At 45.0% G+C, this 121,959-nt stretch overlaps 3 protein-coding genes and 1 pseudogene across 10 annotated transcripts; 2 read left to right on the forward strand and 2 right to left on the reverse strand.

Annotated features, from left to right (window-relative positions):
• Positions 1-9,008: 9,008 nt before the first annotated feature.
• LOC128941848 (cytochrome c oxidase assembly protein COX18, mitochondrial) lies at positions 9,009-13,311 on the reverse strand. Of its 3 annotated transcripts, none has more exons than XM_054283830.1 (6): positions 13,033-13,311; positions 11,811-11,911; positions 11,414-11,577; positions 10,436-10,548; positions 10,003-10,113; positions 9,009-9,317 (listed from the first exon to the last, which is right to left on the reverse strand). In XM_054283830.1, the coding sequence occupies exons 1-6, from the start codon at positions 13,309-13,311 to the stop codon at positions 9,135-9,137; spliced, it is 951 nt and encodes a 316-aa protein (XP_054139805.1). In that variant the 3' UTR covers positions 9,009-9,134. The 3 variants fall into 3 exon arrangements, with proteins under 3 accessions (XP_054139805.1, XP_054139807.1, XP_054139806.1); XM_054283832.1 differs by having other exon boundaries at positions 11,811-11,915; positions 13,205-13,257; XM_054283831.1 differs by having other exon boundaries at positions 11,811-11,915; positions 13,033-13,113.
• Positions 13,312-15,009: 1,698 nt separating this feature from the next.
• ANKRD17 (ankyrin repeat domain 17) lies at positions 15,010-83,079 on the reverse strand. Of its 5 annotated transcripts, none has more exons than XM_054283762.1 (34): positions 83,001-83,079; positions 49,242-49,395; positions 48,498-48,654; positions 47,060-47,207; positions 46,647-46,794; positions 45,318-45,551; positions 44,397-44,491; positions 41,209-41,446; positions 40,874-41,065; positions 40,395-40,504; positions 39,606-39,693; positions 38,923-39,050; positions 38,384-38,527; positions 37,647-37,749; positions 35,388-36,143; positions 30,095-30,243; positions 28,899-29,010; positions 28,608-28,753; positions 27,467-27,609; positions 26,815-27,028; positions 26,287-26,462; positions 25,863-26,025; positions 25,034-25,129; positions 24,723-24,839; positions 24,036-24,246; positions 23,394-23,841; positions 23,153-23,308; positions 22,802-22,951; positions 20,674-22,325; positions 19,533-19,730; positions 18,697-18,945; positions 16,761-16,936; positions 16,506-16,670; positions 15,010-15,609 (listed from the first exon to the last, which is right to left on the reverse strand). In XM_054283762.1, exons 2-34 carry the CDS (start codon positions 49,351-49,353, stop codon positions 15,550-15,552), a joined length of 7,434 nt encoding a protein of 2,477 aa, XP_054139737.1. In that variant the 5' UTR covers positions 49,354-49,395; positions 83,001-83,079; the 3' UTR covers positions 15,010-15,549. The 5 variants fall into 5 exon arrangements, with proteins under 5 accessions (XP_054139737.1, XP_054139736.1, XP_054139734.1 ...); XM_054283761.1 differs by lacking the exon at positions 83,001-83,079 and adding an exon at positions 67,336-67,400 and having other exon boundaries at positions 24,075-24,246; positions 30,095-30,240; XM_054283759.1 differs by lacking the exon at positions 83,001-83,079 and adding an exon at positions 67,336-67,400 and having other exon boundaries at positions 30,095-30,240.
• A 475-nt stretch (positions 83,080-83,554) lies between these two features.
• LOC128941831 (albumin-like) lies at positions 83,555-109,583 on the forward strand. Of its 2 annotated transcripts, XM_054283806.1 has the most exons (17): positions 83,555-83,766; positions 88,559-88,686; positions 99,617-99,660; positions 100,414-100,474; positions 101,218-101,350; positions 102,203-102,417; positions 103,009-103,141; positions 103,311-103,408; positions 104,185-104,314; positions 105,082-105,296; positions 105,421-105,553; positions 106,371-106,468; positions 106,587-106,725; positions 107,355-107,578; positions 108,063-108,195; positions 109,126-109,182; positions 109,437-109,583. In XM_054283806.1, exons 5-16 carry the CDS (start codon positions 101,222-101,224, stop codon positions 109,174-109,176), a joined length of 1,698 nt encoding a protein of 565 aa, XP_054139781.1. In that variant the 5' UTR covers positions 83,555-83,766; positions 88,559-88,686; positions 99,617-99,660; positions 100,414-100,474; positions 101,218-101,221; the 3' UTR covers positions 109,177-109,182; positions 109,437-109,583. The 2 variants fall into 2 exon arrangements, with proteins under 2 accessions (XP_054139781.1, XP_054139780.1); XM_054283805.1 differs by lacking the exons at positions 83,555-83,766; positions 88,559-88,686 and having other exon boundaries at positions 99,576-99,660.
• Positions 109,584-111,460: 1,877 nt separating this feature from the next.
• LOC128941873 (ras association domain-containing protein 6-like) lies at positions 111,461-121,316 on the forward strand (annotated as a pseudogene).
• Positions 121,317-121,959: the final 643 nt, after the last annotated feature.

The raw sequence follows: 121,959 nt of genomic DNA on the forward strand, positions 1-121,959 counted from the left end.
TGGGATAAAGGACAGAACTGGCTATTTTCTGGCCATTTCAAACATGCATCATTGCCTCTCAGTTTGGAGCAGTGGTAATGTTGTGATGTCACTGTGGTACCCAACAAGTGGATCCTAATTTCTCATAATCATAAAAATCCTGAGTAAAAAGTACTAGTCCTGAAAAGAAGCAGTGGAGTGACAGAGCTGCCACACAGTCATTTTGAATATTACTCCAGAACTATTCACTTCATTGCAGGCATCTCACCAATTCATTTTTTTAAATTTTCCATATTCAAATTCCCTTTGTGTCATTTGCCTCACTTACCCAGATGATGTCTCCAGGAAAGCCCACAGACTGACACATAATTGTTCACCCTGGTTCTTGCCATGTCAGCTATCCCTCTACAGAGTAATGTCCCAGCATGATTCAGGAAACCTCTCCTAACAAGACAGTTTTGACACATCTCCATCAATCCACAATAAAACACACTTTTGTTGTTAAACCAGGGTTAATATTTGCAGAGCACAGGATCTGTCAATAAAACAGGGTGATCAAACAATCAGTACCATTCTGACCCAAAGGAAATGGCGAGGAGGCAAATAAAGTTAAGGGCAGATTTCCTTCAAGTGTTTCTATGATACCTGAAATCACAGGAATCAGCCAGGGATCTCCCCCGTGTCTCAGCAGTGCCCCTGATTTTCCTCCTCCTTCAGCTTTACATAATCACAACATGAATTTCGTGCCCACACAATCAAATAATTGCATATGAAAGGGCAAGAAAGAACATTTAATGTAAAAAAAAAAAAAAAAAACAAACAACACCTCTCTGGAGAGATATTTCATTTTCCTATTGCTTGAACTGACATGAGGCAGCCCAGGAAAATCAGCCCCCAACCTACCTTACTGGATCTGGCAAGAGTCTGTCTGCCTTTTTAGGGAAAGAAATCAGTACAAATGTTTCCTAACCTGATGTTTTAATGTGGAATTCACCAAGAAGTGAGGGGGTTTTTATGGACTTGAGAGAAGATAAATGCCTTTGAGAATTTATTTGCTGAGCAAGTAAGACAGAAAACACCAAATTACTGTGGAATTTTCAGTGAAGAGAAATAGCTACGCACAGAGAACACAGAGCCTTCCCTCACACCTGCCATCTCCACCATGTCTGGATGCCTGAAAAATCCCAACAGCAGAAAGGTGGAGTATGGAAGCTCAGCCAAATGTTACCTCTGTCTACCTGAAAACCTAGTGTGCTGGGGTTTGGGATAACCCTCATTAATAAGGAGACAGGGCCATCAATGGGAACTAATCCATACTGCCTGTCTCTACCTTTACATGATGCTGTATCCAGACTTTTAAAGCAGTTTGACTCTTTGGAAATTAAGAGGATCCATGCAAAAAATTTAATACTCCAAAGAGAAGAAAAAATTGGTGCTGTGCTTTTTCAACTTGCCAAGTTTAAGGAATGTTATTGAGGACTCTCTTACATAAATGTTCCTCGACCTCTGAATGAACCAACAGGTCTTAAAAACTGCATTAGCCAAAGAAATTCCCACAGCAAATGAAACATTCAGCCGAGAGTGTACTGGACTTTTCTATGAGCAGCACAAAGAGAACTCCAAATGGCAAGTTAGTGTTTCCTGTTTGGGTCTAAAGGAGCCCAACAAGCTCATAAGGAGCAGCTGCCAGCACCCAGACAGTAAAACCACACCACACTGACTCCTCCTAGAAGATGAAGCTGAAGCTGATGGGAGCAGTTTAAGGCAAGCAATGCAATGCCTGAAGGCCAGATGGCTGCTAAACAATGTACGGCTCCTCAAGGAAGGCAGAGAGCATTAGGACAGCCATCCTAGAACCCCAACAGGGGGGGTCTCATTCCATCTCCCACAGCCCATTCAAGAGCCTCATGCAATCCCCAACCCTCTGAGCATCTATTACCCACCCTGTGCACTGAGGCACAGCTGCCAGCACTGCAACTGTCTGTGGCCATTTCACAGTGCTCTGTGACACACAGCCACAGGCATGAGGAAATAAATGGCAAATAAATGTACATCCCTAGGTCACACACCCTCTCTGTGTCTGCATACAGACACACATGTAGTCTTTAAATAAAAAAAAAGTATAACTCTATAGAAACCAAGCTGTAGCTGGTTATTAAAGAAGAATCTTGCCACCATCCAGATGCACTGATCCAGGGTGATGGTTACATGTCTCTGGAGGTGAATTCATGCCACATGTAACACTAATGAGGTTCCCTGAGTAAATTCCTTAGAGCAAAAATGTCTTCTTCAGGCAAGAAAACAGCTCTTAGGAGTCAGGCCCTGTTGTTTCCAGGGCTCAGTGAGCTCCTATGACATGCAACAGAAAAACCTGCCTTTTGGCTGTCCTCAGGGTGTGAAGGAGCACAAAACCCATACACAAAACCCGCATTTCCAAATTCCTTCATCAGTTTTGTTTATATTTCCCTACACAAAGCCTTTATGGCTTGAGAATCAAGCCTTTGGGGTGGAATATCCTTGGGTTTACAAAGATATTCAGCATTCCAGCATCAAATTTTAGTAATAAAAGGCAACAGAGGCTGCAAGCTTGGAATAGTAATTAGGCTTGCTCCCAAAAAAAAGCAAGAAGTCTACATAAAATAAGCTGAGGGCGTTTAATCAGTGATAAGCTTCAGACAGAGCTCACATAGTTGACCCCTCTGAGCTCTTCTTTTGCAATTTGAAAGATATTTTAAACTTGGAGAGACCTATTATGAGGAGCAGTTTATTTGCTCAGCTTCCTTCCATAAACCAGAAATATTTAGATGGAAAAAGTCAGAAAGGATCCTACTACGCATGCTGGAATGCTCAGCCATAACCCATACACCATGGAGAGAAACAAGTGTTGGTTGCTAAATCATTTCAGTATTTTTGGCAGTCATGTTACAGATAAAAAAGGAGACATGTTCCTTGTCCACTCATGTGTCCAAATCATGGCACAAGCAAAGGGGTAAAAAAGAAACAATCTTTCTATCATTCTGCTCTCAGGAGGAAGGAAACGGAGAAAAGAAAGAAATCTTTATTCCACTGAAATTAGTCACAGAACTCCTGCTGGCAGCAGCAGGTTTGAGACTTCAGAGACTCTCTCAAAGGGTGAACTTAGATGGATTCACTCAAATGAAGCATAAAAATAACACACTTGGCCAAAACTTGGAAAAATTTTGGCCCACAACGAGTCCTAGTGATGCTCATCCAAAGAGCAATGAGGAAAGACAGAAAGCAACCCAAATCCACAGATGCTGACAGCACAGGAACATGACAGCTCCTCAGCTCAGCCCTGAACCACAAATCTGTGTTTTGCATAATTTAACAGACTTAGAACATCCTCTCACCTGACAGAACCTGGGGAGAAATATTATAAAAGGCTAAAGCCCCAGACAGATTTCATTTGGCCAGAGTAGTGGAGTTACTTTTCCCTGTATTCAGTATTTCCTATCTTTAGGGTTTTTAGAACCTGCTTAGTAGTCAAGGCCTCACTTCTGCAGTGCAGCACCTCCCAGATTTCAGTCTGATTTTCCACCAGCATCTTCAATCCAAATTCTGCACTGCCACAAGAGCAAACAGCTTGTGGCAGCAACCACCACGATGTAGACTCAGAGCCGAGCCAGACTATTCTTATCTTGGAGGCAGTCCTGGGGGAGCTGGCAGCCCTGGAAAAGCACACACACTGCAGCTCCAAGCCCTCATGGTCTGTCAGCTGCACTCTGCTCCACTCTGACATGCCATGGCAACACTGCCATACTGCAGCAGCAACGGGAAACGCTGGGAAACAACCAAACACAGCCCGGGGAATTGCAGTTACCTGCAGGAGCAGCTCTCAGGGTACAGCTATGCTGCCTTAAAGCAGCTCAAAACATCTCCGCTCCTCCTCTCTCTCAACTTCTACCATCACTTCACTCAAAACAATCTGCATCTGAAGGGGAAAAGGTCACCACATAACTTTTTAAAGATTGTTGTCATGTACATAAGTCAGTCTCTGGGGACTTATTGCTGAAATCATGACTTTAAATATCTCCAAACAAAGTTTATCTCTCAGCCTTCCAGAGAGAGCATATAAAGTGGAAAAATGCAAGACTAGCAAAAGTTTTATTAGCAAATTAATCTGCGCTTGTTTACTTTGTAAAATACAACAGAATTATTGGTTACACTCTGGAGCAAGCACTTAGGCAGTAATGATATAAAAACCATGGACTGCACAGCAATTACAGAGGAAAACCAGGGACTCCAGGCAAATGGCCCCACCTGGGAATCCATGGACCCACTTGCAGTCCCTCCCCATTTCTCTTCTGACAAAGCTGCACCTTCTCCACTTACAAAAGTTAATAAGGACCTAGTGCTCAACTGTAACTCTGGCGATGCATTAAAGGAAGTCCTAAAAACAAGAAACAGAAATATTTCCAAACTGCTGAGTGAGTATCAAGTACCTCTTTACAGACCCTTCAAAAAAAAAAAACCCAAAAACCTTTTCTCATTATGTGGCCAGCTGGACTTTAACAAAACGCACAAAGAACTTGAGTTCTAAACTAAACCTAAACTAAAATCCCTTTAGTTGTACCCACAAGGTTTAGGCTACATTGATACGAAACCTCCAGAAAGTTGCTGTCTGCCAACTTTCAATCTCCAGTTCTTCCTCAAAGCAGAAATAACACGCCTAGAGAGTACCACCACTATTTATATTTTATTAGCTACATTTCTAAGCAACTGATTTCCCCCAGTAGAAGACTTTATCATTTATTTTCTAGACAGAGAGGGCTCAAGGTCAGGAATTCATCCAGAAGAACGTGTTCTCTGCCTGCAGCAGCTCCCTCAGCTCTGAGATATGCCTGATAAACCTCTGTCAGCAGGACAGAGGTCAGTTTTCTGTTCAACCTCAGGTGCTGAAAGAAAATCACTGCACTTGAGTGTTCTGGTACCTCCAACAGACCTCTCAAATCAAATCCAGCCTTTCAAAACTTCCAGGAAATCCGTATTTTAAATGCTATCCTGTCAGATAAGGTTCACAGTTCACCATTTTCCTACACATGTTCCCAAGTGAAAAGCACACACAAGGACAAATGGGAATCCAACACAGCCCTAAAGCCAAGCAGATGATCTGTCCTGCTCAAATTTAAGTATTTCTAAATTTACCAGGTCCCTGCCTGAAGATTCCTGGCCCATCTCAGGTAGTCTTAAAACACCAGAGTGGAAAAGCACTTCCTGGCTTGCTTTACTTGCCTGCCAAGAGCACACTGTAACTACAATCCACAGACCACCTTCTCTTGCACTTCCAAGGATCCATCACTCACCACGGGCTGGCATTCCACCCTCTCTGGAACAACCGCACACCCCTGACCACCAGCTCCCCAGAACACTCCAGACAAACACACTCAGCCCCAAACTCCTGAATCCACAGGGCCCTTTTCCTCAGGAGTGGATGATGTTGAAGGCTGGCATTTGTTTCCAATTAACATTCTTCCCATTACTGCCTGTGTGGTAGCCATTGATATTCCAAGTGGCTTTCCAACCTCTCTGTCCCCTCCATTTCACACATTTGAGCCTTGGACTCCTAAAGCCAAAGTCAATCTTGTGACAGCATCCCAAATTCTCTGCTGTTCTCAGCAGCAAATACCAAAACCACCTTTCTACTGCTCAAGTGTCAACACAGGAGTGTGACTGCCCTGCAGGAAGGAAGGCAGGGTACTTGGCACAGGGAAATGCCCTCCCTACCTCTCCCCAGGCCTGAAAAGGCCAGGTAATATTAAGCCTCAGAGCACACAGCACAATCCCCCTTATTTTCATGAGGGATTTGAGTATGGGAGCTGGAAGATTTCCTCCAGAAGCCGAGTCCCTACAAATAAGGCAGTAGTGGTCTCTTCCACTTTCAAACAAAAGCAGGGGATTATATTAAGTAAAATAGGCTAAAAAAAGTTACTTACTATTACTCCAACTGCAAAGTTAATTAGGGCAATCAAATTATGAACAGATACCTTGACAAATGAATCAACAGACTTCAACTCCTTAAATAAAGGAACATAGGGATGTGTGCACTCACCTTAATGATGAACCTAATTTACACAGGCTTCTTCAAACATCCCTACCCAAACCCAAAGCCCATAACACTACAGTTTTGTGCAGCAAAAAGGGATCAAAATCATCGAGGTGCCATTGATGTGAAGCACTAATCCCTCATTCTGAATTTTTCTGTGATCCCTGAAACTCAGAAAATAGAAGAGAACACCTCACTCAGGAAAGCAGCAGCTGCTGTTGCTTTTTAGCACTATGCTGAGCTTCTAAGGAATGGAGAATACCTTATTTACCATTAGAAAGCAGTTAGATTAATTAAATATAGGTAGGTTAATAACACCAAGTGAAAAAGGGATCCTGCTGGCAGCTGGCCACACGGCTGCACAAACTTTGGAGGGCTTTGCAAAGACAACCAGATTGCTCCAGACATCTGCCTGCTTCCCTTGGGCATCCTCAGCCACAAAGAGGGAGCAGCAAGGAGTTCTTCCCATTATTTTCAACTCAGCAGTGTTGAGCACTGGGTTACTTCAAAGGGGCACAGCAGTGAGGTGGAAAAGCAGTGTACACTGTGAAGGACAGCCTGATTAAGCTCTGAAACAGCACCAAGATGAAAGAGAGGAGGACAAAAGTTTTAGTGCAATGCTTGCCTGCCTGTCCTGGATGTCAGAACCCAGCAGCCCTGCAGCTGATATGAACAGGAGCACCCCCGTGTGTACAGCAATGCACTCAACAGTACTTTACAGATTTTTACTTTCCAGAAACCATGGAACCATGCCAAAAATGACACTCAGTCCAGGAAAAAAAATTCTTGCACTTCAAGGAATCCATCCTAGTAACTGAGCTTTGGATGAGGAGTTTGGATTCCCCACTAAAACAACCCCAAAGAACCACCAGGTGGACTGGCAAGGTGTCAAATTCTCTGGCAGACAGCAGTAATCCCTCCACCAGCCTGTAAAAGGTGTTGGATCATACTGATATCTCATTCCTCAATGGGACAGCGGCCAGCTCATCTCACCTACAGTGTTTCAGGCTAATAATCAGAGGGGAGCTAGGAAGGAAACTGCCCTCCTTTCTAAAACCACAATTATTTTATCACTACTGGGTTTTGCTCATTTGCCTACAATCTCTTTGCTTCCAGCAAAGCCAGAACAGGAAGCAAACAGGAGAGGTGGAGACACAGTTAAAACAGAGCTATAAACCACATTACTTAAATAATAAAGGGTCATTCACAAAGAATATTGTACAGGCTTTTTTAAGACACTTCAGCTGGGTTTGTGAGAGAACACAGCAACAGGTTTTTCTGATTTCTTCTCCAGAAACCTCCCTTAGCCCTTCCACAGTCAAGGAGCACTCATTTGACCTGACACACACCATTATATGTATCGTTGCTCCATCTTTGTCTCATCAACATGGACTGACAACAAAAAAACTGCATTACCATAAAAAGGCAAACAGCAAATCTCCAATCCTATTTCCTAGGAAGAGCATCTAACACTGAGACAAGGATTTTAGGCCAGACAATGTATTGGAACAGAGTCATTACTATGGCTGGGAACAGAGGTAAGCTTTTGTGTAAACAATGTCTTTTTGCAGGGCACAACCACAAAGATAACAAGCATCAAGTTCTCCAAGTTCACACTGCATCTTCAGGACAGAGGATGAAACAAGTATCACCCAGCCAGGATATTTCAGCACTTCTGAAGAGAACCCATTCAGGGAACTTGGACTTGCCTGACTTCAGTTTCTTAAGCTTAGGCTCCCTCCTAAGTCCATGCAGTGTTCCAGCAACCCTCTTCCAGACTAAAATAATGCTGTGATAAATCCACCACCAAATACACTCACTGGAGAAACCTTATTCTCTTTTATCTCACAATGGGTGTAATTTTATAAGGTTAAAATGGTGTAAAACAAACATAAACGGAGAACTGCAAACCTAACAAAGCCAGCATTTGAACATTTCCTGCATTGAACATATGGGGTCCTGACAGAGCTGCGAGTCATTTTTTTCAGTGACCAGTTTCACAGCCCTCTTTATGCTTCCCAAAAAATTTAATTTTATTTTTTTACTGCACACAAGACATAGCTGTTGCCAGCCTGCCCTGTTCCCAGGCTGGGAATGTGAGCCCCTCTCAGGTGAGACTGCTGAGGAAGGAGAGCTGACTTTCCTTAGCACTGCATGGAGCACCAGCTCCCCCTACAACCAGCTTCCCAAACAAAAACTCACTCCCCTTTCCATAGTCTTTTCCCAACACCTTCAGATGAGGCAAAATGACAATATTCATTCAGAGAAACCTTAAAGACCCTTTAAAAGTCTAGAACATTATCTTACCTGTAATGCAGACCTGGAAAGGGCTTTATCACATACCTTCTCATCTCCTTACCTGTGGGTTTTGAATTGTTAGACACCATTAGATGAGATGCTTTTGGCTGCTTTGCCTTCCGTTTCACACCTGTTTTGGGGAGTATTTTTTGGTATAAAACATCCTGGCAGCATTCAGACACAACTATCACTGATGTTCTGAGACTCCTAACAGTGAAAACAGTGGAAGACCTCAGTGAAACATCCTTACAGGTAAAGTGCAGTGTTGTGAGTCCAATGACATCTGCACTTTTTCTTCTAAACTGCTGGTTTTAGTCAGCCCTATCTGTAAAGTTCCACTAGATTATCGCAGCAACTCAAATAAATGTTTACAAGTCTGCATTAAAAATTTCTGCTTCTGAATTTTTGTTAGTTTACATCACAGTAGTAGCTTGGAATCTTTAAAAAAGTTAAAGTAAATAATTAATTCATGATCTTTTTAACAAAAAAAACCCAAACCTTTTCACCTTTAGGACTTAAGAATAAAAGAGAGGCGCTGTATATAAGTCACAGCTTTATTTAACACTCACCTGGCCAATTTCTTATGATAATTCAGGAGACCAACCTAGATTTCTGGACTACTGCAGCAACAAAAGGACCCCCTTGAAACAAAGCTTCCCAGTAAAGACACATTTTTGCTGACCAGTCCTTCCTCGTGGCCAGCCAGCATTTTATTTGGAAAATAAATATACAGCAAATAAGTACATCTGACTAGAACAGCATGATTCACTGCTGAGGCAGCTCCTCCTGGAGCTCAGAGGTGCTGTTTCCTGAAGCTGTACTTGGTGGCCAAGGCAGCCAGCATGTCCCTGTAGGGCGTGTCCGAGTGGGACGGGGTCCTGGGGATGCGGCACAGGCGGCGGAAGGCGGGAGAGCGCAGCAGGAGGTTGTGGGACAGCCCCACCAGGCTCGAGGACAGCCAGTAGAGCGCCATGGACTGCAACAACACAGGCACACGTCAGCTCCCTGGAGGCAAGCAAAGCACCAGCCTCAGGCAGCTCCTCCTGAACCACAGCTGTGGGTTATTCCCAGGGATTGATTAAAATAACTCACCTAAACCACTCCTCCTGCTCTCATCTGCAATAATGGCTTCCATGTGAAATGTAACTGTCTGTCTCTGAACTCCTCTGGGGAAAAGTGCCATCTACACTGAGGCTCGACAGCTCTTAATTCATATTAAGCTTGCTTCAACTTCTGTATTTAAAACTATAATTGAGCCAAACAACCAGACACTTTATTTTTACTAAGAACACTCTGCAGAACAAAACCTGGTAAAAATGAGAAGTGTTTGAAGAAAGGAAGATGTGGAAAATTTCCTGATTTAAGAACTACACTGGTTTCCAGTGAACAAACATTCGTCTGTGTGTCTTTACACAAAGCTTTCCTCTCCTTTTTCAAGCTACATGGAGGACATTAACACCCTTCAAGTGTGCAAAGTCTTCCTCCTTGAACAAAAACATCCCAAAGGCAACAAGATTTAAGCACACACGTAGACAGAACATGTGACTTTTCTTAAGCACACAGCAGTAGAGACAAGAAACACGTGAGGCCTTCGGGCTGTCCTTGAAGCACCAGAACAGCCCAGGCACAGGTGACATCCCAGAGGTCACCTGGATACTTACAGAGGGCACTGTGGCAGCAATAGGGATCATCACCACGGACACCGCACGGAAGAAGTTGGTGACAAGTCTCTGGATCCGTGAAACTGGCATTTTTGTTTGGGAAGCAAAGATCTGAAAGGGCAGAAACTCACAGTCACAAACAAACTCTTTTTGAAACGGCTGTACTGAAGATTAACACCCAGAAATCTCATTAGAGCAGCATTCCAAAGAAATTGCAGTCAAGACTAAATATTACTGAAGTTCAAGTAGCTCTGAGGCATGTCCCATCTGACCTGGAGGCCTCTGAACAAAAACACCTAACACATTAAAATACACAGAGCAAAGAGATTGTGTTTCACTTCTGCCCAGTGCATTTGAAGCAGTGACAATCTGCAGCCACCTTCACGTGTTAGCCCTCTGCAGTCACTGCTGCTGGTATATCCCACCAACATACCTCCACCACCAGCAAATTCACCAGCCCCAGGAACACTGGCAAAATCCACGTGGAATCAGGCGCCGTGAGGTCTGTGAACCACAGTGCTCCACCTGAGGAAAACTGTTCTTGCACTACAGGGAAAAAATTGAAGAAAATACAAAATTCAGTATAATTTGCTGTCTCAAGTGAGCCAGAACTGTACCATAGTTAAATCAGAGACCAACGTTTCCAGGTATGTTTTATCCACATGGTAAGTACAATTAAAGCCAAAATCTTTGGTTTAACACTCTGCTACCAATATAAGTAAGAAAAGTGAGAGATACAAGCCAAGACCTGGCTTAGCTCATGACAGCCACAGACAGGAAAATGTGCAATAAAAAAATACTTCAATCCCAAATATTTTACAAGTCAGTGAGGAAAACAGGAATGCAGTAACCTACAGTGTTTATTTCCTGATTTTGAGAAAACTATATTCTTCTTAGTAGCTGTAGAACTAGCCATCTTTGCTTAAAAAAACAAAGTATAAACTCTTGTCTAAAAAATCAGTTGTTTTTTTTAAATTTAAAGGACCCTCACACATTCACCTTGTCTACAGTATTTCACATGGAAAGAGAATGGAAAGAGAAAAAATACAGATTAACAGTGAGTGTGGTGTGGCACGTATAATATGATTTGCTAAGCAGGACTGTCAGACTACATTAAGTTTAGAACTCATTTCAAATATTACTTATTATTTATATTAATTAAGGTTTATTATACTATTAGGTTTATTATTTATTATATATTAGGTTTAAAACCTGAGTAGCTGACTGATTTTTATATCCGCTTGTACACCAAGCTTGGGACATTGTGCCCTTTAACCAACAAGGTGCCTGTGAAGGCAGCAAGTGGATAAGAGGTGACAGTGAGAGAAGATTTGTGTCCAGGTGCAGCACCTATTTGTGGGACAGGGCCCTTTTTCTGACCCCAAAACCCTCCACAAGTGCACTTGCCCACCTTCAGAGCCCAGCGCACCGACGCTGCAGTTGCGCAGAGCCAGGGACACGCACACCCACATGGGCACCTGCACCCACAGCAGCAGCGTGGCCTTGAAGGGGTGGCAGTTGTCCCGGACGTAGAGCTCCGTGACAATCCTCCGCATGTTCCGGGCAAAGTGGGACCTTTGGGAGAGGACAGCACAAGTCAGAGCTTTGACACGGACAAAGGCTGAAAGGCAACAGAATAAATAAATAAATAAATAAATAAATAAATAAATAAACCGCAGGCGGGGAAAGAAAATCTAAGCTGTGGGCCATGGCAGAACCTTGCTGCCAAAGCGCTGTTTGTGGCATCTTCCTTCCCGCACACCCCACTCCAGAACAGATTCAGGAAGTGTGGGCAATCCCCCTCGTACCTGGCCACCTTTTCAGACCAGCCCAGCTGCTTTCCACGCACTGAAACTTCATAGCGAAGGCGCTGGGCAAGCTCCTTAATCTCAGGCTGCAGGTTTTCCAGCTAGCTAAAGAAAAGGAGAACTGGTTGGGCAAAATGGCAGGTAACACTCCCTCCCTCTCTCCCCTCTGTTGTTAGTTATCCCTGGTAACTCAACACCTGAACAAGTATTACACTTATTAATTATCACTGTAAAATTTAATTTTTACAGTGTACAGGAATTAATATGTATTAATAATGTACAGTAATTAATACACATTGCCACTGTAAAATTCAATACCTCGATGCGTATTACACACAATTATTACTCTTCTATGGTTTAATACCAGCACAGGCATCAAACGTATTCATTACCACTGTAAGTTAACACCTGTAGGGGTAGGAAACCCCTGTGAGGGACAAGGCATCTTGTTAACATCTCACTCAACATCAGTGAACACCTTTCATCTTTAAACAAAATAACCACACAAAGGTCACAGTGACAAGTAGTTGCAGTAACAATCAAAAATACTCTCTTACTACTACATGAAATGAACACAGAATTTTAATCTTTTTAGATTTTGTACTTTTTAAAGAAAAAAGTGATTTCTATTACAGCTGAAACCAGGGCAATTCTTAGCAAGCATCTTTTTGCCTGCATTCAGGACTTGTAATCAGCTACTCCACTTAAGAAGACTCAGCTGTAATGGCACTTCAATGTTAAAAAAAAAAAAACAAACGGACAATTATAACAACTAATAATAATATACAAATATAAATATATAATAGAAAATACATATTTGCTTAAGAAAAATCTTAAATTAACAAATCAAAACCACTACAATATAATAGAATGTATTATTTACAATATACTGTACGTATTTTACAAATATATTGTGTTGCACATGATAAAATATGTAAATTGTATACATATATTAATAAAATGAAGAGTAATACATTAAAGGCCATGAGGACACAACTCGGCAGTGAACAAAGTCACCACCCACAGCATAAGAGACCGTATTACACGAGAGTGCAACACATGCTCACTTCTACAACCAAAAAAAGCACAAAACGTAAAAATTCCTTTAAAAAAACCCCCAAACGCCCCCAAACCCGCTGCAATAAAGGAATTGCGATGCTCATTCCGCGGCCCCCTCAGCCCCTCCACCGGTCCTTCCCTCAGAGCCCCTCAGCGCTCGCACCTTAGCCAGCAGACGCCCCTGCTGCGCGGCCAGGGGCAGGGTCACGGCGGTGCGCAGCAAGGCGGCCCCGCCGGCGATGGCGGCCCAGCAGGGCAGCCCGGTGGCCTCCTGCAGCGCCGCCAGCCCGCCCTCGGCCCAGTGCACGGGCGGGGACCCTGCCGCCCACTCGTACCAGCCCTCGGTGCCGCCGTGCCCGCCCGGCCCCGGCCCCGCTCCCGCCGCCGCCAGAGCCGCCACGGCCGGCGGGGCCCGCGCGCCCGCCCGCACGAGCCGCCACATGCCGACTGGCTCCGCCCCCTCCGCTGCGGCGCATGCGCCGCCCCGCCCCATGGCGGCTGAGGGCACGGGGAGGGCAGCGCCTCACGGCGCGCCCTGCGCTGGGTCGGAACCCGGCTGCCCCAGGCCGGGACACCTCCCGCCACATCACAGAGTGTGTGCTGACTTGGAAAGGAACCACGGAGTCCAACAGCTGGCCCTGCACCGGGCATCCCCAGGGATCACACCGTAGCACTGGCAGTGTTGTCCAAACCGGCTTTGAGCCCTGTCGGGGTTGGGTCACTGTCTCACCTCTCTTCCAGTAAATACTTCCTCCCAATAGCTAGCCTAAATTTCCCCTTTTTCCACTGTACCCATTACTTGTGGGCGTATCACTGCAGTTCCTGACAGGAGTCCCTCTTGGGCCACTTCAGATACTGCAACGCTGCAGTGAGGAGTTCACACAGCCTTCCCTTCTGCAGGCTGAACAGTCCCAACCCTCTCAGCCTGAAGATGATATTCTACAGTAATTAATCATAACCAAACACTTCATCATTCCACATGAGGAACGTTCTCCTTCCCAGCCAGGTTCTGACCTGTCTCCTTACCCCTTTCTGCGGCAAGGAGAGGTCAAAACATCCCTTAGACCATGCACTGCACTGTGTTCTCTTCCCGTTCTAACCCTGGTTCTGCTCCCTTTCCCCAAATAAACAGCACCTGCCCGCTCCCAAAAGAGCGCATTGCTTGGTTTACTGGACAAAGAAAAAGCATTACACTGCGGGGGAAAAAAACCCAAAACTATCTGGGAATAAAAATGGTCCAATTCCACCCACCCAGGATCTCCTGTGCCCAGCCCACTGCCACAGTGGTGGTATCAGGCCTGTTACTGCTCCAGGCATGGATGTAACTCTCAGGTCAACAAATACTCTGGAATTCATGGTGCTAATAAATACTGAGCACTATTTCCCAGTAGGATTAATAATTAGTAACCCTAAACAGCACTAAAGCCTGTAGCAAATGACTGTAGCAGCACAGAGGAAGGGCACTCACCCACACTGATAAGGTGTGAGATGGAGTTTCAAACCTTTTTCTGAGCAGTTCCTCACTCTGGGATCGATTTTGCTAGCACCAGATCTTCACAGGATGTATTTAAGGAGATCAGACTGCTGGAAAAAGGAACTTGCTTTTATTCAGAGCAGCACCTAAGGACAGGTATACAGCCTTGGGTATGCCAAAGTTTTGGGGACACCTCAAATACCACCACAATCGTTGAAAGCCAGTAGTTTCTGTGGCCAGCTGAGGTGTTTGCTTGGTTTTCTAAGGAGGAACCATAATAAAACCAAATAATACTTCCTAAATCTGAGCAGTAGATCTCCTTTAAGTGCTCTCTAAGGGAGCTGTACAGGGATCCTGTGTCACTGCTCCCCAGCCCGGCCTCACAGGACCCACCCTCCTTCATCTCCGGCTACTTGTGCCCACAGGTGACAGCTCCTAACAATGAACATGGGAATTCCCACTTGGACTATTCCAAATAAACCTACATGGGCCTGATTCTGGAAGAGACCTGCCTCTGGAGCCTTCAGCAAGGAAGCTCTCCTGAAATGTCAAATAAAGAATGTATGTTTTCTCAAAAAAATCCAACACACATTTGGAAAAGGCCCTCTGATAATGCCTGGGGTGTTTCTCTTTTTATCACTTATTTAAATTACACAAGTAGAAAAGTTATGCTTATTAATAGTTTAATGTATGAAGGAAACATCCAGATTTCTGAATATGAAGGTACATATCTCACATTAATTTAAGTCTACATAAAGTAGAGCCTCTATAACTGACATATTGAAATTTACTTTCTGCTTAGCCATTTGTTATGTAAACAATTGTACATTTATTTGCCATTCTAAAACTTCAGGATCAAGTTTACATAATTTTGCTAAATTTCTGTGTTTGCTCAGAAGCAGTTTACAGTACTAAAACCAACCAGCCAAAGAACAGCTTCAACAGAAAGTTATGTCAAAAAAAAAAAAAAAAAAAAAGAGGAGGAAAGGAAAGAAGAAAGTCTAACTAAGTTGAAACATATGATGGTGGGGAATGGGCGGTCACAATGTTCACAGAAAAAGGTCAGTTAGTAAGTTCTTCTGCAAAAAGCCTACACACTTCAGTCAAGCACATCAGTAGAATGATCTGGGAGCACATAAACTGTTTCTGCCAATTGTGGTTTCCTCTGCAAAAAAAGGAATCTCAAGGCCAGCATGTTGATCCCACTCAGCCCAGTTGGTTCATATGCACACTGTTCATGTGAGGTGTCCAGGTTCCAGTCCACACCTGCAAGAGAAACCCAGGTTAGCACCGTGCTTTGGGCTGCTCCAGGAGGGCACAGCTCACAGGGGCTGCAGCGTCACACTTCTCCTGGCCAGGACCATGAACAGGGCTCTGGGGGTGCAGCAAATGATTGCTCAGCCCAGCTCCCAAATCCCTCCACACCCAGAGCAAGGGATGTGCACTCTTCTTGACTATAAGTTCAGACAAACAACAAATTGATTCCTCCCACCTTACCTTCCCCTAACACTTTCAACTCTGGGGAATCCCAGGTCTAACCCAGTAAAGCTTTCTTTGGGGGGCAAAGTTTCCTCATGAAACCAGAAATCACCTTGCAGGGATGAGAAGACACCTCAGAGCAATACCTAAACTGTGGCCAAATCCCCTCTCCTTCACACCTATGGCCTAGCAGAGCTGGGAGTGCTCCCCACAGCTTGGATCATTCCCAAGTAAATTCAGCCCAGAAACATCTTTATTTAGTAACACTAACAGGGATCACTGTCCAATTAAACACAATCACAGGATGTAATCTAACCAGAGCTACTGATGTTCCATTACGGTATTAGTTCCTGAGTAAGAACAAGAGGTTTAGGGGAATTAATCCCTCTACCTAAATTATATTCAGTAGGCAAGCCAGGCAAGATCAGAGCAGCAAAGAGCTACTTACTCCCTTCCTCGGGGGGCTCCTAACGCAGTCACAACATCCTCAACTACAGAGCCCAGCAGCAGCCCTGTTGCTGCATCCCCTTCTCGGGAAGGGAAAGCTCAACTAACAGCACATAAACTGGCTTTTCCTATGAAATTTTGCCCCAAGATTTGTCTTCCCAAATGCCTAACTGCACAGACAGGAATTATGATACATTTTGAGTGAAATACACAGTGCAAAAAAGGGGAGCAATTACCGTCTGAGGCCCATTGTTTTCTGTGGAATTTGAAACCATCTTTATCAGCGAGTTCCAAGATGGGTCAGCAGCATGAGGCCCGTTAAAGATGGGGCCTCCAGTACCATCTGTGATGGGGGCTACAGGAGGAATTATGGCGTTCCCATACACAGAAAAAGGCATTCCCTGGGGGGAAGGAAAAGAACAGTCACAGGATGCTTTAATGAATGCCACTGTATGGCCAGCAGGATAGAAAGGAGCCAAGGAGGTCATTACCCCGACTTTTGGGAAGTCCATGTATCCTGCAGGGACGGGCTGATGGAATGTACCGGAAGGCGCTACGATGCCCGCGCTGTCTCTCTCCATGGCTTGGTGCGAGAAGACGCCCGGGTCGGACATGGGCCTGTGGATCATGTGGCTGCCCATGCCGCTGTGACACCAGTCCACTTTGTCTGCCAGCAGCACAGAGACACGGCGTTAGCCACGGCACCCCTGCCCCTGCCAGCCCACAGAGCTCAGCCCCCACCCGCTCCACAGCGCAGGAGCCCACGGCGTGGATGGACGGACAGATGGACGGATGGACAGCACCAGGAGTGCCACCTGCAGGGCCAGGAGCCCTGAGCTGCTGCCAGGAGTTTGGGACAGTTACCTGCAACCAGAGCGCTGCCCCTGCAACTTTCCTCCATTTCAACAGCAAAGCTGGAATTTGGGCTAACTCTCCCTCCTCCAAAAACCTCAGATCCTCCAAAAACCTCAATTCCTCGTGCCTTTGGTGCTGTGGAGAGGGTATGTACACTATGAAGACTATTTGCTCTACTTTACTACCATTCTTCCATTAATTACTTCATATTCTAAAGGGACACAGAAGTATCTGTGCAAACCAAAACCAGGAAAGGACCAGCTGCAGATATGTGCTCATGTCCTAATTCTGTGAATTCATCAGAGGCAGCTTGGTATTGGTGCTACAGTTCAAACTCAAGACATTCAAAAAATCCAATTTTCAAAACAAAACATAAAAAAAACATTATTTGGAGAAGGGGTACAGAAACATTTCTGAGGCACTCCAATACTCAAGTAGAGAAGAGCCAATCCCAAAGTGAACTGAAAATCAAAATGTTGAAGTCATTGACCGAAGCAGAAAGAAAGCAGCATCCCAAAAGCCAAGACAGGTACAACAGATAACTTTCACAGCCACACAAGGCAAATAATTAGTGAATTTCTAAAGCTTTATCTGGGAAAAGACCATCAGTGAAGTAAAAAAAGAGTTTGTATTTGGGGAAAAATGCCAGCACAGTCAGTCAATTAAAACCTTCAGTTGTCTGGACTCAGTCAAGGAGCAGAACAGATTGTTCTGAACGGTGGAGCAGTTCCAGTCCCTGCAGGTTTTCCAGAGCAGATTGGATAAAGCCTTGAGCAATACAGGCAAAACTCATGGCTAACCCCATTTTGTGCAGGAGGCTGACAGGACATCCAGAGGTCCAATCCAACACAGCCTCAATATTCATACCCCTCATCCCAAGCAAAAAAGCCCTAAAAAAATTAAAAATATAACTTCCCACAAAAAAAACCCGCAATTAATATGGAAGAAGTTAATCAGTCTCCCAGAAATTTCATCCAAGACTCCTGACAGGTTCAGTAAGAAAAGCTGTAAGACCACTAACTGAAATTGTTAATAAAATCCAAAATACTAGATTCTATGTGACTCCAGGAGAGTCAAGAGCCTTGTGCTAGTAGAAGGTGGACGGCTGAAAAGAATAAAGGAAAGCCAAATGTGGATTTTTATCACTTTATAAAAGCACCATTCTCAGCACAAAAAGTTCTACCTTAGCTACAAATTAAATATTAACTCCTACCATACAAAAAACCTCTTTATCAACAAGAAACTCCAGACAGTTATCTTGTGACACCTCCATTTCCCCTCTTCCTCAATTCCATGTTCCTCACTGTGTTCATGCCTGGAAGGCCTGTTTTTATTTTTCCTGCTCCTACTTGGGAGTACCAAATCTTCATAGCCAGGACATTTCAGAACCCCCCAGGGCTTCAGAAACCTTGTTAAAACAATTAAGTGGACAGGAAGGCTAAGAGAAGTCCTTGTTCCAAAGCCTTTGGAAAGAACATTTCTGTGTTTTCAGGCACCCACTTTAGCACGCTGCTGTGCTGAAGACAAACACAATGGTGGGATCAACTCAAGTGCTCCTATAACCCCACATACCTTGACTGCCACCTATACCTTCGAAGGACCAGATCCCACTGTGGCCCACCGGAGCAGCCAAGTTGCTCCCAATTACAGAAGGAGTTGATGTTCCAGTTTGTCTAATGCGTGCAGACCGTTCAGTCCCAATGGGAACAGGAACTTTTCTGTCCTGAGAAACGTTACTGGGCTTTTCTGATCCCAAGGACACTGCTGAAGGGGTGGGAGAGGGTGCTCGTACTCCAGAGGACACGGACTGAGCAGGAGATTCTGCAAGGAGAGCAACAGGAGCACTTAGTGATGGCAGCTAGACCCTAAAAACCTGCCCTCCATGTCCAACAAGTGACAAGGGGAGCTGGTTAATGCCACATTCACCCACCTCAGGATCGTTTTATTTCCAGAGCACAGAGATATTCACCACAATTTAGCCCCTTATATAAAATGCTTACCATGCCCTGGTAGCTCAGCCACTGGAGGACACACACCACAAAACCTTAACTAAGCATCACTGCCTATCAGCAACAGAGGATTTGAGGATTATATTCTGGATCACAGCTGAAATAGGCCCACATAAACCTGTCTTTGTTGGGTTTGTTTTTTCTTCTTCTTTTTGATTTGTTCCCTGGGGTTTATCATTGTTTTTGCCAATAAAATACATTAACACGTTCCCTAAATAAGCCAGCACCCCACAGCTTATTTGTTTTCTGTCCAAAAAACTCCTAACTACAGGGGCCAAAAGTAGAGAAGGAACCAGAACCTGCCCTAAGGATTTTATCCTGGAGCTCCTTATGCAGTTCTGCCAGACAATTTTATTTATACAGCAGCTTCTCAGCAGCTCCCTGCTGACCAGAACTCACCATTCGATGCTGATGAACATGGAGGCAATAAACTAAGAGGGGAAAAATGCTGTCTGTTGAAATTAGCAGCTGCAGGCGCGCCGCCCAGCGGTGTCCCGGGCGCGTAGATCTGCCCTCCCGACAGGTTCGAGGCAAAGGTCCCCAGGTGTGTAGAAGAAGGTGTTACAGAAGCATAGGGAGAATCCATACTGACAATACCTACGAGAGAAAATGGGCACAAGTGACTCCCACAACTCCAACACTCCAGCAAGAGGTCCCTGATAGCATGAAAATAGAAAGGAAAACTTTTATCCCACCCGTCTTTAGGGGCATGTGTTACAATTTTCCAAAGGCAACTGGAGCATTAAGCTTCACACTGGGCAAGTCTGTTCAGTGTGTGGCAGTTGTGCTGCACACCTAAATTGAGAATGATATCCCAAATAAAAGAATTATTGCTCCCTTCATGTCCTCTTCAATGAAGAAAGGGAAAAAAAAACCTTAGGGATCACAGACTTATGCACTTCTATATCTTAGGGGCATACAGGGCCCTAGTCAAAATGCTGACTAGCACATCAAGGTAAAAAAATTAAAGCACCATCATATTCACAAAATAGCAAATAAAGTGCTACTGTATCTCTCAATCTATTAGCACCTCAGTGCTCCTACAAAAACAGGCAGAGATGGTCCAAACCATCTCTGTACTTTCTGGAAGTGCCATAACAGGTTCTGTGACAACCTCTTGGCTTCTGTTTTGGGCAGAAAGCAAAATGTCTTACTAAAAAATGCAGGCAGTCAAGGAAATTACATTTTTTGGATCAAATTTAGTAATTAAGAGAAGACACAGCCTGTAAGGTTCAAGTTCACTTTTTTACCACCCTAGACCTTGGAAGATGCTGCCCATTTTTCTGCAGTCTCAGGACAAGGTATCACAAACTGGAACACTCACTATCTAGTAGGGAAGGGGAGTGGAAATAAGAGTGTTTTATCATCTCAGCTATTGGGAGAGGAGCAGACTGGAATGGCAAAAACCCTCTTATATCAAGCCCATCAACTGCCAAACAGTTACTAGATTTGACAGGGCACTTAAAATGAACTCCACTTGGCTTAAACAACACAAGAATGAACTGCATTACTATGGAATGGACACAAGCCAGAGGCTTACCTGAGGGACTTGGAGCGGGCCTCTGTAACGGTGGCCTAAAACCCGGGGCTTTGGAAGTATCAGACTGATGTAACGGATCTGAATTTGGCAAAAACGAGGACTTAGCTGAGAGCATGGACTCCGGTGTTGTCTGAGAGGAAACGACGGAGCCGCCCCAGAAGGCATGAGCAGACGTGGGGCTGTTCTCGAACAACGTACTGAAGGGCCCGAAAGGCAGGGTAGCACTGAAGTTGTTCCCCATGGGCTTGTTCGCCGCGTGGGCCGAATTCTGAGAAGCACTTTGTGTACTTAAGGTAGAAGGAAGCTGCACTGAAGAAGGAACGCTGTGGGGCCTTTTGATGTGGTTAACGTTGAGGACTGCGACGGGGGAGTTCTGCACGGGAGCTGGATTCTTGGGGACGCTGCCGGCGCCGTGGACAGGCGGTCTGATGGCTGGGGTTTCCATCTTGGCTGCAGGCTGAGCCGAGCCCATGGCCGGCTGGGACACGGGGTAGGTCATGGGAGCGCCGCTCGCGCCGACCACCGGAGCGGATGAGCTCGTCGCCGCTAAACTCGGAGGCACGACCATGCGAGGATCTGGTGGGGGAACCTGAGGTTGCTGGAGAGGGGGCCTGGCCTCGGGCAGAGGAGCTCCCGGGGGCTGCTGATGAGCAGGATGCACGGAGGAGCTGCCGGTCCCAGGATTGGGCTGCCTGCTGCCGGTCGAGCCACCCGCATCCACGGCGGGCGGGCTCCCCGCGTCCGGCTCGGACGGAGGCGCGCCTTTGTTGGGAGAGGCGGCCGTGGCGCAGTCGGGAGGACTGCTCCTGGAGACGCCCGCCGGCTGCGCGGGAGGAGAGGGAGACGAGGGGGAGGATGCGGGGTAGTGTTCTTTGGCAGTAGGAGTCGGATACGTGGTGTTGGTGGGCGCCGTGCTCGTGTTGCTCGCCGTGGTCGTCACAGTGGTGGTGGTGGCGTTGGACGTCTTCACCACGGTGACGAACAGCTGCCTCCTCACCGAGGGGGAGCTCGGGTTGCCACTCGCCGAAGATCCAGGCACAGTAGAAGCCACCGAAGTCGTCGTGGCCGTGGGGCTCGTCGTCAAAGAACTGGCTGCGTTGGCCTGAGCGCCGCCGCCGCTCTGGCCGCTGTGGCGAGGCACCATGTGAGGTTTGGGCGAGTTGGTCGCGCGGGCGGGGCTCAGCGGCCTGACGGGGAACGGGCCCCACGTGGACTGGGCCGGCGGGAAGGTGCCTCCGAAGTGCGTCATGGGCAGCCGCGGGGGACGGATCTGCTGGAACGTCTGAGCGGCCAGGAGCGCGTGTGCAAACTGCGGAGGAGGATACGCCAGCGGGAGGGAGACCTGGAAACCGGGCCGCACGTTGTTCACGGGGTTCTTGATGCCCTTGTGAGTGGATGCCGAGGAGATTGCAGGCACGGTGAGCGCAGAGGCCGTCTGAGATGTCGACGAAGCAGCTACGGTGGTCACTTTGATGCCCACGAGAGAACTGTTAGCAGCTGTAGTGGCGGCAGGTGTCGAGGACCCCATCTTGGAGTTTACAGTTGAGCTTTTCAAACGGTTCTTTGGAATAAGTTCATCGATTTCCTTGTCTGGATCCTTGATAAGAGCATTGATCAACTGCGTGGCCTGTCTGGTTGATTCTGTGCCACCCCTACCGAAAGGAAGGACAGGGAAAAGTGCATCCAAAGTATTTACACACATTATACACAAAGCCCTCCCACACAGGATCCAGCCTGTCTTCTATCACCCTAACACAAACAGGAAAATAACTCTCTATTCAAAAATTGAGCCTAGCACAGTCCTGCTGAAGACAATTCCTCAAGAAATTAAGTTTAAAATACTCCAAATCCCAAAAATGGATAAAATATCTGCTTCCCTAAATATTCTTTCATATTTCACCATGTATTAACAAGCACAAACACAGAATCCCAACATGTATTTTCTCACAAGCCGTCTTCTGTACCTGCTGCTGCTTGTACTGTTTCCCCACCCCTTTCCTCTCCCCTGCTTTCAAGGGATGTTCCAAGGAACAACCAGATCAAGCCTTTAATTTTCCTATGCAGACCAACTTTCTAAAAGGAGAAAATACCCACAAGACAGAGCCAATGCAGGATCCTGCTCACCCACCTTATGGTGATGATTCGGTCTCCAGTTTTATCCTTCTGTTTGTCAATGTCTATGTGTGCTCCCGTGCACTCACGGATCGCGTTGATGTTACACCCTCCTCTACCAATAACTCTGGAAATCACAGTTGATGGGACAGAAACCTTCTTGGATCTACACAAAAACAGAAACAATATTAAGTAGGAAACACTTGCATAGCAGAAAGCTGTGGGCAAGGTGGCCAAAAGAACACTGTATTTTCTAATTCAACTTAGGCAGCAGCAGCTCAAACCCACTAAGAAGGCCATTCAGTAACTCCAAGGAAGGCCACACAAAGACAGCACCAAAGGGGATTAGGGGAATTATTTTGCTTACCTTCTCACAACTTCCTTCCAGCCTTCTTCCCTTTTCTGACCACGTTTAGGACTAGCAATGGTTAGCTTTCCGTTTGGAGAAGAAAGGGGAGAAGGAGCGGATTTTGTGCAAGTAGACAAGGAATTACTTGTCACTTCATTAATAACTTCAGACAACCTGCAAAAGGAATTAAATGCTGTCATTATGTGGGGGAGGAAAAAAGGATGACTCGCACTTTGCATCTGTGGTCACAGGAACTCACTTGATGGATGACTTGCCAGGCACTGCTTTCCTCTCATCCTTTGGACAAGTGACGAGCACCGACGGTTGCTTTTTGTTGCTCTGTGTGTTGGAGACAGCTGTGGAGGAATGATTGTCACTCTTGTGGCTGCTGTTGCTATTGCTGCTCTCATCGCTGCAGCTGGAGATCCTCATATTGTCACTGTCACCACTCTCACTAGTGCTGCTGCTCTTGGATTCCCCATTCACCTTCTCAGGCTGGCTATAGGATATGGGAAGCTGATCATCAAATATAATCTGAACATTATCAGGGGTTACTTTGTTTTTCCTGTTTTTCCTCTTGGAGCTCGTGGTGGTGATGGTGTTATTCCTCTTCCCATGAGAGCCTGCTAACGTTGTCCAGGTTGCAGATATACCTATGGTAGTGGTGGTGGTAGCACTGGGAGGCTCCATTGGGACCTCGGGATCATCTGATACAAGAGGAAAGAAAAAGCAGGAGTAACTTAACTGGTTTGAGGAAACCTGAGTGTTTTGCTTTCCAAATCACACCTGTCCTATTAAAAAACTTTAGGACTAAATTTTTTTACAAAGCTCCAAGAAACACACAAAACCCTTGACTATGAGACATCCATAAATCTATTACAGATGTCATACCAGCTCATACCGAATTTCATTCTTTCCTTGGAATAATTGCAGTAATCACCTTCAGCTTTTAACTTCTCCTTCTCCTGAGCAGCTTGGAGTTCGAAATTCTCTTTATTTTTTGCTTCTATTTCTTCTAGTTTTCGCCTTTGTTCCTCTTTTTTCTTCCTCCTTTTCTCTTTTCTCTTCTCTCTTTTGGCAGCCAGAGCCAGTCTCCTGCTTTCTTCCCTTAACTACAAGTTAAGCACATGGAACAGCATTACAAGATGTGCCATGCATTTCAAGAAATCCAAATGCTTTTTATTTCCTTTGATTTCTCTGTTTTACTTCTATTACAGTACCATGGCTTTTAGTAAATTAGTTAAATTTTTTAATATTTAGGACACCAAATGTGGTTTAGACCTAAAATCCGTATGAGTGTGACTAGAAAATGCCACATTCATTTTTTTGACAAATCACATTCAGAAATCCTTATTTTGGTACAGAGGAAATAGTTATATTGGCATTTCCTGATCCAATTACTCTGAACAACAGCAAAGTCCAAAGATGACCTGAACAGCAAGATGCTCAGCTCTGGACACTCCAATTATGGTCATTACACACACTCCTGTATCCCAATAAATACTTTTACCGACCTTATCATCATGAAGGAACATGAAATAGGAATTTTAAGAGAGAAATATTCCCAGCTGCAACTCTTTGCACTTGCCTTCTCCAAGTCCAGTTCCTCTAGAAGAATGCTTGCATTTTTGTTGGCCTCTGCAGCCTGTCTATCTTTGGCTTGAACAATTGACTCCATGCACAGGTGGCACTTCTTCAGCATCTCCTGAAATGACAAAGTGCATTGAGAACAAAGTGCCAGTGTTCTCATTTCCTGCTGCTTTTCCCCAAAAATTCCAATGGGACTCGTGTTGTGGCTGAAAGCTGGTGGCCAATGAGCTGAAGAGAGGTCAGATCACTGTCTCTGAGGCTGAGACACAGTACTGTTCCTTGTCAAGTGTTTCCTTGCCCCCAGCTTACCTTATCAGTGATGGTTGCAATGTATCTCATGCACTCCGAGTCTGAGGGGAACTGGTTCACCTCTTTCACCAGGTAACGCACTACTTTCACATGGCCCTGCAAAACACAGTGCAAGGACAGCCCTTTCCATCACACCAGCTGCCTCTGCCTTACTGAGAAACACTTCAGCCCAGCACTCCTTGCAAAAGATTGATTTCCAACCCCTCACCACATGAAACTCTCAATGCTTTTTCTGAGATCTTTCTCACCTTCTGAACGAGTGAGGCACATTTCTGCCACCAGAGAAGGCAAGTAATTACCTCTCATCAGGCTGCCCTTACTCCAGAAGTACTTGAAAAACTTCTGCCTTTTTAGGGCAGTTTTCAGATGCCCATCTCTAACAGCTTAACACCTACAGGCTTCTACAGTCATCTGCAATGTTTCCAGTACTGCATCACCTCAACCACACTCCCTTACTAACAGAAACCATCTGTAGACTCAAATCAGGCTGAACTGCACTTTTTTTGACCAAAGTCCTCACCCTCTCTCGCTTAAGGAACCAATCCTATTTCCCCCCACTTCTATCACACAGAAACCCTGCAAATTTCACCCCCCACACACCAGAACCAGACTCACTTCACTGCCTATAAAGCAAATTGCAATTAGAATTGAATACAGGCATTACACAGGTGACACATGTACTTGTTTCTGAAGATTCAATGCCAAATATTCAAATTAACTGAGATATTATTAAATATGTAGCTTCTGTCAGTATGCTCTATTTCTAACAGCTATGTAGGGATGAACAGGACAATCCCAGCTAAGAGAAAAGCTGAACTCCACCACCTACCTTTCGGAAGGCTGCCATGAGAGGAGTTATTTTCCTGTTATCAGCTGCATCCACGTCAGCTCCAGCCTGGACCAGCAGCTGGACCACATCAAGATGCCCCCCATTTGCTGCCAGCCACAGGGGAGTATTACCCTTCTTGTTCCGCACATCGATGTGAGCTCCCCTACAAACCAAACACATGCCATCAGAAGAACCCTGCATTTAGAAGAACCCTGCATTTAGGCAACAGGAAGCACTCTGACCCCAAGAAGGACTTCATTTGAGTCCTTGGGATAAATTATGTGACAGCAGTCAACAGACACACAGAACCTTTCCCATTTTTTGACCCCCTGCTGGCTATTTGGAAATATGATTGTACATGGGGACAATGGAGCGTAAACACAGCCAGGTTTCCCTTCAAACTGCTCACATGCCAACAGCATACCTGCTAATGAGGAGCTCACAGAACTTGTAGTGCCCCTTGTCTGCTGCAATGGTTAAAGCTGTGTCTCTGGATGAAGGGACTGGGGGAGCGTTGACATCTGCACCTTTGTCCAGCAGGACCCTGCCCACCTCTGCGTATCCCCCAGAGGCTGCTTCCATCAACGGAGTGAGACCAGTCTGGGACAAGCAGACAGAAGCCATTAGTGGGGGGAGAGTGGCTTACCTGAGACACAGTGTTTATCTGACTCACAAACACCATGGGTTACTCTTCTTATGCTTGTAAGCACCACAAGATGAATCAACATTTATTTGAAGAAACACATTTTTTGATGAGCTTTGCAACCACCAAAATCTTACTCCTTAAATGCAGCCCTTTTTTTTCTATATGATATCTGGTTTAGTTAACTGGACTGGAGAACTGAACTAGAGAAATTGACTTGCACAAAGGCAAGAAAATCAGGTACCAATGCAGACACCATGACTTACAAGCACCTCCCTCTGGAGCCCCCTCCGGCTGTTTGCTCTTTACCTTGGCTCTGTGCTCCACGTTAGCTTTTCTATCAAGCAGCAGGCTGACCACCTCAGTTCTTCCCTGGAAACAGGCCAGAGTCAGAGCTGTATTCCTGTTGGTCTCGATCTGGGCATTTATATCAGAGCCCATGTCCAGTAACAGCTTGACAGCAGCAGTGTGCCCATTCATGGCTGCCAGCATCAAGGGAGAAATGCCCAATTTGCTACCAGTTCTGAAAAAGAAGAAAGAAAGAACCACAACTGTTTTAAAGGTCATTTCAGAAATGTGACTATAATAAACTAATGGAGGCAGAGAATTCACACACTGACAAATCAGCTGCATATCAACTTCTACTGGACCTACAAAAGGTTCTCCACAGCAAGTATGGTTTTGGACAGGTGTTTCTACTTTAGAGACTCCACTTTTACTTTTTGATGGCTTCAAATTGAAGGGCATCTCTTATGAGGTGTGCTTATGACTTACAGCCTGTGCTTGGCCCTTTCCTTGTACCCCTGCAGCTCACACCTGAGCTGTTTTCTACCTCCCAACAGATGCAAAAGCATGGCATAAATGCACACACACAGAGAAAACTACACAGGGAAAACACACACACTTTCCTCACATAACTCACAAGCAAGCACAAGAGATAAGGGCTGTGAAGGGAACTTGCCTGGAATTGATTTCTGCCCCAGCATTCAGCAGAATCTTGATAATGTTCACATAGCCACCCGAGGCAGCGAGGCTCAGAGGTGTGTAATCAGACACATTCCTGTGCTCCTTGTTTGCCCCTCGAGCTAGCAGCAACTCCACCACCTGCAGTGTTTCAACACACAACATCTGGTTTGCTCCCAAACTTGCAAATCTAGCCAACACAAATGTTTTTTAGACCTAAATGTTCTGTTGGAAGATGTCAATGGTAAGAAAGGTGCTTTAATCAGTTGCTTCGCTATACCCCTTGCCTTCATGAGGCCACACCTGTGTCCCCAAAGCCACTCTAAAACTTCCTTTAAAAAAAAAAATCTATCATGGCTGCTCATGAATCTACTAAATTCAACAGCAGAGTAAGAAAAAGCAGATCTCCTCATGATTATTTCAGCCATCTTTAAAGGGTGCCAGACCCAGAGATTGAGTTTCAATATGGAATACAAAGTACTCCTGCTTTTTGTCCTCTCCTGCAGAGGACATGACCAGAAACTGAACTGTCTAGCAACTTAAAATCACAGTGTACACTGAGGTGAAAACCCATGGTGTCACTTCCAGTGCAATATTACATTTGCTTCACTTTCAGGTTTTAAGCATTAAAAAAGTTTAGATCAGACCTGCACAATTCTCAATCAGAATGTTTTCCCATGAAATCACAGAACAAATACACTGTCAAACCCAAAATTTGGGCAGGAGGGTGTTCTGACATCATCTCTGCCACCCAAAGCCCAGCTTTTTCCAATTTCTTTCCCCAAAAACTATAATGCTTATATATGTAACCCATTTGTGTCTAACTCCTGATTCTCAGCAAGAATACTCATGATGGTGTTCACTTTCATATCTACATATAATTATGCTGATAAAAGTCCCATAATGGGGCACTAATGACTGCATTCATGAGGACACCTGGCAGCATCAGTCCAGTTATCAAAAGAGAAAAAGCAGTCTAGATTAGGCATGTGGTAACGTGTAAATTGGAAAATGTGAAGCCCTTTGCACATTTTTTAAACACACATCCTGTGTGACTATCTTTTCTGGAAGATTCTTGTACTGTACTGACACAGTATGTCATTCACACACTGCATCTCAAGATGTAAGGTTTACTTCACCTCTTGCCTCCCTCCTGAACAAGCCAAAGACAAGGGAGTGTCCTTGGTTCTCTCAGACTGGGCTTCAATATCAGCTCCATTATCCAGTAAGATTTCCACAACCCCCACATGGCCAGCTGTAGCAGCCAAAATGAGCGGAGTAAACCCTGAAACAGCAAACATGACACAAGTTACAGCACCAGAAGAGCAAGCCTGAAGGTTTCACATCAAGTGTAGGTTTACTGGGGATTTATTTAGTGGGACACACAGGCAAAGCAGACAGGGTTCATACCGCCATGGTGAGACACCCACCTTTCTTGTCCCTGTGCTCAATGTTAGCTCCTCTCTCCAGCAGGGTTTGTACCAGTTCTTCATGGCCACCAGCACAAGCCAGCGTCAAGGCTGTGTCATGGTTACTCTCAGTCTAAACCAAACAGACACACACACAAGATAAATACTTGCTTCTTCAAGTACAGCCCCTGCTATAGCCAAAACATAATTGTACCCATGCCAAAGGAAAAGCTTCCATAAGCTAAGAGCGTGTTTATGGGTGCTCCCCTGACAGCTCTGTGCAAGTTCATGACAGGATTCTACCTCTCAAGACAGCTCTGCTGGGAGGTTTAAGAAGAAATCCTGACAAGAACTGAGATTCTTCAAGAACTGAGCTCTCATCTGTGCTCTGCTAACCAGATTAACTTCTTTACCACTGCTTGACTGTGACCTTTACATGGTATAATGAAGGTAAGAATTCTGTCTTTAATGCTTGGCACTCCAGCCAAAGGCTTTATCAGGGCACAATCCAAGCCAAGTATCACAAGCAACTAAGTAGCAAGGGCTGAGTTTCCAGAAGTTTCTCTCCTTTTCTCCCCAATGATCTCATGCCTTTGCTCTGCTCCATGCTGCCCAATCTCAGTCATGTTATGTATAGGCCAGAGCTGTGCATATGCCAGTCAGTATGTGTATGCTTTTGCTGATGGCCAGCTAGCTCCAAGTCAAAATAAAGCTGCCTTTTTAACAGTTATTTTCATACAGAAAAGTCTTTCCCTTAGTGGAAATGAGAGCTTGAATTATTTCCTCTTGCTCAAAAAAAAAATCACAGCAATTCTTACTTTCAAGACTTTCACACATCCGTGATCTCTGGCTAACAACTTGGAAGCACAACCGAAAACTCTGTGTGCAATGCTTTAAGGATTATTTTTGTATTAGGATACCAGGCCAGAAAACATTTCATTTCTGTCAGTAGGCAACTCTGCTGTTTCTCATAATGCCACTGACAACACAGGAATAAGAAATGCAAGTGTTTAGTCATTCAGAGATCTTTTTTTGTTCAGTGTGAGCACAGAGGAAAGTGGGTTGCAGCTCTCGGGGGCGTTGCTCTGCCTATCCAAAAGCAGCAAACCCAGTCTCCAGAGCTCAATCCACTATACAGCAGAGCTGTTTGCCACCAGTGAATTATTCAAGATGCAGGAAAAAGCAGCTTGGTGCATCTGTGGGAGGGGCAGGCTCACCTGGGCATCTATGTCTATAGCAGGGTAGATGGGCAGCATGGCTGAAGGAGAAATGATGGGACTCGGAGTCGGCGTCTGAGGTTGGGACACTGAGGTTGCAATGCTGTGGGTAGGAGTGTTTGACATTGCAGATGCTCTTCCACTCACTGCTGTTGGACAGAAGAACCACACTAAGTCAAAGCAAAACACTTCCCAATGTAATGTGACAATAAAGGGACAGTGGGATGAATTCCCACCGACAGATGGAACTCCTCAAAAACTGTTGTTTTCCACAAATATATGTATTCCACACACTGAGCCCAACCTTTGATCCTTTAACTCTCAGAATTTGAACTATGAAAAAGGTTTACTCCATTCAATCAAAGAAAGAGTTAAGTATCAGACTGACATGTATTCTAAAAGCCCACCAAAAGGTTTTTGGTTGTTTTTTTAAACCCAAAGATCTTTCCTACAACAAATCAGCCATAATTTGGACCTGGAGCTCCATACCTTTGGAAGCAGGGCTGCAGACCAAGTCCAACCAACGGGTACCTATGCAATTTTTCTTAAAAGTTTTAATGTTTTCATGTAGAAGTCTGTTCAGCCTTCACCTCCACCCCTCCATAAACATAACAAAAAAGCAACAGGGCAGGATGCTCACATAGCAGAATTTGCTGAAACCAGAGAAGTGGAAGCTTTGGAACAGCAGGCTGCAGAGAGTTTGGTCCAGGTGTTAGGTAAGCAAAGGTAACACCAGTGACAGGAATAACAGTGCATGGACACGACACAGATAGCACCGACTGCCACGCCTCCCGAGGTTCATTCTGTGCATGGCACCCTCAGGAGTGCACAGCAAACCTCAACACCCTTCTTCCTGCTTTTCCTCACAACAACTCACTGCTTTTTCCCTGTCACCTCTCCAGTGTTTCTCCAGCTGCTTCTCAGGTGTAACAGCAAAGCAGAAGGTGAAGCAGTACCACACGCTTCTTTCCAGCTGACAAAAGCACTTTTAACTGCAAATTGGAACAGTTTCCAACTGATGCCACAAAACCTGTATCCTAACAGGCCCAGTTGTGTGCTCCCACCTCTGCAAGGCAGCTGTATTTTGCACCCAGAACTAATTTAATTTCTGGACTTCCTACACAAAATTTCCTACCAAAGTCAGAATTCAGAATTCCAACCCCCTTGATCTAGATCTTTGAGTGCCTTTGGAAAAGTTATCTCACAAATCACACTAGGTATGGATTAAAATTAACATACTGAAGATGTGCCAAAATATTTTGACATAAGGTCAAAAACTGCATGTGTTTTAAACAGCTTCTAAGAATTCCTGCTCAAATCCCAAAAAGGAGACTGGGAAGCATCTTCACTATTACAGGAGACATTAGTAAATTCTCAGGCAAAAAAAAAAAAATAAAGTCAGTTAAGAAGGTCTCAGTTGAGATAAAGTCTACTTTTTACATGTGTAGTGAGGGAAGAAAAGGCAACCAAAACCCCAAATTACTGCCCCCCCACCCCCAAAATACAAAACAAACCAACCCAAAAAAGAAAGACATGCTCTAGCAATAATTCACAAATTTAGTTCAGATACCTACAGCACAGTTCACTGGACACAATATCCACTTTTATGGGTAATCACTTTGGTTATATTTATTTCAACATCACCTGCGTGGAGTTCAAATTCTAATGAACACGCAAATGGTGATGAACAGAATTTTTATGGCGCCCAAACTAAAATATTCAAAGTTTTCAATAACCCAAAAGGTTTTCAGAGCAGTCTGCAGCTCTGAGAGGAGTAACCAACTTGATTCTATATGCTAAACACACTGACACAAATATTTATCTCTGCACTCTGCTCCTTGTCCTACTCTAATGGCCTAGTGGCAAAGTGAACTCAAGTCTGTACCTCACCGTAGAAACTTCCTTATTTCATGCCTGGGATAACCAAGTCTTCCAAGTTAGGTCACTACTGGAATGTTTAGGATATACAAGACTTGGTATAGGAGCACCTACACCTTCATCAAGCTCCTTGGTCAGAAGACATCACCAAGCACCGTTTGACTACTCCAGTTCCAGTCTTGGACATTTGCTGGGCTAGCAGACAATCCGTTTTGTGCTTACTGATATTTGGAACAGACCTGCTCTTCATCTTGATTTTCTTTTGTCCATACCTCAACTCTCTCTTAGCTTGGATGAAAAGAGGACACCCTCAGAGCAGCTACCTCCTGCCCCGTGCCCACTGGCCTCACCAGAGTGACATGGCCTGGTAACCCCACTTCTCCTCATGTGGCCATCACATGTCCCACAAGTGCTGCCCTGTTGTGGGCACAGCATTGGTCTTATGCACTGATTCCTCACCTCCTGCACTGTCAACAGCAGACAGATAAAAACTGTTCCACATCACACAGCAATGAGGCAAGATGAGAGACGGAATAAAAACATACTTTACAAGAAATGTATGAGACATCTCAGCTTTTCCCAGCTGGTTTCAAGCCAGCTCTACAGACTTGTTCCACATCAGTTCCTTCTCTGCCCCCAATTCCTCTGTGGCACCTCAGTTATTACAAACCATGTTGGTGCCACACGGGATTAAAATCACTCTAGAGCACTTGAGATGCAGAACATGCCTTGGACTGTAACAGTGCAGGTTATGTTCTGAATTCCAACACCAACACTGGGCTGCTGCTGTGCAAGAAGGGCTCCTTGGATGGGGCCTGAGAACCACTGCACACCTGCAGTCCTGGTGGCTATTAGTCAACAGTGTGCAAGGCAGCCTAAGGCAGGCCAGCCCCATGTGAAACCAGTTCCTGCTCAGGCCCCAAGTGGCACACAGCCTGATTTTCCTGGGATGCTGGCAGTCTATTGTCGTTTGTTTTTTTCAGTATTGAGTCTCTGTGAAAAGCTTACAGCTTGCTTTCTGACATTTTAATTCAGACAGCTGCATTTCCAACTGACTCAACCCACAAGGGAGCTTCCAGGAATGCATTTTATCAAGAGCTTCAAGATTCCTGAAGTTCTTTGCAAAGCTCTGCGACGGAACACAATCCTTGGAATGGTTCCTACTTTGTAAAAAGCTTGCTATTGAAAACAAGGTGATTTTTCTCCCTGGATCTTTACCACATCACTTAACAGATGCAATGTTTCCATACAAGCCTTACACAACTAACCCTAAAAAATACTTCTTTTTATGTGCCTCACAGCAAGCAAAAAACTTGCCTGACATCTGAAGCTCAAGAGCAAACCTTTTGCTTGTCCTCAACTCCAGCAGGATCATAAAGGAGCCCAAAGGAAAAAATTAACTATTATTTACTAGTTAGCCATTGTTTTCAACTAATAAAGCACAGAGATGCACATTAAATCAAGTTTGCACAGTCAAGGTGAAGCTTTGTTTCTACAACTGGTGCTGCAAACACAGCTCTGCAATGGAACTAAACTCAAGGCATCTCTGAAACAAGAATTTACATCTCTGAGAATACTCTAGAAGCTTCTTTTATAGCAGTACACGGAGTTATTGACCAAATATTTAGTGGCTACTTAAATGTTGTGTGTTACACTGAGCCCATTTCAGCTCCACATTTTAAACTGTGATTTGTGGACTCACTACAGGCTAGCACTGAAGTTCTGTACTCAGGCCTTTGTCTGTCCTTGCTGAAAAAAAACCACCCTATAATCACAGGCACTTGACAGAAAACGAATTCAGACTTCCTTCCCAACTGCATGTGTGCATGCACTACTAACAAGTGGGGCTCAGCAGAACCAGAATATTCCCTCCAATTCCCACTGGAAATACCTGACTGCCCAAAAAGGCACAAACAGGCATTTAGGTATGCAGCAGGTGACCTGGAATGACACCTGCTCAGGATGTGACACGCAGCTAAACACCGATCCCAAACGTCCTAACTCCAGGTCAACTTGTATTTAAACACAACTGAAGTGCATTGCACAGATTCTTTGTAAGTTACTGACAACTGCAAACATCCCAGCTTTTAAATTCATGTTGTCCTGCACCCCAGCAGTTCCATGAGAGAAACTGTTACTGTCAGTACATGCTATATGTCATTTCATCTACTTTTTCATGCCTACATTTGTGTTTTCATCCACTTCCAATCTTTACACCTATGCTTCAATTCTAACACGAGATTTCCAGCAAAGAAGTTTTTGTCACCTTTAATGAAGTTTGCCTGGACACAAGGTCACTCATCAGGTGTCTCACCACAAAAGTGGTGTTCCAAGTGCTTTAAAAAATCACCACCTGATAGTTTTAATCAGTTACCACACCTTCCATGACTCTGTACTACTACTGTGCTCCAGCTCGGGCAGTACATGCAGGACCAGCTCTGGGCCAACACTTTCTCTGAGACCTGCCTTCCTCTGGCACACATCCCTCATGCCAACAGCTTTGCAAAGCAGACTTGTTCAGATGGACAGCACTTGTAAAAACAACAGTGCATCAGCTTAACCAAGAGCATCTGGTACCTTTTCATCAAGTCATCTTTTTTTAAGACTGTGTCCTACCAGTTCACCTGTGTTCAGGTAAGGGGTATTTCAATGATTGCTTTAGCATGGGAAGGGTTCAGATGAAGCACAACTGAGTGAGGTGTAAACTAAAACAGCAGCGACAACTCTCATTTAAAACCTGCTTCATTCTCCTGTTTTACTGCTTAAGGCCTTAGAGCATTCATGTCACCGGGCAGAGAATTCTCTGAAGCAATGACAAGAGTTTGGTAAGGCTAAACATGCTTTCTGCTGGCAGCCATTTTTATGAGGAGATGTTTCAGAAAGTCATAGGATTATCACCTTTTTTTTTTCCCAAGCAGAAATAAAAGCTTCCAATAAGTAGACTACATAAGGCCAAGTGGAGCAGCTCTTATTCTGAAGATAAACCTACGGGTCCTTCACATTTTAGAGGCTAGTTGTGGTGCTACAGCTGCTCAGCCTACTGCAAGTCAGCTCTCAGCTAGCCCAAAGCACTACCCAGCACCATCATGGTGCTACTACTCCTGAGCTACAATCAGGCCAAAATAGAACTGCCACATGAACTTTAATACACCCTTCCCCAAACCATGACGAGTTAAAAATGCCACTCTGCCATACCAACCTGACCAACAGGCACAGCTCAGCTCACCCTGCAAACTGAAAAGTTAAAAGCTACTTTTCCCACCTCCTTGAGACAGGGATCAGAGGATGAGTGGTGCTTGCCATAGAGTTCGTGGGAATACACAAACACACACACACACACACACATAAAAAGAAGTGGACATACCCTCAACTGGTCAAGCAAATATTATACCTGCTCATAACAATGTAAACCCACCTGCCATGATGTCATCCAGCGTGTCATTGAGCGTCTGAGCAGGGCTGGCTACCATTAACCCTTGCTGTGTTTCTGTCAGTATTCCTTGCCCCAGCCCTGCTAGTTGTGCTTGGCCCAGCACTGGCTGTCCAACTATAACACCTTGCAGTTCTGTAAGATTTGCGATGGACCCTGGAGGTAAGGAACCTGCTGCCAGAGGCAAAGCTTGTGGCATGGCCAGAGGCTGAACTGGTGCAAAACCCGTCTGCGCAGCAGCTTGCTGAGGGTCATCTTTGAGCAAGATGGGGTCCACTTGCTGCAATCGTGCATAGTCTCCCTCTGAGAGTTGTTCTCCTACCCCAACGGGAGTCAGTAGTCCCAGATGCTGGCAAGACTGTTGCTGCTGCTGCTGCTGGAGCTGAATTCTTTGCGCTTTTACCTCTAGATATTGCTTTTTTAGCTGCTGTTGAGTTTTCAGCTGTAACTCTCGCTCCACTTTCTGCAGTTCCTCCAAAATCTTTTGTTTCTTCTGAATTTGCTCCTCTCTCGTTTTGTTCAGCTCCTCAATCTTCTCTTTGGTGAGCTGGTCGGCGTGTGCCAATTCCAGGGACTGCAGCTGAGCGTTCTTCTCTATGGCTTCTTTTATCCTCTGCTCCAGCTCTGTCAACTTGCCCTGAGCCTCTTCTACAATGCTCTCTGGAGACTGATTGGTGATGTAACCCTGTACATCCTGGTTGTTTGTTGGCAAATGACTGCTGGACTTTTGTTTAGAAGCAGCTGTGTGAAAAAGAAACCCCCTCAGAAGCAATGGAAGTGCATACCAACGGCATCCTCATTACAGAGCTACTGCCGGGCCGCTGCGTGGCACGGCACCCGTGGGAGGTCAGCGTGTCCCCGAGGCCCTCCAAGGACACCTGCCAACGGGTACCCAGCAGTCAGACTGCAAGTTAACAGGCCACACCAGTGCACATGCACCCCACAGAGCCCTGTGCTACGGTGACAGGGCTGCTCCAGCAATCGGCACGCTTTTGCCAAAGGAAGCGATTGTCTCGAGCCGCTGCTACCGAGTGCTGCTACACGGAAACTGGGAACAAAAAGCAAGGATATGCTGCCTCTTTACTTGGTGTTCTGCGTCTGGTGTGGTGTTGGGACATAAACAAACGCTTACAGCCCCGAAAGCGCAGCCCACGGGACACAAAAACACCTCTAGGACTGGGACTAGGCTGCCGGCTTTGCGACCGACTTGGTAGGCTTTAACAAGCGCTAGGCTCTCTACAACTAGGCATCCTTTCACTCCAGGTATCCAGCTCTGCTCAGGTGACAAAGAGTGCCAGAACCCAGGACTGTCATTTACATTTAGCAGGACCTAACAGGGTGTCTTTAGCCACCTAGTTTTATCCATAGCAGACACGATTTTGCCTGTGTCAAAGCTCAGCTCTCTGTCCAGGCAAGGCAAGTATTTCAGCCTTCCTGCAAGAACAAGCGATGGACTAATCCAACTGGTGTTTTATGCAGAAGTCCCCAGTAACACAGCTGACATGCTCTGCCATACCAGGTGGAGAAGCAACAATCGGTTAATTTTGAAGGGCGAAAGGCAACTCAAAACTCAGGATCTGAGGCAGTGGAGGTGCCCAGTTTCTTCCAGCCATCCTCGCTGTATCTCCAGAACAATACAAGTGTACACACAGGATTAATTTTAGGACATGCACGCCTGTATTTGCTACTGCTGATGCTTGATAAAAATTGGTTTTTGACGAGAATTCTTAAGTACAGAAAGCATTAAGTGTCAAAATGGCGAGAGCAAAATAGATGCAAATTTAGTCCTAGGAGGACTTGAGCCACATCAGACTAAAGATTTTACTGCACAAGAAATTCCGCCTTCAATCCAATTAGTCAAACCCACTCCCAGACTACTACCCTAAGGAAACACAAGTTATCAAATCAACTATGATATGGAGATTAACATGGGTTTTGCAACTTCCATTATCCAATTTCTATAGACTTCTGGGTAACATTCTGCATTAGTTCAGTGTGTCAGACTAGAGATTTTAACAGATTTACTTAGGCAGATTTCTTGATGTTTTATGATTAGAGGCTTAGATGACTGACTTGGTGGACAAACAAATCCTTAAAAAAATACTTAAAAAAAAAATAAAAATTGCAGTTTCCTTGACTGAATCCATAAACACTCTTCATAGGAGCTACTCTGCTACAAGTGCAAGCCTCTATCTTCTACCTAGGAAGGATATTTAGAAAATAAGCTGCAGAACTAGGACTGACCTTTGTTTCTGATGGGAAGGGTTGTGGCGACATTAGCAGGGGGTTTGTCAGGCTCCTGGGGTGGGACGACCATGGGCAGCGCCTGCACTGGTACTCGAGGAGCCTAAAATGTCGGATACTAACAGATTACTTTTCTCATACTCTGTGCTAGTTACAATTCAACAGAAGGCAAACAAAATCTGTTAGAAAAGTAGACTTTAATGGTGACTAACAACATTCAATATAGTTTTTAATATGCTGAGTTCAATAATTAACACCTACAGATCATGTGATCTCCACATACTTTGCATTTTTAACCTAAAAATTTACTTGCAGAACTATACTCAGCCTGGTACAGTGCTGTACTGTAGTACTGCAAATACAAGCCATAAATTCAATTCTGTAGAGTTTCATTTAAGCAGATCTTTGCACTTGCTGGTTTTGTCCACCCTCAGTGTTTTTTTCCAGCAATACTTAGAGAACAGTAAGAATGATGAGATCACTACATCATAACGTTCAAAAGTCTTCCCCAAAAGTAAAAATCAGTTTACCTCCATCATCTTAATTCCATTACAGCACACCAAACAGACTGTCAACTATCTGATACGTAAGGAATAGAACAGATTTGCAACTCTAAGTAATTTTAAGTGTGCTCACCTACAGTTCATGATAGGACATAATTGACTCTTCTCTCACCTTTAAACTCTTGAGTAACCAAGTGCAAAAAACCATGCATACCATGAGCCCTGGAATCTTACCCTGTTGAGGTCATGGGATGGTGGGGTCAGCTGAGTGGCATCAGGTGGAGGAGCAGAAAGCAAGTTGTTTGGGTAATCTAGAAGGTAACAAACCACGCTGGTGTGACCGCCTTTGGCCGCCTCGATCAGCATGGTCGATCCATCCTGACAGGAAAAGAGCTCACAGTTAGAACAGAGCATCATGAAAACTGCATTGCAGCATTTTGGGACACACAACACACTACCTATGGGACTGCTTTCTGTTCTAGTAAATACTCCATCTCCACAAGCTCACATCTAAACTTACAGGCTTGATGAAGTATTAAAAAAAAATTGAATAATACTTTAAAAATTTTTCCCCTTCCACAATCAGCACTTTATGCTCACGATGATCAAGAGACCTGCACTAACCACAACAACACATACACGAGCAGAACACTGCTTGTGCAAACTTCCACTTAAATCATCACAGGCTGGGTGAGTTGTAGGGAACACAAAAGGAGAAAATCCAGCTGGGTATCCTGAGTTTCAGAGGAAAATGAGGGAGGTGAGGGACAAACCTTGAGTCTGTGTGTGGGATCAGCACCATGAGCGAGCAGTAGCTCCACCACCGCCAGGTGACCTCCGGCACAGGCCAGCGACAGCACTGTGTGATCGTTGTTCGCTGTGGTCCTGTTCACGTTTGCTCCTGCACAAACACAAGGGCAAACATCAGCTGAAACTCACTTCAACAGCTAGCACCTCTATCAAATCTAACACAATTAACTGCTCTGCAATCTACACAGGGAAAACTCCATCCTGCCACATGTCCTACTCCATACAAGGTAGGGACAAGAAAACTCATGACAATCAGCTCAGGAGAAGGAAAATGGAAATTCCTGGTTTGTATTGAAACATCAAGCAAACTACAGTCAAACTCTGGAAACCAAAAGGGACTTGTAGTTCAACTGCCAAATACCGTGCTCCAAAGCTGCACCATGGGGCATGGAGACCCCAGGGATCCCTAATACTGCTGCTTCTACTAGGAATTACAGACTGAATTACACTATTTTTACAACTACATGCAGTTCCACTAATCTCAGCAGAAACCACAGGTAATCATTGCATGCCTAGTTGGAGAATCAATTGCCTACAGGAGCCAGGACATTTAAAACAAATCCAAGGAAGTTACACTAGCTCTGACATGTTCTTAACTTGAAGTATTTCTAATGTCAGGAAAACCCAAACCATTCCACATTCTTACCTTTACTAATCAAGAACTGAACAGTGCAAACATGACCTGCCCTGGCAGCTTTCATGAGTGGGGTTCTTCCACCTTCTGATTCATGCTCCTAGAGCAGATAAAGAAAGGCTTCAAAATCCAAAGTGGCATGTGAAAGAAGGCAAGCCAGCCTCCTGAGTTTTTGAATGGAAAGATGCTAGACATGGAACATCCTTCTCTATTGTTTCACACACTTAGCCATAAATATTCAGCTAATGTTTGAACTGAGGGTATCTTGAATGCAGGTGAACCATTCACCACCTGTCTCTGCACAGGTGGGACTCCTGGACAAAAAGCATTCAAGGCACATGAGGGGGATTTTAGTTAAGCAGGACATCTTCTGACATGCCTAACATCACTTTTTGATAACACACTGGTGTACTGAAAAGGAAAAACCAGTTTACCTCCATCATCTTAATTCCATTATAGCACACCAAACAGACTGTCAACTATCTGATGCATAAGGAATAGAACAGATTTGCAGGTACAAGGACTAACCCAGAATCAAGTCAACAATTTGAAGCTGAGTACCACGTCAAAAGAATCAAATTCCCTCTTTTCCTGTCCAGGCAACCTTCAATGGCTTGGAAATGCTTTAGACATCAATCACCAGAGGACTGTAACTGACCTCTGTACTTTGGGGTAATCTAACAGCCCAAAATACATTAAAGAATGTGTAAATTTTCATCAATGAACACAGAAACAGGAAGAATATCAGATGCTGATAATTTAATATCTTACTAACATTTTTAAGGAAGATAAATGACTTACCAGATCTGCACCTGCCTGAAGTAAGACATCTGCTACATCAGTGTGGCCATTCTCACAGGCGTACGTCAGTGCCGTGTCACCTGTTGCTGTTGTTGCATGCACATTAGCTCCTGAAACAGCAAGGACAAAACACTGGAAGCTTTATGATGGGCATTACAGAAAACATACAAGCCTCCACAATCTTTACAGGATCAAACAGCAAATGAAGCTTCAGCCTTCCAATCCAGCATCTATTAAACTGATAACCTGACTGTACTCTAAGAGGAATAAAAACAAACTGCAAGTTAGCTCCAAACAAGTTTACATCAACTCAATCTTCAAAAGCTAAATTAGAGTCCAACCAGTAAATTACTTTGGGCTTCAAAGACCTTCACAGTCAAGTTCAAGAAGCTGCTAAAGAAAATGTAATGACTATCGGACAAAGTATTTTTCTCTTTAGATTAAGCATTTACAAAAGCATTAACAAAACTACTCCATACCCGCAGCTAATAAATATTTGACCAGCTCCAAATGCCCCTCTTGAGCAGCCTCCATCAAAGGTGTGGAACAGCCGAGTTCTATGTCAGCTCCTGCTTTAATGAGAAAATCGGCCACCTCCAGAAACCCTCCGCAGCAAGCCAGAGTTAATGCGGTCTCCTGCGTCTCCTCTGTCTGAGCGTTGATGTTTGCTCCTGCAAACAACACAAAACACCGGTTACAGAGGGCAGCATCAGCACACAAACCACTTCCACATGCACAAGGCATCTTATAACCAAAGAAAGCAAAAATCAAAGCAGCTCAGAGCTTGCTGAGCAGCCTGCTGAGCAGCGGTTACCTTGCCCAAGTAACAGTGCCACCATCTCCTCGTGGCCTTCCCGAGCTGCCTCCATCAGCGGCGTGTATCCCTCATCATTGACCTCTTCCAAGTTAGCTCCACGTTCAATCAGCAGAGCTGCCAGCTCCACGTGCCCACCACAGGCTGCCAGGGTCAGCGGGGACTCGAAGGAGTCGGCAGGCATGTTCACCTGAGCTCCGCTGTCCAGGAGTAACCTTGCCACTTCCACGTGACCATCCTGCAAAAGCAAAAAAAAAATAAGATCAGAAGACTGACCAAATGGAAAAACTGCTTTTCTCCATGGTTTTGCCACAGACTCAAATTCCCTCAAAATACACAAAAAGCCATGAGGGAGTAAAGTGAGTCCACAAATACAATGAACAATTTTTCTGACTATTTTCCCTAAGTATTTGGATAAAGCATAAGGTCTCCTACTCAACACGCACCTGTAGAAATGCTGAGCACATTTTACTAAATATGTGCTATGAACCTCATATCAGACCTCTCTGTCAATGGTGTAAGCAACAAGCTGGACAACTTTGTATCAGACTCCAGTTCAGGTGTTTGGGATCAACTTCCTTGGGGCAGGGGGGAACTCCAAAATAAAGCCCATAAAGTCAAGAGGGAGCTCACGACTATTTTAGAAGCTTGTCTCCTCCACAAGAACAACAGTGAGATTCTTTTGCTTCCTCCCTTCCTTACGAAGCAGCTATGCACACTGACCTGGGCTTGCCTCATGGCCCCTGCAAAACTATTTCACTGCTCAATTTAACAGCAGAGTCAAGACTTACTTTCTCCTTCCAAGTGAAAAGCCAAAATGAGACCACATGTCAGGGGTTCCTTACACATCCCAGGAGCCACCCACCCGAGCAACAGCCTTCCCTTGGCAGCATTCTGGCAGGGGTTTCCAGACACCGTGATCATGCTCCACTGTGATCAAACCCCTTCTACCAAAAGGCAGCTCTTAAATTTGCTTTCTTCCTTGCAAAATACTTCAACACAGGATCTCCGTCTCATTTTCAGTATTCCATAAAGTCAGGAACTATTTGAAGTGGCTTTTCAGCTCCATGTTTACACTGGAGGCCTGACAGTGACACATCCAATTGCCATTCCACAGTGCTTTGTTCAGACAGCAGTAGTGCCTGGCTGGGTCGCTGCGCTCCAACAACAGCAAGAAGTCTCCAAGCTGGTTTTCTCCATGAGGAGATGGCCACCATTACAACTAGGAGGAACCAAAATCTGACAAACAAAACACTGGAGGGCTGCAGCAAATAAACAGCCACTCACCAGGAACACAAGGCATTCCCAAGGTTGTCTCTGAATGAGGTAAGTACACCTTGATTTCAGATTAATTCCTAAGAGGCAGCAAATCTCATCCACAGCCATCCTTGCCAAGCTGGAAACCACAACTCCAAAAAGCTCTTTTCCAGACAAAACACCAAACTGCAACTGACATTTTTCCGCTTCATTTTCTCAAGTGTTTCATACCTTATTCTGATATCCAGGGAGCAAAGCACGGCTTCCTCTCGGAAAAATATCTAGGACATTAACTAGGACATATTCACCTTTTACATGAAATGACAGAACTATTTTAGGGAAAAACTCCAAGCCTCCATAAAGAATCTTTCCTCAGGGAAATGCAGAGACAGTGCCTCATCCATCAGGCTCTGGCAAGACAGCTACCTGCTCACCCCTGCTCCACGCTGAGGATGGCACGACACAGCACCCAGGCTTGCTTCAAAACTTCCTATGTGGGCCAAGCAGCCTGCAGGAGAACTGCTGGAGCTCCACCACACAAGGGAACTGGATCCATGTTTTAATAAACCCTGCAGTGGGGTAGGGCTGCTGAGCTCTCCTACAACAGCCAGGAAAAGCCTACCAACTGCTAAGGGAACAGGAAAAGTCACCTGAGCAATCTTCACAAGATCATCAGCTGTATTTTAAAGCTGAAGCTCTGTGGGCAGCAGTCCTTCAGCGAGAGGAAACACCAACTAGATCACCCTGCTTTTTGCTCCCACAAGGCAAGTGCCACTGTCCAACGCCTCCCGTGCATTAAATCAGTATTAACTGCCGTCTGAAAAAACTCTCAGGCACAAGTCTTCCTGAATCCACAAGGCTGCAGAAGGGTTTAAACCTGCACTGGCTATGCCACAGACAGACAATTCTGTGAGCACACATTCAAGCTCAAAGCTGTTCCAGAGAAGGAAGTTTTCTTGTGCCACTGAAGAGCAGTAACTGTTTCTGCACAAAGAACATGCTGAGATGGAAGTCCTTGCTCTGCTTCATTTCACACTGCAAAGCTTTTAAATACTGCTAGAGAAAGCTGCTCCTTCTCTCGTCAGCAGAGCTGAGGTATGAGACTGAACTATCTGCCAGTTCTGAGCACCAGCGTGGAACTGCCTCCCTAGGAACAGCTTCCTGCAGGAATAAGGGAGAAGAATTTTTTTCCTACTGCTCAGTAATTTTTAACAAAAATTAGGTCTTAACATCCTCTGTGGGTATGATGGAATTTTTTTAGTCTATTAGAAGAGTTAAAAGGGCAGAAGAGAATGACAAGGAAAGGATGGCTTGATCCATAGCTTCACCACAAAATACATCCTGATGAGAAGGCAACTGCAACATTAAACAAGGTCATTTTATCATCAACTCCCAGGAACTGGCTGCAAGACCATGGCCAAGGATATTCATGTGGCTGCTCTAGTAAGATTTCAGGGTGAGATAAAGGACAGCTCGAGTTCTGTTTACCTACGTGACTTTCTTTGGAACAACTTTCAAGAAGTGTAATGGTTTCTGTTAATCATTCCCTCATGTGAAACCATTAACTTCTTTCAGCAGACACAACTGGCCAATTTAGAACCATTGCAGTTGTTTCAGGGAAGGGCAGACTAAACAGGGATTCACTGCCCTCCTCTACAGCCACGGGTTCACAGTGTGACATTACACAAGTCTAATAATGCCATGAAAATCCCAACACATGAGGAATCTATTTGGAGAGAAGGATAAAATAAAAATTTAAGAAAATAATTCTCAGTTTAACAATAAAGTTAACTTCCCATGAAGCAGACAAGAGAACCAAAACATCACAGTTAGATTCTGTACCAGAAGGAAACTCAAAGGAACCACTTTCTCCATCTTCAGCAAGAAAAGAGAGCCCACAGACCTCACTGCTCGAGCCTTACGTCTCTTACCATGCACGCCTCCATGAGAGCAGTGTGCATCTCATCTGTCTTGTGCTCCTGGTCTGCACCAGCTTCCAGCAGAAACCTCACCATTTCCAGATGGCCTGTGTGGAAAAATAGTTAACAGAAGGAAACTGCTTGAGAAAGTGCATTTCAACACTCATAGTGTTCTAAAGCACATAATGAAGGTCATGGATGTCTGTGATACAACATAAAGAGTCCGCTCTGGAAAGGTGTGTTTGTATCTCTGCCATCTACGTGCACAGCAGCTTATCAGTGTAGCTGGTAAAAAATATACATGAAAGACTAAGACCAACTTCTACACAGGTGCCACACAAGAACCTCTGTTACCAAAATCAAGTACTCCATGATGGCAAGGGCCTAATAAAAAAATGTCCTAAGTGACTAAAACAGCAGCTGCTGGGCTGTAGGAACAGATTTTGCGTCTTAATGAAACATCTTCATCCCTTTCTGGGGTGCTGCAATTTTTCTGCCTAATGCTTTAAGGGAGGAAAAGGCCTCAGTACGCACACATAAAAGTCAAGGTCCTAAACCTTCCATGATTTGCCAGTGCCAGTCCTTTAAAATGAAGTATTTGCTGTATTTAAGCAGAGGTACCTGGCATAAAACAGCTGTAATACAGAAAGTTTAGCTTACTTTTTCTGTAATATAACACATTAGCTCCTTGTCTCTTCATTTGTTTAACAGAGCATCTTCTAAATAATCATACCTAAGACCAAAGTTTTAGATCTTGATACTCAGACTCTGCACACAGATGATTTTGCACATGGCACAGGCATGCTGTGTGGTATCACAGCCAGGACAAGAGCAGCACAGGGTGTGCTCACACCTTTGAATTCCCCTGCCACGGGCAGCAAGGTTGAAGGACTCCTGGCTGTCCCTGACCCCTGTGCCCACCCGGTACGGTACCTTTGTAGCAGGCCAGTGTCAGGGCGCTCTCCTTGAACTCGTTGGAGTGCGTGTTGATGCCCGCCCCGTTCTCCAGCAGCACCCTGGCCACCTCCACGTGCCCGGCGCTGCCCGCCTCCATCAGCGGCGTGTGCCCGTTCTCGTTGTGCTCCTCGATGCTGGCGCCCGACTCCAGCAGCACCTTCACCACGTCCACGTAGCCCCCGGCGCAGGCGTACGTCAGGGCTGTGTTGCCTTGGGCCAGAGAGAACAGGGCTTGGGAACACAGCCTGATGGCCTTCCTCACCCACAACTCCACCTGGTGCTCCATTCCACCCCTTCTAGCTGGGTACCTGATGGAACAGGGCTTTTCACGCTACAGATGAACAACTACGCGGGGGGGGGGGGGGGAATCAGCAGTGGCACCAAGCAGCCTGGTGCTGACAGACTGAGTGTCTGACCTCCTTGTGCCTGCACTATGCACCTCTCTTCCCATTTCTAGCCCAGTCACAAAACCCCCAGCCACATTCCTGTTAATCAGCAGAAGCACGTAATGCTGTAAAATGAAAGCTCAAAACCCAGAGTAGAATTAACTGCTGCTTCTAAATCAGGTCTTAAACACCTGCAAGGGACTGGTTCCAAAATGTTCCCAGTCTTTACAAGGAGAGGAAAAAAACTTCGGTGGAAAAAATACAAAAACATGGATCTGCACACAACAGCCAAAGAATCTGCCTCTGTGAAAGACACCTTGAAAAATGTTACAGGTCAAGGCCATATTACCACTGAGAAAACTGCTTCACTGAAAAAAAAAAATTAAAAAATAAATACGGTGTCTTCTGGTATCCCCCTCTCCCCCTCACTCAGGGTCAGCTCTCCACTCATCAGGTACTGCTGACTACACACCAGCTCTCCACTTCCAGGTTACAAAAACTTACAGGATTTCCCAATCTGGTCACTTCAACACAAATCCCTAGCAAATTACCACGGGAACAGTGGAAGGGGAGGCCCTCTTCTCACTTTTCCCCTTGGGTTTCCCGACCTGCCACCAAATAACTTTCCCACGTACACACAAATTTACCAAACTGTGCTTAAAATGTGACAACAAATCCTAGGTACTCAAACATCTTCGAGTTACTAACTGACCATATCCACCTTTCTATGTCTCCACAATACTTGATCTGCATCCAACAATACTTCAGAGTTCCACTTAGAAAAGGGAATTTAAATGGCAAAACCACAAGGAAGCATTCTGCCTAGCTGGGCTGAGAGCCATGGCTCCCGAACTTCCACATCAAGTTGCCTGCACAGAGCAAATGCCAGCTCTGCAGTGGTTCCCAAGAGCCCCTTTACCTGTGGATGACTGTGCGTTCACATCAGCACCGTGAGCTAGCAGCAGCTTGACAATTTTGACGTGCCCGCCGTTGGCAGCAGCCATCAGAGGTGTGATGTCTCCCTTGATTCCCCGGTCCTCCACATTGGCATGCATTGCCAAGAGAACCTGCCAAGAGACACCGATCAGCAACACGGAGGGACAAACCCTGCCCCCGCACTACCAACCCCCACCTTCACCCCAGTGCTGGGTGAGCAATCCTGGCACAAAATAGGCACCCAGAATGTATCAGCAACATGTAGTGCATGTGTGAGACTCGTCTGCCATTTCTCACTACCTTAACACCCTCTTCCAGGTGCACAAAATGCTAATAATTGATTTAACATCTCTTTATGTACAACACACAAACGGTACAAACAGCCAGGAAACCAACCTGTGCAAGCTCATAATACCCTGCTGAGCAGGCCAAGCAAAGGAGGCTTTCCCCTTCCTCTGTGTGCTCGTTCACGCTGCGGCCTTCAATGAGCAGCTTCCGCACAGCATTCACGTCTCCTTCGGAACAGGCCTCGGCCAGGCTGCGGCTAACAAGGGGAAAGCATTCAGAGTGGAAAGGGACTCTGCCTCAGCTCCAGTGTGCCATGAGGACACATCAGCAAAAAAGGAAACACCAGCTAAAAACGTGCCAACTGCTAATTAAAGAAGCGCCAGCTTTACATTTGAGGTTTCCCAGCTAACTTGGCTGAAAATTAAGTTGTGTCCATATCCACTCCTGCTATGAATTTTTAACAGAAGTTTACAAGAGATACAGATGCAGGATATCCCAGGACCAGAGGACATGGAAATCACCTGCCAATCTTGAGAAAACTTTATTTGTTCAGCACTGTAACTATAAATTAAACTAAAACAAAACACCAACATCAGTGTTCTCCTGTAGGAAACTTAACCACTTCCCTTCTGTCCTGTGCTGAAAATACCAGGGTCTCGTAACCAGACATAATTTTAATACATGGAGAATCAGTTCTGAAATGTGTCTCTTCACTACACGTTGACCTTTTTTTTTTAATTTCCAAGCACCTCTGTTTTTATAACAACTTTGGCAACTACCACCATTCCCAAGAAAGAGGTGCAGAGGAGAAGAGGGGATGCAGACAGAACAGAAGCAGACACAACGCAAAATTATACTGCTCTTCAAGCTGTTCCTACAGCAAGAAATCTTTCTTTGGAGTTATTCTGTATAGAAGGAACAAACTTCTGACTAGCACAGCACCCTTGGTTGTCCCTACTAACAATGCTTCCACTGCACTGAAGCCTTATGGCAGTCTGGAAGGAAACATCCTTCTTCTTTCCCTCCAAAATACCCCAGTGGAAAAAATTGCTCATGTGAAGCCACCAAGTCCAGCACAAGAGCAGCAGCTCCTTGGCTGAGGTGACACTGACTACTATGGAGCTCCAATCACTAAAGGCTGTTTCCCTTCCTCAATTAAAAAGGCAGTCTGAAATTCCCTAAAAGATTTTTTTCATCTGAAATTTTGTTTCATGCTGTCACTGAATGACCCACGTGGGAATTTACAACTCTCTGGAACAGTTCTAAGGCCCATACCATTGAAGAGTTTAGAAATGATTCTACAGCTGGTCACGATAAACTCCTTGGAGTTTCATTCCGTAATTCTGAGCAGCATGAATGGCTTCACTCCCTACTGCAAGACCTGCCAGTCCACAAATATTTAAGCAGGAGAAGCAAAGGTGATAACTTGGCACCAACTCCACTTGAGTAAGAGTTTCATCATGCCCTCAGTGTAAGTGCTAGAACAAGAAAAACCGCTTCTAGAGGGAGCAAAGGGCTGAGAGGCTCCAGGCCCAGGCCGCCTTACTTGTCCGTCTGTCCTGCGCCGGCCGTGCTCTCGGCTCTCATCCGGGTCAGCGCGGCGGCCGCTTCATCCAAGGCGCAGCTGACGGACGAGGTCAGCCTGCGCAGCACCTCGGGGTCCGCAAACGCCTTCCCATCCGCCGTGGACAGCTTCCCTATGCCTGCCGTGCCCGTGCGCAGCCCAGGGGCACGCGTGCCAGCAAGGAGAGAGCACACAAGGTCAAAGTGAGCCTCTGAGAGCTGTCGGCACCAACATTCCAAGCACCATCCACTACAGCTTCCAAAACGATGGCTTCAACTGTTCACAGCACTCATTCCAAGCTGCACGTGACTGAAACCCTCCAAGCCACGGAAGGAATCGGTTTTCAGCTACTGAAACTACGTAATATAAGCAACTATGAAAGCTTTTCACACAGCAACTACTACAAAATAAAATCTATTGAGCCATTCGGGGTTTGACATAATGGCACACGCCAAAGTCAAGCGTCAATTTTGACTCAGGCTTTTAAAACGCCGACATTGGAGAAATTTGATTGGAAAACATCTTCACGTAAAATTCTGATTTTCCACACCTTGGAATACTCTAAAATGAACTTGTTTCTCTTCAGTGACACCCCTGCCAAACCCCACCCTGCCGTGCATCTCGCAGCTGTATCCTGCTCCCATGGATTAGCCTTACGCAAGCGATTCCAGTAGGGACTCCTGTCAGGGCTTTGGGGTTAAACCTGTACGGGACACGAGGACTTACCCGCAGCTTCGAGCAAAGCTTCTAATCTCGCCTGGGTTTCAGGATCTACTGTTCTCAGGTCAGCACCATCAGCAGTACTTGACAGCAGCAATTTAGAAGCTGTTTCCAACATAGGGTTTTCGAGATCATCCTGATCCAAGATAAATGATTCCACCTGAAAAGTAACAGACCTGGATTAAGAATGATATAACTGACCAAAACAGACTGAAACCAGAAAAAACCTACAGCTGAAATTATTATTTAAGCATTTTATTTTTAAGTACTTTGTTGGCTTCAGGTATCTCGCTTCGGGTCTGATGTCCCCTAATCCAACATCCAAAGAAAAGAACCACACGGACAAGCAACACCTTCCACATAATTATCAATGCCACTGTAAAATTACTTTATGTCACAGCATCTTTCTCAAGAAAACAATTTCTCGAACTTGATCTATAAAATATGCAACTGTTTATCTGCCTTTTTTAGAAAACAGATGCTGAGCTGTCTGAATTCTTCTGAAGACCTTACTTTTCTGTGCTGTCCATCTGTTTTTGCTGTGAAATAGGTAGAAATTTGGAACAAGATGAGTGCTTTAGAGAAGAAAGCCCTAATACTCATTTGTGTTATCCTGCCTGCTAGAGGACAAGTAGTGCAGAGAAGACACTTCTCTGAGAGTTCCATGAGCTCACTCCACAGCCTGTGAACTAGTCACACAAACAATTATCAAATTAAAAAGACCAAGTTAAAAATCCCCCTACAAAGCTCAACAGCTTCCAAAAGTCCCAGTTTCAAAACCCTAATCTCAATCCCAATACAAAATCACAATCTATTTAAATGCCAGTCTGCTCAACAGAGAAATCACATGTGCCACCCCTACAACAATTAAAAACTGCAGCCACCTCTGGATAAAAGCAGCCACTGTCTGCATCTGTTTCCACATGGAATATACCTCGTTGAAACAGAAAATTATTTTATTCTTAAGCTTCATTTGTGTCTCCAAAATTTCAAAGCAGTCCCATGAGCATCACAAGTTCAGATTCCTGCAGATAAATTCCCCAAGAACCCATCCATGTGGGCAGACAAACCAGAAGAGCAAGCAGGTCATCTAAGGACTCCTGGAAAATCCCTCCAGCCTCCCCCAGCCATTCTCTTGTCACAAGCGGGGAGCTCACACCACTTTTGCCTTCTGTCTCCCAGTGCACACTAGTGGGACACATTCAGCTTCAACCCAAATCCCCTGTTCGCTAAGGAAGGCAGGCTGAGCACTACTTCCCCATTTTCTTCATTTTACCCCTTTAACACCACCATTGAGAAACAAAGCCTCTGGCCAGCTCTTGGCAATTCCCAACCACACATCTCAAGGGCACCTCTAAAGGCTGCCTCTGCTCTTTTGCAGCCACTCTCCCCTCCTCCTGCAAATCTGAGAACATCAAGCTGAAAGGGAGGACTTCCAGCTCGAGACCAAAGTGGCTCTGACGCCAGGAGCAGGACAGTCCAGCAGCACTGCCCATCTGCTCCTCAGCAGTGTTTTCTCCAGCCACACTCACACGGGCTGCTCTCTGCAGTTGGGCAAACTGGTGTAAGCAGCTTCAAGTTTGCCCCCCGGTGCTCAGGAACCCTGCCTTGCCAGGGTCCTCTGCCCAGCACCGCTCTCTGTACCTACACTGGTACTTCAGGCCTGCTGTGGTTCATCTGAGGACTTGCCATGTGTGTTCTTGCTGAGGCAGGCCAGTGGAACCGCTGCGCTGCTCAGGAGCCCAGCGACAGCTCTCACCCCTGGAAAGGCAAACTCCAGAGCTCTGCAAGGATTCCTGGCTCACCCAACATATGCAAAATCCCAACTGCTCAGACTGACTGAAAAAAATCTCCTCCAAGTGAAATAATGAACAGCTGGTCGTGGTTCCTCCTAACACTATGAAATATTTGCTAAGAAGAAAGTCAAAATAGGAAAACTACTCTCCCCCACACATCTCTCCCCAAAATTAGGTCTTTCACGCAGTTAAAAGTTTCAAATGCAAAAATCCTCCCATCTTCCTTTCAGCTAAGAATATGTGCATGGTGTGATTAAATAAACAACCCAAGAAGAACAGGGAGAAGCAGAAATCCACCCACAAACACAGCACTGTGAGGGACCAGCAGAAAACATCCTCACAATAAAGGTTGGGGAATGTTTATACTATGTGCTGTCACTGAAAACATTTCAGAACAGAACAAGAAATTAACTAATTGGGAAAACACTTGACACTATTTTTTAATATTAAATACAGAGTAAAAATCTTTTCTATTGCAAGGTAGAAGAGATCCACCTTCAGCCTGAAGCTTTAGAACTTCTCATCTCCTCTGCAGTTTCAAAACTGTTATTTACCTACAGGGTTTCATTACAGTCTTGTCTTTTCAGTTTTTCTACACAACACCAAGTACCATACAGGGACAGTGATAAAGACATGGTGTACCAAAGCAAGGAACAAAACCCTATTTTGGTAGAAGGGAAAACTCTACTTCTGCTTCTCAGAAAACCCTGCCTTCTCCACAGAAGCTGCAAATGAAGACAAAGCATTTCCATGTACCAGGTCAAGTAAACAGACATTTCCTTTAAAGGGCTTCAGACGTATTTTATTTCCCTTGACTAAAAAAAGTAGAATAGCATACAAATGCTCCACCTTACATATCAGAATATTTCATCTGCATGCTCCATCACCACTGCTCCAATCCAACAATACTCTGACATAATTCAATTGTTCAGGGCCCCAGCATCAGCCCTTTTACAAGATTTCTCCTACCCTCTCATCCTGCACTAAGAATATCATGTTCTGTCCTGGCCTAGCTTTACTTTGCTCAATTTTTTGTAATATTTGATACTTCTACTATCAAAAAGGTGCCAGGAGAACAAAACTCCCAGGTTCTGGCTGCTCTTAAACAGGACTCATGTCTGCACACCCTAAAGACAGCCCTGTAAGATGCCAATAAGTTTGTTCTGACTAACAAACACCAAATTCTGAACATGCATTTGAACAAATGCCAGGTTAGGACAGGAAGACAAAGCACACCTGAGTTGCTCTAGCTGGTGTGGCTCTGCCACCACATAGTGCTGAACCAAACAGAGACAGAATTCAGCTCTTGATCCTAACTCTGACTTCATCCACCTCTCTCCATCAAGCCACCCACACACAGAACTGCCACCAGCACAGATCCCACTGTGGAACCCAAGCCTCCACGTCATTTCACACAGATGTAAACTAAGGTCAAAGAATCAACTTCCTCTCAGAGGGTCCCGCACAGGAAGAAGACACAACAAAACCCCAAGTAATGACACACACATAAAAACTCCAAACAAACAAATAACAACTCTCTGGCATTAAGGACTTGAAGAAAAGCTTTGGGTTATCTACTGATTTCAAATTTGCTGCTTTTAAGGCTAAACATGGATTAGCATCTTACTAATTTTACACCAGGCCAGGGAGGGAGGGAGAGGGGAACATACATCCCACCTACAAACAACTGTCCCTACACACAATCTCCTCCCAGGAGGAAAAAACACAGTACCCAACACTAAGCAGCTCCTCTAGAACCACACCATCCACTAAGGCACCAAGCTAGGCAAAGTCCCAAAATGAGTATACAGTGCCTAAATTAACATTGCATGTTTGAACAACAGCAACTCCAGCCTTACTCCCAGAAGGACCTGCCACCAGTTCCATTACCTGAGAGCTTTAAAATGAACTGAGCTCTACCAGAATGAAATCACCACTCAAACAATCCCTTTAGGAACCAGGCAGAAAACACTTGGTTTCCAGCACCCACCAGCCTCACTGCAAATGCCACAAGCTCCATTTTTCATCCACTGAATCAGTACATGGCTCTGCTCATTTACAGAGCATCTCTAGCATTTGGGTATCACTGAGTTACGGTTTTCCTAAATGACATCTTTGCTGTAAGAACAACCCTGAAGCATTGAGAAAAGGCTGTAAAAAGCAATGTTCTCCTTCCCATCTCAGGTTCCCTGTCTGATTCCAAGAGTCCATTTTGCTGACCCCATTCCCTGCTCCTTCTCCTTCAGCCCATCCTGCATGCCCCCAGCACTGATGTGCTCCTGCCTTCCAGGACTGACTCGGAGCAAGCTGGGTAAATCCTGTGTAAACTACAAAACTCTGTCTGAACTACAAAAGCTAAAATCACCTCTGTTACGTGCCATGTGGAGGCAGAGCAGCAACGAGTGTCCCAAATGGCACAACTGGGCACTCAGTGTCACTAGCCAGCCCAAAGCCTTGCTCAGAAGAACCTGAGTGGCACCTTGGGACAAACACCCAGTGCCATCTCCCTGGAAGCTGCCTTTAGCCATCTGTGAGATGCAGGGTCTGCTGACAGGCTCAGAGCATCAGTGCAGAGCTCCTGAGGCAGCACCAAGGCAGCAGAGCACTGCAGTGAAGGTCTGGCAGCCAGGCTGCACAGCAGCTCTGCACGGCTGGGAGACAGCCAGTCAGGCTCATTAACCTAACAGGATCTACTTTTTAAGCTTCAGTGTTTTTAAGCACCACAATATAAAACAGCAGCACCTGAAACTGCATTTGGATAAACCACACCAGCTCAGACAAGTATTAAAAGACAAAAAAATTCCACCTCTCAGGAAAAAATCTTTTTGCTTATTTTTGGGGCTGGCCCCTATTTTCCACATACTTCATGTCTCAGCTTTCCTGAGTGAGGACTTTTGTCTTCTATTAGGCAAGGAAAAAAATTTAGAACTTGCTAAATTCTTACCTTGGCATTTGGGCCTTTGGTGTTTGACACCCAGAGGGTACCAAACAAATCCTAAGAGGACCAGAGCAAAGCCCTTCAGGAGCACTTTAAGGACAAGGAACAGCCAGCGGCCATTACCAGGCAGCAAACTGTACCCCCTAAGACAAACCTTACCTGACACCCCTTTAGGATAAGTTCTTTGTGAGGCACTTACTGCCAGCTAGCAAGCACTTCAACAGTTGATTTTTTCCAAGCTCCAAAACTTTCGGAGAGTAGCAGGTTTTTAAAAACAACAATAAATTTAGCAAGAATTGTCAACTCTGTTTGGTGTTGCAAAGCCACCTTCAGAGCAAAGCCACAACTATGACCAGGTCATGCTTAGTCCTACTCTGCTGACTTCAGCCCCACTTCTCTGCTTGAAGAGCAAGGAAGTTTCAGATTCTTTCCTTACTCAGCTAAAAATGACTCCCTTCCAGTGAGCAATTTTAATCCTGATTTCCAGGAGGAACTCCTCATGCCTGACCTACACCCACACTGCTTTCCCTGGTGCTCCAGCAACTCTCGTCCAAGATAATCTCAGCTTTCCCTCCAGAACCATTTCAGCGCTCACACCTCTCACACTGCACTGAAAAACAATTTATCTATCTATCTATCTACACTTCATACATTACTGAGCATTTCTGGACAGCGTATTTTCCACTGTTCACTTCAGGCCTACACTTGAAGTCTGTTTCACACAGAAATAGCAATGTTTATACTATTACCTTGCAAGGGGAACACACAGAGGAAATAAACCCCCACTCTCAGAGCAAGAACAAAGTCCAGCTCTGACTAATAACAGGCTAGGTTCACTTTGCAAGACACTGCTAGGGCTTTTTCATGCCTTATATCTAACCATTTGATGCACATCAAGGGATTCATGAGGCAGGAGTGAATAAAAACAAAGCAAGGATCATTTGAAATGTGACAAACTGGGCCAAGTATTTCGAGCACCAATTTTTCACTTTGGGATCCAAAACACACTATTTAAATTGGCAACCCAAAACCCCTGCAAATTGCAAGATACAACATCCCATACTGCAGCAAGAACTTCATGTTTGCTCTCCCCCACCCTGCTACCTTTCAGCCTTCAGAATATCACCTCTGATGCTTTCAAAATACACGAGCCCATCGCAGTGTCAGGACAGCTTACTGGAAAAAATACTGGGATTTGAAACATCAAGACAGAGAAATGAACTTACACGTGTCTCCAAACACAACAGTGAGAATGGATTTTGACTTTCACAAACTAGCTACTGAGGCCAAGTACAGGGTTCTGCCTTTTCACCTACATGTTTTCAGGTAAAACCACCACTTAGAAACACAGGTTTCAAGGCCCTTTGCAGATCTTCACAACATTAATAATGCATTATAGAAAAAATTCCATCCAAGGCTTTACTGAAGCCAAGGCTCTGGCAGTGCCTGTCATTTCTATGGGTCAAACCCTCAATACCATCCCATTTGGATGACATATCCCTGAAGTGTAAGTGATGGTTTTCTAGCTCCTTACACAAGACACCATTTTATTAGATAGAGATCAGCTCCTGGTCACTGCAAAGGAAAGCAGACACAGAAGCCAAGTGCAGCAGATGATCAAGTGCCCACTCCATTTCAGCTGCAGATTTTGTGTGTTTTCCTCAGATGTATTTCCTAAGAGGAGCAAGCTGTGTGATTCTCACTTGCCCTACCCTGCTACTACAGCAGCGCTGCCAGCACAGACACGTCTGACAGCAGCACCCCTTCCCTGCACGGTGAGGATTGCTCCCCCTGATGTGGGACACACAATCACATCCCTTGTCTTCTCAACGTGCACCGACCCTCCCCAAACCAAAATGCCTCCATCAGCACAAATCCCATGGCTGGCAGATCTGGAACATCTCAACAGTGTCTTCTTTCATTTTATTCCTTTGACTGTACTCTGCATTTCTCTCGCTGCTGCCACAAAAATGGAAAGGGGGAGAGGAGAGGGAGGTGAGAGGAGCAGCCTGCTGCTGAAATGGCATAACACAGTCCCCAGGACTGGCACCAGCCGAGTCTCTGCTGCAGGGACACCTGCATTAGGACTGCAGTGTGCTTCTGATGACGAGACAGGTGCTGAGGTATTCACAGGAAAATTCCCTCCTCTCCTCCGCACGCTGCATTCCCAGCAGCATACACAGCAATAAAAACACAGGGACAGGCGTGCTGAAAGCTGGAGCTATGAGAGGGTTGTGAAACTGCAAGGAATAATATTCTTTTTCCATTTCAAACCCTCATTCCAAGCACTTGGCATACTTCCACATGAAGCAAATTCATGCATTAACTGGTATTCAGCTGCAACCGTTCATGCGAGAAAAAATTCATGCCCGTGCAAAAATAGCAACACCTCGTCTCACTATCATTTTAACTTCCCTGCCCAAATTTCACATTTATGTGGGGGAAAAACACACATTTTAATCTCTGACATGAATAACAAGATATAAACATCACTATAAAAAAGCCACTGAAACACACACTCATGCCTCTGAAAGCTGAGCTTCAGACAACACTGTTACATCAACAATATAAAGCTGCCACATTTTCAATCCAAGCCCTCAACACAAGTTCGCACCTTCACTCTCCTCCCAGCTCTCCCTCAACCTGAACTTCTGACAGAAACCCCTTCTTTTGGAGCAGCTTTCAAAGAACTGACCTCAGAAGCAAAGCTTTGACAGTGTAAGCATAACTCCTATGTATCACTGGGGATGTGGTGGTCTGCATCAGAGCCACAGACAAACAGCAGCACTTGTAATAAAGGTTCTTCCCATGCCATTGCAGAACCAAAATGGAAACCAAACCCTGCAAAAGACCCAACAGCTGAGGGGTACTAAAGGGACAGCTTGAGCCTATGCAGGCATTTTTTGCCACCCTGAGCAAGTCACCTCTCAAGTCTTCCTCACTGTCACACCTATTTAGCAGAGACCAAGTAAAGGAGAAGAAGATGGTACCACTGAGCTTCCCAGAATCACCCTCTTTGCCAAAATCCCCAAATGTCACACCTGAACAACTGCAGCCCCCTAAGACTCTCCCACAAGTACCTGAGGTAAGCACCACCTAAGCTACTTAACAAATTACTTACAGGGCCACTCAAACCAGAGCTGCCTCACCACAGCCCTGAAAAGCTTACAGGGGTTACGTTCCCTCTGACCCCCCAGACTGTGCCACAGGCTTAGTAACAAAAGCTACAGAAATAGCATTTTGGAGTTTTCCTGAAGGACAGCTCAAGGACTCTAAATTTCCTTGGACAAGCACATCCTGAGGATCATCACCAGACTCGGAAAGATCCTTAAATATGACACAGCCAGCTCGGATGCAGTCAGTAGCAAGAAGTGAGCAAGGCAAAGAACACAAGCAGCACAGGACAATGTAGTTCTGCAGGAGGTGCTACATGAAGTTGTTTTGACTTGGTCAATTCAGTAATTAAAACCTGGGAAGCACACGAAGCATGACTCTGCTCTGAACAGAAGATTTTAGCCCTCCACCTGAAGCACAGCTCACTGGCAGCAGCAGCAGCATCTGCAGACAACCTGGGCACCGCTGAGAAAGGACTGGAGTCCTGCTGTGCACCATTACATCCTATTCCTCACTGCCCTACTTTCAAGGGACTAATTATTCTCTTAAGCCTTGTTTAAGGAAGGTGAGCTCCCAAGAAAGAGAAAATCCTCCTCTAACAGTTAATCACGTTCCTTTTCCACCGGAGTCACCTTTTGCCTTGACTGTCCAAGGATAGATTGGGCTAATTCTCAATACAAGACACTCCTAAGCATGCCATGAAGCACCTTGTTACACTGACAGAACCACAGGGACTGGCTTGGATCCTTGAAGCATCTTCCTTTAAAATGACAGCTAAGGAAAAGGTGAAGATCTAAAAGAAACCCCAAAACCCTCAGCTCTCAAAAACACAAATGCATTGTTTCAATCTTATCTCTACAAGAGTCAAGGTTCAAATCCCAAAGATAATTTATTATCTTTATCACTGATTAACTTGAGGGGGCTTTTCCACATGTTACTTGCCTGCAGAGTCTTCAAGGAGAAGTACCTTGAGCCCTCTTCTCACAGCTCAATAAGCAGCCATTTCTATGTCACACTCAGACTTTGCTGCACCAGACCTCAACCCTTCACTCATCTTTTGAAAAGGGAGTTTAGCTTTGCACAACTCAAGGTGGAACAACTTCTCACAAACACTTCTTCTGGAATATTTCCCCCATTCCATTTTCCCGGCCTCATGCACTGTGTCCAAGTTTCAGCTCAGAACTGTGCACACCCATCCATTTCCAGCTGAAACAAGTTGTTTTTCTAAGGATTGGAGCTCAGCACAGCTGAACAATGGAAACACGACATCCCAGCTCCTAAGTGGACAAAGCCAGCAGCAACAAAGCTCTGGGCAGACTGAGCTGTGGGCCTTGCCTTCACCCACATTTCCTACCAGCACAGCTGAAGTGTGTCCATGCAGGAGCAGCTCTCTCCCATCTGAGCACACCATCCTTCCTTGCAGTGCAGCCAGCCCTCGGATCAAAGCAGCTCCCCTAGAGCCCATGCCAAGCAAGCTGCTGAACCCAGCAACCATGCAGATCCAGAGGAAAAAGAGGACAGGCATTTACAGGTCATCATGCCAGTCACAGGCAAGACCACCCTCCTACCCCTCCAGCAGAATCATCTATGGCCATCCAAAATCAGTTCCCCAAAAGGAAGCCTCTGCACGGTGAGTTTTCCCTGACAAAGCATGCTGCATTTTTAAGGTTAAGAAGAGACAAACCACGGACTTTTCCAGTCTTCAACAATAAATGCTCTAAATTTTTACACTGAATGTGCCAGAAAGCATTTCTCAGCCAGCACAGACCTTCAGCAACCAGCCTAGTCAGCTTGGCTGCATTCCTCCTGCATCCACAAGTGACTACAGCAGAAGTACAGCAGCTACAATTCCCATAAGGAGCTTACTCCTGGTTCCTAACTGTTGTCAGATGTCTTATTTCTGTCTGTTTCCCAATTCTGATCCTAAAGTCAAACTCATAGTCAAAAGAGAGGACAGCTCACATGCTCATTTACACCACAAAGCTTCCAAACAGAAGACAGATCTCCATTCCATGGAAATCTGACAGCAGACAAGCTATCAAGTCAACACTATTTCACTTCAACAGTATCAGAAGGCAAGTCAGTAATCCATGTTTGTCCACATTTCATCTCCACACACAGATATTGAGATAAACAGACTGGTCAGACCACAGGACAAGAGAAACAACGGGAGCAGAAATAAAGGATCTGGTATCTTGTATCATGAAGTTATTCTGATTCCTAATGTCCTCTCCTATGGACTCAAACACTGCATCCTAAAAATCTCTAAGGAACCCCTTGCCCTCCCCACACCTTCCAAGGTAACAGCTCTGTTTTCTCCTGGGATGAGGCCTCCCTACAGCATTGGCAGAAACCACCACCAGCACCCACCTGTGCAGGACCAATTTACTACTCAAACTGGATTTAGGGTGCACACAAACCTGATGCTTCAGGGAATTCCCCTTCCCAACCACAAAGCCATTCAGTTACCAGCAAAACTAAGAAAAAACAGCTTCACTGCTTCATGGACAAGTAAATTTTATTTTTGTAGTAGCTCTTTGGACATTTTCTCATGCCCAAAAATCACCTGGAGAGCTTTCTCTACAAGAGCTGTCACCCAACACTGTGGTGTCTCAAAGCTTTAACAACCCCTGTACAACATCAAGTTAACATCAAGCAAGAAGCAAACACACACCCACTGTTTTTCAGCCACTGAAAGGATGATATACCAATCCCAGGATAAGAAAACGGCATTTTGCAGTAGGAGCACAGTGGGTTGATGCAGACCTGGAAATGAACTGTGGCAAAAAATATTGTCACCCAAGGCACTCACATGCCCTGTCTGTCCCCTCCATGGCAGCAGACTGCCTCCCTGCCTGTGCTCAGGCAAACTAAGATCTACTTGGGAGGAAAAGACATGTCAGTGGCAGACATCCATCTCTCCCAGCACTGCAAGGAAGAAAAGCTGTTCTCCTCCCACTCCAGTCTGCCTGCTTTGCCCACAATGTATAACCCACGCTCCCCCCAGAACCGTGTTTCTCCCCCACAAGACAACACTGCGGGTTAAAAGCCCTCAAATACAATACTGAAAGCACACCCAGGCAGCATTTCTTCCTCCTTGTTCCTGCAAAAAGAAAATCCTCTCAGAGTCTCAGTTCTGATCACTCCTGCACACTCCCTGCCATGGCCCTTTCAGGCACCAGGTCCACAGTCACCCGTAGGACACACAAATGTATTCAACCATTCACTGTGGCCACTGAGCATAAAGCACAGCGAGCAAGTGGCCTCAACTGCACAGCACCAGTTGGGTTTCAAACAGAAATAGTTTTAAGCTGCCCACATGTTTTCTTACACAAATTTGGCAGGCAATCTTTCCCTTCTGTAAGTGGTTTTGGTCGGCTGCTCCTCACAACAGCAAGTGCTCTGCTCTGAAGGATGAGGCAGCAGAAGGGAAGGAGGACATGTGGAGGAGGGACAAGATGAACACACAAACAGCTACTCTGTTCCAGTCCAGCTCAGAATTCCCTTTGGCATGAATGAAACACTGACGTGAGCATGGGTTCCTCACAGCAATACAGCATCTACTGCTGAGCAGATAGATTAAAAAATAAAAAAAAATGGCAGGAATGCAAGAACAAATTTTTTCATCAAGCAACACATGTAGCTTGGCTTAGTCAGAGCTTTCCTGCGCCATCATCAAAGCAATTAGGAGCAGCACTTCACTGAAAGGACACCCTAGGAGAGGACTACCCCTCTCTTCACAGTCTTAATGCCAAACGCAATTCCAAGGTCTGAAAAAGCCAAAGAAATGTGGTTTCTTTGCCCCACAACTCATCTTACTTGCCACCAGGCTCCTTATCTCAAGCCATGCTACGCTAGGTGACTGATGGACAGGAGGTGTAGACTCTAATCCACATCAGAAACAAAAAATACAACACAACATGGCAGAAATTATTGCTACCAGAAGGACTGAGATTTCAAATATCTAATAATAAAAAAAGATGTTGCAGACATGTGCATTTTGCTTGCAGCCTCCCCAGAGCTTAAGTGAAACTGTGAAAGCTTCCAGTGTATGAAGGTTTAGCCACCATTTCCCTCACCTTCACTTCCCAAGCCAGGAAACAGCAAAGACACCAGCAAAGCTGCTGCTGCCTGAAACTCACCATCACAGCAGAACCTGGAGATCAAACCCTACCTAAGATTCAGTTTATGGCAAACTACAGAAATCCCTTTTTTCTCCCTGTGCCCATGACTTCCATCAGAACTAGCTTTTATCCTGCCTCCACAACTTCTGCAGCCCACATCCAATTTAACCATCAGGACTGGGGAGGGGATAGGAGAAACCAGAGGTCCTTAGAGGACATCTACATTTCTTCATGTAATTATCTTGCTGAAATAATTATTGATATTAAAAAGTGCTGTTATCCCTCATCATGCAGCATAACCAAGTTCACATAATAAGTAGAGACATTAATAATGTTAACCAAATATAGTTTGGGAAGATATGACTAGTTAGGTCAAGAGCTTTGAAATTACTTCAAGTTATTCCAGTTTCATTCATCTGTATTTACTCCTGTCCTATAAAGTCAAATGAAGACATGGCTGTGCCACTGTCCCAAACCACCAACCACACTCACACACACAAAAAATGAACCCAACAAAGGAGTGAAATGAACCAGCTGAACTGTAATGCAGATTTCCTTCCCTTTTTTGGCATTTACAAGGCAAGTATTTTTTTCAATGAAGGAACATGTATGGCCTAGTTCACCAATCTTCTCTTACGATGAGAAGTGAAAGGATAAAGTTACAGCAGGAGACAGCTGGATTCAGTATCTGATTAGAATTCCTATTGTTACTGCCTGGGGAACTGAGCACAGAAGGAATTATTTCTAATAATTTCAACTCATTTGGTTAAAATTCTGACAAGCTTGACAGTCCCTGAATTCTTCCTTCAATACAAACTACTGTTAGGCATATCTAATAAATGAGTTACAATTTTTTTTGCTCTATTTGGCACACCCAACTGAAAGCTGCAGCATGTTGAAAGGTTTGAACAGTTTCTAACATATGGTGAATGAACAGACTTGTGAAGGTAGTTAAAGCAAGACACAAGTATGACTAAGTCCAAATATATCTATTTTTCCCATCTTATCAAAAAGAGGTTCTATTTAAAAAAAGTAAATCTCTGTTTAAGGGCAAAGACAACAAGTTGAAGTGGAGTCTTGGCTTTTCAGTGTTTGCTTCCCATGTTAGATATAAACATCACGTGCCAATTTCCTTGCAGTCAACACAATTTTCATTTCTAGTCTCTCTTTAATGCTTCCCATCACATCTGTTCCATGAAGATATTTAATGTTATTTATTCCATATTTACATGGCCATTAAGTGACACAGAACCACTATTTATACCAGCCAGTTCCCTGGATTTCCTTCTTGCAGGATTCTGATGCCAAGGCAGTGCAACAGGTTGTTTGGAGTGTGGGTTTCAGCTTTAGAGCACGTGACTTCCTATCAGTCAACACAGCCAGCAAATTCCAGGGAGGCAAAGATCTGAAGAGATTTCAGGCACATGCAGAAAAAAAAGTAACAAGCACCTTGGCCATGGAAACAACCTCCTTAAACATGTCTATGAACATTTAAAGACAGGATTTATGAAGAGGTGGGAAAAACCAGAAAAAATCTAAATAAATCCATCTGTCTGAAATATCCCTCTCAATTCTCTCACTGGTTTTTGATTAAGGACTTCATTTGAAGAGCCTGGGTCCAAAGAGACCTTGGCTGATCAACTGATCCCATCTGCTTGTCAAGTCCTTGGCTAAGACTTCCCAGCTTCGAAGACCCTCACTGGCAGACAACCATGGAATGATACTGATCTTTTAAATAGTTACCCTGTATGAAGTCAGTTACTTACAGGTTTCTCACACAAAAATTGCATTTTCATATTACAGTTACTGAAAGAGATACAGCAATAAAGTATAAACAACAAGAACAGCTTCAAATTATACCATTAAGTCTGTAACCTCTCCCTGCAAGTCAAGAAGAAACAGGTTAAGACTCAGAGGAATTCTATCCATGAGATTTTCTGTCCCATTTGGGGCTGGGACTAGATGTGGCCCAGACTCAGTAATGGTGCCTCAATGGAAGGGTTACTACAGCAGGGCTCCAACTTCCTTGGAAATAAGGCATAGAGAGCCTGTCCTGACAGCCCATGAACAACTGCAACAACTCTGCTGGATTTCCAGCTGCACTTCAGAGGGAAACCTTCTGACTCCCTTCCAACTCAGGAGATTCTATGACTGAAATCACCAGGAAATACTGAAGCACACAGCAGCCAACACCAACTTCATATGGGGAATCTCTTTTTAAAGACAAGAAAACAGGTAAAAAGTGAACCAGACAAGATTACTAAGAGAAACTGTGAGAAAGATAACAGGGAAAGGATTAGCCTGTTTAAGAGCTGGAACATGGGAAAGCTACAAATGCCCCAACACTGCAATATAATGCTGATTTTAATCTTCAGACCGAGAGACTACAATGTTTATAAATATTAAAAGACTTGGCCTGGTAAAGAAAAGAAAAATTGCTTTGCAGAGGCCTCCCTGACCTCAGAAGGTGCAGTGCAGACACGACTCTGCTGCTGAGTGTTTGCTGTCCCTCCCAGCAGTTCCATGGAGCACCTGTGTGCTCAGGCAGGGCAGTCCCTGCTCTGTGTAAATCCTGGGCTCACACCTGAACTGCTCTGCTGTCCTCACTGTGCTTCAGCCACACAATCCCAGGCCTAACACCTGATCCTTTCCTATCACCTCACCTCCCACCTGCACCACTGGCAGCCACATACAAAGCAGCATCTTGGGCACTACTAAATTATCCCCATGACTCCAGTAGGAAGTCAAATAAAAAAAACCCTTCTGCAGTCAGGAAACACTCCCAATATCACAGTAACAAAGAAAGTTTTTCTCACAGTGATTTTTAGTTTCAGTTCAAAGCAGGTGGAAGATATCCACCTTAAGCTTGAAAGATGAAGGACACAAAACACTGAGTAAGGACAGAGCAAGTCCCACGTGCGGGCCTGTGCTAGAGCCCAGCCTGTCTCCCTAAAGCCAAGCACAAATGAGCTTTCAAAGGACCTGAAGGTCAGAGCACATGGCTGCTGCTCTTGAGAAAGTCTCAAATCAACACAGGGAAACAAAAATTTACCTCTCCACTGTCATAAGCTTCCTAAGTGCATTTCTGAGCCATGAGCCTCACAACACAGACCACACAGTCATCTGTCAGCACTGAACCTCCCATTCTCCCACCCAAGTCCTGATCTTGACTAATCCAAGCACCAAACCACAACTACAGGTGTTCACCATACCAAGCTCTGCTGTCATGTGGCCGGTGCAAGCCAAACCTGAAAGCCACCCAGAAAGCCTCGTGTCAGTGAAGGCCCACACCAACAAACACACATGGTGAGGACACAGGAGCCAGAGCACCGGGTGAGAACTGCAGGGTAACCCCTCAGTGCTGCCCTTGGATCCACCTGCATGCCCACACAAAGCCTTCCATGCCACATTCGAGTGACAGGGCTGAGACAATGCCATCCTCAGCTGAGAGCAGCAAAGCCAGCTCCACCAGGGCACCACCTGCACCTTCTTCCAAGGTGGCCTGAGCACAGGGCAGCCAGGACGCTGTGGGAAATCCTCTGGGCTGACAGCCACGGCTGCCTGCAGCTGCTGAAGACTTATTTCTGTTTTAGCACTCACAAGTGATTCTGGCCCCAGAGGCAGCCCTTGCAGGAAGGACCTCTAACACCATCTACCTCAGTCTCTGTGGCAACTGAACACAACTAGCACACTACAGCAAACACCTTTGTTCTGGTTTTAAATTATAAGCAGCTTAGAGGGAGAACGTTCTTCAAGATTTTATGAAGAGGCAAGGCCTGATGATCACTCCAAACTGAACCAAATACTAAGCAGCACCAATTATTTTCAGAACAACAGAGATGACAGATCTGCTGCCCAAGCAAGAGCAGTTCTCTCCATCTCCACACTGCTGCCTTTGAATGAGCACCAGAAACTGCTCCATGGGAGAAAAACAAAAAAGTCCTGAAATGGGAAAATAAGACACTCACTGTAAACACTGTTGGAAGTTACAACAGACACAAGTTTGGAGGGAATTATAAATTGTACTTCAGAACATGGTTTCCAGAGCTAAGAAACCATCAACAGACTGCACTGGTACCAGAGTACCTGGGAGATTCATCAACTGACTCAGCCACACCTCACACACCCCTAAAGCCAGGCAGGCCATGCCTGACTCCTGAGGGTGTTTTTTACCTGGATCCAGCTGGTGTTGAGAACAGGAAGTGAATGTGTGACCAAACTGTCAAAAAGAAAAGCCACCACATCCCACTGGGAAGCAAGATGTAATTGCTCATTTCACACAAGTCCAAATTCTGTTATAGTGACAAAATTAACTTCCCAACTGCCTCTCCAAACTGGACTATTGATAAGCACCATGTACCTAATTAATCTGACATACTACAAAACTGCATATGGCAACTGTGGTTAAAATAAAGAACAAAAAAAAAAGGAAAAGCTTTCAGTATGCAATGAGGCAAGTGAAGTACTGAAATATTTATTTGATGGCACAAAGCCCAGTTCACAATTGCTCTTCCTACCTCCCCACACAAACCCAGCCACACACACAGATATTGGTGAAAATGTCTTGCTCATATACCTGTGCCAGTTTATTCAGCACAAAGTAACAGCTGAGTTAATATTCTGGATGTAATTATGTTAAACAGTTCCAAAGTCCACACAGAAGTTAACAGCAGTACTCCTATTGATCAAAAATTTTAGGGTAACCTAAGTGCAGCTACCACAGGAAAAAGCCTACAGGAGAAGCACTGTGGAAGCATTGTTTTGTCAGAATTCTGACAGCAGCTAATAAGGCTGTGGCTTCTCGTTACAATAAAGAACACATGCAAATATTCTGACAAGTCATTTGGCCATGTTTTTGCTTGCAAAACCTGAAAAACCACAGGAACAAGAAATAGGTATTTATGAAATGGTTTGGAATATCATCTCACTCCAGCCCCCTGCTGTGGGCAGGGACACCTTCCACTGTCCCAGGTTGCTCCAGGCCCTGTTCAACCTGGCCTTGCACACTTAGAGGGATCCAGGGGCAGCCACAGCTTCTCTGGGCAACCTGGGCCAGGGAACATTTCCTTGAACAATTACAGCAAATATAACCTGTAATACAGACCTGCTTCACTCTATGACTTCTTGGCTGGCCTCTCCATTTGGCTGAAAGGTTACTTCCAGCCCACCCTCACAGGAAGAGATTATGCCATTTATTTCATAATAAATTACTGCTGCAGAGGGAGATCTACTTCTGTAGAGGAAGCAAGAACAGGCTACATTTAGACAACTGGAAATGCAGTAAGAGGAATTATATACTGCAACAAACGTGCCTGTCTGCTCTGCTGAGACCCCACCTTGAGTCCTGCCTCCAGCTCTGGGGTCCCCAGCGCAGGAAGGACATGGAGCTGCTGGAGAGACTCCAGAGGAGGCCACCAAGGTGATCACAGGGATGGAGCCTCTTTGCTATGAAGAAAGGCTGAGAGAATTGGGATTGTTCACCTTGGAAGAAAAAGGCTTCAGGGTGACCCAATTGTGGCCTTCCAGCACCTTAAGGGAACTTGCAGGAAAAAGGAGGAGAGACTACTTACAAGAGTGTGTAGTGACAGCACAAGGGGGAATGGCTTTGAATTGACTGAGAGTAGATTTAGGTATCAGGAAGAAATCCTTCCCTGTGAGGGTGCTGAGGCCCTGGCACAGGCTGCCCACAGAAGCTGTGGCTGCCCCTGGATCCCTGGAAGTGCCCAAGGCCAGGCTGGACAGGGCCTGGAGCAGCCTGGGACAGTGGGAGGCGTCCCTGCCCACGGCACAGAGCTGGAATGGGATGATCCTCAGGGTCCCTTCCAACCCAAGCTATTCTGTGATTCCACGATTCTATGAAACGGAAACACTGGCAACAAAGATTAAGAGAGAGAGAGAGAGAGAGAGAGAGTTATGGCAGGCAGTGGCTGAAATCCCCGCTAATGTGACCGCAATGTCACCGCCGGGGCTGCGCGTCCCGCACCCCTCCCGCCGGGGGGGCAGCGCCGCTGCCCGGCCCCGTCCGCCCCGGCCCCACCGAGCGCCGCAGCCCCAACGGCCGGGCCCGGGGTGCCGGCCCCGCGGCCCCCCGCCATCCCCGGGCCCCTTTGTTCGCGGCCCGGCCGTACCTCCAGGATGTCCTCCAGCACGTACGCCTCCATCGCGGCCGCCCGCGCCCCGCCTCACCGCGCCGCCGCCATGCCCCGCCGCCCCCTCCCTCACGGCCGGGCCCCCCCCGCCGGCGGCACGGGAACAGGAAATGGACCGTTCCACCCCGTGCGCGCCCGGCGCCTACCACCGCGTGCGGGGGGGGGCTGCGCGCCGCTCCCCAACGCCCGCGCCGCGGGGACGGACACACCGAGCAATTGAACGGAAAAAAACCGAGCAGAAGCAGCTCGTTTTTATACGTCCCGTGGATCATTTCACCTCCTTCCCCGCCGCGAACTCGCAGAAGCCTCAGCCCTTGGGTTAGGCAGATCCGTGCCATGCCACATTTGTTTCTGTGCTGTGACCTGGCTTCCCATTAGACCAGACCCTCCCGGAGCTCTTGCAGTGCTGCTCCATGAGCTGCCCGCATCCCTCCCTCCTCCGGCCAGCAGCAATTGCAGAAACTGGCTGTGACACCGGGAGAAAAAGGTGCTGACCGCACGGAGCAAGGTTACACCTCTTCCACAACGCAGCTTTGAGAAACATCATCATCTACCCGCCCAGATGAGCACCCACTTCTTACCTACACACGTCTCTGCCTAACCCAAACCATCAAATGGGTCAAAAGATAATATCTTACCTATTCCACAACCCCAGATGACAGTGAGACCAGTTCTGTACGCAGCAGGTCAAAATCACTGAGCAATCATATCTGCAGCGCTCAAAATAACTCATTTTCCAGTTCAAAACATCCAGCATAATAAATCTCGTCAACCCCCCAAAAATCTCCTCTCTCATGATGTCATTTCAGCAGAGCACAAAGGAGTCCAATGGCCGAAAGAATTAAATTCCCATTTTTACTTGAAGAAACACTCATAGTAATCACTTAGTTAAACTATCTTTTCCCAAAAAATACTAATTGCCAAAAACACTTGCCTAACAGCAAGAATATTCTCACCTGGATTTAAAAAGCTGGCCAGACTGGCTAGTAACATCACAAAGAGAAATTCCAGTTGATCATTATCAATTTTAGGCGTAGCTGCGTTCTTCCATTTCAAAATGTTATTTAACCACCAAAAATGGGAATTACATCCTACTCGCTTATTACAAAGCCCCTCATTTCCCAAAAACTCAACACCTGCTCAGGCTGTCCAGTTTTCCACTCTTTTTCCACTCATTTTCCACTTCAGAGAACAGCCCAGATTCTACAGTTTTACTGAGAACTAATTCAAGGAAGACCCACAGAACAATATTTCACTGTTCCTCTGGAGTCATGCTTTTAGGGTGGCATTTCCAACATCCCCAGCAGCCCCTTGCAACTGTTCCAATGTACATGAAATCCAGCAATAATGCACAAACATTAGCCCAAGTACAAAGCTGTCCCTGACAGCTTGAAGGATTTCTTTGTATATATATAAAAAAAAGGAAAAAACCAGCCACCACCTCCCACATAACACTGATGTCTCCAAAGACAAGTTATTCAGTCTTCTGAGTCTCAGAAAGAATTAACAGATACCTTATATCACACCAAAAAAAAAAAAAGAAAAAAAAAAGAAAAAAAAAGAAAAAAAAGAAAAAAAAAAAAGAAAAAAGCTTAAAGCACACAACTTAGCACAGAGCTAGAGACACTTCACACATGACACCACTGAAAACATTTTCAATTGCAAAGGCAGCATTACACAGGAACAAAAGCAGCTGTCTGCTCCACACAGGGCAAACTGCACAGTATGGGCTCCCCACATGGACCCACAAATCAAGCACCAGATTTTCAGGACAAGAAGGAACACCAATCACCTTCAGAGCTGAACCATTTCCCCTTCTGCTGGGCAAACTGCAGAGCTCTGCCTGCAACAGCATCGCAAACTGTGACAAACCTACCTAAAAGAACCGTTCAGAGCTTCCCTTACACCATGAGATGGGAGAACTCTACATGTGAGCTGTCTGAAAAACCTTCCTGGCACTAAAAGCAAGTCACCCTCAACATTTGTTCAAGGGCAGCAAACCAAACATTCCAAATTTCACACTCAGAACCTCAATACCCAATCCTTCCTCCTCTCCCCTGGCCCACCTGAATCTGCAGCTCTCTGGTGCTGGCTTAGAAAGAAGCACTTGCTTGCAAAATGAGATCTCACACTTTCTTTCATACTTGAAAAATATTTACAGTATGGAATACCAAATTCTAAAAAGCCCATCCCCAGCTCTTGAGGTTTTACTGAAGATCTCATAGTGGTGTAAAGTAAAGGCTTTAACACATGCTTCTGTTCCTGAAAAATAAAGAAAAAAAAAAACACAAGCAAAAAAACTTCGAGGGAAAAAGCAAAAAATATCTAGGCCCTTATGATTAATTCCTTTTCTATTTCTATGGTGTGATTTTGGGTTTCACACACAGGTCAGGAAATACATCTTCAATTCTGCACAGGTAAACACAAACCCATTTCGTCCTCACCTTCAAGTCCAGCTCTAGGAATTATTTGAAGCAGTTGATTAGGAAAGATAAAACACATTATCTCTTCAAAAAATCTCAGCTCCTCCTTGAAAGCTAACAATCTTTATTTAGCCTTATGCTGAAGGGCATGATCCACTCAGTGCCCTCATTTGTCACCATCCACTACTAAAACTCAGCGTGTTCTCCTGATCGAGAGGAGCCCTAAAACCACGTAGCTGTCTGAGCTGTGTCCATCCATCACCTCCCTTACACTCTGTGAGCCTAAAACACACCAAACCCTCCTGTTCCCCATGGAAGGTGGCAGAGAAAACATCTGAAATGCAGCTTGAGGAGATAGATTTAAAAACAGTGAACAAAAGCCCTGTTTGCAGCCCCATGAAGCGTGTTAAGCCAAGGGGAATCCTCAGAGTGTTCTGAGGGATGGGTACAAACCAAGGCTGGTTTGCTCTGCCCTGTGCTCCCCACATAGCACTGGTAACTCTGTGGAAATGAGCAAGGGGAGAATAAAACCCTCCAGAGAATCCTGCTGCTCATGCAGAGCAGAGCTGGGCACGCCCAAGAGCTCACAGGCAGTTTTTGGGGAGATCTTCCATCCCAACCTTGCGGTAGCACGCAAGCCACCAGCAATTCTGAGCTGGCATCACGTCACCCTGAGGCACAGGCATTTCAACCATTGATCCCAGACAGATTCTGGCACCCAGAAATGTGAGCATTGAACAATTGATCAGACAATTCCCACTCTCATATCACAAAAGCACATTGTTATCTGGTTCCAGCTGATCGAGCAGTACTGGTCACCAACTGGCCCAAAGCACACAAACACACTTCTCTGTGTGTGCTTTCAGAGCACAGTGTCAAGGTTGGGCTCTTTAAACCCTGTCCCATGCAGCTGCTAACACCTTATTCAGCAAGATCACGAGGTGCTTTTATTACTAAAAAAACCAAATCATTCTGAGAAGAGAAAAAGGAGCGTTGCAGACAGGCCCTCAATACAGTACCAATTATCAGTTATACCCTTCAGCAGGCATTCCCCAGTATTTCCCTCTCCAAAAGTGGGTACACAGTCAGACAGAATCATAAAGCTCCTGAGACAATTAAGATCAAAAACCAGAGTAAGTTTCCAGCCGAAATTTTGTGACATTCTGGTTATCTGCTACAGTGCCAGGAGGAAAACATCCACCACTGTCACATGGAATACCCTGAAAACTGAAGTACCTATCACAATGAAAAATCCAAACAAGACACATACACAAGATGGCATTTCACATTAATTAGAAATACACTTGAAATCAGAAGACTCAGTTAATTCACCAAGGGAAAAAGTCCATCATTAAAACCATCAAATGACCAAGTTTGCTCTTCAAACATCAAACCATGACAAGATGCAGGAGCAGCTGTTAGTATACAAGAACAATACTCAGTGCAAGGAATATCCACACAGATTTTTCAAAGGCTGCTTCAAACTTGTGTTGGGCCCAATTCTTCCATTTTTAGAGTGCTGATAATCCCACCCACATTCATGTTGCTGGACTGAGCCCAATTCTTCATAGCTGCTTTCCCAATAAAAACAATTTTTCAAACCCTTTACAACTAAGCCAGAACTGAATGTTTCCCCCAACAGATCCAACAGATACCCCTAAGGGTACTCACTGCTCCAGATAAATGCACTAGGATTTATCCACCTTCATTAGGAACAACAGCCTATAACTTGCAGCTCTCCATCATATCAGTATAACCACCAAGACACTAAAAACATTATTCTCTACTACTTCTGTTTTTAACACAAAAACCTTGTTATACCCCAAAAGCATCACCTCTGCTTTGGGGCTGTTTGCATCAGTCACCACTTCGTGCAATTTTTAAGGTCCCTTAGTTCTATGTCACTACAAAACAAAATGAGTTTTAAACCCACTGTTTCAGGTTCTCCCTCCAGAGAGATTGATCCAACTCTAGATCCTCAGTGGTTACATAAAAACAAGTCAGCCCAAACCCAAACCTCAGGCACCACCTGAAGTCACGACTCCCATCTGTTTTTCCTATTTTCACATTGTATATTGGTTTCTTTTACTCCACTTCTTGCAGCAATCACAGCTCTGCGGTTGTCAGCCTGGCTAAATTTCCAGCATCCTTCAGGCAGGTGCTTTAGTGAATTCCAAATAAAAGAAACCTACTTTCTTCCTTTCATTTTTATTATTGTGGTGGGGATGTGCAAGGACGATGGGCCTCAACCTGATAAATACTGAAGACATACTTTTATTCTGATTTTTTTATTCCCTCAGCCTAATAGTCCCATGTCTCTCTGAGCATTTCAGACCTTGCTGCCAAAAGCTGCAGTGGAGCTTTCACACGAGTTTTACAGTCACAAGATGATCCTTGCTGCCCATTGTCATTATCACACCACCCTTGATTCAGCTCTGTTATCTCCCACAGACAAGGAAACTTTGATAACCAAGCCACATATTTTTCTTCTCTAACAAACATGTAACAACTTTTTTTAACCATCCAAGATGGTTTCCCACTCAAAAACTCATTTTCCTGCCAAGACAGATCTTGCATTTCTCTCCAGCCTATTCTTCCCTTGGCCTAGGGCACCATTCCAGACCCTTCTGACACATTCAGAGTTTGCTGTTCAGTTAGTGCTACTGCTTTGGGTCAAGGGACAAAGCTGGAAAGGATGGAATTATTTTCCTTATGCTATCCATGAGATCTAGGTTTTCCACAGCTCCAGGAAACTAGAATCTGGAAAAGGAATCTGACATAACTACCTTTGAAAGCACCACAATTGGCCTATCCTGAGGTTTTTTATGCCCATTTAAAAGATTGCATACACAGAAAAGGCTTCAGGCCTGAGTTGAGAGACTAGGATGGTTATGACCTGTCTGATGGAGTAACTTCCACAATTCCCTGCATAAAGTCCTCCTCCAATCTGCTCTCCCAGAACAGAAACACTGTGCTGGCGAAGCTGACTTGGCAGCTTGCATGAACTGTCAGGATGGGATCAGGGGATAGAAGAACTCCATGCCCAGAGAAGCCTCCTCAAAGAGGTGGAGCCCTCCTCCCACTTATAGCTGGGCTATTAGGAATTTCAGCATTCCAGCTGCATTACCATTTCATAGAGGATTTCTCATTCAAGGGTCAATAAAAAAGGTGATTAATTCCACAACTGAATTAAGAGTTAGCACCATCACGCCAGGAAGTTAACAGAAATACAAAGATTCACTACCAGACCATACAAGCTCAGCCAAAAAGCACTCAGCTCATAGCACTTTTCCCAGGAACCTGAAGACAGGGAATGTCAAAAGCAAGCTCTGCCTGGAGGCAGACTGCAGCACTGGGCAAGAGTTGTGAGCTCTTCATCCCCACTTTATCAGCAGCCTTTTATTGTCACACCATCCATCCTGAGCCAGGAGCTAGAGGCACAATATAAAAACATTTCTGAATTAAGTCCTTATTTATCTCTGCCTAAATGCATCTGACACCTGGGCAGAGTTCTACAGCCCACCAAGCAAGCAGCACTCTGGCACAGAGAGAGACAAACCCTGCTCATCAGCCAGGAGCCTTCCACCCTGGTCAGTGCTTGCATCAGCCCTGTTCTTCCTGATTCCAACTCCCTAAGGCAAATCTAAGCATGAAAAAAGGAGCAAAGAAAGTACCTTTACTAATGCACAGCACTGCCCTGAAGATGAACTGAACTACAACATCACTAAAAAACAACCATGACAAGGTAGCTCCTCTGGTTTTGCTGTGGAGGAACTGCCCAGTGCAAATCCAAATGCACCTGACAAGACCTGAAAAAGGGAGACAAAAATCACACGAGCATTTTGAAAGGGTTTTTTGGCAGAAATGCAAGATTACTGGTGGACACTCTCATGTCTTCCTATTAGAGATCTTCCTTGAAGTTATCCATAGAGTAAAGCCAGTAAGTTTTCACTGGGTAGTACAATGCTCCAAGTCCTCAGTCCAAGGACTATGAACACACTCAAGAACCCTGGTTTTGGGAAAAACACAAGTGAAATGAGGAACATGTTCAGAAAACACAACTTGGGACATGGAAGATCTTTCCTCAAACAAATGAACTTCTATTCCTTTCTCATTCCACATATGAAATACTGGTGACAGAGAAGCTGTGTGTAACCAAGCAGCATATACAGTCCAACAAGATCCATACTAACACCTCTCAAATCCTAAGGCAGGTACTAATCCAAGGTATCTCCACATGAGAACATGAAAATTTGAGTGCAAGTTCTTAAAAAGTTTTCAAGTGCATACACGTTCCCTGTCAAGATTAAGGAAATCTTAAACCAGGAAAAGCCACTATTTGGGACCAAGTCTCCTACTCCTTTTTAAGTGGCCTCATCTAGCATTTACTTCCACACATAAAAATTCTAACTAAGTGAATATTATATCAAGTATTCTCACTTGAAATTCCAATCCAGGGCCTGCAGGATCAGGATGTCCCTGTCTTCCTTTTCCTGGCTGTGAACTGGATGGTTGTTTCAACAGCTCTACATCCAGGCTGTTCATCATGAACTTGGACTGGGTTAATACCAGATTTTGAAACCTATTCCAAAAGCAGGAACCATAACAATGTGCTTGAGGTTTCTTTCTTTTACAAAACTATCAATAATCAGAGTTACTCAGTTGGCATCTTCAAATTCACAGACTAAAATGGCTGGAAAACCCACTCCATTCACTGACAGTAATATCAAGCCTGGAGTTTAACAGAACAAGCTGGATTAGGCTGAAGAGGGAAAACCAAATAAACTGAATAAAAAATGAGATACTAATGTGATCTCTGTTTTTGTTTAATATGGTTGTTCATTACCTTTCACATCCGAGGTAACCTGGAAGATTAGCACAGACTGGGGACCACAGAGCACAACTCCCAGCATTTATTACCAGGGCAGCTGGACCAGCTGCCAGACAGAAACACTTCTAGCTGAACTCTGGAGCTCAGGACCTCCTGTTCCCCACCTCCTCTTTGCTGGGCCTCCAGAAATAAAATCACACCTTCAGTTTATCTCACATTACAAGAAGATAAAACTTTTAACAGCAAACACCTGCCCTCAATTCCAGATGTGCTCACAGTAAGAGCCTGATTTTAGCCCAAGACTAACCCTAAAGTCTTGGGCTAATATCAGAATCCAAACCAAAAAAACCTTAAACACTCCTCAAACCCCTCACTGCCCTAGCAGGCAAGCTGAGGTCCCCTGTCAACCCAACACACCCCTCCCACAGAAGAACTTCTTCCCCTCCACCACATTTAAATTACACCATACACACAGAGCCTGACAGAATTATTTTATTATGACCGAGTTTAATAAATGCTGGGGAAGTTGACAAAAAGTTTTTTAAAAAGCTAAGTATGTTCTGGACAATAGTTTGTTATAAAACCAATTGCTTGAGTTATTTCTGTTAACAAGTATTCCAATGGCTTTTGGAAAGGCTGTGCGCTCTCTAACAGCCAATTCTGGATTACAATGAAAGCCACCATCGAGGCCATCTGCCTTTCTTGAGAACACTTTGGCAATTTTTTTAATGTAATTTTTTTAAAAAAATTAAGTTCTTTGAGTTCTACTGGTAACTTTATTTCAAATCTAATTCGCTCAAGCAAGTGCTTATTGGGTGTCACTTCCTGACCCACTTTATTATTAAATCAGTAAATTATTATCATTATTGTAAGATTTTTCTAGGTCTAACTGAGATGTCGGCCATACTCTGATCTAACTGAACACAGTGCTGGGCCACAACAGCTCCAAAGCACAGGAGGAATCAGTATCCATATCAGCTTTGATAACAGACAAGGCCCCTGGCACAGCTGTGCCAGCAGTGCTCAGCTCCAGAGGGCAGAGGGAAGCTCTAAAGCCAACCCATCACGCTGGGCCTTTCTCTAACCCAGGGATTTCTGCAGAACCCAGCTGTGGGGCAGGTACCAGCAGGTTTCTAAACCCACCCCAACCTAAAGACACTAGTAAATTTTCTCATCTTGAAGACACAAGTGCATTTAGGGAGTGATTTCACATAGAACTGTAACATCTCCCTCCTCATGCAAGCTCCAGAAAAGGTCTTTTCTGAAGTTCAGCACAGAAAGTTGCCCACTATATTTATCCTCGAGGAGTTCTTTGATCAAGCTGATTCTTCACAAAAATACCAGCATGCTGTTATGCCAGCTTTCACTTCTGCTAGTGACAGAGATGGACAGAAGGCATATGTTCATCCCTGGAGCAGACTGTAACATTCAAAGTGCTTTTTTCTTTAAGCCAGCTTGGTTTTTTGTGCTGTGATTATGATCACAATTGTGACTTTTTTAGTCAATCTCCAAAGTGACTCCTTTGCTGCAGTGCACTAAGTGACACAAAAGTGATGGTGATAAACCAAAAGGCTGCAATATTTTAATAAAATCCTGCTTAATTCCTCTCTTTCTCCCTATTCTTAATATGCTGCTTTTGAGAATTTGAACAAATACCAGAGACAAAAGTCAGTGCTGATTTTATCTGAAGAAGCTCTAAGTTTTTAAGCTACACACACACAAAAAAAAAGAAAAAAAATAAAAGAACCTGTGTAATTTATCTGTTTCAGTCACTTCCAAACAGAAGATCCAGAGGAAGCGTCAAGAGGACTAATTTGCCCTTGAAGACAAAAATTCTCACTGATCTGTACCACCCTTACCAATTGGAGTCCTCAGAAACAATGCAAACATTTTCCATGACAGGGATTTCAATGAATATCCCACCAAATAGGCAGTGCTCACCCTCTCACCCTCCTCCCTGCCTGAGCTCCTGCTCTTCGCTGTGTCAGCACAAGCTCCTGTGCCTGACAAACTGGATCCAGGAACTGATCAACTGGAAATGTGTTTTTTCTCTTACTGAGGTTTTTTTTTTTCAACAACATCATTTCCCAAGTGGCTGGGAGGAACACTGAATGCCTTTTTTTTTTGCCTTCCTCCAAGTCCAACTCCCCCAACTTCAGTGGGATTGACACCCACGCTGGTGCAGGGGCTGAACAGCACCAGGCACTTGAGGAAAAAAACTAAAGTCACATCATGACTTGAACATTTCAACTTCATTAAAGCATTGTTCCCCATTCTGTGGAGGAGAACAAATCACACCTGCAGAACAGCATCAAGAGGAAAATTCCACTGGCAAAGCATTTCAGGACAAGACTGAACAAAAGGCAAGAATACCTGAAGTCTGGAGATGGGAGAGCTCCAGGACAGGAAAACATGTGAGTCACCTGCCAGACACAGATGCACAGGGGAGCTCCAGCCTCTCCTCCAAGTGTTTGGCTTTTTCCTTGTGTGTGGGAAGGACTGGGAGGTACAGCTGGGAGGATAAGAGCGACCTTCCTCCTCTTATCTCTGAATCATTCCCTGCCTGAGAGGGGGGTTCAGATACTCCCCTGGGATTCTGCTGGGACTGCAGTCCCCAAAACTGCTCCTGCACAGCTGGACAGATGGACAGACACTGAAAGAACCATTCCCTGTACATCAGCACAAGGCAAAGCAAACCCTAGACCAAATATGAGGCAGCCCTGTCAGCAGCAGTTCGGATTATTGAGCGCAAAACCTCTTCAGTTTTAACCTAAAAAATAAAGAACGTAGTAGACACTTTCTGATTGTTTCAGATTAAACTCGAGGAGAATGGAAGTCAAAACCCCAAAGTGATATTCTAAATAGCAATATTTCATCATATTTCTTAATGTTCCAACATCTTTCTAGCTCTGAACAGCGGCTTATTTGGACACATTATCCACTCTTGATGATCAATGCCACATAAGAAATTGGGGTGGGGCAGGGAAAAACATAAAATCAAGGTTTACTTCAGCTCATTTCCTAAAATATACCATTATGCTCCAGGAATTGGAGGATGCAGGTAAAATACAGAAGAGGAATGACTCCTGTACATCAAACACCAGTAATTTGAATTTGTCAAAAACTGCTTTGGGTAATGCCAACAGAATCACCCTAATGACAACATGCAGCCCAAAAGAAAATACTGCAAGCACAAACAAGGATGTATTAAAGGATGTATGCTTGGCTTTGTGGCTGATTTTTAGCCTGGTGTACGACTCTTACCTCATGTGAAAACAAGGTGACACAAGAGTTAAGTAATACCTCCATGTGGCTTCAGCTCTCTGCAATCATGAGCTTAGGACAGCCTAAGGGGGATAACCCAGCTGAAAAACATCTGGAATGCTGAGATAACCTCTCCCAGTACCCACTAACACAAAGCACTGCCAGTGCAAACACAGAGGAAATGCTGCCCTTCATTGGCCAACAATGGATTTTTTTCCTCCAGAATTCCTGTGGACTCTGCACAATGCCTGGATGGAGGTCACCAGAATTCCCACACTAACACCAAGGCACACTGATACTCACTGCCAACTTCACATCAAGGAAGACCTTTTCCCTAAGTACACAGGTTAGCTCAATGAGCTTAGCCAAGGACCAGCATTGGTCCTTCCTCACCAACAGCTTTCTTACTCAACTGACCCAAAGTTATGGACAAGACAAAGCAAGTCCCACACACAAGCAGGAGCTCTACAGACACAGCACATCTTCAGCATGTCATCTCATTTGAGTCACCTACAAAGCCACACCATCAAGAAACCAAAAGCACAGCATTTCAGAAAAAAACACACCACATCTCCCCAGGCAGCCACGGATTCTGCTCAGATGGCCCAAAGACACTAACAGCAAATTTAGGCAATTTTTATTTTACACCAAGTGAGAAGGGCTTGTCCCCTTATCTTCCAAAAAAAGGCTTCTTACTTATCCTGGATCTGCAGCATTGATTTTTCAATTCCTAAACCAAATTGCAAATCAGCTATATCATAAATAAACACCAACAGTTTTGGTTTTAAAACACAGATAGAGGGAAAAAAACAAACACACATAATCCCATTTGCCTTCAACCTAGACAGATGAGGAAATTCTCTCAGCTAAACTCCTTCCAGAGAAACCATTCTCTTTACAGAACTGAATTATTGGCTTAAAATGTGAGGTGTTTGGCTCCAGCCTGCACATGGGAATTGTGTTTATAAGGACATTTCCTGAAGAAATATCTAAGGAAGTAAACAAATTCACATGGTGCCACCCATACTGAACCCCACCTTCTGCAGTGGTTACTCTCTGCTGGGGGGTTTCTTTTTCAACCCAGATATTCACTGACTACTTGAATGAAATAAAGCACATAAAAATAGAGTAATTTTTAACAATTTTAAAAAATAAAAAGCATCAGGTCTAACCAACCTGATTTTGCTGGAAGCTAGTCCAGGAACAGTAAGGAAGGGATGTTAAGCAGTTTTGACTAATGCTTCCTGGGGTCACCTACAGCAGGTTGTAGGATTCCCCTACCAATAGCCCTGGGATAAGCCCTGAGATTCCAGGGATTTTTGAGAGCCATCCTACAGTATTTCTCTCCTATTTCCTCTTTTGAATGGAAGAAACTAAGTGGTACAGGCAAAAGACAGCTGAAACAGACAGGGAAAAAATAATTACAAGATAAACACTGCAGCAGAATGTGAGACTGAAGTGGACCTCAGGATGCCACACACTCACAAGGACAGGGCCCATCAGCTGCAAGCTCAGTCACCTGTGAGGACCCAAGCACATGAGAGCAAGGGCAGTGAAGGGAACACAGCACACAGGGGTCAAGCCAGGCATGGTGGCCCTGCAGAATCCAAAGGCCTTGCTCCAGGACTCTGATGAAGACTGTCAGGCTTAAAAAAAAGGAAACAGATTGCTAAAATAAATTCTGTGCTTCAAATCAGCTCATTTGAACACTTAAGCTCTTCAAGTCTTTTCCAATTTAAATATTACAACCATGTGCCTGTGATGCTCTTGAAACCACACCAGGATGCCAAGATTTCACATTAACTTTGCCTTAAATGCACACAAATCCAAGGTGGATCTACACCTTGGATCACCACAAGGTTCATGGGCAAGATGTAACTCACAAATTCCTAAGATGGATATAAAGGGCAATTATAAATTCCATTGCCAGCAGCAAACATCCTCCAAGTTCACAGACTTGAAATAAGCTTGTAAACAATTTCTATTACACAACTAAACCTTTCAGTGTTAAATAAGAAAAGCCCTAATGCACTCTGGGCACTGAGTTTCTAAGCAGCACCTTGCTACAAGGACCTGCTCATTTTTTACACTATTTCACTATGAATGGAAGTGTTGAACAAAATTTGCACGTACAAGAACACCTGGAAGGACCACAAGCTGACCTGCCCTGCTATGGAACTCCTACTGCCATTCACGTCATACCTCAAGATTCCTCTTCCTGTATATCCAGAAAAGTTGCCATTTTTTAGCAACTGTTTTTTAGGGAAAAGGCAATTGACCTTTTACAGACAACACTGGACCCCAAGTCTTGGGGTTTTGCAGTAATTGCTGCAATTTGAAAGACCAACATTGGAGGTTGCCATGAACTCATAAGGTTGTTGGTATAAAATTCCCATTAAACTTTTCCCAAAGCTCTCCACGGTGCCTGTGTTGCTACACTGAGATCTGATGGAGTTCAGACATGGAGATGAAAACAGCTGATTTTAACTCCTGATTCCATTCCATCAGCTCAGCAACAACTGAGCTGAACAATGTCTTTCTGCTCCTGGGCTTTCTGTGACTCAGGATGCACCAGGTTTCCCTTCAGAACCCCTTGGACTTGTTGCTACAGTACTCCTGATTTTTAGAAGCAGGCTCACTAGCAGTTCAATCTAGAAGCACTTTGCTTTGGAGATTAGAGAAGTCTTAATGTATTAAGCATGGGAAGGGCAAAAAATAGCCTAAGACAAACTATCTTAAGTTTACAGAGATAATGAAGGGAACGCTTGGGAGGGAACACCAGCTTCTGCAGCATTCCCACAGTAGTTTCCATTCACAGCAAAACCAGCAACTTGCACTTCTTCCTGTTTTTCACTTGATGTGCCTTCCACACTGCCCGTGGTCAGAAGACCACAATCAAATTGAAGAGCTGGGCACAACTCAAGAATATGTGAAATAAAATGAAATTTTAAGCCCCAAACAACTAAAAAGCCCTTTGTTCCAGTGGGATTTTTTTAAAGCTTCTAAAAGCCAAAACTAACTATCAGGTTCCTTTCAGACAAGGAAACCCCTCCTTGCACAGAGATCACACAAAACAGTTTTCCTTCCCAGGAACTGCTGGGAACGATGTCCAAGTTGGATGCTCTGCTCCAGTAACCAGGCCATCCTCACATTCACATTCCTAAAAACTGTGACTTCAGCCGTGCACATTCTACAAGCTGCATCCTTTCATCCTGAAGCCACTAGGAGAAAGACTAGAACAGATTTTTGCAAGCAACCTGCATGACCAAGAACAATTATAAACGAAGCCCGTGGCATGTATTTTGTTGTGAATCCTGAATTTCATCCTCTCAGTATTATTCACTTGCTCACTTAGCCCTGCTTAATATTTAATCCCAGAGACCACCCAGCCTGGGAAAGCCCTCACCTAGGATAAGATGAAACCATTGGGGAAGCTTCCAGATGGCCAAACTCCCTTCACAAATTACCTATCTCAGTACCTATGGCACATGCCACTCTGTCAAAGAATAAAAGTGAACTATTCTGCTGCCTCACGATATTTAATGATCACTGCCATTTCCTCCTCTCTGCAGGTCCCAAATAATGGGAAATAGGTGCCTCTGAAGGCACAGAAAGCAGGCAAAGGCTCACCTCACCCACTACCTGCACTCTTCAGTTGTCTCTGCCCTTCTCTGCCACACACACAATTCCACTGGAAGCTGTCAGTGTAAGGAGCCCTTGGGAAGAACGGCTGTGGACCAAACAAAAACCTGCCCGTGGCTTCACCAGCAGGTCTGGCTTGACACAAATTCTGCTGCATGTTTCCACCACACACAGCTGATCTCAGGGTTTGTCAACCGATACATTGAAGTCACTGCAGGGCCTCCATTCCTTCACCACACAGCACCAGCAAATCCCAAAGGCCTGTGCTCAACAGAGCCTTCCAAGCACCTGTGGGACTGCTGGACAACATAGATCAGCAGCAAAGCAGTTATCCTACAAGTCTTATGCCATAAAAACTTCTACCTAGACAATGATATTGACTTTGCTGAAAATCAACACCACAGAAAGGAGAGTACAAACTCTGAGACACGCTCACTGCGTGCATTTTATCTCAAACAGCTGGATAAAATGCTTCTTGTATCAACTTCAGCAGGAATGAAATGCAGAGTGCTGCTTAACTGTGGAAAAAGCTATCACCATCCCGGCCCAGCCCTTCCTCGAACCTATCAGACCCTTCCTTCCTGCCCAGTTTCTAACAGAACTGTAGATATATCGCTCAAAAGCCAAACCGCTTAGAGACCAAGTTCAAAGAAAAGCTAAAAACTTCAAGAGAACTTTTCTGCTTAAAAAAAAAACAAAGCAGAAGTGAATGCTCAGCTGGGGAGGTTACAGAATTAACACCATTCAACAAAGCAACCCTGTGTGGCTACATATGCAAATAAGGGGCTCCGAGCCTTACAGGCCTTTTCCAACCATACCTACCTGAAAATCCTAACACCAGACAAAACCGACTATTAATGCTTCCTGTTTCTGCATTGCATCGAATCAGGGCGGCTTTCAGGTTCGGTGAAAACGCCACTCAACAGTTCAACACCGTGGGCTCTCTGGCAGCCCTCGCCTGGCTGCACCTTCAGCTGCACCTTCACCCGCTTTACCTGCGCTCGCTCTCCCAGAGGATCCATTCCCACCGCTGGGCGCGCCAGCACCTTCCCAGCCCCGCGGGCAGCGCTCGGGCCTGCCCCCGGAGCCCCATGCTGGCGCTGCCAGCCAGCAGCATTGCCACCGCTCGGCTCTCGCTCTGCCGGCTCCCGTGACCGCCGCGATACAGCACATGGCACACAGCACCTGCGGCGGCCCCTGCGCCTTTCCCTTCGGGATAAACCACACCAGGGACGAAGGCGGCCGCTGGCTGCGGCTCGCAGGGAGCCCCCGAGCCGTGGGGAAAGCCGGGGGCCGCTGGCCCCGCATCCCGGCGAGCAGGGGGCCCGAGGCCGCTCTCCGCGGCGGGAGCGACCGGAGGCCGGGATCGGCCGTGCCCCGCCACGAGGTCTGCCGCAGGGCCGAGGGCGGGGGGAGCCGGGAGCCAGCTGGAATTATGAAACCGGATCAGCGGGGAAACCCCCGGGGCCTCCCCCGCGCCGTACCTCGGAGACCTCCTCTTCCTCCTCCTCCTCCTCCTCGTCTTCCTCCTCCTCCTCCTCCTCTTCCTCGTCGTCGCTGCCGTTGTTGCTGCTCTCGCTGCCGCCGCCGCCGCTCTCGCTGCTGCTGGCCGGCCGGGCCGCCCGCCCGCCGCGCTTCGCCTTGCCCGGCACCGCCTTCTTCTTCAGCAGGAGGTCGCACACCCGCACCAGCCCGGCCGCCCCGGGCCCGCACGGCGACGGGGGCGCGGCGGGGCCGCTCGGCCCCTCCGGGGGACCGGGCCCCGCTGTGGCGCTGCCGGCCTCGCCGCCGCCGCCCTCACCGCCTCCCTCCTCCGCCGTCACCGCTACCGCCGCGCCGACCGCCTTCTCCATGGCCGGAGAGGAAGGAAAAGGAGGAGAAGGAGGAGGAGGAGGAAAAAGAGGAGGAGGCGCCCGCGGCCGCTGCTGCCTCGGTCACCTCTAGCGCCGGCGCCGCCGCCGCGCCAACTCTCGCGATACTTCCGGCGGCCGCCGCTCGCGCCGCTCGCGCCGCTCGCGCTCCCCTCACGCGGCGCGCGCTCGCGCTCTCCCCTCACGCCGCCCGCTCCCGCTCCCCTCACGGCCCTGCCCCGCTCCCGGCAATGGAACCGCGGCGGCGGCGGCGGCCAGACACCCCTTTCCCTCCCGCCTCCTTCCCTTCCTTCCGCCCGCGCCGCCGCCTCGGTCACCGCCCCGGCGCCGGAACCGCCGCTTGCGTCATCACCCGCAGCCTTCGGCCCGCTGCGCCTCGGTAAGGGCAACGGTGCCTCGGCCTGGCCTCCGTCGGGAACCTTCCCCGAGGGCCCCCCCCGTGGGCACGGAGGTGCCGAGTTACCCCCTCAGGGCCCGGCGGGGTCCTGGGAGCGCGCCTAGGGCAGGAAAACGCCGTGAGGGAAGGCCCGTGTTGAAATCCCACAGCACTCAGAATTCCGCCTAAAAGTGATGGTCTCTCACACCGTGAGGACAATATGCATTAAAAAGCAACCTCCTAACGCGTCTGATAATAGAAATTACGGGGGGGCGTCGTTGAAAGGGTCAGAAAATAAATTGGTAGAGTATCGCTAAAAGTGGTGGTCAGTGAAACCACAGAGCACAGAATTCCAGTTAAAAGCGATGTCCAAGGAACGACTGGACATGGCAGTCTGTGGTGATCTGTCAGAGGTTGAAGTCGTTGGTCTTTTCCAGCCTAAGTGTTTCTGGGATTCTGTGTTGCACACAATTCGTTCCCACCAAGCATTCTGCATTCAAGAGTAACCTCCAAATCCCTCTTTTACAATAATTTTCTTACAATTTCACTAAAAACGACCAACATTAAGATGCCCATGCCAATTTGACCATATTTCTTTAATGAAACCCTTTGAATATGCCATCATGCCCTGGCTCAGCCCTCAGGCCCCCCAGCCCAGATTTTCATCCCCAAAGTGCACTTGGGTTATTAATACTGTTGCCTCCATTAGGGCAGACCAAGTCTTTTTAGACCTGTTGGAAATAAAAATTATTTTCACCACAGAAACACACGATTGTAAAGATCAGTAATGGCTCTATGCACTGGTACACTGTGGGTGTCTTGGAATTGATGTTTCAAACCAACAATGCCTGTTCTGGTTATATTTTACAGAAATGAAAAGAGATTGTTGTCATTTGAGTAATTAGGTGTTTTCTCTTATTTGGCTGATGGTGGATAGCACCGGTCAGGTGTGCAGCTCCTCTGAAATCACACATTCTTTTTTAAATAAATCCTCAACTGGTGCTCATCGTGCCTTCCAATGCAGAAGATTAACTTCTAATCTTCAGGTGCAAGGTCTATATATTATTATATATAATATATATCTATATATTATTACTTATTCCTTTATAAATATCTCTGCAGATGATAGTTTGATGTAATCCAGGAGGAATAAATTGAATACTCTAAGCCACCTACCTCCAACTTCCTGGTGTGACTGTGCAGAAATCTCAAACCACACCAGCATGAGATGTGTGATGGGAGATCAGTTACAATAATACTTTTGTCCTCTTATATATATAGTTTTTTTGCATTAAAATTAATGCAAATGCTTTGATTTTAGTGGTTTCTATCGGGGCGGAAGCAGAGATGAAACCTTTGTTATTTGTTACAATTACATGTAATAAATATATTTTTTAGCATTTATGCATTATTTGTTGTCATCACAAGAGGCAGAAAAGAGACCTGTGAGTGAATACAGGTGACCTCAGCCCTACCAGCTGAGATTTGTGGTGTGACAAGGATGTCACTTCAATGTTTGATGTGAGAGATGGGTGACTTTAAACAAAACCCACCTGAGATGGCTCTGGCTGTACGAGCAGCCAGACAGGTCCAAATGCACCACATTGACCCGCCTGGGTGCGGGAAGGGTGGCTGCAGGGCTGGGTGTCACCCTTGGAGCTGTTTGCTGCCCTCTCTCTGTTCCTTCCCGGGGAATGGCCTCCAGTGAGCGGCTCTGCCGCGGAGCTCGGGCTGCGCTCACTCTGGGCTACATTGTATCACAAATCTGCCTGTGAGACCGGCTGCATTTGCACCTTATTCCAAGTATCCATTCGGGCTGTTAGACTTGGAAAGGCTCCAGCTTCTTGCTACCGAAGGCAGCCATAGTGTTTAATGTGTGTGTGGTTCTTCCCAGCCCGGGGTCGGATGGAGCGCGGCCAGCAGCGCCGGTTGTGTCTGTTTGTGCCGTTTCTTTTGTGGCGGTGACCTCTGTTCTGATCAGAGAGTGGCTCCTCCTCGTTCGGCAATGCAGGGCAAGTCCTTTTCCTCCATTTCACTGCTCTCCCCGCCACCCCAGCTTGAGCCTTTTGTGCTGGAGTGCAGCAGGGGAAGGGCCTAGAGAGGAAATCATGAGGAGCAGCTGAGGGAGCTGGGGGGCTCAGCCTGGAGAAAAGGAGGCTCCAGAACTCCCTCTAGACAGGAGGGTGCAGCCAGGTAGAGCTTGGGCTCTGCTCCCGGTTCACAAGCAATAGAAGAAGAAACAAGCCTCAGGTTGTGCCACGGGAGGTTCAGGTGGGAAATGAGGAAGAATTTATTCGCAGAAAGGGTTGTCAGGCATTGGGACTGCTCAGGGAAGGAGTGGAGTTACCATCCCTGTTATAAGTAGAAAAAGCTGCCAATTTTTTTAAAAGGTTGCGGAGTGAACAAGTTGGACCAGTTGGTGCCAGGGTTGTTTGTTATTGTAAGCACCAGTCATTTTCATTAACTACCTGTCGTTGATGGTCAAGAATTCCGCCTTTTGTCTAGTGACACCCTGCTGCTTCCTAGAAGATGGCACCCAGACGGTGGAGGAGAAGGGACGTCGCGTCAAAATGCAAATGACATCGGATCCAGCATGCAGCAGGAGAGACCCCTCACCAAACCTAGCCAAACCCCCCTAAAACAGCGAGCCAACACAAAAGTGACGAATCAAAGCGATGACTAGACGTGAGGAACAAAGTCCAGAGCCTGCAGAGATGCTGAGACCCTTTTTTGCCCCTCACCCTAGCCAGGGAGGACCTCGGCCAGAGGCAGCACCCTGGAGGTCAGCCCGAAGGAACAAGGTATTTCCCGATGCTCTTGGGAGGATGAAAGGCCCGGCTCTGCCCGCAGAGCAGTGGACAAAGCTGCACCCTTCCTCCTCTCCAGAGTCACTCCTGGGACAGGTGGCAGTGTGAGTGTGGACCCCTCAATTATCCCCCCAGCGCTGATCACTTTTAATAGCGGCATTAAAAAGGAGAAAAGCCTTCTGCCCACGGTTATTTCAGTTCCTGAAGGTGCTCAAAAGACAGCTGGACAGGCCAGCCAGTGCTCTGGGCTGGTTGACATGCTGGAGATTGGTCACAGCTTGGACTCCATGGACGTGTAAGAGGCTCCCAACCTGAATGACTCAGATTCTGTGAGTGCAGCAGCAAGCAAAGCACTTGAGTTCTCTAGAGACACTCAGTGTTACACCCATGGGCCTTATAAGATTTGATTGAGTCGTAGGCAAAAGCTGCCAACACAAGTCTGCGCCTAAGCATCTTGGTTTGGATGGTTTGAATGCCTTGGGAAGGTGCAACACTTCTCTTGCACTTTATATTTTAGAAACACAAACTAAAACATTGTTGTAAATACTATGATAATCACCGAGACATAATGAAGGAGTAAACAATCCAGATTTTTTTTTAATTAAGGGTTTTTTTGTGTCCCAGTTTCCACAACAGCGTACAACCCAGAGCTGTGTTTCCTGTTCATAGGGCTCTTACGGAATGGATTGAAGATCACTGAAAAGTCAATGTAGGCTCTAAATAGGGCAGTAATTCCTAAAAACCACATTTCCTTCCCTGGCCAGTCTGTGAAGTTGGTTAACTTAGAGTGCTTGGGGTTACTGGTAGCATAAAGCTGCAGGACATCGTACAGTCATAGAACCACAAACTGGTCTGGGTTGGAATAGATGTTAAAGACCACCCAGTTCCCACCCCTGCCATGAGCAAGGACAGCCTTCACTATCCCAGGTTGCTCCAAGCCCTGTCCAACCTGGCCTTGGACACTTCCAGGCATGGGGCAGCGACAGCTGCTCTGGACTACCTCTGCCAGGGCCTCACCACCCTCCTAAATATTGAGAAAAACGACAATCCTTTGTTCTCTTTTTCATCTGTGATTTCCAATTCTGCACTTATTCATTTTTCTTCAGGTTATTGATCATTCCACTGAGCACTTCATAGGAGTAGTGGGAAAGCTTGAGGTCTAGATTCAGTGAATACTTTCAGGAACTGCCTCCTGTGTGCCAGATTCCTTAAAAAGTTCTACAGGACAAACAATGTGTTGAAACCTCTGCTGTGGCATAATTATCCTCAAGGATCTGCTTTCAGTTTCTTTTACAACTGCTGGAAGAAGTGTCATTGTCAAGGTCAGGGAGCAAGAGAGCATGAATTTTGCTTGTAATTAATACAGGGACTGAGAAAAGTTCAAAACTTCTTGAATTTTTAACCCAAACTCAGGACTGCTATAACTTCCACAAGGCTACCAAGTTGACCATCCAAATAAACTTCAATCCAAACCCCAATCCTGCCATTCTGACTGGTGAATGCTTGTGTTGTCTTTGAGATGTACAGTTTTGCCACCATTGCAGCTTCTATATGTGCTGGAATGTTTTGATGCATATCATTCAGGGAACTGTGAACCCCAGCCTGCATTGTTTCAACACACACACAAGGGACTCGCTCACTGGACCTCCTTGGTGCCTAGATGGAAGATCCATCCAGGAAATGGGTGGTCAGATGAGCTACAATTACACCAGCATGACTGATTTTAAACAGAAGTAACAGAACTGAAGTTGTTCAGCAAGCATGCAATGCCTGCTGTCCAAGGCAAAGGGAGAAAGAAGGAGAGGAACACAAATGTTTGAACATTCAGAGAAATGCAGTTTTCCATGACAGACATTTTAAGCCTTGTCTAAACCACTCAGTTTTAATCCCAGTAAATTGCACTTGGAAAAGAATCACTTAGAACAGATTTTATGGAGTCATATCATTTGCTTTAAATTACACTTATTATCTGCATTTCTTCATTACAGCGAGTTTCCTGTGAGCATCTCAGGTGGTATAGCCTTGTGAGTAAAGAAAATAAAGACAATCCAGACAGGTGGAGAATTGAAGAGGAGCAGTGCTAGCCCAGGAGAAGTGCACAGAGGTACAGCAGAAGGTAAATTTACTTTACTGTTCACACCCAAAGTGCACTGACATTACTGCTGACACTCAAAGCCCTGCAGTGTGAGAGCCCCTTTGGGAGCAGCCCCAGCCTCTGGGGTGCAGTAAGGCAGGTGATTTGCCCTTGGCTGTCCTGACCCATGATCCATGGCACTGCAAACACACAGACACGTCCCGCTCCAGTGCCTTGCGAGTCGTTCCTGTTCCCTACCAGACACTGGTGGTGCATGTTCTTTGAGCTGCTCTTGGAACATCAGCTGTGACCACCTCCTCACAGGGAGAACTGTGACAGGAAAAACAAATACAGAAAGTAAAACCTTTCAACAATTGATTCAATTAATAAATCTGCAAGTGCTCTGTTAAAAAGCAAAACATTGGTTCTGTAATATATGTAGTACTTGGGGAGTCTTAGTTAAGAAATGGCTTAAGCACTTTAAATCCTAAAATGCATTAGTACTTTGTGAGCCTTACAATTTAACATGCATAAATTATTCTAAAGGTGTGTTTTAGGCTCCTAATTTGCTTGATAAGGTTTAAAAATGATCATCCTTCGTGAGTATAAACCTGAAAAACACCATAGCAAATAGAGGCAAAGGGCATCTAGAGAAGATTCTGGATTCTTTCTCATTCTCTTCAAGCGTGGTCACAGGTGACATAAAACAAAGACAAGACAAATCATAAGATAAAGTGATTTTTTTTGTGTATTTTGTGTAAAAGGGATCTGTAATCCAAAACTCTAAATGACACCTCTCAAGCCAAAGCTGCATCACCTATATTGGAACCCTAAAGCTTACTTGTCAAATAAATGTTTTGTTGGTTGTTTCTCTTATTTTAATTTTATTTTTTAATTGCTGACATTTAAGGCAGCATCAGCTGTGAGTTGCACAGGAGTCAGCTAGAAGGTTAAACATTTCTTACACTTAGTGTTTTGCCTGGGTTCAGCCAATCCATAATGATAATTTCTATAGTAACCACTTTTTAAAGTCAACAATTGATTAGTTCTGAAATTAGTCCTTGAAACAGCTTCTCCTGGAGCAGCTTGGAAGATCTCAATGCAAGCAGCCTTCTGCTGGCATGCAGAACAACAAGGCTCAGGCTGTTTTTTCTCTCCTCATACAGTGCGCCTTGAAAATATTTATCCTCCCAGGGTAGTTTTATCTCTGGATAAGGAAGGGAGTGGGAATCTCCATGTAAAACTCAGTAAGACCTTGGATTCAGTGAAGGCAGTGTATGAAATGCCTTTGCTATCTCAGAAAGGCACTTAAAATGGAAGGACATTTTTACAAAGTTCAAATTACAACTAGAAAAACCATCTACAAGTTTTTGACGGTCTAAAATTCCCTAACCCCCAAGGTCCCGTGGAGCCTCTGTTTTCAAGCAGAACCTGCCCTCACTTGCTCACTGTGTGCTATTTCACTTATTGACTAATATTGTGGCTTCCTGCTCAGCTTTAGCAGCCCTTGGGACAGGGTTTTTAAAAACAGAGGAGAGCTCAAGCTTGCTGTTATTTCAGTTGGACTCAGCAGGTGGAGCTAAAAGCCGGCAGCACACCTGCAGCTAAAACTAGCCTGATTTTAATTCTTTCCAATGCTTTGGAAATTAATTTTTACTAAAGCATTTGATTCTTAAATATCTATGTCTTGATTTTTTTTTGACAGTAAACATGAAGTGATTTTTTACGTGCAATTTATTTTCAGCAGGCTAAACAAGCATTTCTGTGTGTGTGTGGCATTTACAATGCCATTGACTTTATTGTTAGCTAGTTACAAAGTTAGGAGCTGCCTTGAATAGCTCTGTGTTCCTCAATTAGAGACCTTTTCAATAAAGAGAAAAATTGCTGGTGTGGTGAATTTTCTGTCACTTGTCATTCTCTTACTTTCTTCTTTATGACTCTGAGTTAATTTACATTTTTTTGATGAGGAAATATCTCAAATGTCAAACTTAAAACTGTCCGGTGAGTAAGCCTATGAGCATCTCGAAAGGTAAATCTATATCTTTTATTTTGATTCATGAATGCTGATTCAATGCCTCAGCTCAGTTCTCAAGTCTGCAGATTTAAAGATAATATATTAATTTCCAATGCTTAACTTTGTAGAACTCAGTTTGAATATAAATTTCCAGGCTTACATTCAGACATCCCTACAGTGTCTGTATGTACACCAAAACGCTTAAATGCTGCTTAATTTCAGTGAGTTTTAAACTTGGATTCAGCAAAGCACTTGACATGTAACATTTATGTACCCTAATGCCAAATCCTGTGCCTCTCTTGGTTAGATATGGCTGTCACAAGTCAGAAAAGGAGTTCCAGAATTTGTGGAGTGCTCTATCAGCAGTACCTCATATCTTAATGAACTTCTCACATTCTGTGTTTCTTTAATTTAAAAGGACTCCTGTAAGGACAATGCAAACACTCTCCAAGAAAAGTGCCCCCATAAGGATTACACAAATAATTTGCAATAAGAGCACCAAATAAATCACACATCATTACTAGTCAACAAGCTGAGTTTTCTCTCCAATACTAATCCAACTCCAGTGAGGGCTGATCTCTTTTTTAGATACATCATTGTGGCAATTCTCTACGATTGTGACTGTCTTTGCCAACAGGAATATGAAATTTTTCTCAGTTTTGAGGTCTACAACTTCTTTGTGCAAATAGTTATGTTAACAGTAGGTGGCAGATTGCTCCTGCCTGAGAGCTTGGAAAATGCTTCATGGGGCTAGTTCTTATGGAATGCTGATACCTGTTTACTCAGGACACAGCACAGCTTTCTCTGTCAGAGCTCTCCTTTAGGAAAAGATTGAACATCATTTTTACAGTAATCTCGGTATGACCTGAGCTAGACCTGCTTTTGCAGGTACATCCTACTCATCCACTAACCAATCTAAACACGTTGCAGTGATTTGCTGTGAAATAACTTCCCTAAAATATTGTAGGGAGGGTTGAAAATCTGCCTTTTATCTAGCTCGCTTTCCAGAGAAATCAGGCAAGTTTTGGCACTGACTTCAACATGACCAGAATTAGGTCAATGCTGAATATATTTCAAAATCCTGCACAGAAGACCTGGTAACCTTAGTGAGTTGCCAAAAAGCTCCTTAAGCAATATCAGTGCCCAAGAGATAGGAGTCTCTGCCTAAAGTGCAGTTATATACTAAAAGCAGGAATGGAAAACCTGATTTCTCTTTCAGAAGGGGAAGCAGAGAGGTTACCTAGCTGATAACAAAGAATCAAATAAAATAATCTCACTTTTCTTTGAAAACTAACTAACATAACACAACACACAGAAGTTCCTAGGCAAGCCTAGTCTCAATTTCAGTTTCTCCACACAATTTTCAATTCTGATGTTATGTTGTTCTGGATTGAATTTTATGACCAGCTGGAGTGTGAAGTTTTCTTATTGTGGGTGGACAGGCAAAATAACCTAAGCCCATGTCAGTGGGGTTTCTGTTTTGTGACCGTGGGATAGTGGGAATGACATGGAACATTCTAAAGCCGCAAATCTCTGATGACACACATCCCAAGGTCCTGGGGAACTGATGTGGTCTCCAAGCCACTGTCCATCATCTTGGAACAGTCACAGCCATCAGGTGAAGTCCTCAGGGACTGGGGACAGGGGAACTTTTTCTAAGAGGGGTAGAAAGCAAGACCCATGGAACTACAGACTGGTGAGCCTTACCTCTGTGCCAGGGAAGATCTTGGAGCAGATCTTCATGGAATCAGTGTTGAGGCACATCCAAGGCAGAGCAGTGACCCAGGACAGCTTCACTAAGGGCAGATTGTGACTGACCAAACTGGTCTCTTCATGATCATCAAATCCAACCAATAACCCAGCACCAATAAAGCATGTAAATGAATTGAATCCAAAATGTTTCACTGGAAACATCAGAGTACTGATAAACTTTCATAAAGTCCAGTTATATTTCCATATTGGCTCTGACAAACCTGCAGGGAGGGCAAACTCTGAACTTGAGAGATTTCTGTCAAGTGACACAAGAACATTTGTATTCTGGGATGTCATGGATCCATCCCAGAACTCCTCCTTGCTGACAGCAGAGAGGCTGCAGTGCCCAACAGTGCAGCAGGACCTCAGAAACCATGAGACTTGTGTTCATATGAGACTCTCAGCATTTTCAGGCTTCCTGGGCTCACCACGAACAGTGCCCTCAGTCTTGACTTAGCACTAGCCTGTCCTCTCTGCCAGCAGGAACTGGGAGAAATTGGATCAAACATGATTTGCCCAGCTTCCAATCTCCCAGTCCAGGGAGCCAGGCATCTGCCTAGATCTACACTGACTTTAAGGGAAGCCTTAAGCCTCTTTGCACTGAGAAAACTCACTCTGCTTTCCTGCACTCAGAGTCCAGGAGCAATGTCAGAACCCCAAGTTCACACTGAACTGAAGGTACCAGAGAAGGGCACTACTACACCAATTGTTATAACTGAATTTCCTGAGTTATTTCTGAGACCTGTGGATAGGCTGTGGATATGCCTGGCTGGCAATATTGAATCACTGCTGGTTTGAGCAAAAAAGGCCTTTGGGCAGAAAGCAAATGTCAAGGACTGTCAGCATGGGATTGGAGAGCACCACAGAGGAATGCCCTTGGGAGTGTAGCCTCTGCCTAATTGATCCAAAAGACAACACCAAAAGCTTCATGTGCAAAGAGTTTGTTAATATTTCTTTGTATGGCTTAAGAAGGACTCCCAGTGCAGTGTTGAAATTTAAAAAAAAAAAAAAAAAAAACCCAACAAAAATAAATCACTGATATTTGGGCTTTGCACAGACACAGATCTGCCTGATAGATTTCTTTAGTTCCTCTGATGTATGGATCAATCTTTTGATAACTTATTTAAGAGAACCACATGAACTATACAGGTCATTGCTAAGCTCAATTGCAGTTTTTGGTCTCTGATTAAATTTTTCTGATTCTGGAAATAAACTGAGGAACCTTTCTTCTAAAATCAAGTCTTTCTGAAGGCCCTCAGAGAGCCTGAATTTCAAACCCCAGCTATTCACCCCTTCAAAAGTCAGAGTTTATAAGCACTACTCTAAAGAAAAACAAAAAAAAAACCTGAGCAATATTTCCTCAGTTTTGTCTTATGTGTAGCCACTTCCTTAACTCTGGGAATCCCAAGTTTCCAGAACTACATGTCATAGTGCAACAAATCCAGTTGAAGGAGAACATGGGAAGGAAAACAACAACCTGAAGAAAGACAATGTTTTGTTGCTGCTGCAACTCCGGTTCTCTTTAAGAGATCCTTACATCCTGGTAATATCATTGCCAATCTGACTGACATTGAAGGAAGTACTGAACCTGGAACTACAAGCCAGAGCTCACCTAATAAAAGTGGTCTAGTTGAATGCTGCTTGAAAAAGAGTTGATTTTTACAACAGAAAAGTACAGGTACTTGGATTTGACTAACTGAACTTGGCTTCACAGGCTAAGGCAGAATGTGGAAATATTTCACCCTGTCTTTGGATTTCACTTATGGAGAAAGATGCTTCCCATTTCATTCATAGAGCCTAGAATTTGTAATTGCAGCATAATATGCAGAAGTGGACTATCTTTTTATGTCAGCAAGTAAATGGCGGAGCCAAATTTTAAAATGTTTTTTCCTGCCTGCTCCAGTAACAAGGACCTAAAAATGGCTCTACCATTTTTTCTTTTCCTGCTGAGGTGCCACCTGAGGCCCCTGACAGTTAGCTAAAGAAATTCCAAAGACAGTAGGAAATATTAGAGGTGGAAAACACTATTCTTGGTCCAGGACTTCATGTAAAAGTACTATATTTTAATTTTTCAAAGTTATGAGGGCTTTATCTAAAGAAATTGTTTGCTCAGGAATAGAGGAAAGGCTGAGAAAAGAATCACTCCTTTTATGTCCTTAATGCTTGAACATTTACAAGTTGTCTCAAACGGATGAACTAGCATTTTCCCAAGAAAGAAACCAGCAAAGAAACCCCAAGGTCCTAACACAAAAAACAGCACAAGAGAACAATTCTAGCAGCAACAGAATCCGTTTCTATGGAGATGGACATGAAGGGGAAAATATGTACCAGCTTAGCAGTTTTTAGGCCAGAATAGGAAAACCCTAATTTTACAATGAAACTAAATGAAAATTAAGGCAAGTAAGAATGTCAGTACTGCCAGATGATGCAGTAACATTGTGGGGGGCACCTGCAGAGTGGCAGAAATTTTCCACAAGTCCTACAGCCCCTCTAGACACACAGAATTTTTTTCAACTCCTAAAGCGTTTCAAGTTGAGAGCACACCCAGTGGCTCCCAGAATCATTAATTCATTTTACACGTTTTGTTTCTGATTTTAGCGAATAACCAGCTTACAGTTACAAAAAAAGTTTTTGAAAAAATTTGAAGGTTACAGATCAATGGCCTAAAGAAAAGCAAAACAAAAAATGCTCCAAACATTTCCTGCTGTTCCTCAAAAGTTTTCACTATTTCTTTTATTGCTAAAGCACATCAAACTTAGGAAAGAAATATTAACAATATCTTGCCAAGCAGAAGCTTTCAGCTTTGGCTCTTGACTGTACCACATTAAATGGCTCTTCTCTCCTGCCAAAGGCCATCAGGTAGCATAGCAGAGCAGCACAGAAATTGGAAAGTGAGTGCCAAAAAGTTTCTAGGGCACAAGTGAATGCACTGGATTCCAAAGGTCTCTGGGACTTATGCAAGAGGAAGAAAATAGATCTCCACCGATAGTCCTATCATGAGCCAAACATCAATCACAGCATCACAACGATTTCAGTTCCAGACACAATGATCAAAGGCTTTATAAGAGCTACTGAAGAAAAATCTCCCCCTGAGAAGGACTTCCTGAACAGAGCAATGCTGCACCTCGGGTATTACTCTCTCACATCTATATTGTATTTAGATACACCCGTACCAAGATACAACACTGATTTTTGTTGAGGGACCTTAGAAATGGGTAAGAGATGATGCCAATACTCAGCTATCTTGTGGATTACCTACTGGTACTGGCAGAGCAAAAAGTCATAGGGACATGTGTGGTCTTTGTGAGGTCCCCAGGACGAGGTGAGAGATGAGAATGACTCCATGTTCTCAGAAGGCTGATTTATTATTTTATGGTATTATATTAAAAGAATGCTATACTAAAACTATACTAGAGAAATGGAAGGATACAGACAGAAGGCTTAACAAGAATGAAGAATAAAAACTCTTGACTGTCTCAGAGTCCAGCACAGCTGACTGTGATTGGTCATGAAGTTAAAACAATTCACATGGAACCAACCAAAGATGCACCTGGTGGTAAACGATCTCCAGACCACATTCCAAAGCAATCAGATAATTATTGTTTTCATTCTTTTCTGAGGCTTCTCAGCCTCCCAGGAGATGAAATCCTGGCAAAGGGATTTTTCAGAAAATATAACAGTGACAGACATGGAAAGTAGAGACAAGTCCTGAGAAGTCTCAGAATTGACACCCTGAAAAAGCACTGAAGGCTGTACATTTGGATATATTCAGGCAATCGAATGCTAAATAGGCAAAGCAAAGCTGTTCTTGTTCCTGCTGCCAAAGAATGATGTTGGCAAATGGTCACAAATAAGGAAAACAGCTACATCACTCCACTGTGGACTTGTGAGACAAAGGGGTAGGGATGCTAGAATGGCCTGGGGATCAAGTGCACAGGATCAGCAAGAACAGTAATCTTGGTGATTCAAAAACCCTTATCTGAATGATCCAGAACTCACTAACGCTGCAGGTGGGTGGCCGATGGCAGAAGAGGAACAGCTGAGTACCAGAACTCACTGATGGATATGCTCACGAGATACACCTGACATGGAATACTATTAGCTACAGCTGAGCAGTCTCTGCCCGTTCTGCCACAGTGATCAAACCCCTTGAGTCTTTATGTTTGCTTTGTATCCATGAGTCCATCTCTGTTCAAACAAAAGCCGTATATCTGAGATGTCTGACTTGTTCTGCATGGGAATCAGACATCAGTGATAAGAATGGCAAACATCCTTCACCAGAGCAGGAAAAAAAGTAACGCCTGATAGCTGTCCTTATGTCCAGAGCTACAGACATATAGAGCTAGAGACATTTATTTAGAAGTATACTAATCATTACAGTTATTAATTAACAGCTACTCACTGTGGCTACTGGCCCAGCAATGTCTGTCCCCAGGTTTGGTGTGTGCCTCATGGTCCAGTCCCACAAACAGAACTACAGGTCTTGAAGAAAAGGAAGAAACAGCAGTAAATAAAACGGAGGGCCACAAAAGTAAAGGATTTCTTGATGTCCTTTGGGTTCTGAGAGATTACTTTGAAAAGCACTTACTTCCCAGAAGGGCTCTGACAGCTGTTCTCACGGTACAGCACATTTGTTTCTCAAGAGCCTCATTCCATATCAGTACATCTAAGTCCACTTTGTTTCTACTCTGCCACTCTGCACAGGCTGGTATGATGACATTTAAAAAGGATACATCCTTTTTATTTCCAGCTCAATTACTCTTGGAATTATTGCCCTTTAGTTCCCCACACCTGGAATAAAAAGTAGTCATCATATGTAACTTTAGACATAAATGAGTATGAAAATGGATCATCCTAAAATGCCATTTTCTAATAAATTCCTTTTTTTAATACCAGGACAACTTTGTTGGAGTGAAATCAATGCAGTGTGAAAGCACTGAGTAACAAGAAACTCAGTATACTATTTAATACTGTTAAACAAACATGAGCATTGGAGTTCAGCTCTCAGCAGTTACATGAACCATTGGCATCAAGTACAGGACAGACAACAGAAGATATCTAGAAATAAACATGGACCCTGTATTCCAAACTTACATATTAACTCCAGGGGACCAGGAGTGTTCCTGCTAACACTGCACAATGCTGCAAGGGAAAATTCCAGAGAGCTTCCAAGATGCAACACTGCAATCATGTGCTGAACTTCAGCTTTGCTCTCCCCGCCCTTAGCAGTAGTTTTCTGGAGACTTCTTTGGTACAGCCTGAGAGCATCTCAAGAGCTATTCCAAGACATCATTCACCAATACCACAGTTTTTTACTACCTTGTAGTTATCCACAAAATACCTAAATGTGTGTTTCTGTCCCACTGAATGCTCTCTTAAGATTTGAAAGGAGATGGCTCTTCTCTGACAGAGGGATATGGTCAGTGAAATAATTACAGACTGAATTAACAAGCTCTTTCCCCAGATTTTGTTAGGCTAAAGCAGCATAGGTCTGAAAGCTCCAGATTGCTCATCAATCCCCATCATTCTCCAGAAATGTGGGATTTTGCTAAAGCCACCTGAAAACAAGCCCCATGTCTAATATTATGACATTTCTAACATTGCTTTTCTGCCAACCTGGCTTTCCTGCACCATCCTTCATGTAAGAGTTATCCAAATAACCTTTTAATTCCCAACATAGAGCCTAGTTCATTGAAATCACTATCAGAATGCTGCCTTTCACCTACAAAAACATCAGGAGCAGACTCAGGAAAATGCAGAAAGTTTTTGCAATAGCAGCAGACTGTAGAAATGTCATTGTATCGAACTATTCTATGAACTCATCTCAGTTTTATGTGGTTATTCCTGGAGAAAAGAGCAACCTTTCCAGAACATAAGATGCATTGCCTAGGCATTTTCCTGAATGAAAATATTTTGAGCTTAGACATACCATTTGCTTTATTTCAAATGTCTTTAAAAGCTCACACTCAGAAACAAAAGGAAGTATTAGGCATGTACTTCGCCAAATTTCCAGAGGATCGATCATGGAATTGTTCTTACTATTCCCATTAGGAATAATACAGAGTCATGGCAAAACTTCTCACCTGAGGAACAAAAACAGAGCAGAAAAGGGAACCTTAAAAACTGAGGAAGGGTTTGGAGACCACAGGCTTGGCTCTACCATGTGGGTGCTCACAAAGCAGAGCTGCAAAGCAGCACACAAGCTCCATTGTGTGGGCTGATATCCACACACTGGGGACATAAATTAATTACAATAAATCCTACTATCTCCCACTGGGAGGCTACACCACTTTGCACTCAGCAAGGATCCAGCCCTGTACTTGTTTGGGAATTTTTGAAGCATCTCACTGGGTTTCCTGAAAAGTAATTTTGATTTATTCCATGTCCTGGGGCTCTGTGCAAACTGCACATTTTTCCTGTGTCTGATCTCCTAAGTTACTGACTAATCAATGAGAAATTTTACAGAGATGAGAGCAATGTTTAATTAAGAGATCACTCTTGGGAAGATGTCAGTACAAATGAGAAATTGCAAAAATTCTGAAATGACAGCTCTTGTACTTGTTTACCCATGCATTGGGCATTGTTTTCTGGATATCAGTGAACAGCAGCACCCAGGGAAAACCAGAGCAGGACCTAACAAATTCAGGAGCTCAAATCAGCCATACATGTCTAGATTAGCCATGTCATCTCAATAAAGTGATTTACAATTAAAATTCTCTAATTTCAGGTGGACTGAGTCCTCTCTGGGTGAGCTGTTGCTATACAAAACCAACATGCTTTGCTTTTGAACAAATAGTAGCAAAAAAAAGAAGGCTATAGGATTAGCCCTGATGACATTTTTGTCTGATGCCTTGAACTCCTTGTTTGTCATTTGATAAGGAAATTTACGCAAAACTTTATCTTTTTTGGGTGCTGGGAGGTTCGACCTCTTTCGGACAAAAAGGCCCAAAGTAACAACACAGAATAAATAACTAATATCAAATTAATTTTTGCCAAGGACAGCTGAAGTTTTGTAATCCTCCTCAGGCCAAATGGCAATCCACAAATGCCAGCTCAAGAGTTAATATTTTACAGGCACAGGTAGTGAAGGGTATATAAGCAAATGCTCTTCCTTCAATCTTCCTAGCATTTTTGAGCAATTTTGCTCACATCATAACCTGCAACCATGAAGTGGTTAACATTAATTTCATTTATTATCTTCCTGAGCTCTGCCAGTTCCAGGAATCTGCAAAGAACTGCACGAGATGCAGGTAAGAAAAGACTAATTAGTTCTCTTGGAAGTCTTTTTTCTATCAAGTTAATGTCTTTAACATAGCTTCACTAACAATTCGTGGGAGCCTGATCCATATTGAAGAGAAAAATATGATTGACTTGAAAAGAAACGAAATTAAGAAATGGTGGGGGGGGGGGGGGGAGATGGGTAGGACACTCAGGACAACTGAGCTGAGCAAGTGTGGTGCCATGCCTCTGCAACATCTGTGTGGTGCATGAACAGATTTCAATGAGTCAGGATCTGTTCCTTCCCACCAGGGAAAAAGCAGCTGCACTGTGCTTGTGGGAGTTCTGTCTTTTGACAGGTTAATAACTCAGTGTTCAGAGGAAGAAGGTTTGCTCTAATCAAACTGCAGCTGCACTGCTTTATTTGCTGTGTTTGGGGGTGGTGGTGGTTACCCAAAGGACACATTTGCTAACCCTAAATAGTAAAGTCCCAACAGTCATTTTGAGTATCTTAATGAAGTAGCTGCTTACCGAGGTAAATATTCTATTAGGATCATAAAAATCACAGGCTGGGGTTTCCTCAGAAAGACAAGTAGACCTAAGAGTCAGGTATCTGCAGACAAATGAACAAGAAAGAGTTCAAGTTCTTAAGTTATCAAGTAAAGGAGTCAGGTGAACACCAAACATGGTGAGAATCTGGCCCATGGTGCCCAGAATGTGTTTGCAGGGTCCAGCACAGCCAGTGTGACAGTGAGCACCACCTCTCCCTCTGTTTTCCTTCCTAGAGCACAAGAGCCCGATTGCCCACCGCTTCAACGACCTGAAGGAAGAGACATTTAAGGCAGTGTAAGTGAATGTTCAACTTCATCTTCTGACGGGTTTTTTGTCCCTAAGTCAGACACACTGACTTAGCCCCTTACTGTTACTGCAAAACCTAGAAATATTTTAAGGCCTGCAAATGTCACAAAGACTTACTCTCTGGGAAAAGAACTCCTTGCAAACCTTGTGAAAAAGCCTCTTCCTTCTCTGAAAATAAAATATGCATGAGGAATGCAGGTTTGCTATTCCTAGAATGAAGAGAAATTATGCTGCATTGGCAACATTTCCAGTAAAACCACAAACTACCAACCTCAAAAAACAAACCTATGACAGGTTTTCTGAGACAAATCAGTGATCTTCATTTGAAACTGGTTTTGGGAAAGACAGAGGGCCCTGACAGACAGATAAGTGCTGACAGAAAGCAACCTGAAGGTCATAATTGGTAACAGTGGCCAAATCCAGCTTAGGTCATGGCATTTATGAGTTTGCTGGTAAAAGCAACAGACAACTCCAATCACAGTCTCTTCTGGTTTATTTATAATTTAATATTCAAGACTTTTTTATTGGGAAGGTTAAAAGGTTATTGGGAAGGTTAAAACATGTTCAGAGAGGAGGAGAGAACAAGACAGACGTGAGATACGGCACTGTGCTCTGGATGGCATTCTGGTGAACCTTTGTGCATGTCATCTGAACAAACCAGTTCAATTCAGAGGCACCTTTGAAAATACTGCCTGATGTTCCTCAGTGTCAAACTGTGCTTTGTATTTCAGTGCCATGATCACATTTGCCCAGTACCTGCAGAGATGCTCCTACGATGGACTGTCCAAGCTGGTGAAGGATGTGGTTGACCTGGCACATAAGTGTGTGGCCAACGAGGATGCTCCCGAGTGCTCAAAACCACTGGTAGGCAGTGAAACCTCACTATTGCATTTCTCCTCGTTTTGTGCAGCTGCCAGGATCACCCTGCTTGAGGGCTTACACCTGAACCTTTCAGGTGTGCCTGTTGTCACAGGCCAACGCTCAGATTTCAGTGCTTAAACAAAGAACTTGGTTTTGTCAGGTTCTAAACCTCTGCCTTTAACAAGTGCCTAAATGATCCATGGAGCCATTATGTTAGAGACCAAGTACCACACTTTGGCACATTCAGCCTAGAATTGCCTGAAAATACACGTTAGCACTTGGTACAAAACCCCAGCTGTGAAGTGCAGGCCTAATTCTAGGTATTAAAGTGACCCAAGTGTGTGGATTTCCACACTGGGGTGACTTGAAAAGGTGTCTGTGCTACTTTAAGGCACTTAGTTTATGAGGGTTTAAAAAATTCCTCTAAAATCAGGTAACCAAAGAAGTGTGCAGGTGTTTAGGACTCCTGGACATCTAACAGGTTCAGCTAGATATGAGTTCTCCCTAAAGGTTTCCACCAAATTCTGCTTCAAATCATCTGAAAACTCAGTTTAGTTCATAAAACTCAGTTTAGCTTATAAGTAAAAGTAGATCACTGTCTTGCACAGAGTACTTTAAATTATAATTAATTTTTTTTTCAGTAAAGCATTGGAACCACTTTGATAACAGACTACCTAAAATAAAACTTAATAAAATTATTGAAAAACAGTAGATTAATTTGATTTATGGTCTAAATCTTATTCAGTAAAAACCTATTTACTGTTCAGCCTAGCTTTTCTTTTGCAGATAAGCAGACAATACATGGTGCTGTCTATATATCAACACTAGTTGTGACCCTCCCCTCTCCCTTTCCAGCCCTCTGTTTTCCTGGATGAAATCTGCCAAGTGGACAAGCTCCGTGACTCATACGGTGACATGGCTGACTGCTGTGGTAAAGCTGACCCTGAAAGAAACCAGTGCTTCCTGTCCTTCAAAGTGCAGCACCCAGACTTTGTCCAGCCCTACCAGAGACCTGCTGCTGATGTCATCTGCAACGAGTACAAGGACCACCGCGTGCAGCTCTTGGGAAAGTAAGGGAAATGGCCACTTGTCCTGTCTTACTCTGATCACATTTGCTCATCTCATGCAAGAGCAGGTTTTTGCATGCCAAACAGGGGTTAAGGATCCCATTTTATACCTCTTGGATAAACTTTCTTCCCCAAACCTGCTGAAAACTCAGTGTTTCCAATCCTGATTAAATAACTTATTCGCTCCAGCTTCCCACTTCTCTTTGTGTAATTGGCAAGAAGGAAGAAAGGTAACAGTGAAAAGAACAAAAATTGGCAATAAAATCTTGGTGGCAGGTCCATAGATGGATTTTTCACTCTGAAAACCAGAATTTTCAAGTATTTGACAACACATTTTAAAAAGCAGATGGATGTCAAACCAGATGGCTGAGAACATCAGGAGTTCACCCTTTACCCACAGTTAGTGAGTCCTGCCTTGGGAAGGGTGAGATTTAGCAGAGCATTTCCTATCAAGCAGGCATTATGTCTCAAAAGCAGATTACTAAACTAGATTTCTGAAGTAGATTTCTAAACTAGAAAACAAGTTAGAGAAGCCACAAGAGGTTTAAGGCCATTTACTGGAACACAGAACTAAGGCTCTCCTTTTGCTTCTAGTTTTGTCTACACTGTTGCAAGAAGAAACCCCTTCCTGCACGCCCCAGCGATCCTGGGCCTGGCTGCTGAGTATGAAAACGCACTTAAAAGCTGCTGCTCAGAGAGTGATGTTGGTGCTTGCTTGGATGCAAAGGTACAGCAGCTTGGTCTCTGTGGATAAACACTAAGCAACTGAGTAGGACACAGGCAGAAGGCTTCTGTTCATGCAAAGCTTTGCATGAAGAACTTGGAGACACAGGCCAGGATTAATCCTATCCATTGCATATGAGTTTAATGTGACAATGTGTGTCCTGTTACCACAGGCAACTCTCATCAAGGAAAGAGCCAAGAAGATAGATGTGAAGCAGCAGCACGGATGCAGGGTCCTCGAAAAGTATGGTGAGAGGACTTTCCAAGCAAGGTAAGTTCCCATCACTTTTTTGGATAAAATGTAGGCTTGTCAGCCTGTGAGAGAGACCTACAAAAAGCTCAGCTGTGAGAGTTGCAGAGCAATTAAACCATCTCTGGAACCAGTCTGGAGGATGGAGAACTAACTGTTGGAGTGTCCCTCAGAACCATAGATCACAGTGTGTTTAAGGCACACTTTTGCCAAAGCTGTACCCCACTCCAGTGCCTACAGCTTTTGGTGATGGACACATCACTAATCAGCAGAGTAAGAGGCTAGTTTGAACCTTAAGCCAACCAAAAAGTCAGTCTTGGCAGAACCACAGTTGTTAAAACATGTGATTGTAAGACAAAGAAAAGCTTTTTCAATTTAATAACTGGTTCACCTGTTGGGGCACAGAGAGGTGCTTTCATTCTGTTGCCAGCCTGATACACCAACATTGACTAGGATTATCTTATAAACATAGTCAGCTTTCATTTAAAGGTGTCATCAGGACTGTGTCTACCTGTGCCAAGCAACCTGGAGCATTTTCCAGGTGCTCAAGAGTGATGCAGATTACTGGGGTGTGATTCTCACAGTTCAGGCAGAACAGGAAAACCACAGACTTGGTCCTTTCTGGCTTTACTGGGGCAGATGTTGATGTCCTTTTTTTTTTAGCCACCAGGAATTAGATGAGAACAATTAGGGTTTCTTGAAACAATCCTGACCTACCTTATCATGTAAGTGACTTGCAAGGTTTCTGTTCCCTACAGTGCTTTAAAACAAGTGTCTTTTTCTCCTCTTCTACCCAGTAAACTCGTTCGTCTGAGCCAGAAATACCCCAAGGCTCCCTTTGCAGAGCTGGTTAAGATGGTCCACGATGTGAAAGATGTCTACAAAGAGTGCTGTGATGGGGACATGGTGGAGTGTGTGGATGACTGGGTGAGCTCACTATTTTAGACCAAAGTCGACATATTTGAAAGATATTTAGAAAGACAGTAATTTGTGCAGCTACATGTTCACAGTCCAGGGAACTTAAACTGGTACTCAGTACTGCTGGAAGGTTCCTCAAGCACTGAAAAGCTCAGGATAAGCACAGTTGACTCTTACTGGAAGTAGGTTTCAGCCCAGCTCTGGATCTAGCCCTGTCAGAACATTTATCAGGGAGGCTACTTGATAGTATTTATTCACTTCAACTCAATCACAAATAAAGGGAAAAAAAAGCAGAGGCAAAAAGGCTGCAATTTTTTCTCCTGCCCTGTTGAGCATACTGCAACTAATCCAGCTTTCCTGTAGTGCCAATGAATGCTAGAAAACAGATGAACAAACCCCTGCAATAGTGAGATGATGTCAATATTGCCTGGCTGACTCCACTTTGAACACACTCATTGAGCCTGTTCGTTCCTGGGCTCTGGGGTTAGTCCTCCATCAGAGCTGGGCATCCTGTCAGGACTGCCAAGATGCGTCAAGCATCCTTGTGACAGGGCACTCAGGGATGTGCCCTGGCTCACCAGAGTGTCTAGGATCAGGGAGGGAACCACACCCCAGTTATTTCTCTTTGTGTGAAGACAGCATTTTTTAGCAAAGTGCTAAGTAAAGAGGTGACCTGAGTGAAAAGAGAAGAGTCTGAAGCTGAGAGAGCAGATTAATTAACCTGTCTTTAAATTATTATTTCATAGCTTGTCTGATACTACGTATTAATTTTACAGTCAGAGCTCGTGGCCTCTCTGTGCTCTAAACAAGATGTTTTCTCAAGTAAACTCAAGCCCTGCTGCGAGCTGCCAGCTGTGGAAAGGACCAAGTGCATCATGGAGGCAGAGTTCGATGACAAACCCGACAACCTTCCTTCACTAGTTGAAAAATACATTCAAGATAAGGAAGTGTGTAAAAGCTATGAGGCAAACCATGATGCATTCCTGTCAGAGTAAGTAGTGCCCAGAGCATTGCAGGCTCATTGTCCCCCTGAGGAAATGTCCTTGTTATTGTTGCACTGTGCTGAGGACAGCAGCACGTTACTCAGGAGCTCTGGCTGCTGCTGTGCCTTCCAGGTTTGTTTATGAATACTCACGAAGACACCCTGAGCTCTCCACACAGCTGGTTATGAGGATTACCAAGGGATATGAAACACTCCTGGATAAGTGCTGCAAGACAGACAACCCTGCTGAGTGCTACGGGAATGCTGTAGGTGCAAAGCTGTATTTGCAGCTGGGTTGAATGCTGGGCTGGTACCTGTCATCAAAGAATTGTGTTGAGGAGCTCCCACAGCGGAGCAGACAGAAAGCTTTTGGAGAGACTGATTCCAGGGGGGGGTTAATGTCCTGGTGGGAGATGAAGCAGTCCATGGCCCATGGCAAGGATGTAGGGTTATCTCAGATTACAGGGTAACGTCATTTGTCACATCACATTATTTCAGACTAGTCTCCCTCAACTAACTGTCTGATGCCTCTGTATCTCAGATGTGATTCTGCTTGTCCTGAGGCTGACAATTAATAGCTCAGTTACTGTCTGAGTTCCATGGCCTACACTGAGTATGGCTGCTCATGGATTGTGATGGGAGAGAGTGTGCATGGCCAGCACACAGAGACACCTAACAGATCTGATCCACAACTCAGTCACACACAAGACACAGCATAAGTTAAGTTCCTGAAAGCTTTGGCCAAGAGATGTTCCCCTCGTGGTTGATAATAATTTGAAATATTTACTTGATTTAAACAAATCAACATAAATCCCCACTGCTGATAAAATAAGTCCAACAGGTAATTAATTTAAACTAAATTTTAAAAATGTGGCTGCCTTTTTCAAAGAAATTTCTGTTAGAACTTAAGACCCACAAGGGAATCAAATCCTGCCTACGCCAGCCTGGCTATGCAGAAGTGATCAGCCTTGCAAAATGAGTATTTTATAGATAAGGTTTAGAAGAGGTCAGAAGTTACATTTGTATGACTGTTAGCAGCAACTCCTTCTTTAATATCACTAATAAACTTGCACTTGTTTGCAGCAAGAGGAACTGAACAAGCACATCAAGGAAACCGAGGATGTGGTGAAGACCAACTGTGAGCTGTTCAATACCCATGGCGAGGCAGACTTCCTTAAAGGGTGAGCGATTCCTGAGAAACATTCTGGAGTCCTCACTTTGCTTTTCCCCTCAGTGGCCCAGATGTGCTCCTATTTGAGGAACGCTCTACTAACTGTCATTTTGATTTGACTTTGCCAGAATTCTGGTCCGCTACACCAAGAAAATGCCTCAGGTATCAAGTGAGACCATGCTTGAAATCGGGAAGAAAATGACAGCGGTTGGCAAGAAGTGCTGCAATCTCCCTGAGCAGAAACGCATGTCTTGTTCCGAGCACTACGTGAGTACATGGATTTTTTTCTTTCCCTCCTCCTCCTGGAGATTTTCCCTGTTCACAAAAACACTGAATTCTGGTGAGATAGCAAACAGTATCTTTCCATAAACACCACACTAAGCATCTACCTAACAGAATTCCAAGTCTGTTCATTTTTTAATGAATGTGAGAGCTTAAATACCTAGCTGATGGTATCCTGTGAGAATTTTAGTTCAAGTTTGCTTTGTCTCAGCGAGCAAGAATGAGTTCATAGAATTGGGAATCACAAAACTATAGAATGGCCTGGGTTGGAGGGAACCTTAAAGATCATCCAGCTCCCACACCCTGCCATGAGCAGGGGCACCTTCCACTGGACCAAGGTGCCCAGAGCTCCATACCTGAGACTGTGGCAGGTTACATTTGGGAAATGTCTTAAAACAGTGCCCTAAAACCCTCAAACCTACTGATTGTAGCCCAATGCCCTGACTGTTTGCAGATGAAGAAATGCTTCACTCCAGGAGTACCTATGTATTTTAAATTTTAAAGACATACCACATCTCAGCAGGCGTTTCCAGCTATGCTGTTGTGATAAAAACATCACTTAGTTACTGTGTTTTTTGGGAAGATGTAACTAACCTTCGCCCTTTTCTTTTCAGCTGAGCATCATCATTGAAGATATGTGCAAGAGGCAGGAGAGCACCCCCATCAATGAGCAGGTTTCCCAGTGCTGCAACGAGCTCTACTCATACAGGAGGCCATGTTTCACTGCCATGGGTGTAGACACCAAATACGTGCCGCCACCCTTCGACCCCATGATGTTCAACTTCGATGAGAAGCTGTGCACTGCTGCTCCGGCCGAGCGCGAAGCAGGGCAGCTCAAGTAAGCCCCAAGAAACACCTTGTAGGGGGGTCCTGAACTGCAGCACTTGGGAGTACAGAAGGAAGCTCCACCCTGTTGTGTCATCTGATTGGGACTACACTAGCGACACAGAAATCCACATGGAACTATGTGTTTGCACTGACCCGGTCAGCATATAACATCATGTAGTGCGGAAGAGGCAAAAGAGAATTTGTTAGTCACTGAAATCACTCCGTTAACTGACCAGTTTCATGTAGGCCCACTGCCAGTGCAAATCTTGGGATGTACTTAATTAGGACAACATACAGATCATTTCCCCTAAGTTCTTACTCAGCTGCAACTGATGGTTGTGTTGGACTGGGAGTTTGGAGTCACCAATAGGAACAGGCTCATCTAGGCATGACAAAAAAACCCTGAAATGAGCTGTGCCTTGGGGAATGGTGTCTTGTAAAGCAGGAATCCTACAGCAGGCAAGATTAATTCTGTCTTGTGGCTTTCTTTTCAGAATGCTCGTCAACCTCATCAAGCGCAAGCCCCAGATGACAGAAGAACAAATGAAGACAATTGGTGGGAGTTTCACTGCCATGGTGGAAAAGTGCTGCAAGCAGGCAGATGTTGAGGGGTGCCTTGGAGAAGAGGTACTTTTTATCTCCTTTCTTTTAAAAAAACAAAACACAAAACACACACAAACCACCAAAGCAACAAAAAATCTTCAAACAAAAGCCCTCAAACCACATATACAGGAACCTGGAAGCTAAGTACTATAGAAAGCTGTTCTGCAAACTGCTGTGGTCACTTGTCCCTGTGCCTTTACAATAAATGGCCAGAGCTCACTGTTTTTCTTGGCAGCACAGATTACAGTCACTAAACAATTTCACATGGAGAAGTTGTCTGGAGGCAATTTAGTCAAACCACCTGCTCAAAGAACATCTCAGTCCTAGATTAGGTTAAGTTCTCTCAGGTCTTGTCAGAAGAGCCACAGATGAAAAATACACACATGCAGAATTTAACTTTCTCTCTAGCATACATAAGCTTCCTTTTGTGCTACAGCTCCTTACAAAACTCTGGGATTACCAGTAAAAAGTGCATCTGGATCAATTCTCAGAAGTGCCCAGCAAATACAGATCTACCGGGAGTTGGGCTGATCATGTCACAGAAAAGGTTTATCTGGAGCCATGTGGCATTGCCAGCAAGGATAAATGACAGTTTGCAGTAGCAACCTCATTAGATCGTAGGGCACAGAACTATAACTAATATCTTAAAGTGCTTATTAATTCAAGTCTTGTTTTATTTATATCCCAAGTGTTACATAGTTAAATACATTGGGAAGACTTAGGAAAGAGTTATTTTGTCTCTAACTAGTTCCAAAAGTTTCTTTGCTACTTTGGCAAAACTGGAAGACACACAACATCCAGGGGCACAGGGCTCCTAGGGTCAGGAAGTACCGTCAGAATTATCCCTTGAACCATAATTCAGGCACAAGTTTAAGTTTCTAACATCTCCTTCTCAAGCACAACCTGCTTTTTCCCTTGCTTCTCTCTGATAACTGTTTGTGTTCCTTTTCCCAGGGTGCTTCCCTAATAGTCCAGAGCAGAGCCATATTAGGAATTGGTGCTTAATCTAAGGTAGGTAGCAGCAGTAATACACAAATGCCTTTGTCTGTCAGTCTGTCTGCCCCTTCCTGGCCACCCTTCCACCCACTTCACTTCCTTATCCCCAAAGAGCACTCAGCTTCCCTTTAACCACCACCTGTGCTTTCTCTAATTGTTTTACCACCTGCCACTGCACAGGGCTCAAATAACTGAGGTGCTGCCAGTATGCTGCCATTTTACAAAGATTTTACATTTACAAAATTCTCCCTTTTGTCTCTCCAATCTAGGTTGCCAGTGAGAAAAACATGAAGAAAAACCTGTGGAACTTCTGCCACCCCTTACCCTTTTTCATTTGGTACTGAATGAATATTTCATGAATCTTCAGTGTTTTGTCACACTATGTGCTGTTCAATTCTTTCTCTAAAACAAAAATAAAAAATAAAGGCTTTATAAAACCACACCTGTCCCTGTCTGCTGGTGACCGCCACAAGGCAAAGCTCAGCAGTACTGCCTACACCAAACAGCTGTTCTAAGTAGAATATATGGACAGTGAGTCTGTATTTCAGATTTTTTTTTCCTGCTTATTGGTCCTAGAAAGTTTTTATGAAAGAATACGAAAATTTAGCTAGACTTTAATACCCTGATTCAATTGCATGTTCATTTTAGGCTTTACTTCGGCCATTATAATTACATAGAAAAAGAAGTTTCAAAAGTACTATTCAATTTAAAGAAAATGATCAGCAAGGACCTGTTCTAAAAAAATTATCATTTTTACACCAACCACAAATCAAGCATCTCTTCATTTGCAAAGAGTTGCAAACAGCCCTGCTTTTAAGACGCTTTGCATCTCTTAACTCGATTTTTAGGAAGCGTTTTAAATTTTCTCTTGAAAAACTCACCACCTAAATCACGCCCTTTATTACGGCAAACTCCCCGGAGAGACATTTCCTGCTCCTATGCCCACAAAACCCTGTGATTTGCTAGGACATATTCCAGTTCACAGCCCCGGCGAGGCTCAGGCCGCGGACTGCCCCAGCCCCGTCGCAGCTCCCGGTCCCGCCGCCGCTACCTCTCCGGGCGCTCCCACCGCGGAACCGGAGAGGAGGAGCCGCTGCCGCTCTTGTACCCGCACAGGCACCGCCCCGCCCCCGAACACCTGTGCGGCTGTCCCGGCTTCGCCGCTCCAGGCTCTGTAGGAGAATCCCGGCCCGCTGCTGCCCCGGGCGAGCCGGGTGCCGCGCTCCCGCCGCCCTCCGGCCCGGCGGCCCGGACGCAGAGGCGGCGGCTGCCGTGAGCGGCCCGGTGTGTAACGGGAGGCGGCAGCCGCCTTGCCGTGCAGCGCCCGGGCCAGGCCTGCTCGCTGCCTTCGGCCGAGCTCGGCTCGATTCGGCCCAACTCGGGTGAAGGAAAGAGCCCAGACTCCATAATTAAGTCAATCCCCTGGCATAAGGGACAATGGACATCAAGTGCTGTGAGCCAAATTCCTCTGTCATCATGTCCAAATAAGAGAAATGGAAATGGAATGATCAACTTCCAGTGCAGTCTTTGGAGATGTTACTGCTTTTCATGGGATTCTCTGAGGTTTTTTTTTCCCAGCCATGTGTGATGCCACTTGTTCAGTTAACTCCTCAGTCTTCCTTTTATTCTAGTACCTGAGGGTGAAGGAAGGAGCCTAGACTCCATAATTAAGTTTATTGAGGAATGCATTGTTGAAATCTCATGGCTCTGGCTCGGTGCCTGCATAATATGCTTGAACTCCTGTGTGTAAATCTGTAAATTGTATTGCTACCTCCCTGAAATTACTGTCTTGTTCTCTCTTTGCTATTCCACTTGCTTCCTTGGTGTGCTGCAGGACACTGCTGACCATCATCACTCCTTCCCTTGCCTAGTTTTAGGAATCTGGATGGGGTGCTTGGCAGTGTCACAGTGGTCATGCTCTGGCCATAGTGGAGACATGGATCTGGCCAGTAGCTGGGCTGCTGTCTCAGACTGCTAACAACTCCAGCATAATCCTGGAGTTGAACAAGTCCTAAAACTGCTTGAGAAAGTCCTGGTAGATGTAGTGCTTAGGATTTAAGCTACTGTTATACACTTGATGGGAATGGCTTATGAGTTTTTTTTTGAGGAGTGGGAAATACTTGGGTATTAAGGCTAAGTGTGAAGTAGTCAAAATATGGTGTAGTGAGCTCTCAGCTTGACTGTCCCAGCCTGTGTCACTTAGCCAGCTAAAGCTTTCCATCTTTTGTAGTAGCAGTAGTGGATGTACTTACTTTTTTTTCACCTTTTGCTTAGATTCATCTCTTCTGAGTAAATGAAGAAAGGGACTATGAAGGCACAACATCTGCCTTCTGTTTTCATCAATGAAGAGAAGTTTGTAACCAGGTAAATTATTAAACCCCTGAATATTTAATGAGTTTGCTGCTTTCTTTCAAGTGATTCCACATGTATTCCTTGACAGGGGATCCTGTAGACAGCTGAGTCTGTAGCCACAGCAATCTCTACCACTTAGTTTAAGCTGTCTACAGAGCAGAGCTGGCCTTCACATGGAATCAAAAGAACAGAGCATTAAGCCTTAGGGTCTGTGAGATTTGTTCCTTAAGGAGAATAGCCCCTCTAGAGGATTCTGAAATAAAATTACAAGTTAGGGAAGAAGACCTTCTTGCCTTGGACATCTGTTGGAATTGACCCTAAGTTCCAGAGTTGAGCTCAGCTTGTCTGCAGCTTGGGGTTTGGCAGCCCTGGATGGCAGGGAATCTGTTAAGAAAGACTTTTAGGCTGCTAGCTCTCTGCTGTGGTCAGAGGAAGTGTCTCCTTCACCTACTTGTAGAAAAAGCTCAAAATTGCAGTCTAACTTCATTGGTGGGATGCTTTTCCACAGTTCAGTCTCCCTGGGAGGAGTTTTTCCTACTGCTGCCCCAAACTCTGAGCTACCTGACCTTTAGCTCCATCCCCTTTCTTAGGGAATTGTTTTTTCCCTGGTGACAGGAGTGCAGAAGCCGGAAGGAGCCTCTCTTCTCTCTTCTCTCTTCTCTCTTCTCTCTTCTCTTTCCGTGGCTCTTTGTCCTCCCATGGGAAAGAAACTACCTGTGGACTCAGCCAGGGATTGGTCTGCAATGGAATTTATTGCGCTGGAGGAGAGATTTGTTCCTGACTCCTGATGTTTTCCTGTGTGGCCTGGGCAATGCTGGTTTCTCCCTTTCCAAGGAAGGCTGTCAGGGCTTTGCCCAGAGCACACAGGCAGCAGATGCATCACTCCCTTTCTCTTCAAGTGTTGTTCCCTTTATGCTGCTGTTAATTTGGGACACAGTGCTTTTGTGTCAGAGGTAACTCATGTGTGTGAACTTGGCATGCAGAAGCCTTTGGAAATGTACCAAGTGTACCAGAGTCTCTGGGGCTTTATTCCTCTATGTACTTGCCTGTTCCTGTGGTAAAATGTGCATCCTAGTTGAGACCTTTCTGCATGACTATGGTTAAAACTTTCTTCACCTTGCATGAAGGGAAATAAGTGTTTCAAGAACCACTGACATTCCATATGCACTCAGGCTTGCTTCCAATGCAATTTCCAGGCTGTCATCCCTCATCTCTGCCTTGAATCTGCTGTTACACTGCTTCTCTTCCAGTTCTATGCTGCAATCTTGCTGATGGGGCAAGCTGACCAAAGCTTGTGGGATGATTTGGCTGGCTGAACTGCAGCCTCTCCAGCAAAACTGCCATAAATATTCAGGGATTGTGTGTAGGGCTTGGGCAGGAGAGAGCACAGGTGAGCTGTCCTGGTTTAGTGTTTCCAGAGAGCAGTCTGGGCTCTCTTGTGGTTCACCACTGGGGCACTTGACCTTGCAGCTCCTTTGTATCCTGCTTTTGCTACTGGATAAAGTGGTGAATCTGCAGTGCATGTTATGTTTTTGGGCTTTGTTGAGTTGTTCTGCCAGTTACCTGACTTTGGTTTGTGTTAATGGCTGTGTTTGGCTGTTGTCACAACAGCAGCTGATTTTCCGGACACCAAATTCAGCAGAGATGGCATCTGTCTCTAGGTTAGGGCAGCAGGAAGATATGTTACAGTAAAGCCACTCCTGGAACTGGGCTGGTGCACATATTCCCTTCTGGGGCAAAATGAAGGAAAATGGTTTTTTATCTCCTATGTTTCTACTACACAAGGACAAACAAGTCAGAATGAGCTGCTGATAATCTCTCCCTCAGGGCTTTTCTAGTTGTTTGTGTGGTTTGTCACTCTTGGTTGCACTAATGCAAGGCTGAAACCTGAAAGAACTACTTATGCAAACTTCTGAGGAAGGTAATGGCAAGTTTTTCTAGACAAGGCAAGAAACTCTGTGAAAATCTTGAGGGCTTGCTCTGAGAAACAGAACCTGTTTCAGAGATGACCCCTACCAGACCACTAACTGCTGTTAGTCCATGACTTTATTTGCCTTTGCAGTCAACATGGACTAAGAGTAATAGGTGAGCCTCAGAGTGTGCCCCAAGTCCTTAAGCATTTCTAATCCATCTTCAAGGAGCTCACCTTCTCAACTTCCTACTTGGAAAAAACCTGTGAGATAACAGCTGTCAATAAATGATTGCCAAATGCTGTGAAGTGCAGAGACTTGAGTTTGAAGCACCTCTGGAGCAGGATCAGCAGGTCTGTCACAACATCTGTCAGACAGAACTGCAGATCTCCTACTTGCCTGGTAATCCTGAGCTGCATCTTGAGCTTGCCTGTGTACGAGGCCAAGGCGTGCTTCATCTTGCTTGTCTGTAGCCAGTTCTGTGATCAGAGCTGGGCTTGCTTCTGATTCATATCCAAACCTCCTTGCATTCCCTTTTGGTGGGATGACCTGAATGTGGTCCCTCACAGAGACACAAAGAACCTGGAATGAGCTATCTCAACCCAGTGCAAAGAAGGGCTTTTGCCACCAGTATTCTGAGGATTTAAGAACAAACTAAGTAGAATTAAATGTTGAAAATCCTTGTTTAGGATCCAGTTGATAAAGCTAGTTAAAAATATTTTTGTGTGTGGAACTGCAGTAATGTAAAGTAAATAATTTACATCCACAGAATTAGCAGGGAATGCAATGAACCCTGAGTTTAGTGCTGCAGCCCCTCTCCTCATGTTACCTGCTAGGTAAAAGCCCAGTTGATCTTTTCCCTTCTCACCATGGGAAAAGGCTGTCTGAAGCAACAGGACACTGTCCTGTTTATTAAGTGGAGAGGGAGTGATAGGAATGCCAGGGAAAGCTCTCCACGTTCATCTCTGCTTGGCCCTCTGCCCCAAGCACAGCCTGGATGTGTTACATGCCCCCCTGGCTGTCCCTGGTTCCTCTCTGGTGTGTGCACACCTGGGCCCAGGGGAAAGCCACATTCCTGGGGCCTGTCCCCATGCTGGGTTGCCAGTTCTCAGAGGCACTTCTTTATTTTAAACTTGTGGAGAAATTGTAATAGTGTTTCTGATGGTGCATGAGTTGTGAACAGCTCCAGCAGCTCTCTAAGGAATGTGTGCTGCAGAGTTTGCAGGTGCTGTGTGCTCCATCTGTGGGTCTGCTGTTCCAATAGCTCCCACAAACATGGAAGTAACAGGCAGTATTTGGAAACAAACTCAGTGTCCTCACACCTCACTGCGAGGCAGGACCTGAAACCATCGTAACCCTTAGTCCACAAGGATGGATTTGTACACTTCCCTGCAGTTGTTCCCCATGGTTAACCACCTCTGCTGCTGGGAATTGCTTGCTTGAATTACAGTCTGAGCCGTCTTTAAATGGTGTTGGGAAAAGTGTTTCATTCTCATGGCCTCTAAATGCATTTCAATAATTCTGTCATTGCTCAGCCCTCCATAGCCTGAGCTGCAGCTGGCTTTGTCTCCATGGCTCCTTGTTCTTGGCAGGGGAGCATTGGTGCATGGGGATGTTGTTCTGTTTGCATCCTCCTCATGACTGCTACAGAGGTGCAAAGTACAAGCTATGCTGGGGCAGCATTATTAATGCCATGTAAGGCTGACTAATTAATTTCCTCTGGGTCTTTAAAGAAGCAATTTATGAGCAACCCAGTAACCTGGCAAAACTTTTCTCTCAGAAAATGATGTATGGATCATTAATAAACCTATACAGGGGTGCAGTGGGTAGCACAGTTATGGGGTGTTCTCTGTCACATACCACCTGCATTTTACAGTGATGTTAAATTTTTTTTTCATTGTGATCTTTATTCTAGAGAGTAGCTCAATTCTCTTCTGAAGAATTATAACTCTTACTATTCAGATCAAGAGAATCTGCAACTGACATATAATCAGGTAAGGATTTAGGGGTGAGAAACTCCACTAATCTGGACATCACAAATTAGTGCTCTCTTCTTCTCCCAGCACTGGACTCCAGCTCCACTCGCTGTGGTGTTGTTATTGCACGACAGGTTCCATCTAATGTAATAAACCAGAACTGGTTTACTGAACCGATCAGGTCAGCCTGCAGCTTTGGCTGTTTTGGAAATTCCTCAAAACTGATGTTACACATCCTCCATGTAATCTGTTCCAGGGCTGTGTCAGCCTCAGAGATTTCATTGTAGTCCTGTTACTTTGAGGAGAGACAGATTATTATTAGTTGATTATTTTATGCAGCACTGACTATTTCCCTGTTTTTCTCCAGCAGGAAGGAAGCACCCCCTTCATTGAAGGAATCCTGTCGATATTCTGGGGCGTGCGGCATCCTATCAGATTAAAGATTCAGGATGAGAAGCAGATACTCTCTTTTGTAACCCTGAAATCAACAGAGAATTTGGGTTTTTTCCCCAGTAAAAGGTAATGGATGGACTTCCCTAGGGAGGCTGGTATGCAAGATAGCTCATGCTGTGGCTTCAATGGCTGTGGCTGGCTGCCCTGGATATCCCAGATTCCCCAAAGGCTGTGGTGGTTGCTGGACAGCAGAGCCTTTGAACAGAACAGCCTCTGCTGGGCTGGAAGGTGCGTGTTTGTAGCACCTTTGTTTGGCCCTCAGCCTGAGGAGCTGGAAGGAGGCTGCTCTTTTTCATGGGAACCGACAATTTCTATACAAGGACTGGGAAATTGATGTATATAAATGTATAGGAAAAGACCAAACAATCCCCCTGTGTTTCCATGTGCACCTGATACTGGTAGCCCCTGAGAGGCCTCATGTGGGTGTGCACACTGGAGCATGAAGCCAGAATCTGGTGGGTAGTGCTGAGGGATTGTCTGTCCAAGCTTACAGGTATGTGAAGTCTGCAACCATTGCTGCTCAGGTGAAGTTCAAGTCAGGGAATGGATACTGGCTTTGTCTGTGCAAAATTTGGTGTAAAAACTTCTTAAAACACTCAGAGACCAGCTGTTCCAGCTCCTGCCAATGGCATTTTATAGCCGAATGTGTTGTGCTCAGCTGATACAGGTACTCAGTGTACTTTTCCTTTGTTTTGAACATTGTTTCCCCAGCCTTGGTTGGTAAATTTGATGAGCTGATTCTGAATCTTGTAATACAGAGGCAGAGCCAATGTTCACCCTGAATGACTCCCTGATAAATTGAGTATTGCAGAGTTTATTTTTCTAATTACTTATTGTCTTCGGTTGCATGTGAGGCATGTTGGAACTGAACTGGGGATTTAATTCTGCAACCTTTGCAGCTGCGGAGTTCCAGTAAAGTCTTCTTCCCCATCTCTGGCTGCTGAAATTCAGGGATGAATTTTGACAGGAGTAACTAGGAAAGAACCTGAGTTTTAGGCAAATCTGGCTCTCAGTTTACCTTGATCAGGTCTGCTGGTGTGGGGTGCATGTGGCCTGCAGGGCAGTTCTTAAAAATCTTCTGGCTGGTGGAAATCTGTATGCTAAAGTAAACATTCACTCATGATCCCAGAAATGTGGGGCTGCCCTGACATGCATTAAGGTATGCAGAGCAGCTTGGCTGTCTGATCTTAAAGGAACTTGGTAAATGTGTGCAATACAACCAAGATCTTGTTTGGCATGTAAATTGGGGGTGGCTGAGTATTGTTGGGAATACAAATATACTTACATATACATAATGGAATACATATATACTTACATATCCATATCCATATCCATATGAAATTCATTTTTAATATTGCACTACAAATTGGTTTATTCTCAGTCAGAGCAGTAACTGGATGAAGACCTTATGCTGAAGAGTTTAGGCAATGATTTAGGGAAATATTGACATCTGAAAGGCTGGATGGAACTTCCTGCTCTCATACACAGCTGGTTTGGACAGCACAAGTGCAACCTGTGTAACAGACCTGTGTCCTGTAACTATTAAACAACAATATGTGTGTTTTGTGTGCCTGCCTGGTAGTCTGAGCGTGATTAATCCAGGATGTTGCTGTAAAACAGATCAGGAATTACTGCCAGTTGTTTAAGTTGTGTCCTGGTTGATGTTCAACAGGTTTTACATTGGATGTGTTACATTTGGGACCCCTGGTCGTACAGTATTTTAATATGATTGTGTTATGACTTCAACTAAAATGACCATGCTGAAGTCTGTATGTTGAGCAGGGATAGGAATGTATGACATGACCCCTGGGCACAGGATAAACTGCAGCCACTGAGTTACTGAGGAGCAGTCAATGGTAACTCTGTGTGTGTCTTTCAGGGGAATGACTCGCTGGGGAGACTTTGATGACCTCCATCAATCAGTGGGGATACACTGAAATCTACTGAGGAGCAGCCAGACCTCGAGAAAAGTCAGTGTCGGTGCTCTCAGGTTAACCAAAAATTCTTTGTTCTGTGACACTGCAAAAGGCCTCTCACACCCATCAGCCCTTCCCTGCCAGCCAAGGGAAATCTCTTTGCTGTGTGCCACATGCCCTGCAAGCTGGGGAAACACCCACCTAGGGCTGCTTAGGGCTCTGCAGGTGACTTGGTGAACAGCCAGTGGCAATGAGCTGTGCTTTCATCCAAGAAATCATTCCCAAGGGAGCAAATCAGCAAACTGCAACCCCTGCAAGCAGCCTATTCTTCATCGTATGCCTCTGCCTCGTTCCTTTCCTGCTCCACCCCCCCAAAAATAATAAATAGTAAACAGTAAATGAAGCCCTTCACTGAGAGCCTCCCTCCTCTGGGGGTGCTGGCAGCTGCACAGGACGCGTGGTTCTCTTCTGTCCAGGTCATCCATGCTATGAAAGTCGCACTCTCAGGTCCAGAGGGAGCAGGAGCTCGACTGTGCCACCCTGCCCCGCAGCAGCAGCGATGCCAAGGTGCGCAGGAGGACCGAGCTCCCCACCATCACCAGGACAGAAGTGGAAACTCACAGGTTCTCTATCAATGGCCACTTCTACAACCACGAGGTAGGAAATTTTAGGCTTGGCTATGTCACCTGAGGGACAGGGAGCCCTGCCCAGTGAGGTGTGCCTCAGGCCCAGGCCGTGGTGTGGCTGTTCCTGTTCCCAGATATCAGTTTTCACTCCGGCTTTTGGGTCAGAAACCAAAATAAGGATCAACAGCCAGAGATGAGGAGCAGACAAATGACAGAGCAGTCGCTTCGGAAGTTTAAGGTAAGTCTGCCGGCAGGAGGAAGCGTGGCCGTGTTCTGGAAGCGCTCATTCCCATGTGCACTCCCCCAGCACTGCGGGAAAGGTGTGGAATGTCTGGGTGAGGACAGTGCATGGAGTGTAAAACCCCAGACGGACAATTGTAACCCTGGCGGTGCTGCCCTCCCGCGGACAGCCCCGGAACTGCGGCTCGCCTGGAACAGCAGCGATTATCCCAGCGCCTGTCTGGGGCGGGCTTTCTCTGAGCCAAGCGTGTGGAAAGATGGGAAGGTTACAGCTACAAGTACTGCTCGAGGCCAGTGTCATGCTGTCTGAAACTACTTTTTTTTTTTTTTTTTTTTTTTTTTTTTTTTAAGTTCCTTGGAACCATCTCCCACCAACAATGTCGTATGTGGTCAGAAGTAGCTTTGCCCTTACTGCTGCATATTTCTCAAATATCTTGATTTTCCATGGCTGCTTAGTATTTAATTTATACTTTAATGGTCTTAAACTTCCCATTTAACTTGTCTAGAGACTTCACTTTTGCAGAATTACTTTGTGTGGTTAGTAAGACTTGTGAGTGTCTTGGAAGGAAAACAACTTCTAGGAGTAACAAGGAAGGGAATTACAGAGCAGGGAGTAGAGTTGTAGGGAATACACTGCAAAGCAAGTGTTCAAAAACTGTGCTGTTTTCAGAATGTGGCTGTCAGGCACGAGGGTAGGTCACAGAGGTTTACCTTGGTGGCAGCACAAACAGCAGATCTACATGTGAGGGGAGAATAAGCTCTAGGAAGCAGTTAAGGATGCTGCAAGGAAAGCAGGCAGGACAGATCTGGGTTTGCAGTGTGTTACTGGTTTGGGCACATGGGAACACAAGGGTGAGGGCTGGCACAGGGACAGTGAACGCGGCAGCACAGCTTCATCCAGATCCACTGTCTTTAACTCTTGTACAGACAGGATCCAAATCTCTGAGCTGAGACACACAGGGAAAATGTGCTGAGAGGGAAGTGCTGGGAATATCTGTGAGTCTGAATGGAATTTTTTTTTTTCCACAGCTAGAAAACAGTCCTCATGAATTTGCACTTTAGGTTATCCATGCATCTGGAGGTAAACCAGCCACTGCTGCCTGAGCACTTCAGCTCTGATCATTCTGTGTGTGTGTGGAATGTGTCCCTTGGAGTAACAGGACTTGCGCCAGGCCTCTGTCCTTGTTTGTGCACTGTGTGTGTGCTGTGACATCTTGCCTTCTCAGGGACCCTTCAGAGATGTCTCCTCTGGAAAGGAAAAGCTGAATAATTGTGTGTATTTCAGCTGACAGCTTTGCATTGCATATGCTGAGTTCAAAGTACTCACTGGTCAGTGGAAAAAGGTTACTTCCATAGCAGTTTACTTTTCCAGGAAAAGGGAGATTTGATCTTTATTAAAGGGAACACCTGAGAGAATAGGAGGGAACTGGGGGAGAAGGTATTTTAAATAGCGCAACATCAGGGACCTGTTGGGTATCTGGTCATTGCACTCGAGTCAGTATGGAATCCTTGTCAGGAAAAAAAGCTCATGTCTGCAGGTGGTAGATGGAGCCCCTGTGGTTGGTTCTGTGTTTTGTGACACTGCTTATACATTCCAGAAAAGAAGCAGCTGAGGAGTAGAGATGTTCCCTTGCTGCACAGGCTGCTGCAGGGGCCCTCTGAGAAGGTTGGCAAATCCTTTCTCATGGATGGGGACGTGGAAGAGATCAGCAGTGATGTATGTATATCCTCACTTCTCAAAGCTCATGGAGTTTTCCTCAGTGACCACAGTCAGCAGTGCCTTTCTTGTCTTCTCCTTGGTAGGTGGCTCAGTACATTTCATTCCATCTTCCCTTCTTGGAATCCATTCTGCACAGAATAAATGAAGAGGAGGAGCTGGAGATTCAACAGACAACTACAAGGTAAACAGACACAAAATGAGGTGTCACAGAGTCCAGGGCAATCTGTACAATTGGCTCATGAGGAGAACATATGGATGTAGCAGAGTGCAGGTGGAACACTGTGATTGGAAGGCTGGAGGCATTGGGAGGGTTTGTAATCTTTTCCCTATCCTGCTGCTCTTAAAGATTCCGTAATTAACACTGACTACACACAGACTGGGGACCTCAGAAAATTTGGACCCTCAGGGTAACTTCTCTTTATTTTGTTTGCTGTTTGCTTTCTGGGCCTTTGACTGGCTTGGTCGGTACTTGCTGCTGTTCCCTTGGAAAGGGTAAATGCAGCACCATTTTGGTTCTGTAGCATTTCAGCCACATCAGTGCCTGATGTCCCCTTAAAACTTGAGGTGAGTGATGGAAATGCCCCTGGCAAAAAGGGGGATTGTCCCACAGGTACAAGCCAGAGGAGCTGCCATATTTGTGAGCCTCTCCTGAGTCCAGGAGCACCAAGAGGCTGCAGCAGCCACAGATCTGTTACTGCACGATGGGCTGATAATCACCTTGAATCCAAGTGTCAGGAAACATTTAGAAAATACCAGACTTGCCTGCATTGGGAAAGTGGGCCACGGCCACAAAGGTTGGGAATGGACCCACGTGTGAGCAGCTGGCTGGAATTTGGGCTGAAGGTTTGCAGAGGTTATTTCAATGCCTTCTCCCTCTCAGGTACACATGAGAGAAGAGGCTGATCCAGCAGCACCTGCGCAGCCGGAGCATTCAGAGAACAGAGACCACGGTGTGAGGGGACGGCCCTGGAGAGCACTGGGAATGCCCCTGGAACGCCTGGGCTGCTGAAGGACAGTCCTGCTGCCTTCTGGGCTGGGACTGAGCAGTGACAGCGCCCCGTGGGAGAAGTGTCCCCTCACCATTAACCCCTGCAGTGCTGGGGTGCGGGCTGCAAGCACCCACAGAGATGCACATTGCCCAAACTGCAGATGCTGGCTCTGACTTGGAACTTGGGCAAAAACTCCCCTTAAAAGCCCAAGGCTTTAAATCCTGCTGATGTGTGACCTGGCACCAAGAGACTGGTGTAGAAAAATGCTGCAATAACCAATGTGCTGATAGAAAATGTGCAAACTAGGAATATGGTTATCCCTCTGTTAAAGAAATGTTGTGTTATATCAGCAGAAAGCTTTTCAGTAGAGCCAAGTGGCAGAAGATATTTATGTATTTAAGACTGCAGGTAGGATTTCCATTTAAGTTATAAAACATCCATGCAAGATGCCTGAAATCCATGGGCTTCAGGCTTGTGGATGCAGAAACTGCTTAAGCTTTGAGCTGCTGTTAGAAAAACATAACTGGAAACCCTCCCACTTAGGAGCTGCTGAGCTCTTAGCAATGATAGGGAATTTATTGCTGAAATACCTCATGCACTGCAAAGTAAG

Source organism: Melozone crissalis, unplaced genomic scaffold (genome assembly GCF_028551555.1).
Source record: "Melozone crissalis strain CALT ecotype California unplaced genomic scaffold, PUWL_Pcris_2 ptg000039l_1, whole genome shotgun sequence".
Lineage (NCBI taxonomy): Eukaryota > Metazoa > Chordata > Aves > Passeriformes > Passerellidae > Melozone > Melozone crissalis.

Bases quoted from the DNA above. Each gene is read 5' to 3' on its own strand.
- LOC128941848 (XM_054283830.1), bottom strand. From the start codon at position 13,311: ATGTGGCGGCTCGTGCGGGCGGGCGCGCGGGCCCCGCCGGCCGTGGCG. The intron at 11,912-13,032 runs GTGCGAGCGCTG...TTCTTTAGCTAG, and splicing joins AGGGGCGTCTGCTGGCTAAG to CTGGAAAACCTGCAGCCTGA. The intron at 10,114-10,435 runs GTATGTTGGTGG...CTGCCCTTTCAG, and splicing joins TGAATTTGCTGGTGGTGGAG to ATCTTTGCTTCCCAAACAAA.
- ANKRD17 (XM_054283758.1), bottom strand. From the start codon at position 67,368: ATGGAGGCGTACGTGCTGGAGGACATCCTGGAG. The intron at 28,754-28,898 runs GTGGGTGTCTCA...TTGCTGTTTCAG, and splicing joins TGAGCACAGGGACAAGAAAG to GGTTTACTCCGCTCATTTTG. The intron at 26,026-26,286 runs GTATGCTGTTGG...TTTGGTTTGTAG, and splicing joins TGTGAGCTCCTCATTAGCAG to GGGAGCTCACATCGATGTGC.
- LOC128941831 (XM_054283805.1), top strand. From the start codon at position 99,576: ATGAAGTGGTTAACATTAATTTCATTTATTATCTTCCTGAGCTCTGCC. The intron at 99,661-100,413 runs GTAAGAAAAGAC...TTTCCTTCCTAG, and splicing joins AAGAACTGCACGAGATGCAG to AGCACAAGAGCCCGATTGCC. The intron at 107,579-108,062 runs GTAAGCCCCAAG...CTTTCTTTTCAG, and splicing joins CGCGAAGCAGGGCAGCTCAA to AATGCTCGTCAACCTCATCA.